General features: G+C 40.3%; 2 protein-coding genes, 1 non-coding gene and 1 pseudogene across 10 annotated transcripts; 2 read left to right on the plus strand and 2 right to left on the minus strand.

Annotated features, from left to right (window-relative positions):
- The first annotated feature begins 2,055 nt into the window (after positions 1–2,055).
- On the plus strand, positions 2,056–62,397 carry LOC113893985 (ceruloplasmin). Of its 3 annotated transcripts, XM_027543717.1 has the most exons (20): positions 2,056–2,485; positions 12,216–12,463; positions 14,890–15,102; positions 15,468–15,641; positions 17,182–17,436; positions 18,704–18,872; positions 22,423–22,562; positions 24,403–24,540; positions 25,806–26,020; positions 28,928–29,078; positions 31,442–31,654; positions 33,870–34,077; positions 35,648–35,787; positions 36,952–37,080; positions 40,446–40,552; positions 42,083–42,299; positions 42,957–43,096; positions 44,170–44,332; positions 57,637–57,741; positions 61,949–62,397. In XM_027543717.1, exons 1-19 carry the CDS (start codon positions 2,340–2,342, stop codon positions 57,738–57,740), a joined length of 3,270 nt encoding a protein of 1,089 aa, XP_027399518.1. In that variant the 5' UTR covers positions 2,056–2,339; the 3' UTR covers position 57,741; positions 61,949–62,397. The 3 variants fall into 3 exon arrangements, with proteins under 3 accessions (XP_027399518.1, XP_027399527.1, XP_027399532.1); XM_027543726.1 differs by lacking the exons at positions 57,637–57,741; positions 61,949–62,397 and adding an exon at positions 49,202–49,616 and having other exon boundaries at positions 2,311–2,485; XM_027543731.1 differs by lacking the exons at positions 2,056–2,485; positions 12,216–12,463 and having other exon boundaries at positions 15,030–15,101; positions 15,466–15,641.
- On the minus strand, positions 4,024–4,095 carry TRNAG-CCC. The gene has a single exon. It is a non-coding gene; the product is annotated as a tRNA-Gly (tRNA).
- Positions 50,758–91,836, minus strand: HPS3 (HPS3, biogenesis of lysosomal organelles complex 2 subunit 1). 6 transcript variants are annotated; one of them, XR_003511432.1, is made up of 17 exons: positions 91,486–91,826; positions 82,269–82,760; positions 81,302–81,473; positions 81,115–81,200; positions 77,510–77,702; positions 74,320–74,401; positions 71,816–71,970; positions 70,052–70,160; positions 66,298–66,479; positions 65,064–65,244; positions 63,641–63,874; positions 62,472–62,657; positions 61,946–62,134; positions 60,474–60,581; positions 56,569–56,744; positions 55,925–56,015; positions 50,758–51,578 (listed from the first exon to the last, which is right to left on the minus strand). XR_003511432.1 is itself a non-coding variant. In XM_027543741.1 (17 exons), exons 1-17 carry the CDS (start codon positions 91,700–91,702, stop codon positions 51,451–51,453), a joined length of 3,012 nt encoding a protein of 1,003 aa, XP_027399542.1. In that variant the 5' UTR covers positions 91,703–91,836; the 3' UTR covers positions 50,758–51,450. The 6 variants fall into 6 exon arrangements, 2 of the variants coding, with proteins under 2 accessions (XP_027399542.1, XP_027399557.1); XR_003511433.1 differs by having other exon boundaries at positions 55,925–56,019; XR_003511431.1 differs by having other exon boundaries at positions 55,925–56,019; positions 56,569–56,775.
- LOC113894011 lies at positions 67,840–70,033 on the plus strand (annotated as a pseudogene).
- Positions 91,837–117,578: the final 25,742 nt, after the last annotated feature.

Raw genomic sequence — 117,578 nt, forward strand, 5'->3', positions numbered from 1 at the left:
AATTCACAGCTGCTTTCTGCACCACCCAGGGACTATTGGGACAATTCTACAGTTAACCTAGGGCATCAGGGTAAGTGCTTGGAGACAGAAGGTACAGTCCTAAGTCAAGAGTTATGAATGTGTAACTAGTCTCATGGACACTGGGAATACATCATGAAGGTCTTCATCACTGTTTGGAAGCTAATAGAGCATAGATGCCACCTGGACCTAATAATCATTAAACACCTATTAACTACAAAGCCTGTCATGACAGATATGTGATTTCCCACATAGTACAGTCCTGAATAGGGTCAGTGGATGGACAACAGGAACTGTACAGTTCCCAAAGGGCATCATTTACACCATCAGCCATACACTGGCTCATACAGGGGCTTCATGCCAATTAAAAAGCACCCTCTCTAGGAGAATGAACTGCTAAAAGAAGTTCCCTCTGTGTGGACCATTGGGAAAAAGAAGCATTTCTGGGCACCAAGTTTTAAAAAGAACAACAGCATCTTGCAAGACACAGGGTTTGGCCAGTGGAGTCTGGGCAAGATGTTAGTCCCATTCAGGTCCCCTCAGCAGGCGTGAGGGCACAATTGCTTAAGGTGACTCTAGAAGGAGGTCTTGGGACATTCTGGGCACGGTGACTCAATTTTCTGTATCAGGACAATTAGTTAAGATTATTGCTAGAACATTATTGCTAGGTGAAAGGAACATCTCCACTCCGCGACCTAACGGGTCATTTTAAGTAATATGATCAACAGCCCTCTGAGACTGATTTAAAGACGAGGAAAATGAGGCTGGGGTCAAGTATATGTCTTGCCTGGGGTCATATGGTGTCATCAGATTTTTATCTTCATACTGCTATTTTCCTCGGCATTTATTAGCCTCATTCATTGCTGCTAATATGTACTAGATATTTCACCCTTCATTTGTATATCATTGGTCTCTCCCCAGTAGAATATAAGTTGACAAGCATAGGGATTCGTGTCTGTTTTATTCCCTGCTATACCCCCACAGTGCTTAGAACAGTGTCTGGCACACAGGGGGTTCATTCAGCAATACTTACTAAATGAATGCATTGTTTGAACATTGGGGTACTTCCTCCTGTACCAACTATTTCTAAAATCCCCATTCAGTAAATACTTATGTAATGCATTGAAGTATTCTAGAGAAAAAGCTCCCATCATCATAAAATGTGCACTGTCATCAGGATTTTCTTCACCTAAAAAATAAAAAGTCTTTCACGCCAAAATTCATGTCCACATCAAAGAGAGAAATTCCAGGTTAATAAACTAGGTCTTGGGCTTCCCTGTTGGCTCAGGGGTAAAGAATCCACCTACCAATGCAGGAGGCATGGGCTCCATCTCTGGTCTGGGAAGATCCCACATACTGTGGAGCAACTAAGTCCATGTGCCATAACTACTGGCCTAAGTTCTAGAGCCTGGGAGCCGCAACTACTGAAGCCCACCCACCCTAAAGCCTCTGCTCCACAAGAAGAAAAGGCACTGCAATGAGAGGCCCACGCACCGTAACTAGAGTAGCCCCTGCTCACTGCAACTAGAGAAAAGCCCATGCAGCAACGAAGACCAAGCATAGCCAAAAATATACAAATAAATAAAATAAACGAGGGCTCTGTCCATTTACTAAGGGCAACTTTTGCCTTTAAAGACAGGTTTATTTGTTTCTGATTTTTTCAATAACTAAAACAGTGTCTTCAACTCCCATTATCCTCTGCTAATTATTTTTACATAGTGATACACAATAATCTGATTAACTCTTTATGTAGATGTGTTTGGAGCTTACAAAATAAGTAAAAGTTTCCAAATAAATTGTTATTTGGGGTACTTAAATTTGGCATGCTAAATATCATGTTTTGTGTCTTGAATATGTAACTAGGTTATTGTTAGACTTTTCCAAAGTAAAGAGCTGCTTATTTTGATTCATTTTGCATAATTTTCATCCCGATGTATTAAAAGTTCACTGTGTGCAGGGCATTTTATTGTAGCATATTGTTGGAAGAACAAAGGGAACATTAAGACATGATCTCTGCCTTCCTGGAATTTACACAATGAATTGTAGAAACACAGACTTATGCACACTCCAGCGCCTCCAACAATAACTGTTGACTTTTTATTTGTAATTAGAGAACCCAGGCAGTGGAAAACTAGGTTTTTCCTGGGTTTACGAGAACTGAACCAAAGTGGAAAATGTTATTTGCTTTAACGAAATAATTCCATCTTATGCAACATAACATTCTGTCAATCAAGCAAATAAAGAAAGAAAGCCTTATTTATAAAGTTGCCTGCTTCTGATTTCATTCCATTGCTTCTTGGGCTCCAAGAGGGGAAAAAAAAATGAAGATTTTCTTGCTCTGTATTTTTCTAATTTTATGTGGTACCTCAGCCTGGGCGAAAGATAAGCATTATTACATTGGAATTATTGAAACAGCTTGGAACTATGCCTCTGACCACGGGGAAAAGAAGCTTATTTCGGTTGACACGTAAGTCATTGCTTTTTCTTCTTTATAGACCAAACCTAAATTATCAATTAAAAAATAAAGCCAATAAGATGAAATATTTCTTTAATTTGTTATATACAAAAACTGGAAAATATGGACTTGAAACTCTGGACACTAATAAATCTCTAATTCCTGGGATTTTGTTTGTTTTTTGGGATGCTGCCTTATTCCTTCCCACTTGGTCCTGAGGAACTGTGTGGGTTTCTTTTAACCCCTTCTGGTCGTTACATCTCCCATCATGGTTCAGTCTTTTTGTCTGTTTATGCAGAAGTTCTTTCATCCAAAGAATGACTGCATAAAAATTTCTGTTTACTATTCCATTTCTGATTATTAGAGGTAAAAATTAAAGGCTTTTTTAATCCTTAAAAAAATATTTATTTTATATATCAAATACAATCTTAATATGACTCCACCTAATACTTGTTGGATGACTCTGGACAGATAATTACATTCATCTTTCTCAGACTCAGCATCCTAATCTGTTGACAAAGACAATAAGAATACTTCATAGGGCTGTTTAACGAGTGGTGCCTGGAAAGCTCTTCTTACAGTGCTCGGCACATCATTCATGTGCAAAAAAGCTCTATGTAACTTACAGGTTTTCTTTACAGTTTTCTTTCTTAAAGGTTTTCTTTGTTTCAGTTGAAAAGCCCCTTATTTCAAGCAAAGTTCATCACACAAAAAAAACAGGTTCTCCTTGAAGATTTTTATAATGGAAGATGATCTATATGAAGGTCATCACTTTTAATAATGTTAATTAAACATTTAACACCAAATTAAAATTTGTTACTCAAACCCATATTCATTATATTTAAAGATGTATTTTCGGAGAAGGCAATGGCACCCCACTCCAGTACTCTTGCCTGGAAAATCCCGTGGACGGAGGAGCCTGGTGGGCTGCAGTCCAAGGGGTCGCTAAGAGTCGGACACGACTGAGCGACTTCACTTTCACTTTTCACTTTCATGCATTGGAGGAGGAAATGGCAACCCACTCCAGTGTTCTTGCCTGGAGAATCCCAGGAACGGGGGAGCCTGGTGGGCTGCCGTCTATGGGGTCGCACGGAGTCGAACACGACTGAAGCGACTTAGCAGCAGCAGCAAAGATGTATTTTAATGGTGAAAGTGTATTTTAATGGTGATAAATGTGTTTTAATACTGATACTTAAAAATGCAAGTTAATGGTGACAAATGAACCCAATGACCATTTGCTGCTAACACTGTATCTTTAAAAAATAGCTTAAAAGGTATGCCAAATTTCATAATGTTGACTCTGTTGATGGGTATACATTATTCTTATTAATTTTATGTATGTTTAAAGTTTTTCAAAGTAAAAAAAGTAAATAAATGCATAGATGATAATACCTAATTTCTAAGTTATTAATTTAGTAATAATCAGTGAGGAATGTTTCTGACCTAAGAATAACTGTTTGTAAATAAAACTAGTATATTTTGCAATTATGTTTTTAAAATATTCACTTATTTGACTTTGCTGGGTCTTAGTTGCAGCATGTAGGATCTAGTTCCCTAACCAGGGATCGAACCTGGGACCCTGCATTGGGATCACAGAGTCTTAACCACTGGACCACTAGGGAGGTCCCTGCAATTATTTTATAAGCTTGGTTTTGAGCTAGTGTTCTCTTCTTTTGGAGATGGCATATTCTTAGGCTTCACAAGAACCATTATTTTGTATGACTTCAGCATTTTCCCTAACTAAACAATTATACACGTTTTTTAATAGGAAATCTAGATACATTTTTTGAAAAGGTCAGATACATTAGGAAAAAAAATACTGTCATACAGTCCTACTCCATGCCCTCACCCATCCTGCTGCCATTATTCATGGTCAAAAATCCAATCAGTTTGATTGCACATCAACCAAGTGCTAGACATTGCCCTGACCATACTTTAACAAAGTCTCTAATTCTAGACATTTAGAAAAGAAAAGGGCTTCAGTAAGAATTTTTTTTGCAGGGAGGGAAGAGAATTTTTTTATTTTTAAACAGCCTAGCATCCTGCGTATGCCGGGGAGGTTATACAACATTGGCTCGATCATCTCCTGCTTCAACAACAGCCTACAGTTGTGCAAACTATAGCTGACACTGCTCACTCTGTCTGTGATATTTTTTAATATATCTGAACAGCAAATATTAACTAGATCTTCAGCAATTTTGCCAATACTATGCTAACGTTTGCATCAGATTTGCAGAATGTCCAGCTGCTAATACATTCAGCCTTCTATAACAAAATACACCAGACAGGATAGCTTAGCAACAACAGAAATCCCTTTCTCACAGCTCAAGAGGCCAGGAAGTTCAAGGTGCCAACATGGTCATGTTCTAGTAAGATCTCTCTTCTGGGTTCATAGGCTTTTCACTGTGTCCTCACTTGGTGGAAGGGACTAAGAATGTCTTCGGAGCCTCTTACTCCATTTATGAGAGCCCCACCCTCATGACCTAACCACCTCCAAAGACCTCATCTCCTAATACCATCACATTAGGGATTAGGATTTCAATATATAGTGGGGGATAGGACATAAATATGCCAAAGGATGATGTGATATAACCAGATACAATTATTGACACTCATTGTGTGAAGGCTAAAAAGGAGTGCAGATATATAGGCTGAGAAACAGGTTGAAAGAGGTCAAGATGGTTGTTAGGCAGAGAATTAGGTTTAAGCTGCTGTTGACCTTGAAGATCCGGAACAAGGAAGAGGAAAGTATGTATTGAGATGGCAGAAACTCCATCTGCTAAACTCACTGGTGATCACTAGTACCTAGAATTTGGAAACACTAAAATATTTTTAATTAATGAAAATGAATGTATAAAAGGTGTGTAGGAAGCTAGACAAAATTATAGGCTGTGTTGTCAAAATTTCCCCTTGCTTCTAATGTAGAGAGATATACACCATAGAATAAATCAGAAGATAGAATGAAATAAGAAAAGTCAGTTTATGGAGTTATACATCAGTTAGTGGAACAGGAAACACTGGCAGATAGAAAGGAAAAAATGTGTGGATTCTTTTAATTAGGAAAATAAGAGTTCACTTCTTTTTATTCTGTCAGAAGTATTTCTTTCTAGTGGGGTAAGTTCAGTTTGGTTGCTCAGTCGTATCCGACTCTTTGCAACCCCATGGACTGCAGCATGCTAGGTTTCCCTATACATCACCAACTCCCGGAGTTTACTCAAACTCATGTCCATCAAGTCTGTGATGCCATCCAACCAACTCATCCTCTGTCATCCCCTTCTCCTCCTGCCTTCAATCTTTCCTAGCATCAGAGTCTTTTCAAATGAGTCAGCTCTTCGCATCAGGTGGACAAAGGATTGGAGTTTCAGCTTCAGCATCTGTCCTTCCAATGACTATTCAGGACTGATTCCCTTTAGGATAGACTGGCTGGATCTCCTTGCAATCCAAGGAACTCTCAAGAGTCTTCTCCAACACCACAGTTCAAAAGCATCAATTCTTTGGCACTCAGCTTTCTTTATAGTCCAACTGTCACATCCATACATAACTACTGGAAAAACCATAGCTTTGACTAGATGGACCTTTGTTGGCAAAGTAATGTCTTTGCTTTTTAATATGCTATCTAGGTTGGTCATAGCTTTTCTATGGGGTAAGGTAGAAAGTAATTTCCTTATATTTATCAGTGCCTCATCTATCACTTTAACACATCAATAAACTGTTAAAGATCTGTGAAATATACCTTCTGTTCCTAAGTTGAAGTGAAAATTAGAGTATTAATCGCTTTAGTAGTGCCCGACTCTTTGTGACCCCATGGACTATTATGGCCTGCCAGCCTCCTCTGTCCATGGAATAAGTTATTTGTATTTAAGGGCTTCTCTGGTGGCTAAGACAGTAAAGAATCCACCTGCAATGAGAGAGACCTGGGTTTGATTTCTGGGTTGGGGCATGGCAACCCACTCCAATATTCTTGCGTGGAGAATCCCCATGGACAGAGGAGCCTGGCAGGCTATGGTCCATGGGGTCACAAAGAGCCAGACACGACTAAACAACTAAGCACAAGAATAAAAAGGGCTTCCCTGGTGGCTCAGTTTGTGAGGAATCTGCTTGCAATGCAAGAGACTGTCTGCAGTGCAGGAGACCCAGGTTCAATTCCTGGGTCAGAAAGATCCCTGAAGAAGGAAATGGCAACCCACTCCAGTATTCTTGCCTGGGAAATCTCATGGACAGAGAAGCCTGGCAGGCTAAAATCCATGGGGTCGCAAGAGTGAGACACAGCTTAGCGACTAAACTACCACCACTACCAAGAATAAAAGACATACATATAAAAACAATTAGCAGACGCAATACTGTGATCTGGGCCCATGGTAGACACTAATTAAATGTTTATTGAAAAAATAAATAGATAAATGTTTATTGATTTTGTTAGCTGCATAGTAGCAATAAGTAAAACGGTCCAGTTTTCTTCAGATTACTTCTTTCTCCTGGTGACCTTAGGAAGCTAGAAGTAAGTGAAAACTTCCTTAAACAGAAGAACTATCACAAAACCCTTTTACACTAACTTCATAGGCTCTTATTCAGGCTTGGTGATTTTAAATACAGTTCTTGCAAACATTGTTAAACCTAGTTTTCCAGCCCATTGTAGGTTTGAAAAATAAATCATAAATACTACAGTGAAGTAGTATGCATAAGCAGACTCATTGACCAAGAAAAAAATGAAAGCCCAAATTTTGACCAAATAGAGAACAAGATAACAACATTGCACTCTATGATATAATCATAAGTATTATAATAGTGAGTGATCAGGGTACCATAACCATTCAGTAAATGTTTATATTTACTATTATCATCATAACAGAAGTTGAATTTTTCCCAGTACATCATGTTTAAAAAAACAAGGATGCAAAGAAAACATTTTAAAGAAAAAAAACTTGCGCAAAGGCATTCATTTTACCCCTTCCAAAACGGTCTTAAATTTTTAAATGATTCTTAAAGAGGTAAAATTATGAGCTAAAGTTATCTGGAAGTCATTTATGATGCCTTATACTCCGAGGCTGCCAAATAAAAAATAGTAAGCAAAATCTGGTATGGTATAAACATTTCACATAAGACCGTCCACATGCAGAAGCTAATGAAGTAACTATACCATTTCACACTTTTTAAGCTCTACAATTTATTATCACAGTTGCTATTTTTCCCCAAGAACATATCCAAAAGAGGGCTAACAGCTAGATAGAATTTTCATGCTGTGCTAGTGAAGCCAGGCTAGTTAGAACCTACAGCTCACTCAAGTGTGCGCTGTATAAACCCAGGTTGAGTCTTTGCCTACCAAAGTAGTCTTTGCCTACTTTTGGACTTTTCTTTGTGATTCCTGTGTGTAGTAGGCAGAGTTTTTTTAATTGCCCCCAAAGACATCCTAAACCTAAAATTCTAGAACCAGTGAATCTGATGATCTATCACTCCCATGGTTTATGTTATATTCAAGGATACAGTTGACTTTAGGGACATGATCTGGGTGGGCCTAGTCTAAAGCAGAGAATTCTCTAGCAGAAGAGGAGGAAGTCAGAGAGATTCAAAGAGGTTTGAGGGGGATTCAACAAACTGTTGCTGACTTGGAGATGGAAGAAATCACTTTGGAAGGAATACAAGTGGCCTTAAAGAACTGGGAGAAGTCTTCAGCTGTGAGCTAGCAAAGAAGCAGGAATTTCAGTCCTATAACCACAATGAACTGAATTCTGCCAATAACCTGAGTGAGCTTGGCAGTGGACTTCTCCACAGAGCCTCCAGACAAGTACTCGGACAAGCCAACACCTTGATGTCAGCTGTGATAACCTGAGGAGAGAATCCAGTCATGCCATGCCAGACTGCTGATCCATGGAACTGTGAAATTAATAAATAGGTGCTGTTTAAAGCTGCTTTGTGATCACTTGTTATGCAGCAATAGAAAACTAATATACTATGTCTCAATTAGTAAAGCCAAGAATCCAGAGACTTTTCACATACATTACCCACACTTTAGTAATCATGTCTAAACATAAACCAAGACCTCCTTGAGTGCATTCTGAATTTATGGGAGGGAATAGCATTATTACTGTTTTACTAAGGCAGTGTAAAAATTGTTTTAATTACCCTAACATTAAAAACTCACTTCTGGGTCTGAGCTTACCAGAAATTAGAGGAATTGCTATAGGATTATAGGGCTTCCCTGCTGGCTCAGATGGTAAAGAATTTGCCTGCAATGCAGGAGACCCAAGTTCGGTCCCCTGGAGAAGGAAATGGCTACCCATTCCAGTATTCTTTTCCTGGGAAATCCCATGGTCAGAGGAGCCTGGAAGGCTATAGTCCACGGGGTCACAAAGAGTCAGACATGAATGAGCGACTAACACTTTCACTTTCACTATAGAATTATAAGAACTGGGGAAGCTAAAAAAGTAGAATGTGATTACTGAGAGGGAGACATATCTATTGAAATGAAGTAAAACAACATATCACAATTTCCAACAGAAAGAACAACAATTAATGTGAATCATTTGTTCCGGTCAAAGAACAACCATAATAGATCCCTTTGACTGGATGTCTGACTGGCAAACTTCCTGCAAGCTTCCAGTAACTGACCCTTTGTCCCCAAAGCTGTGCTCTTGATGTTAAATAGACAGTCCCTAATGACCCTTTGATGTGTCTTTGGAGACACAGCATAAACAAACAGACCTCCCCCAAGTTATCGCATTATGTGAAATATTTACCAATTTGCTTAAGACTTAATTTTGTTTCAGAAAAAAAGACAAGATGGGAAACACATTTTGCACATTGCTATGTGTATACAAGAAATCCAAATGTTAAAATTTCTGAATAGGTTATAAATTCAGATCAGTTATTTTTATAGTATTTTTCACCACCTCCCCCCACCTCCAAAAAATCTTTGTATACACAAAAAGAATCCCAAAGCTTAGGCAATACTCCCCTTATTTCAGGAAATAATGAATACAGGAGAATTCCAGCGCAATGAAAGCATTTTGAGAAAGTCCGCTGCAGTTTATTGAAATGAAATGTGACATATTCCTTAATTAGATTCAGAGGCACATTCAGGAAATATAAATACACATTGTATCTAAAGGAAGCCTCAAGAATTTGAGGGCTATTTTTAAACTTTGGCTTTATTTAAAATGTGGATCAGGCTTCCCTGGTGGCTCAGTGGTAAAGAATCCACCTGCCAATCCTGGAGATGAACGTTCAATCCCTGGGTCAGGAAGATCCCTTTAAGAAGGAAATGGCAACCCACTCCAGTATTCTTGCCTGGAGAACCCCATGGACAGAGAAGCCTGGCAGGCTACAGTCTGTGGGATCGCAGAAGAGTCAGACATGACTTAGTAAATAAAACAGCAAGATGGGAATCAACAGTGCATGGTGAAACACAGATTAGAATCTCTATTTAAATATCATTGAAGGTGAATCTCTTAGATTCATAGACACTGGTGAAAACTTTCCGCTAGGCTTAGACAGGTCTGTGTGAGACTGAGTGGCCCAGGTTCTGATGTGACCCGAGAGGAATTCCATCTTTGAGCTATAAGCTTTCCAGCTGCCATTGTGTGCTTGACTGAACTGCCCTCTTCCTGACCTCCTCTCAGTAAAGTGGACTGGATGAATCTGTCTTTAATCTCAGTGGCCTTCAGGGCTTTGGAATTTTGCTGCTGTTACAACATCTATTCATTAAGATTACTCCTGTCTGTACTAATGTGGCAGTTTAGGGGGAAGAAGTCACACCCCTTCTCATTGTTTTTTCATGTATTTTAATGTGCTTAAAGTCTCTCAGAGCTTTTCTCAATATTTTTTTTTTTTGGTTTGTTTTAACAAAATGGAAATTGCAACAATTAGAAAATGAAAACAAATATGACGAATAATGGCTTAATCATGGATTTGCTGTATTGGTTATAAAAGATGTAACTTTATTTTTCTAACTTCCAATTTGGCCCTTCTCCCACCACGATAGGGGAAAGAGACTCCCATCTCACTCATTTTTTCAGTGAACAAGTTGAGAATCCCAGGGCTTAAACAATCCAGCATGACAACTATAAGGTGCTCATTGTAAAAGCTCTCTGGTCAATCCAGAGCACGGAGCTCTGCTATTTTCAACATCTGTTCCTGCTGCCCAAATGCAGCTCAGAGACCCTTCTTAGTGGTCCCCTCACTCAAGCTCAATTTGGTACCTCCATGCCACCATGCCAGGAGAGATTTGGCCACGACCGGAACCAGCCACCTTTCTGTCTCAAGGCATCCAGGAATCCCACTGTCCCTGGGATTGGGCCGCTTTCTCCCCCTGCATCTGGAGCCTCCCCTACTTGGGTTGCCCATGAGCACAGAGAGGCATCAGAACACATGGGGGTTATTTGTTAGTAAATGCAGATGCCTAAACTCCACCCCAGCAGCACAGAAGCAGAATCAATGGGGCTGGAGCCTAGGAACTTGCATTTATCAAGGTCCTCAGTAGATTCCTATACATGTGAAAATTAAGAAACATTGGGCCAGAGCCTTAGATTTAAAAAATAAAAACAGGGCTTTAAACTCTGCAACAGACAAAGATCAGCATTCCCACACAAGCTCTGCTCTCATCTGGAAAAAAAAATAAAAAGGAAAAATATTCTTCACTCTTTCTGATGAGCTTACCACTGAGAAAACAAGCCTAAATTTATTCCTTAGTCAGGTTATACAGCCTCACAAGGGTTGAGTGGAAAATAGTAAGACACCAAAAGTCACTGAGATCAAAGCAGGCAACACACACACACACACACACACACACACACACACGCACACAAACCATAGATCATTAGCCAGAATGTTAGCATTTTTTATTCTAGTGGAGGAGACCTCAAGTGTGGAAGGGCTGCCAAAGCCCAGGTTTTAAGTGGGTTCTCCTGAACGACTAGAAGCCACTGCCCACAGGTAGATTCCACTGACCTATCCCGGCTTCCGTCAAAGACAATAACTTAAGAATCAGTTCAAAAGTTTGAATATCAAGCTCAATTTCTTTCTTTTCCTTTCTTTTCTTCTCTTTTTTTTTTTTCCTGGCTACTATTCACTTTGCTGATATTTTCAGGAAAGTTTTAAGCAACTATTAATCAGGCACTAACCAGAATATAAACTTTAAATGTTCAAGTACTTTTGCTAGCAAGGGATTAAAAAAGCCACAGGGGTAATTTGAAATCAAAGGTAATTAAAAAACCCATATACATTATATGCATCAAGTCCAACTTTGATTTAGTTTTGCTAAAAGAAATTAAAACAATAGCATTACCTTAGCATTATTAGCTTTGCTTTAGGAAAACAAATATATACACACAATTTGACATCTCACACATCCAGATTGATTGCTTGTAAACTCAAGTTTTCTTCATGACTGAAAGAGGTGCACAAGAAGTGAGAAATGTCTTAGCTCTATTTTAATAAATTTATATATTTATATATATTCATAAGGTCTCTGTGCTTTAACATTAAAATCTTGTAAGAAATACTCTGGTAAGATGTATTATATTTTTATGGAGCATTCACACATGGTTGTCTGCCATATAGCTAATGTAGGACACCTCACATTATTAAAATAACATGGCTAAATGCCAGCTCTTCTCTTCATTTTTTGGAAGCATCCTTACAACAACGGCAAACATTTAATATCATATGGTTATTCGTTTCTCTTTCATTATAATGTTATCCCTGGAAATGATGGCTTCTACTAAGGTTGTCTTCTTTTCCTTTGCAGGGAACATTCCAATATCTATCTTCAAAATGGCCCCAATAGAATTGGAAGCGTTTACAAGAAGGCTGTGTATCTTCAGTACACAGATGAAAACTTCAGGACTGTTATAGAAAAACCTGTCTGGTTAGGGTTTTTAGGCCCTATTATCAAAGCTGAAACTGGAGATAAAGTTTATGTACATCTGAAAAACTTTGCCTCTAGGCCTTATACATTTCATGCACATGGAATGACTTACTATAAGGAGCATGAAGGTCAGTTCAACTCAAAATCTTGCTGGAATCCTCTCTTCCTTTTCAGTAGCGCCATTTTTTAACTTCCAAGATTATGGACTTTCCTCCTGGATAAGACCTGTAATAATGTTCTTTAGCTCTGAACTATTTTATGAATAAGTGTTTTGGTTCATCCTAATAACGCTGTGCTCCTCTTGGTTATGCTTGCTTATGTAGAGTGTGAATGTGATAGGATTTCTGGAGTCAAAGAGAGCTGGACTTCCTTCCCAGTGCCCTACACCTTTCCAGATAAATAGTCAAACTAAGAGAAATAGTGCACATTAAAGCCTGGAAAAGACAAAAATCCTGAAGGAAGAAACAGAACTCAAGATGGGGATTGTCTTATCTCTAAAGTTCCTACATGTGAACTTACTGTAACAATTGTCACCTTCCATCCTAACTTTGTCCCAGCTAAGGCAGCACAGTCATCTCACACAGTAACCAGATAGTGCACATGGCTGGATGATCCTGGAGTCATACCTGAGACACAATTAACCAAAAGGTCACTTAACTATAGGACTTGGAATCCTTAAAGACGGTACGGGAAGAACAAAGATTATATTTGGTGCTTGTGATCTCATTCTTAGTAGATGGTGATGGTGATGATGGTGATGATGATGATGGAGACGAAGATGATGACAGGAGATGATGTTTTATTGTGGTTAAATGAAAGGACTTCAAAATTAACGGACCCGTATTTCAGTGCAGCATTGGCTTTTACTTGGCTGAATGACCTTGGACAAGTTATTTAAATTCTCTATGCTTCAGTTTTCTCATCTATAAAATAGGAACAGTGAGAGTATATAATAAGAGTTCTATAAATGTCAGTTATAAAAAAAATGCTGAGGCCATGCTACAGTTCATGGGAATTATAAGGATCAAGCTTGGAAATTAGACTAAAATTCACCTTAACTAATTATTGGCTTTGTATTTAAAAGAGGGATTGCTTTACAAGGTCAATGTTTTGATCTTTTATATATTTATGTGTTTTTGTAAACAAAATAATTATATTCATAGCATAAAAGTTTACTGCCATCTTATTTTTTACAATTTCATGTCATATTAGGATATAAATAATTTTTACAGATGATCATTGTATTGTGGCTGTGTTAGACGAAAAAAGAGTACTTAGCTTTCAGAGACACATACTCAGTTATTTATAAATGAAATGACATGAGTCAGGGGCTCACTTTAGAATAATTCACTGATGATGGGGATTAGAGTGGGTGAGAGTATAGATGAAACAAGATTGGCCTTGAGTTGATCACTGGTAAAGCTGAGATTTTGGGCACATGGAAATTTATCATATTATTCTCTTAATTTTTGCATATGTTTGGAAAAATACAAAATTAAAGTAAAAATTAAAACAATTTCATGGTTATTTCATAGGCAAAAATCTGATATCATACAAGAAACTTCAAATTATAGCAGAGGGTAGCCATTTTGCTCTTACTTCCATACCATAACCCCAGGGCAAAAACATTTTTTTGTTTTTGTTTTTTAAATACAGTTGTATGGCATTTTAACATGACCCTAATTCTGAACTCTCAGAAAAAGTGTTTTTTTTTTTAATTGCAAACCCATAGTCACTATGGGGCTTCCCAGGGGGCACAGTGGTAAAGAAGTTACTTGCCAATGAAGGAGATGGGAAGATTCTCTGGAGAAGGTAATGGCGACTCACTCCAGTATTCTTGCCTGGAGAATTCCATGGACAGAGGAGCCTGGCAGGCAGGCTATACAGTCCATGGGGTCTCAAAGAGTCAGACATGACTGAGCACCCAAAGTCACAATGCTCCTAATTCATCTATTACTGCTTCTTGAAGACTCAGTTCAGTTCAGTTCAGTTGCTCAGTCGTGTCCAACTCTTTGCAACCCCATGGACTGCAGCACGCCAGCCTCCCTGTCCATCACCAACTCCCGGAGTTCACTCAGACTCACGTCCATCAAGTCAGTGATGCCATCCAGCCATCTCATCCTCTGTCGTCCCCTTCTCCTCCTGCCCCCAATCCCTCACAGCATCAGAGTCTTTTCCAATGAGTCAACTCTTTGCATCAGGTGGCCAAGGTATTGGAGTTTCAGCTTTAGCATCATTTCTTCCAAAGAACACCCAGGACTGATCTCCTTTAGAATGGACTGGTTGGATCTCCTTGCAGTCCAAGGGACTCTCAAGAGTCTTCCCCACTCAGTCAAGTATAAAAAATGACATTTTCTATGAAACTCCCAGACCTTGTTGCCATTAGCTTCTTATTCTTCTGTGCTCAAGTAGAATATCACTGCATTCCCAAGGGGATACATACTAGATATTGAATAAATGTTTGCTGAATGAATTAACAGACCATCTATTTTTTTCTTTTAAGTTCAAGCACATTCAAATTCAACCTGTCATTTCATTGCATGTCGTTTCCTAGGGGCCATTTATCCTGATAACACCACAGATTTTCAAAAAGCAGATGACAAAGTGCAGCCAGGTGAACAGTGCATGTACATACTGCATGCCAACCCCGAACAAGGTCCTGGTCAGGAAGACAGCAACTGCGTGACCCGGATTTACCATTCCCACATTGATGCTCCAAAAGACATCGCCTCAGGACTCATTGGGCCTTTAATACACTGCAAAAAAGGTACATTTTCTCATTATTAGTCTCAATAAATTACCAAAGACAGTAGACAGGGAGGTTTATTCTTTAAATATACATTAAGTCTTCTGTGTTATGACTGAGTAGGGAAGGTAGAGGGGCGGTGAGTCTAGAAAAAAAGGAAGGGAAGGGTAGGCAAGGGTAAGGAGAAAAAAGGGTGCATGAAGCAACATTTAGGTTACTGAACATAAATTCCCTAAATACTTCCAAGTCTATAAAACAGGAATGACTGGTCCAGATTTCTGGTCTGTTCGGAAAATAAATACTAAAATTGTTTAAAGCTATATGAATCACATGCTAAAATTCATGCTAAAAATTAAGGTCTACTGAAATAGTAATTTTCACTTCAGATTCTCTGGATGAAGAAAAAGAAAAAAATATTGACAAAGAATTTGTGGTAATGTTTTCTGTGGTGGATGAAAATCTCAGCTGGTACCTAGAAGAAAACACTAAAACCTACTGCTCTGAACCAGAGAAGGTTGAAAAAGATAATGAAGACTTCCAGGAGAGTAACAGAATGTATTGTAAGATTACACAGGATCTGTTAACTTTATCTTATTTTTCTCAGTCCATGAATTATGCTAACCTTATTCCCTTACATGAATAAGTAGTGTATTCTAATCTATGCCCTTGGTAACAAAGCATATTGGGTATGCAAATAGATATTCAGCTAAACAGGTCCGATCAGAACCCTAAGCCAGGTAAAGCCAGATACATCAAACCATTTCAAAACTAATAAGGATAAATCAATATCAGTTATGGTTAAATATATATGTGTGTTATATTTACATATTTTTTATTCTCCCGACTCCTAAAAATTAAAGCAGCCTAAAATTATTAAATTATATTTTAAAGCATTGCACTATAGTTAAGAAAATAGTTCAAACCATTAAGTCTAAAAGATTTCTTTTACATACATATTATCCTTCACTACCACCCCCAACTTTGTATCATTTTCCCCTACATTTTAACTCACTTTATTTCTTCTAAAAATGCTTTCTTTACTGCCTAGGCTTCTCCTTAATTCTCAGACACAAAATAATGGGTTTAGTAAGATAATCTATCACTTAGAATTTGCATAAAATTTCAAATCCCTTAATACCTACTAGACCAATAAGTGTAGATTTTTGTTTGTGTTTAGCTTCTCAAAAATAGCTCTTAGGCAGAAACTGAGAATGCAATAATAACTGTACTATCAAAGCAGAAAAATAAACAAATTAAACACGGGACAGATTTTTGTTTCCAACTTCTGCTTATTTCTGGCTGGAAGATCCTCTTTCCATACTTTAATCCAGCCTCTGTTCTGTGCTAAGCAAAATAGATGTTAGAGACTCAAACATCCAGCCTGGCTAAGCCTGGTTTGGTATCCCTGTTGCATTTGGTTCACTCACAGTACTTCCCAGAACTGATTTCTGCTTAAACTAAGACCTCCCAGTTTGAACAGTGACTCTCAGTTTTTTAGAAGAATCTCGGGCCATCCTGCTTTTGACCTTTTAGATCTTTTCCTCCTTCACATTTCTTCCAATTTTGTCTTTCAAGTTAAAAAAAAAAAAAAGCTTACTTTGTGTTCTTATTGAAAGAGCAATTCACATCACTGTAGAAAATTGGAAAAGTTCTCATAAATAAGCGAGAAAACTTTGACATCATCCATACTGCCACTACCAACATGATGCATATGGTTGATTCATAAATAAGCATGTCTTTTTTCTATTTACTATATATGTGTGTGCATTTATATGTATGTATGAGTACACACATTTGTATTTGCAAATATACACTTGAACATACCAAGGTGTATAGTTTATAACAAGGACAGCGAATAGGTTTCATCTTCAGTGTTCATGTGCTAATACTGTGTTGACAAAAAACCTGAGGCTGAATTCAGGTCCAAAATGAAGAGTGCTGTGATTGATTAATAATGTCTGATGTGGGTACAGAAGGGAAGAATAGTGACGTGTGTGCCAGGTATTTTCAATCTCAAATTGATTTTATTTTTGTAGCCGTAACTATCAATATTCCAGGCACCAATATATGTTAGTCACAGTCTCTCCTCTTGACTTACAGCTGTGAATGGATATGCTTTTGGAAGTCTCCCAGGACTCTCCATGTGTGCTAAGGACCGAGTGAAATGGTATCTTTTTGGTATGGGTAATGAAATTGATGTGCACGCAGCTTTCTTCCATGGGCAAGTGTTGACTAGCAAGAACTACCGTGTTGATACAATCAATCTCTTTCCCGCTACCCTCTTTGATGCTCTTATGGTGGCTCAGAACCCTGGACAATGGATGCTTAGCTGTCAGAATCTAAACCATCTGAAAGGTAAGGCATCTATACCTGAAATTAACTGTCAGTTGAGAAAAGAGACATGTCTCAGTTACAATATTAATGGGTTGACTATTGGAAATTAGAATCTAAAAGCTAAATATCTTTGGAATGATCTGAACTTTGAACTGTTAATTTTATTCCTCTGAAAGTATGGATCATAATGTAATTTTTTTAAAAAGACAAAGACTGGAGCAATTATAAAGTAATTAAAGCTGAAAATACGTTAATTTTTGGAAAACAAAAATTGGTCCTGAAGTATAGTCTTACCGTAAAAGTATAATACTGCTTGTAACTACTCAGATTTGTAAAATATACAATATCTTAAACACCAGAAGATGTGTATATTGGTGCTGAAAAGTAACTTGTGTTTTGACTTGATTCTGTTAAATACAACCAACTTTGTTCTTTATGAGTCCAGCTATTCCTTGTTTTTACATGCTAACTCTCTTTTCCATCTCTTTAATATAAGGAAAAGAAATATCCCCAGTTCTTGGAAAATATTAGTTTGTAATATTGGTTTCCTGAAGAAACTAGGTCTAATGTGGGTCTTTGAGTAGGTTACTTTGAACTTCAAATATAATCTCACTCATCAAAGGTGACCTTGGCTGCAGCAGGCCCAGCACAGCAGGTGCATAACCATTTTATCCAAGGGAGCGATACAAATACATGATCACTCTATTCCTCCTCCTCTATTCCATCACATCCCTTAAAATATGGCAAAGCTTCTCTTCACCACTTACTTTTTCTCATGAAAGCATTATCTATTTCAATGCTGACTCACTGATAACATAAAAGAGTGAGGGATTCCTGGCAGTCCAGTGATTCGGACTCTGCCGTTTCACAACAGAGGGCAAGGCTGCAATCCCTGGCCAGGGAATTAAGATCCCACAAGCCACGTGACATAGCCAAAGAAACCCCAGTGAAATAAAATAGTGAAAGTGCTTTCTCCCCACACCACTGATCTATTAATGTGTCCTATTCTTTTTTCTCATCAAAAGATGGTCACAGTGAAATCCCACTGAAGTTCATTCCACATTTTTGAAAACACAAGTAATACCACTTCTCTGTGGCATATAGGCTTTTTTCCACTGCTTGAATTTTCCATGACTGATTCATTTGCAGCTGTTTACTCGTTCATAGTATTGTTTGTAGCTGTCTATTTCTTCAGTTTCTGTCTGTTGTTTTACCGGCAGCATTGATAAGGCAATAGGAGAGAGAACAATGGCTTCATTAAACAGTGGCGCCTCTGTGTGGTTTTCAGCTGGTTTGCAGGCCTTTTTCTGGGTACAAGACTGTAAGAAGTCTTCATCTAAGGACAATATCCATGGCAAAATTAGACACTACCACATCGCTGCTGAAGAAGTCATCTGGAACTATGCACCCTCCGGTATAGATGCCTTCACCAAAGAAAATTTAAGAGCACCGGGAAGGTAATTCAGAAAAAAAATGATATTATTTCAAAATATGACTCCTCCTCAAAAAATCATAAAAGGCTATTCAGCAATTAAAATTTTAACTGATACTTGAAGTTAACTAGACTTCTAAGTAATTATTGAGGTGTTTGGTAGTGAGTCCAAGTTGGAGAAATAGGACTTCTGAGTCCATGAAAAAGAATAGAAATGTTGTCAGATTCTCAATAAAATCCTCAGAAAATGTTGAAAACAAGATTGATTCATTAGCTTTCCATTCCTGAAACCAGCCTTGTATAATCTAGCAGCATTGGGTATATTCACAAGGTTGTATAATTATCAGCACTGTGACTCCCAGAGCTTTTTCATCATTTCAAGTAGAAATTATGTTCAACAGGTCAATAGCTGAGCTCTACCCAAGCTTGTGACTTCTGAAGCAGAGATTTAAGTCCCTGCTACACTGACAGCCAGATATAATGACTCCCTAAACTGTATCTCCAGCCCAGAAGGCTCTTATAAATGGCAGATTTTTATTCTGAACTTCTTAGTGGACACCTCACTCGGATGAGGCCCTCTCCAAATCAGTATGTCCAAGCCTGAACCCTCTGTCTTCCCCACAATTCTGAGCTTTCTCCTCTACACGAATAGTACTGCCATTCATCCATCACTCAAATCCCAATGCCTGAGCATTACCCTTGACTCCTTCCCTCCTTCACCAGTCCCTCCTTCTCTCATCAAATGCTGCCTCATTATATCCTAAATATTTTGGGAAGTTTGTTTGCATCTCTCTAACCTCTTTGCTAGTACCTCTGAAGTCATCACTACCCTCATTGAGATTTTAAGAGAAGCCTACTGACTTGGCTCCCTACCACAGTCTTCCAACCACTTAAGGAATCCTCCTAAAACACTAATCCTTTTAAACATTTTTACCATGCAGTGTGGCACATGGGACCTTATAGTTTCCTTACCAGGGATCAAACCCACACACCCTGCATTGGAAGCACAGAGTCTTAAGCCCTGGACCACCAGGGACATCCCGTAAAACATAATCCTTACTGCTTACATGTTTCAAAGCCTTGAGATGTACTGAAACTTTAACTAGGTCCTCCCACCCATCCCCCATTTCTCTAAGCCTCCTTCCCCAATCCTCTGTCTTACCCTGCATGCTATGGTCCTGCCCTATGTTATAAGACATGCTATGCTCACTCGTCTCTGAGCCTTCCCACAGGCTGTTCCCTCTTTGTAAACACCTCCCCCATTCTCCCCACCACACGTATTCCATCTTTTTAACGCCACTTCTCCTCTAGCTAGTTCTTAAAATCTCTTCCTTTGGAAAGCCTTTGAGGCCTCTCCCCGCTCTCCATAACTCCAGGAGAAATGTTTCATAACACCCTGTGCTTGTTACATGTTGTTATATTGAACAGTCTGTAGTCTGTCTTCTGGGGCAGATGCAAAGTCCATATGGACAATGATGGGTCCATTTGCTTATGGGTATGTCATCATCATATGGCAGGGTTCCTGGCAAAGAGCAGCTGTTCAGTACATTTGTCTGTACAGGAGAAGAGATAAAAAGGGCAGCTTTGTCAGGTCAAATGCCTTTCTGAGATTTAATTTCTTCATCTGTAAAATGAAGAGACTGGGGAGGGAGTGATTAAGATGGCAGAAGAGTAGTACCTGGAGCTCACTTCCTCCCACAAATACATCCAAACTATGTCAAGATGTGGAACGATTTTCACAGAACATCTACCGAATGTTGGCAGAGGACCTCAGACTTCTGAAATGGCAAGAAAATCTCCACATGACTGGGTAGGACAAATGAAGAAAAAAGAGAGAGAGAGAAAGGAATTGGGACAGGATCTGTGCCCTCAGAGGGAGCTGTGAGAGAAGAAAGTTTCCTGCACCCTGGAAGTCCCCTCACTGGCGGGACAGAGGGGGAGCTTCACCTCAGAGGAGAGCGCAACAACCAGTTTGCAGAAGGAAAAATGGAGAGAGGCCTGCCTGCACAGACAGTCAATACCAAGGCCCTGAGCTCCCCAGCCTGAGATGCCTGATGCAGACGGGGGCTGGGTCCTGAAGCTCAGGCTTCAGAGGTCAGACCCAGGGAGAGAACTAGGGTGGGATGTGCCAGAGACAGCCTGAAGGGGCTGGAGTGTGAGTGACTGAGAGTGTAGAGAGCCATTGTTGGGGGCTGTGAGAGGGGAGGGGTGGGACCCCCAGAGGAGCATCTTTCCTTGCATGCTCTCAGGCAATGGGACACATCACAGGATCCCAGGAGTGCTGGCAGGCCACTGCATCTGCACACCCTCCTCAAGGGGATAATGGGGGCACGCCCTGAGCAAAGAGGTGGAAGGCATCCAAACTCAAAGCAGCCCTTGGGCCAAAAAATATTAAACCCACACAAGCTACGCAGGAGCGCTTCCACATGTGTACAGCCTTCCATGACTACGGTAGATGACTGTTTCTCCTAAACTCAGAGTGAGGGAAACGTAAGTACAATGAAGAAGTAGAGGAACCACTTCCAATTAAAAGACCAAGAGAAATCACCTGAAGGAATAAAACAGACCACTTCAGTGTAACAGACACCAAGTTCAAAAACGTGGTCATGCAGCCATGAAAAGGAACGAATTTGAGTCAGTTCTAGTGAGGATGAACGTACGGCCTGTTACACAGAGTGAAGTAAGTCAGACAAATATTGTATATTAACACATACTTATGGAATCTAGAAAAAATGGTACTGATTAACCTATTTGCAGGGCAGGAATAGAGACTCATATATAGAGAACAGACTTCTGGACACAGCAGGGGAAGGAGAGGGTGGGATGAATTGAGAGAGTAGCATCAAAATATGTGCATTGCCATATGTAAAATGGATAGCTAATGGAAAGTTGCTGTATGAGACAAGGAGCTCAGCCTTGTGGTCTGAAACAGCCTAGAGGGGTGGGATGGGGTAGGAAGTGGAAGGGAGATTCATGAGGGAGGGAACACATGTATGCTTATGGCTGATCCATGTTGATGTGTGGCAGAAAGAAACACCACATTGTAAAGCAATTATCCTCTAATCAAAAATAGACAAATTAAAAAAAAAAGAAAGGATATCATGAAAATACTGAAGAAATTAAGAAAGACTATCAACAGAAATGCAGAGTACTGTAATATGGGGAGAATAATACCAATTTTGTTGCATCGTCATGTGAGTTTCAGACAATAAATGAACGTTTCTGAGTGCTAACATGCAATAAACAGTAGTTACTCTATTTTTAGACAGTTCATAATTTATTTAAAAGATTCTATTGTAGGACAAGTTATTATCTGTTAGGGGTCGACATGGGTCCTCTTGAAATTTTTTTTCACTTCACTTGAAAAAAAAATTAAATCTCTGTGCCATGAATCTCCACCCGCAGTCTTAACATCTTTCTACAGAATGCCTAGTACTATCTGCTTGTTTGAGTATTTGGCAAATCATGGGTAATAATTCTAAGCCTTGGTCAGAACTTTTCAATTAGTATCCCGTGTGACTACTGGGCTCTGTTCTGCTCTCAGCTCCAGAATTAAACCCTTTCTCTTTTGGCAGTGCTTCAGAGGCATTTTTTGAACAGGGTCCTACAAGAATCGGAGGGTCATATAAAAAGCTGGTTTATCGTGAGTACACAGATGCCTCCTTCTCTAATCAAAAACAGAGAGGCCCTGAAGAGGAACATCTTGGCATCCTGGGTAAGTCTGCACAGAATACATAAATACTAGCGTACTCTTGGGCTTTCCCGGTGGCTCAGCGGTTAAGAATCTGCCTGCCAATGCAGGAGATGCAGGTTCTATCTCTGGGTTGGGAAGACCCTCTGGTGAAGGAAGTGGCAACCCACTCCAGTATTCTTGCTTGGGGAATCCCATGGACAGGGGAGCCTGGGGGGCTACAGTGCATGGGGCCACAAAGAGTCAGACACAACTTAGCAACTAAATGACAACAATGTACTCTTCCTCTAAACTACAACCAACTTAAGAACAGAAGCTTCAGAACCTGAAGCATGATTTCTACATACAAACTATTCATGGAGGAGCAAACATCAATAAAATGCAGTAGCCAATCACTTTCCCAATGTAAATTTACTCACAGTAAATCTTCAATATGAAAAGCCAGGCTGACTTCAATTGAGTGTCTTTTTTCTTTCTTCAAAGAGGTAAGGGGTGACTTTGTTTTACTAGACAGTGAAGCTATTAGCTTCTGCTTTTAGTTAAAGGTACATTCCCTTAGAAATAAAATCCAGCTGCTACTAATGAGACAGGTGGGTTTGTTTTAGAGCCTCCTTCTCCCCAGGCAGAACCCAGAGATCTTTTCTTGCGAAGGCACATGGGCAGAATAGCAAGCGCGTGGATTCAGTCTGTTCTCACTGTCTGTCCTCACCTATTAGCCATGTGACCTTTGAAATACTCAACTCTCTGTGCCTGCCCCCTTTCTATAAAACGAGAATGATAGTAACAACAGTATCCCTACCTCATAAAGCAGTCATAAGGATTCAATGAGTTAATTCATATAAATACTCAGGAGAACATATAGGAAACTCTCAACAAATATCATTTTATATATTACATAAAATACTTGTGTACTATGTATCTGTTTTTATTCTTTTTTTAGTAATAATATTAATTTTGGTGATGGAAAATACACAACAGTGTTGCTTTTCACAGCCAAGACAAATTTAACTTACCCCCTTTGGGTGGTCAATGTTTATGGCATTCTCTTAGAGGTCCGTCTAGTCAAGGCTATGGTTTTTCCAGTGGTCATGTATGGATGTGAAAGTTAGACTGTGAAGAAAGCTGAGTGTCAAAGAATTGATGCTTTTGAACTGTGGTGTTGGAGAAGACTCTTGAGAGTCCCTTGGACTGCAAGGAGATCCAACCAGTCCATTCTAAAGGAGATCAGTCCTGGGTGTTCTTTGGAAGGACTGATGCTAAAGCTGAAACTCCAGTACTTTGGCCACCTGATGCAAAGAGTTGACTCATTGGAAAAGACCCTGATGCTGTGAGGGATTGGGGGCAGGAGGAGAAGGGGACGACAGAGGATGAGATGGCTGGATGGCATCTCCGACTCTATGGACATGAGTTTGAGTGAACTCCGGGAGTTGGTTGATGGAAGGGAGGCCTGGCATGCTGCGATTTATGGGGTCTCCAAGAGTCGGACATGACTGAGCGACTGAACTGAATTGAACTGAACTTGGCTCTTGGGACCAAATAGCACACGTCTGGTCCACAGTAAACTAGGATGAGGAGATGCAGGTACTGAGTAGTTTTATAGATGTGTGAAGCTTGTGAACTGACTTGGTTAAACGTGGTAACACATTTCATTACTTGAAGTTAACTCAAAAAACCCTTCTCATCTCTTTCCAGACTCCCCATGTCAAATTATAATGGACTTTAAAAAAACCAAGCTTTCCATTTGCCACAATAAGCATGTTGCTTCCAGAGGTTCTTTTTAGAGTACAAGACAGAGGAATCAACTGTCTTATGTATTCTGTAGGTTAGATATCAGGGAGGATAATAATTCTCTCTTTATCCCCAGGTCCTGTCATTTCTGCAGAGGTGGGAGACACCATCAGAGTCACCTTCCATAACAAAGCAGCACATCCCCTCAGTATTGAGCCCATTGGAGTGAGAGTTGATAAGAAAAATGAGGGCACATACTATTCACCAAGTGGAAGTGAGTACAATGTTTGGTAATCAAGCAATAATGTTTATAACCCACTGTGCTGGTCACCTCAGGAAAACGGCCCTGAAAAAACCAAAGTCAGGAACTTCTGAGCAATCTTCTCATATACCATCCTCAGGCATCATGCCAGGAAGCAAGTCAATCTCCTCTCCTACCATTTGCAGTTGGTTTGTAGAATTCTGTCCTATCTTAATCGGGTGATTATTGACAATACTGAAAGTAACTTACTTGGATTGTATCAATTACACATTTCCAGAGTTCTATTTGGGTAACTGCTAAATTTGAAAAAATATTCTTATAGTTATAAGATTAGATGTACATTTTAGAATGTTTTAAAAATATAAAATTTGTAGCCAAACATTATATCCATAGTTCTATAGCCAACCACTATTATATTTTTGTATAAATCCTTCACTCTTCCATCTGTGCACATAATATTTTGATATCATAGTATTTAAATATGAAAAAGTGAAAGTGTTAGTCATTCAGTCATGTCTGACTCTGTGACCCCATGGACTGTAGCCCTCCCTGACCCAAGCTCCTCTGTCCATGGGGTTTTCAAGGCAAGAATAATGGAGTGGGAAGCCATTCCCTTCTCCAGGGGGTCTTCCTGACCCAGGGATTAAACCCATGTCTCCTGCTTTGCAGGTGGAGTGTCTATAGTCTGAGCCAGCAGGGAAGCCCTAGTATATAAATATACTTATTGCTATAATTTTGTACCCAGGGTTTGGTTTCTTAACATTATAAATATTTTATAGGTATAATTTTAATGATACAAAATATTCCACTATATGGAAGTATTTAGGTATTTTTGTAGGTCAAGGCTAGCCAATGAAGACACTCTTCTGGGTCTTTGATTTCTTATATCCTCACATGTAGGAAGAGGCTAGGGAGTTTTGTGGGATCTCTTTTGTAAGGGCAATAACCCCATTCAGAAAGGCTCTACTCTCATAACCTAATCACCTCTCACCTCAAATACTATCATATTGGACATTAGGATTCCCATATATGAATTTTGGAGAAACATAAACATTCAGACCATAGCAGGCACCAATCTCAGACAGAGGTGTAGAGAAGACTTCCTGGGGGAAATCATACTTATTTGTGACCTGACACCAGTGAACAAGTAGGATTCTAGTCTAATTTATAAAGGAGCACAAAAGTGGGTTGTCCTAGACTAAACCCAGTCTACTCCATGGCTCAAATGACCACATCAGAAAGCAAACTTAACCTCCCCCATGTGACCTTTCTTATAGGTGGGCCTCCTCCTTCAGGCTCCCATGTGGCACCCAAAGGAACATTCACCTATGAGTGGACTGTCCCCAGGGAAGTGGGACCCACCTACAAGGATCCTGTCTGTCTAGCTAAGATGTATTATTCTGCTGTGGATCCCACCAAAGATATATTTACTGGGCTTATCGGGCCAATGAAAATATGCCGGAATGGAACTTTACTTGCAAATGGGAGACTGGTAAGTCCAATGAGGGAAAATGAAAATGATTTTCAAATCCCTTTGAATTATCATTATTATAAGGAAGATTCTGCGGTTTGAGGCAGTGAGGGTTCCACGTGCATGCATGCATGCTCAGTAGCTTTAGTCATGTCTGGCTCTTTGTGACCCCAAGGACTGTAGCTCACCAGGCTCCTCTGTCCATGGGATTCTCCAGGCAAGAATACTGGAGTGGGTTGCCGTACTCTCCAGGGGTTCTTCTCTACCCAGGGATCAAACCTACATCTCCTGCATTGGCAGCAGATTCTTTACCACTGAGCCTCCAGGGAAGCCCAAGGGTTCCACACATAATATTTGTTACAATTTTTTCTTAGGCTTATATCTATCTGTATTGTGTGGAGACTCTCTGACTAACAGGATTGCTTCAAAATGAGTTGGAAACAAGATTTTCCTTGGAATCCAAAGTCTTTTATGATACAATTCAACACACACATTTTAAAAAATCACCTAAGTGTCTGTCTACAATGCAGGAGACCTGGGTTCGATCCCTGGGTTGGGAAGATCCCCTGGAGAAGGAAATGGCAATCCACTCCAGGACTGTTGCCTGGAAAATCCCATGGGCAGAGGAGCCTGGTAGGCTACAGTCCATGGTGTCGCAAAGAGTCGGACATGACTGAGCGACTTCACTAAGACTAATGATAATAAGTCAGTTAAGATTCACTGAGGAAAATATTGCTTTAAATATTTTTTATATTTGTCTGAAGGAGACTGGCATATTACTATTTAGTTATACTGCTAATTAACCTTCAATTATTTGTATAACATGTAAGAAATAACACTGCTCACACATCCATAAATATTTTTTAGAAATGGGAAAATGACCCTCTGATCTAGAAATAGAAATACTTAATCTAACCATTGTTTTTATCTCTAAAATAAATATTGCAATATACATCTTTAAAAGAGAAAGATTCCTTTGAAAATGCATTCAATACAATTACCACACCTTAAAGCATCAAAAAACATACATTTTTATTTGGTTTTGCTTAAAATAAAACATTTCAGACTCTCAGTTTATGTTTAATTATATTCCATACATTATGACTTATAGTATTCTCATAGACATTACTTATTAAATTCTTAGAAATTCATTTTTGTTTCTTCTTTGATCTAAGAGTTACTTGAACCAAATATGATCTTTTACTTTTTAAACTCTTTGTCCTTTATGAGTAATTTTCAGTTTTATTGCCTTATAATTAGGAAATATGACTTGTAAACTTTTCTCTGTTTTCAGAGAAGTTTATTCTCTGAAGAAACTACAGAGAAGTTTTCTCTGTAGGTCAGCATGTAAGAGATTATAGCAGCTCCCTTCTGGAATCCTGACACATCTGAAAATGTCACTTTGTTGTTCTTTGCTTGGTGTCAAGTTTTTCTATCATAATCTTTTCCCCTCAAAACAGTACTTGCTACTCCATCTTACTCTGACATTTATTGTTCTAGAGAAGCCTGATGTTCATAACTTTTAAAATGGATTATTCTAGAAATTTGTCTATCTCTGAAATCCAAAAATTTTAGCAGGATATTTTTAGGTATAGGTCTATATTACTAATTTTGTCTTGCTTTCAGTGAAGTTTTTGGATCTGAGTAGTCTTTCCCTTTTATAGTGGTGAACATTTCCACTATTATTTATTACTATTAGGTAATAACTTCTCTCAAATAATTACTATGTGCATATTTTTCATCTTTAAATCTTTTCTTCTGACTTACGGGAGCTTTCTTAAGACCATCTGCATCACTATTAATAATTCAGTTTTTTTACAGGGTCTAATCTTAGATTTTTAAAGTTTGATAATCATGTTTTTTTCATCTGCAAAAATGATCTCAGGGAAAAGATATGCCATTAATCCCTCAAGTTTTCTCTTCTTTAAGAAAGTACTTGTTCTTGGGGACTCATATGCTTTGATTCCCCAGTCCAATTGCCTTCTGATCAACTACTGAATTATTACAGATAGCATTTCCACTTCCTTACTTTTCACCAGGGACAGGGAGGGGAGGGGAGAATGTCTAGAATGTGTGAATTGTTGCTCCAAATCACTTGCAGGCTACTTCTTCTCTTAAGATGTATCTGCTTCCACCTGCTCTGTCTTACAGGAATTTTTCAAGCTTTCATGACTATGGATAACACGTTCTCTAATTTATAGCACAAGTACATATCACCCCTCCCCTTTTTAACAATTTTGAGAGGCAAGTTCAAGTGGAATGAAGAGTGTCAGAACTTTTAGGTGCAGAAAGAGGCTTAGATTATTGTGTTGAACTAAAAATCCACTACGCAGGTATCAGTCAGCAATGTGGATGGACCTCAATAGAGACTGTCATACAGAGTGATGCAAGTCAGAAAGAGAAAAACAAATATCATATATTAAGCATATATGTGTAACCTAGAAAAATGGTACAGATGAACTATTTGAAAAGGAGAAAGAAAGACACAGATGTACCGACATCAAAGAGGGGAAGGGAGATGGGATGAACTGGGAGACAGGGATTGACATATATACGTTACTATGTATAAAATAGATAACCAATGAGAACTTATTATATAGCACAGGAAACTCTATTCAATGCTCTGTGGGGACTTAAACGGGAAGGAACTCACAAAAAGGGGGTGATATATGTATCTGTATGGCTTGTTTACTTTGCTGTTCAGCAGAAACTAACACAACATTGTAAAGCAACTATACTCCAATACAAATAAAAAAACTCTGGTGGTCAACAGGAGTATTTTGTGAGTTCCATTTACAAAGTGGAATGGAAACTTCAGTTCTTGTCCTTCCTTTAGCAGGTTTATCCATAAATAGTATTGTGTATATGGAAGTGTTTCTGCTTTACTCATTCTGTCTTCACCTCATTGTTCTTTATTTTGATTTTCAGAAAGACGTAGACAAGGAGTTCTATTTGTTTCCTACAGTGTTTGATGAGAATGAGAGTCTACTCCTGGATGATAATATTAAAATGTTTACAACAGCACCTGATCAGGTGGACAAGGAAAATGAAGATTTTCAGGAATCTAATAAGATGCACTGTAAGTACTGCATCATCCACCAATATCAGGCTATTTCAGCACTGCACATGTAATGCTTTTAATTAAGCTGATACTAATAGCTTTGCCCACTGATTGCTTTAATAAATGATTAAATACCATAGTGCTCTAAGGGTAATACTGTTAATTATTTTATATATCAGTCAACTGAATCTTAGTTTCACTTAACTCAGAATAATAAAACATATAATATATGCCAATTAGATCAGTTCAGTTGCTCAGTCATGTCCAACTCTTTGCAACCCCATGGACTGCAGCATGTGAGGCCACCCTGTCCATCACCAACTCCCAGAGTTTACCCAAACTCATGTCCATTGAGTCGGTGATGCCATCCAATCATCTCATCCTCTGTTGTCCCCTTCTCCTCCTGCGTTCAATCTTTCCCAGCCTCAGGGTCTTTTCAAATGAGTCAGCTCTTCGCATCAGGTGGACAAAGTATTGAAGTTTCAGCTTCAGCATCAGTCCTTCCAATGAACACCCAGGACTGATCTCCTTTAGGATGGACTGGTTGGATCTCCTTGCAGTCCAAGGGACTCTCAAGAGTCTTCTCCAACACCACAGTTCAAAAGCATCAATTCTTTGGCGCTCAGCTTTGTTTACAGTTCAACTCTCACATCCATACCTGACTACTGGAAAAACCACAGCTTTGACTAGATGGACCTTTGTTGGCAAAGTAATGTCTCTGCTTTTTAAAGTGCTGTCTAGGTTGGTCATAACTTTTCTTCCAATAAGATTCATAGTCCTTAAAATGTAGTCCCTAGGTCAGATGTTTCAGCATCACCCAGGACTTATTAGAAATCCAGATTCTTGGACTCCAATCCCAACCTACTGAATCAGAAACTTTAGGTGTAGGGCTTGAAACTTGTGTTTAACAAATCCTCTCTGTTATTCTGATGTATGCTTAAATTTGAGAGTTACTAGATTAGATACTTTTCTTATCTGTGGCTTAATAAAGACAGGCTTCTTTTTGGTTTCTACTCTGAATAAACTTAAATGATTCTCATCTTTGACTACCCATAAGAATCCCCTGAGAGTTAAAAAAAAAAAAAAAAAACACCCAAAAACTATTAAAACTGTTTTTTAAATGCTCAGCACAATCTACAGATATTTTTATTTCACTGAAACAGCATCAGATTTACTTTTTAGCTCCCAGTATAATTCTAAAATGCAGTTAGAGTTTAGAGATAGTGAACTAATTGTTCAAAATATCCACACTACTAATGCACAACATGTGAAAATCATTGTAACTAGAAGAAAAAAAAAAAGTAAATTTGTATTACAAACTGAACTCCTCCTCTTTGAACTCCTTTTTATGGTAAGTCATGTCCGACTCTTTGGGACCCCATGGACTGTAGCCAGTCAGGCTCCTCTGTCCCTGGGATTTCCCAGGCAAGAATACTGGTGTGGGTTGCCATTTCCTCCTCCAGGAGATCTTCCTAACTCAGGGATCGAATCTGTGTCCCCTACATCTGCACTGGGAGGTGGATTCTTTGCCACTGTGCCACCTGGGAAGCCCCATACAAACTGATGTTGTTTTCCAAATTGGATTGATAATAGTCACACTACCCATAACAATCTTTATTTTGCATTTTGGAGGAGTCAAGAATATTATCTATTAAAAAGAGCAATGAGAGGAAACTTCCTGCACATACTCTTCCCTGTTATTCAAGATGAATCAGAGAATTTTCCATCTAGGGCAACAAACACATTCGCAGTCTACAGTGCCTAGGAAGAACTGTTATTATTCATCCATTTGGGTGCTCACAAATATGGCCCTTGGGAGAACTGAAAAATGACTCACTGAGAACAGTGAGATTCCCAGGGCCCAGAACTTTAAGAACCCAGCATTCACGAGACTTCCCTGGTAGTCCAGTGGTTAAGAATCCTCCTTGCAACGCAGAGGACATGGGTTCTACGCCTGATCGCAAAACTAAGATCCCACGTGCTGCAGAGCAACTAAACTCTCGCACTACAACTGCTGAGCCCATGCACCTCAGCTACACAGCCCATGTGCCACAACTAGAGAGTCTGTGGGCTGCATCGAAAGATCCTGCGTGACACAATGAACAGTCCGTAAGTAAGACCCTACACAGCCAAATAAATATTTAAAAAAAGAAGAAGAACCATGCATTCAGCTCTATGTCTTCCACCCAGGGCTTGCCTGGAAGTGTTGAGTTCAGCAGGAAGTTCTAGAGACATTGTTGACATGTAAAGGGGTGGGCAGGCCCAAATGGGTCTTTTAAAAATTAAATAAACCCAGTTGGCTCTGGAAAGTCCGAGAGGTTGTCATGAAGTAGGACATATGATTAAACCAGTTTCAAAATATCATTTTCCAACTTTTATAGCCATGAATGGATTCATGTATGGGAATCAGCCTGGTCTCAGTATGTGCCAAGGAGATTCGGTCATGTGGTACTTATTCAGTGCTGGAAATGAGGTCGATATACATGGGATATACTTCTCAGGAAACACTTTCCTGTCAAGAGGAGAAAGGAGAGACACAGCAAACCTCTTCCCTCAAACAAGTTTGAGTCTCTTCATGAAGCCAGATACTGCAGGTGAATTCCGTTAATGTCAAGGCAAATTTCTGTTGGGTCTACTTGTGTAGTTTTGGTTCAAAATGCTGTGTTGGATGTTAGCTCATCCCTTCCCCAAGCCTCCTAACTACCCTTTCTTTACTTGATTACTGTCAACTAAGTATTTGCCAGGTAGGTCCATTTTCTGTTTTTGTGGTGGGGAGAGAAGGGAGTGACAAAAGAGGACTGAGGTTTCTCCCACTGGTGCTCAGTCACTCAGTCATATCTGACTCTGTGACCCCATGAGCTGGAGCCCATCAGGCTCCTCTGTCCATGGGAGTCTCCAGGCAAGAATGCGGGAGTGGATAGACATTCACTTCTCCGGGGATCTTCCCCACCCAGGGGTCGAACGGGTGTATCTTATGTCTAACCTGCACTGGCAGGCGGGTTCTTTACCACTAGCAACACCTGGGAAGCCCATTTCCACCCAGTCAAACCCTCAAGATGGTCTCCTTTTCAATTATGTGCCTTTAAAGATAGCTGGCAAATCAGACTAGAAAGGAAATGTGTCCCATAAAGGCGCTGCATCTAAACTCTGTGTCATGTCTCTGTATCCTACGTGTGTGTGTGTGCTCAGTCGTGTCCAGCTCTTTGCAACCCCATGGACCGTAGCGTGTAAGGCTCCTCTGTCCATGGGATTTCACAGGCAAGAATATTGGAGTGGGTCGCCATTTCCTTCTTCAGGGAATCTTCCCAGCCCAGGATCAAACCTGCCTCTTGTGCATTGGAGAGGAAAGGCCACCACTGCACCACCGGGGAAGCCATCCTAGATGTAGTGTTGGCTTATTGCTGCTGCTGCTACTGCTGCTGAGTCGCTTCAGTCGTGTCCGACTCTGTGCGACCCCATAGACGGCAGCCCACCAGGCTCCCCTGTCCCTGGGATTCTCCAGGCAAGAACACGGGAGTGGGTTGCCATTTCCTTCTCCAATGCATGAAAGTGAAAAGTGAAAGTGAAGTTGCTCTAGGGAGGGCCAAAAGGAAAACACAGGGGTGAAGGGTCAGATTCATAAGAAATGTTATTCTTTCAAATAAGAAGTTGGAGACTATGGAGTCAGAGAGAAGCTGGGAGTGTTTTGGTTTTATGGGGTTAGGTGGGATAACTAAGAAACTGAAAGGATAAGCCTCAAGAAGGAAAAGTACAGAAAAGAAATTAGGTATGCTCCTTTCCATACAATCTGGCATATGTAGTCTATGTCCTGAAATGTGACTAATTCCTAATTCTTGTTGATGGGGCAATGGGTCTTAAACGTAGAGGGCAGGTTGAGCAAGTCTTGGTGAGGCCATTCATTCAAGACAACTGGATTTGAAAGACCAGACGTTCTATTCCTTCATCCCTCTTTTGGCCAAATATCAAAATATGCAAGGAAATTGGGATGTGAAGTTGGATTTCTGCTTTCTTGACTCATGGGTTTGTGTTATGTCCCTTCCCATTTCTATCTTAAAATGACAAAATCTCCTCAAACTTGTGCTGCAAGATGATAAAGCTTATAACACATTTTCTATTTTAAATATTTCTGGAAAATTTCTTCTCGGAATTATTGAAAAATGTTACTCGAAGCACTGATATCCTGGAGTCAGTCATTAGGCCCTCGCCCTCAGCCTACTGAGAGCAGGTTTAGGTGTGTTTGTGAAAAGATGGGGTATTGTTAGTAGCAAACAGGTTGCAGAAAGCCCATTAATCTTAGTAGAAGACTCTTCTACTAAGAACGTTGTATGATTAGGCTTGTCGGCTTATTAGTCATCTACAATTGAATATCCTATATTAGAACTATAGATATGCAAATTCAGAGATACGGATAGAAGTGTCTCTGAATGAATAAAATAAAAAACTAAAAGAAAAGAGAATTTTACCCAAACATGAAAATATGCTAACTTGCCTCAGGCTTTATTTGGTTCATCAAATGCCACTAAAATGCAAGACAGGTCCTATGTCACCTTTTCCTTTATTAGACAAATGTAAATACAACATTTAACAAAAGAGATAAAGGTGTCTGCTTTCATGGAGCTGAAATTCTAATGCAGGGAGACAGACAATAAGCAAGTATATTAACATACACACACACACACACATATATATATCAAGTGGTTATAAGTACTAAGAAGAAAAATAGGGCAGGGGAAGGAGCTGATGACAGATGAGGGAAAGCAGTCAAAAATACTCACAGGAGATGACCTGCCTTTTTATTTACCATTCCAGGGACTTTTGATGTGGAATGCCTCACAACTGACCACTACACAGGTGGCATGAAACAAAAGTACACTGTGAGCCAGTGCAGCCAGAGGTCCGAAGATTTATACCTCTACCTGGGAGAAAGGACCTACTACATCGCAGCGGTGGAGGTGGAATGGGATTATTCCCCAAGTAGGAAATGGGAAAAGGAGCTGCATCATTTACAGGAACAAAAGTAATTCTCTAGACTCTGACTCCCAATTATTTTTTAGCTTTTTCTTTCAGAGAAGTAAGAATTATGCTAAGTTAAGAAGCAATGAACAATTGCATTACACAATAACAACAAAATAGCAACAAAATGCTTTCTAGGGGCCCTTCCTCATTCATTTCTGCTTCTCTCAACTATCTCTCAGAAAAATTTCCATTGATCTCCTTTGATTCTTTGTAGTCATTCATCTTACTCTCTTTTCTGTTAGACTGTCTTCTCATACCTGCATACTCCTGTCATTGTTTTCAAACTTAAACCAAAATTAATGCCTACATTCAGAGCTAAAATAATTTTCTTTACTAACCATTTGTTGCTTATGTTTCTTCCAAAGATTTTATTATGAGTCTAGTAATCAGTTACTTCATATTTTTCAAACTATTATGTATGGAAGCATATTTTAAATTCTTGAGGGCACTAGAGCAGATATGGTCTCTGCCCTACAAGAACTTACAGGAAAATATGGTTCAAAACTACCAATAACATGTACACTATGAAAATATAAAAGTGAGTTCAGTGAATAAGTGTAAATAAAGGCTGGTTATTGGAGCTTCAGAAACAATACATTTAGAGACACATCACCTGACACTTCTATGTATAGCTCTTCTACACTTTGCCAAGTACTCTCCCCTTTACCATCTCTCATCAGGCACTAACCCTTGGGGGATATGATTTAAGAGATTGGGGTGGAACGTGTTCAGAGCTGAGGTGTACAACATGACTGGTAACTTGCAGCTAAATGATGCCTAGCTGGTTAGTTTGATTGCCATGAGAAGTATGATTTCTTGGGGGATGTTTGTTGTTTGTTTTTATTTGGCTGCCCTGGGTCTTAGTTGCGGCATGCAAGATCTTTCAGTTGTGGCATATGGGATCTAGTTCCCTGGACAGGGATTGAACCTGGGCTCCCTACTTTGGAAGCATGGAGTCTTAGCCACTGGACCACCAGGGAAGTCCTATGAGTATGATTTGTGATGGAAGGGAGTAGATAGCTATTTCAGTGATTAAGGTATAACTGTCAAAATATACAGTCATTAGGAGTCAGTGAAAGCTTTAGATAAAGGGAATGGATGGATAAAAGGGCCACTCTGTTCCTATAGTCTAAAAATACTACAGTAACCAGAGAACACTTCACTGATGAAATCTGGACTCATAACATTTCAGAGCCATAAAGTAACCTTAGAGACAACCTCACTGAATACCTCATTTTAGAGGTGAAGAAATGGAGGCTCCAACAGGCAATGAGTAGCTGGAGGTCATTTTAGCTGGTGACAGTCAGGGCCAGGACTCCTAGGGCTCCACTGCTAGCTAGGTGTAAAGACTAGCTAGACACCTGTTTTTGGTGGGGCTATTTTGTTTTTTATTTTACTATTGTTTTTTATTGGAGACACTTGTTTATTGCTAGTCTTCTTCTTTCTTGTTCAAATGGGACAGTGATATTAAAAACTAGCATAATGAAAACTATTTTTATTCAAAATTTAAAACTCAACTTTCACTTTTCTTAAGCCAAATACTAACCTTAATTGTATGTGTGTGTGTTTAGTCTTTCAAATGCATTTTTAGATAAGGAAGAATTTTACATAGGCTCCAAGTACAAGAAAGTTGTGTATCGGCAATTCACTGACAGCACATTTCAAGTTCCTGTGGAGAGAAAAGGTGAAGAAGAACACCTGGGGATTCTAGGTACTGTCCTAGCTCCAGTTTATCAGGTGTGGGTTGGTGATATGGTGCTCTGTGTGGTGAGTCAGTCCCTGTCTATGGGCTTAATGTTCTTAGTTCATATATTAATGTCATTCATAAAATGAATTTTTTATTTACTCATTTATAAAAATAAAAAACAGAAGCTACTTAATACAATGAGAAGCCTATACTTAATAAAAATATTGCATAAGAAAATATTACAAAAAAAATAAAATATTACTTATTTCTGTCAGAAACAATGGCATTATATCCCATTTACTAATAGAATTATATATATTTGGTGTTTATCAAGTTGATGCCTGTAGTTTTGATGAAATTGCTAGAGATCCCTTTCTACCGAGATTCTTAACCAAATTCTCCATTTTTCTAGTCCACCAAAAATAAATCATAGCTATTTACTTTTAAAATTAAGAAGTAAATGATTAACCTCAAGAAGAAATATACATATAAACAAGCAAATAAGGAAAAGGAAAAAAGTGTTATGATGCACACAGCCAGGGGAAAGTTGCCTTCAATTTTTCAGGAATCACTTTAGGACCGAAAGTCTAAGAACTTCTCCAACACTGGTCTTGGGAATATTCTTGAAAACTGTCAAGTGCAGGGGAAGCTACTCCGAAACCCACTAACAGAATTCCCTGGACTTTCTTATCCTCAGTCCCAGGAGTAAGACACCCAAGGAAGAGTGGCATTGTTGTTGGGTCACAGAAATTTTTTGTCAGGAGAGAAGCTAAAATTGGCTAGAAGGCAGGAATGGGATGGCTACCCCACCCATCCTTTCAAAGGCAGCACTGTCCTTAATTCACAGGAAGGGCTAGAAGTTCTGATGATGAGAAATGACTCCCGGCCAGGGTAGGGTCACAGCTGATGGCTATGATTAGGCCACTATCCTGCAGGAAATTTCAGGCTAAAACCTCCCCTAGGACCCTTGATTAGAGATACACCCATAGTCTCTATCTTTAGAGACAGCCATAACTAGTGTTTTTATCCTGAATCGTCAGGGACCAGGTATCAATCCAAGAGTACAACTGCATGAAGCCGGAGGGGAAAAACAAAAACAACATCCTTAATGACTTAAAAAAAGTTACCTGAGTTAGAGCTTCCAATCTGATGGGTATATAAGCCAGTCTTCCTTTTCACTTTTCCCAGGTCCACAACTTCATGCGAATGTTGGAGACAAAGTTAATATTATCTTTAAAAACATGGCCACAAGGCCCTATTCAATACATGCCCATGGGGTGAAAACAGAAAGTTCTACAGTGACTCCCACTGCACCAGGTATTCATGGTAGGGGGAGGGATATGTTTTAGTAGACTTTACAGCTTTCCACAAACAACTGCTATCCAGATGAGTGCGTCTTGAGGGAGTGAAGGAGGTGGTAAGAGGGCACAAAGGCAGTTGCATCTGTGTGAATGTATACACATACCAAAAGTTTAAAAATCCACAGAATTGTAAGGAAAAGAATCTGATGGTTCTGAACACATACTCAAGGTTGCATCAGCAGAGATGATCTCTGCAGGCTCAGCTAGAATACATCCTGGACAGCACCTACCACGTGGCTGACTGTTTCCATGCCTCTATCCAAAGACAGGGTCCTAAGGGCAGAGGCTGCCATTTGGAACTTTAAATCTTAGTCCAATGGCTTACTAAATGTCTCTTTAATTCAGAGTTAAAAACTGCAATCGATTAAATATATAAATATGCATTTTCTTTAATAAGAACTATAACTTTCTTCTATTCATTCGAAAGTTGGCTTCAAGGAAAGGGCCATTTCTCAGTAACTTAGCAGTTCTCAAATTTATCAAGTGAGAAAAAATACTCTCTAGAGTTGGTCTTGTCAATACAAGGAAACAGAAATAAAAAGCTCTGCCCACATGATCCTCATATTCTTCCAAGATAAACAGCAAATAAATATAGATATAATATCAAGTCGTAGAAAGTGCTATGAAAAAGATTAAGATGGATGAGAGACAGTAAATAACAAGGGTGCTATTTTAGGTGAGGGGGGGCAGGGGGGTTGGTCAAGAGGTCTTTGAGGAGGTGCCACTGGTAAAGACACATACACGATGAGAAGTAATGAGTCACAGGGAGTTGGAGACAGAGAGCATTCTAGGTCCTGAGATGGAAGTAGACTTGGTGTGTCTGAGGAACAGCATGGAGGCCAGAGGCCAGGGCAGAGTAAACAGGGGCAGAATGTGAGGAGATGGGATCCAGGCAGGGCAGGGAGCCAGGTGCAGGAGGAGGGAGGAGGACCTCAGAGGCCGTGGTTACAATGTTGTATTTCATTCTGAAATCCCATGTGAGGGTTTAGGTTGAAGAGTGATGATCTGATAAATAGTTTTTAAAGGACTGGTCTGGCTAGTATGTGAATAAGTGACCATAGGGGATAAGGGTAGAAATCAAGGGTTGGTTAGGGGACCATCCCGGAGAAGGCAATGGCACCCCACTCCAGTACTCTTGCCTGGAAAATCCCATGGACGGAGGAGCCTGGTAGGCTGCAGTCCACGGGGTCACTGAAGGTTGGACACGACTGAGCAATTTCACTTTCATGCATTGGAGAAGGAAATGGCAACCCACTCCAGTGTTCTCACCTGGAGAATCCCAGGGACGGGGGAGCCTGGTGGGCTGCCGTCTATGGGGTCGCAGAGTCAGACACGACTGAAGTGACTTAGCAGTAGGAGCAGGGGACCATCCCAATAATTTGGGTAAAAAATTAGTTATTAGTTGGACCCAAGTAGAAGCAGTTGAAGTGGTTAGTTGTATTCTGGGTCTATCAGGTTGGCCAAAAATTTCATTCAGGTTTTTCTGTAATATCTTACAGAATGCCTGGCTAACCCAATATTTTAAAGGTGGTGTTAAAAGGACCTGCTGAAAGAGTGGTCATTAGGGAATGTTAGGAAAGGTGGAGTCCAGGAAAGCCCAAGGTTTGAGCATTGACCATTTATGGCAGAGCAGGTTGGGGCAGGGAAGGAAGAAGAGAATAAAATGCTATTTTCTGGCTTATGAGAATAGGAGTTTAATGAAAAGACAATATGTTCAGGTAATGAATCTATGCTTTATATTCTCAGTGAAATGTTCTGCTTACAAAAGGGTGAGGACACAGGAGCAGGTAAAATGGAGGACTTGACTAAAAAGGAAAAAAAGTCTGCCATATCCTCTAACATTATCCCTACGTCCTGCTTGATTCCCTAGTAAAGGTTTGTCAGATTCCAGTTAACTAAACTCTGACAGCAGGAATATATAATGGTGAGATCTGGATAAATAGAGTGGACAGTAAGTGGCCATGGCTGCAAGTCAGGGTCTTGTGAGCAGTTGTGCAGGAAGCCCTGCAGTGACTGGCAGCAAAGATCAGGTTGGAGAGGGGCCCAGAGCAAATGGAAGATGGTAAAGATGTTGGTAAGATAGGAGGGTGGAGCAACTGGCTGTCTTCAAAGTGTGAAGGTCCAGGGTGTGGTCATGTCCTGTGTGTGGCACAGTTGGAACGGAACAGTGTATGGTATGACAGAAGGGGGCAGACAAGAGAGGTCACCGACAGGTCAGTGACCCATGAGATCAAGAGGTCTGCTGACTCCTTGCCAGAAACTGAAATCACTGACGATAATGGTGATAAAAGAGAAAAGGCAGGTGGTGGTGAAACTGAAGGAGTTACACAAGGGCAGTCCAGAAACACAGACACAGAGAAGACGGTAGGGAAGAGGTTAGCACTCTTATTTGAGAGCTGAAAAGAGAAAAGTGTATTAGAAAAACACAGTAACGTGGAAGCTTACATTACCATATGTAAAATAGATAGCCAACGGGAATTTGCTGTTTGGCTCAGGAAACTCAAACAGGGGCTCTACGTCAACCTAGAGGGGTGGGATGGGCAGGGAGATGGGAAAGAGTTTCAAAAGGGAGGGGATATATGTATACCTATGGCTGATTCATGTTGAGGTTTGACAGAAAGCAGCAAAATTCTGTAAAGCAATTATCCTTCAATAAGAAAATAAATAAATTTAAAAAACAGACTCCAGATGAAGGAAAGTTCTGTTGCAAAGTTTTTACAAATTTTGATATTCTCATCTCTTACTTTGTGATGTGGCTTCTGTGTCAAGGTAGTTAATTCACAACCAACAAAGATGATATTAAAGTGTGTCTTATAGGTGTTTTTAAAACTAAATTCTTTATTTTTCAAATTCAAACAGTTTATTTAGAAAAATTATTTTTTAATTGTTAGTTTCATTATCCTTTAGGTCAGAGGTGTAACAATTTTCTTTTTAATATTCTTCTCATCATTGGAGACATTGAAACTTCTGCCTATTTTCTGAGAAGCCATAAATAGTAACAGAGAGTCACAGATCTTGGCATTGGGATGCCTGTGATCTAAGTTGTACTTTTTGCTATTTATTACCTCTATATCTTAGAGCAAATATCTTGTGTGCTCCTGACTTTCATCATCTTTGAGATAATGAAGGTTATTATGTTTCCTTCTAGTAAAACTAAATTCTTGTAAACAACTTTGAATACTTCTACTTTTTTAAATGAATTACTTTGTGACATTCCCAGTTTCTGGGTCACTGTTTTTCAAGGCTTTGATAACAACTTGAAATACATGTATCAAGCACATATCAAATGTAACCAGATACGTTAACACTTGATTAATTTAGGTGAAACTCGCACTTACATATGGAAAATCCCAGAAAGATCTGGAGCTGGAAGGGATGATTCTCCTTGTATTCCATGGGTTTACTATTCAACTGTGGATCGGGTTAAGGTAAACTTTAAATCATTTGTGTTTTGTGCAGACTCCCAAAATAGACACACAATTGAAGGAAGATGAGGTTAGGGTTTTCCTGTGGTCCAATTCTATGTTAAAAATCACAGGAAAGTAAGCTGCTCTGCAATTCATTTCAGCTTTTCTTTTTTATGGTTTAAGGTTATACATTTACAGTTATAAATGTATCAACCTTATAACTGCTGATTAAGGATATCACAGAATTAAATATTAATACAGTATCTTATTTCCCTTTTGATATGTAAATATATTAAACTCAAAGAACTGAGGTATATGATTTCAGAGTTTTATTATTACATGGTAATAAAAGTGCTGATGTCAACATTCAATCAGCATAGCTAAAGCTGCTGTTTGATTAAATATTTTGAAGCCAAAAAGCCCTCAACAACTAAAAATCAGAACATGTACCAAGACTCTTTTGCTGAATTAAGCCTCTAGTCCAAATCTCTCTTCTGAGTTCCAGACCTGTCTATATACCTGCCTATTGAACACCTTTACCAGCATGTTCCACGGGCACAGAAACTCGGCAACTCTACAACAGAACCTGAGGTCTTCATCCAGCTCTTTCTTCTTGTATTCCCAGTTGTGATAAATAGCACAAGAAACAAACCTAGTCATTTGTTCAAGCTAGAACCCTGGATATAGAATATCTAACTCTTACCCTTGGCTCACCTAAGCAATTTGCTCACCAACACAGAGCTCTGTCCATTCCTTCTTATCTGCACAGATCAGGTGCTATTAATTTTCCTCAACTACTGCAGTGGCCTCCTGGTCTCCAGTCTTTTCCCCATCCAAGCCTTCCTTCACTCTACCACTAGGATCACTGGTTTAAAATGTAAATATACTGCCACTCCATGTTCAATTTTTCAATGGCTACTTATGACCCACAAGACAAAATCTAAAATGCCTAACATAGTACAGCTCAAAGGCCATTTAAGATCAAATCTGCATTACTGAAGCCCAGTCAAACCAAACTTCTTGTAGTTTGAGTCCATTACAATCTTCCCCATGTTCATTATCATTTTATGTACCTCCACTGCAGAAAGTGGGCCATTTCTTCTATTCATCTGTTTTCCCTACTAGATTGAGTTCCTGAAGGCAGGGGATTTGTTTCCTGTCTGGCTTTTAATGACTGGCATAGTGCCTAGGTTATGGAATAGGCAAACGAGCACTGTTCATTTGGGGTTGTATTCAACTGCTGCTCATTACTTGAGCCAATATTTAGCCTTTGCAACACATTTCTGTTACTTGCACCATCAACCACACAACCTACCCATGACTCACCCTTGTTCCAATTTACTCCAAGTGGAAAGTTACTGACTTGACTGAACCACACTGGGCAAAGTCTATTAGTTATATCAGTCTCTGACTTAAGTAGTAGATTTACTACTTCAAGTAGTACTTACTTTAAGTTCTACTTAAAATCCTGAGGTCACGGGGGATAAGGTCCCAGTTCTCTGAAATCCCAACCTGTATCTCAAAGACAACTAAGTTTTTGCTTGGTTTCAGGATCTCTTTAGTGGATTAATTGGCCCACTGATTGTTTGTCGGAAGCACTATTTGAAAGTATTCAATCCCATAAAGAAACTGGAATTTTCCCTTCTGTTTCTTGTTTTTGATGAGAATGAATCTTGGTACTTAGATGACAATATCAAAACATACTCTGATCACCCTGAGAAAGTAGACAAAGCCAATGAGGAATTCATGGAAAGCAATAAAATGCATGGTATGGTACATTATTCTAAAACTTACTTTTTCGCTTTTCTTCTTTCAAATAAAATTACTTGGGAAACTATTCATTTGTTTTATTTTATAATAAACCATTTCTGCCACACTTGCATGTGAAAGAATTCTATTCAAAGCAAAAAGGGGGCTATATTAAAAATCATCAATCAACTTCTCTCGCAACTCCAAAGTCTCACTCCTTCTTAAACTCAAACCTAAGAAGACTTTTGGTGCTAAGTGACTAGAAAAGCAGTGTGGTGTTATTGATCTTAAAGTACCCATTTCCCTTATCTGTAGTGAAATAAGTTCTATTACATAAAAAAAGATCCCATATATTAACCAAATGGGGTTTCCCAAGTGGCACTAGTGGTAAACAATCCACCTGCCAATGTAGAAGACGTAAGAGACTTGGGTTTGATCCCTGGGTCATGAAGATCCCCTGGAGGAGGGCATGGCAACCCACTTCAGTATTCCCGCCTGGAGAATCCTATGGACAGAGGAGCCTGGCAGGCTATGGTCCATAGGGTTGCAAAGAGTTGGACATGACTGAAGCAACTTAGCACAGCACAGCACATTAACCTCAAAAACCTCTTTTCTGTGAAATAGCTGTTGGTTTTAAATATCCTGGAAGGCAATAAAAACGTGTATTTTTCCCCAGCTATTAATGGAAGAATGTTTGGGAACCTGCAAGGCCTCACGATGCATGTGGGAGATGAAGTCAACTGGTATCTGATGGGAATGGGCAATGAAGTAGACTTGCACTCGGTACATTTCCATGGCCACAGCTTCCAATACCAGGTAAGGGCCAACCACAGTCGTTATTCCTGCTCTATTTGAAAATGCTTTAATGCAAATGAAGGCTATATTTCCTCAGACTTAAGAAAAGTTTAAGGTTTCAACAGACAAATTATTTTCAAAGAGTGTGGCACACAGCTATTTCAATTGGCATTCCCAACCTTTGTTACACCTTGGGCTTTCCCTTGGATTTAGTTTTTACTGGCTTTTCTTAGAGTTCTGCTCACATATCTATGGAAGGTATTGGAATAGAATCATTAGCAGAGCGGGTAGGAATGTTCACGTAATGAAGGATTAGAGAGTAGAAACAACAGACTTTATTATAACCTTTGCCTGTTCTAAGTTCTGGATTGTAAATAGCCTGAAATGAACAAGATCAGCAGTTTGGTGTCCAACAATTGATTGGTTCCCAGGTCTCAATCCCACTTTGACTTCTCACCTAGCACTGGTTTCAGCAGGAATATACAATCCTTTTGGAAATGCTTTTGTCTTACCTTTGAGTTAATGTAGAAAATTCAGAAGCTACCACAAAGCACAGTACAGAACCATTTTATTACCACTTTTTGTTTTATTCCTTAGCAGACTTTCAGTTCCATCCCTGTAGAAATCCCAAGTACTCTGTCAAGACTCTACCTGAACTGCTCCCAGTCTTGGCTTCTCCACTGGCCTCCTTTCCTACTCCCCTCACTACCCACCAGTCTTAAAGTTTCACAGACAGTCAGCTCATCTAGGATAGGTTTAGCAAGAGTGATATTAAGACTGAAATGAGGTCATGGCTAAATTCCCTTGTGTAACTCCAGTGCTCTGATAAAAAGACAGAACAGTGAGGTGTTACTGACTGCTGAATTCACTTTTATCACATCTTTCCTTCACATCCATTTATTGGTCCATTGTGCCAAGGGTTTAGCAAAGATCACATATCTTTGTATTACGCACAGAAATACGCTGGGTCTCTTTCTTTTTTTAATGGATTTAGTCATTTTTCTAATATCCCTGAATTGGCCAATGAAAGATTATTTGAATGAACTCTCGTATAATAAAGATTATATACAATATTGGTCATTTTTCTAATTAAGCACAGGGGCGTTTATACTTCTGATGTATTTGACCTCTTCCCTGGGACATACCAAACCGTAGAAATGACTCCAAAAACACCTGGAATCTGGTTACTCCACTGCCATGTGACCGACCACATTCATGCCGGAATGGAAACTACTTACACCGTTCTACCAAACGAAGGTGAGTATTCACTTAGTGATTCTAGAAGGCATATGTCATGAATATAATTAAGATGCACAATTTCGTCTGTATACTTGCTCCCAAATGAAACATTTGTGAATTTGCTACCCTGATTTCTTCTTTCTCTACCTCCAAGCAGGATTCTTTTTTTTTTTTTTTTTACTGTTAAATGCTGTGGGACACTGCTTATCTTCTGATAGCTGGTACTGATACAGCACCAATAGTTTCTTGAGTAATACAAATTGACACCAATTTGATGCAGTGTAATCCACAGTCCTAAAACTGACATGTGTAAGAGAGTAGTTGTGATTTAACAAAAGGCACATTTAAAATTTAATGTCTTTTTAAATAGAAAACATTCACTTTTTTTTCTAGGTAGTAACTGGTACAGGAAAAAGCCCCCCACCAACCTCATATAACAAATATAATTTCAAATAGTCAATCAGGCAGAACAGAGTCTTTCTGTGCTTCTGTGGGAAGGGGAGGCATTACTGATTATTGTTTGACAATGACTGTCTTAGTCCATTCAGGCTAAGTTTTGTTGTAACAAAAATCAGTTAACAAAACTCAGTCCACCAGTTAACAAAACTCAGTCCATTTTGTTGTAACAAAATACCAGACTGGGTAGCTTATACACTGTTGTGTCTGGTAGCTTATACATTGTTGTTCAGTCGCCCAGTTGTGTCCGACTCTGCAATCCCATGGACTGCAGCATGCCAAACCTCCCTGTCCCTCAGCATCTCCCAGAGTTTGCCCAAGTTTGCCCAAGTTCATGTTACAAAAATTTATTTTCACCGTTCTGGAGTCTGTTAACCCGAGATCAGGGTGTCAACACAGCTGTGTGAGGGTCCTTTTCTGGGTTAAAGATTCACTATATCTTCAAATGGCAGAAGGGACAAGCTAGCTCTCTAAGGGCATCTTTTATAAGGGCACTATTCCCATTCACCAGGGCTCCAACCTCATGACCTAACCACTTCCCAAAGACTTTATCATCTTGGGCATTAGGCTTTCAACATATGAATGGGTGGGGGGAGGATACACAAATATTAGACCATAGCAATGATCCAGGAAAAAAAAATGTAAATTCCCTGCTCTGCCCATCCCAGCAAGAACACTCCCTCCTGTGTAAGCACATGCATACAATAAAATCACAGAAAAACAAATAGCCCTTTGACGGATAAACACTAAATACCAAAGAAATGTGTTACATAAAGAGTAAATTCCTGCTACCTACAAGGGATCAATGTCCAAAATATACAAATAGTTCATACAGCTTAATATCAAAAACCAAACAACCCAATCCAAAAAATGGGCAGAAGATCTAAATAGACATTTCTCCAAAGAAGATATACAGCCAGCCAACAAGCACATGAAAAGATGCTCGATATCACTAATTATTAGAGAAGTGCAAAACAAAACTATAATGAGACATCACCTCATACCGGTCAGAATGGCCATCATCAAAAAAATCCTCAAATAATAAATGCTGGAGAGGGTGTGGATAAAAAGGAACTATCCTACATTTTTTATGGGAATCTAAATTGGTGCAGGTGCTATGGAGAACAGTATGGAGGTTCCTTGAAAAACTAAAATAGAGCTACCACATGACCCTGTAATTCCACTCCTGGGCATATATCCATAGAAAACCATGATCCAGAAGGTTACATGCACCCCAGTGTTCACTGTAGCACTGTTTACAATAGCCAAGACATGGAACCAACCTAAATGTCCATTGACAGAGGAATGGATAAAGAAGATGTGGTATATACACACACACGGGAATATTACTCAGCCATAAAAAAGAAATAATCTCATTTAAAGCAACATGGATGGACCTAGAGATAATCATATTAAGTCAGAGAAAGACAAATATCATGGTATCACTTATGTGTGGAATATAAAAAAATGATACAAATGAACTTAAAAAACAGAAACAGACCCATAGACATAGAAAACAAATTTATGGTTACCAAAGGGGAAGTGAGGGGGCAGGAGATAAATTAGGAGTTTGGGATTAACATATACACAATACTATATACAAAATATGTAAACAAGGACCTATTATATAGCAGAGGTCCTATACTGTACTTAATATAAAAACCCATCATGGAAAAGAATCTGAAAAAAATATATACGTATATATATATCTGAATCACTTTGCTACTCACCTAAAATTAAATATTTTTCCACTTTAAAAGTTGAGATTAGAAAAAAGGAAAATTCCTGCTTTATGGTTGCAGGCTTTGGTGTTTCCTGAGTCTTCTGAGTTCAAAACTGTTGGAATTGGCAACAGCAAATCCAATGAGGGGAAATGATGTAGAGAAAACAACTCCTTGTACTTCCCCATCAAACTGGCATAAAAGTGAACACATAAATGAAAGAAAATATAGAAGTAAATATATTTCAAATACTAAAAATCACTGAAAGATTACTCACTGGTATAAATGAAGTTTTCTGTTCCTGTTCCTACACAAAGACCTCATTATATGAAAAACTATTTCCATTAAAACCCTTTATTACAAAGTGTGGTACTGAGAGCATCAGAACACCAAAGATCCAGACAAACACCACTGCATGTAATGCCAGTAACTGCTGAACAGGGCAGAGTCAGAGATGAGAAAGAAAACCTTTCTTTAGACGGTTTAAAGAAAATTAGCACACATGGAAACCACAGGAAAGGATGACCCTGTTTAGGGAAATAATCCAGAGTGAAGGAATACCGAGGCAGGCATTCTGGAAATTCAAGTATGCAAATGCCTGATATGCAGAGAAAGCTGCTATAGGCTAAGTCTACACAACAGAGACAAGGAAGAGAGTCCTCTTGTAGGATAAGCCCAGGAGGAGACGAGGGAGGTGACTTTGCTTGGTTAGGAAAAGGGAAACTGTTTTAAAAAGTCCTGCTAAAAACTGTGGAACAAACAGCAAATGTGAAGGCAAAACATGAGTTGGAAAAAAAGATTAAAGAGAAATTTGGCTTTTCAAAGATTGAAAGAAGCACTTATGAACAAAAAAGATAGTTTGAATTATTCACAGAAAAATGGGGAGCCACATTTGTCAGTCTGAATTATCTTTAAATGAAAGTCTGATGAAGCTTTGGCCAAGTCTACCTTGATTCTAAATCTTAGGAGAATTTCAGCCTCCCATGACACAGACAAGGGAGAAAATCAAGTTATAGTGAAATTTTTCAGTAATATGCACGGGGAGACAAGACAGACAATTTCCTCCACAAGGAAAAAATATCATTGGAAAAGAACTGTGGATATCCTGTCATGCTTAAAGTAATGCCTCATTTCCTCTACCCGAAGAAACATAATAAAGACCTCCCCTAATAAATACAAACAGTACTTTGTTTAAACTGACACTGCCACAACAGCCAGATAACCTCTCGAAGCTGTCTGAGGAGAAAAGCTTATTTGGTTTTAAGTTCCTGATACACAGGGAGTGTATATTCTGTACTTCTAGGAGATGCCCAAATCCAGTTCAGTGCTCTGCTTGGCAAATATCTAACCACATACTAACTCAATAAAAAGGAATTTTTGACTTTTTTGGACACCATGTCAGACTTACAGAAAAGTTGCAAGGGCAGTACAAAAAAAATCCCTGTATATTTTTAACCCAGATTCCCCAAATGTTAAGTTTGCCCAGCATCATCTATTTTCTCATCCTTTCTCCTATCTCCCTAACCACAAAGACTACAGATACTATACATACATATACTCCTATTTCCTGAAAACAAGACAGTTCTTATCAACACAGTATACCTACCAAAATCAGGACCCTTTTCGCATTTCCTCAATTATTCTACTCATGTTCCTCATAGAAAAAGAAATTCCTATTCATGTGCTATGTTTGGCTGACATGTCTTCTTGTCTCCTTGGTCTAGAGCAGTTCCTTGGTCTTTGCCTTTTACCACTTTGACATTTTTAAAAAATACAGGGCAGTCACTTTGTAGAATGTCCTTCAGTTTTGGTTTGTCTAAGTTTTCTTGGACTTCCCACGTGGCTCGGTGGTAAAGAGTACACCTGCAATGCAGGAGATGCAGGTTCAATCCCTGGGTTGGGAAGATCCCCTAGAGAAGGAAATGGCAACCCACTCCAGTATTCCTGCCTGGAGAATCCCATGGACAGAGGAGGTTGGCGGGCTACAGTCCATGGGGTCGCAAATGGTCAGGCAAGACTCAGCGACTAAACGACAAGGTTTCCTCATGATCAGATTCAGGTTATTCATTGTGTTTTTCTCAGCACGTCATGAGACACAAGATGCTGATCTGCTCAGTTACTGGTTGTGTTCATTTTGAGCATTTGATTAAGGACACGTCTGCCAGGTTTCTCTACTATAAAGTGACTATTTTTCCCTTTATAATTAATAAGGTTCTTATGGGAAGGAAAGTTAATTTTTCTTTCAATAAAGCAGTACTAGAATGAGAGGCAGAGAAGGCAACGGCACCCCACTCCAGTACTCTTGCCTGGAAAATCCCATGGACGGAGGAGCCTGGTAGGCTGCAGTCCATGGGATTGCTAGGAGTCAGACACGACTGAGCGACTTCACTTTCACTTTAATGCATTGGAGAAGGAAACGGCAACCCCACTCCAGTATTCTTGCCTGGAGAATCCCAGGGACGGGGAGCCTGGTGGGCTGCTGTCTATGGGGTCGCACAGTCGGGACACGACTGAAGCGACTTAGCAGCAGCAGCAGAATGAGAGGTGCGTTTTAAACATATAAAGAGCAGAAAAATATAAATGAATCAAGAATAATTAAACAACATAACCTTTAAAAATTGGAATACACTTAAAGCACCATGTGCTAATCTTTTTAACTGCATGATATACGCTCTTTTTAATAATGGTCTTAAAATTTCTTTTTCTATAGAGATCAAGTCTGGATGAAAGAAATAAATTGGTGATAAGTGGAAAAAAAAGAAAAAACAATGATTTGTAACAATGTATGTGAAAGTGTTGAATAGAAGGCTTACTTTGGAATGGCTATACCCGTTAAAAAAAAAGACTGAAAATACACGTTGTACATTTGTGCAGAAAACTGTCACACTGTTTCATATCTAAAGATCAATAGACTGTATTTTGACACAACTGACTCGAATACATCTGGTAATATAACTGATTAATATAAGTGATTCATATCACCACCATTAGGTAGGGCTTTACAAAACTGTATTACAAAAAAAATCTATGACTAGATGTTGTCCTGGACAGTCCTTAAAGGATCACTATTAAAGATTCAATGATTTCAATAAAAATAAATAAGATTCAATGAAATGTTTCCAAAATTTGGCTTCTCATTAATCCTTCTAATGTACTACTGACTTCATTCCTAATGGACCAGTGGAGAGAGGGGCATAGATGTAGAGGAAGTAAAATAAAAAATCAAACAAGACAAAATAAAATAATAAAATTTCAAAACAGTGAGACCAACATTGAACTTCTAATCTACAAAACTATAAGATAATTTTGTGTTGTTTTAAGCCACTAAGCTTGTGATGATTTGTTACAGCAGCCATAAAAAATCAATAAGATACTCTTCTAAGATGTGCCATTTATTTCATGTCATGCGTGCTAAGTTGCTTTAGTTGTGTCTAACTCTTTGCGACCCTGTGGACTGTAGCCCATCAGGCTGCTCTGTCCATGGGTTTTCCCAGGCAAGAATACTGGAGTGGATTGCCATTTCCTTCTCCAGAGGATCTTCTCGACCCAGGGATTGAACCAGCATCTCTTAGGTCTCTTGCATTGGCAAGTGGGTTCTTTACCACTAGAAGCTATTATATATCAATTATATATCTGGGAAGCTATTATATATCAATGATACCTAAATAAAGCTGTTAAAGGAGTTTCCCTGGTGGCTCAGAAGTTAAAGAATATGCCTGCAATGTAGAAGAGTTGGGTTAGATCCCTGGGTCAGGAAGATCCCCTGGAGAAGGGAATGACTACCCACTCCACTATTCTTGACTGGACAATTCCATGGACAGAGGAACCTGGTGGGTTACAGTCCATGGAGTCGCAAAAGTTGGACACAAATGAACAACTAACACTTTCAAAGCTGTTAAAATTTTTTATTTTTTTTAGTTAAAAAATTTTTTAAATAAAATAAAACAAGATTTAAAATGTCTTAAAAATAAAATATTTATTTAAACATTTAAAAATAAAATGTTCCCTATCTGAATTTTGTGAACCCTTGAAGTCAAAAGGATGTTAATCTGGAACTGGAAAAAGACAGAGTTGAGAAATAATCTATAAATTAAATTATGGTAAAAACAAACACTGCCATCATGAGAAAAGTTTTCATAATATAGTTGTAGAAACACCAAGTGAGTAGCATTTTCGCCCAGTCTTAACTAAAGTCAAGCACACATTCAGTGAGCTGAACTTGGACTCAAAATTGTTTAATAAGAAGCTAAAAAAAGAAGACACAGGTCTTTATATTTCTTTATTTTTCACATACACTCTAGCTAAAAGAGCAAGAGTACACATCAACAAAAAATGGAAACAAAACTTTGACTGAAAGACATGCATTCAACAAATTACATAAGTAGCCAGACAAGAAGAAAGTCAGCTTTGTAAACTTTTATTTCATTTGATTCAGAGAAACTCAGCATGAGCTTTGCAAGTAACAAGAAAATAAAGTTTGATATCTTTTACTGTGGGAAAACAATAAAATCTTTCTCAAGGAAAATTATTGTTTTTTAAAAGTGACACAGTAGAAAAATCTGGAAAAATCAAGAAGGTTGAGTTCTGGACTGCTTGGAATGACATTCTTTTGAATACACTTACAAACTGTTTTGTGTTCCTGGGACGAAAAAGACTGTCGTGGCTCCAACCACAGTAAACTGACGTTTCTTGGTATAAAAGTCAGCCTCTACCTTTAAAAATATATGCTTTCTTTGAGGGAATTCCAATGTCTTGTAGCTTTTTTTACATTCTGGACAATTAAATGGACTCAGGTCATAAATTATGAAATTAGTAATAACACTGAGGTAAGTAGACTGAAAGCATTTGCAGTATATGTACATATTCAATATAAAATCCTTTATATATATAGTTTATATGGCATTCAGCTTTTCAAGATTCAGTGTCATGTGCCATTGTGGTACACTTCAAACGATACTTTCAAGTCAATGATTTCTTTCGACTGCAGTAAAGAAGATACGGCAAGAAAAACGCTGCAGTGCCATCTTCTGGGAGGACGTTTAAGAAATCCCTTAGTTCTAGTTCCACAGCAACAACTGACAGTGTTTCTGTTTGTAAGAAAGAATATCTGAGTTAGACCTGAGATTCTGCCTTTCACCCAACTCTCTTACCACTCAACCAGTGAGAAGCTAATTCAGGTGGCAAAATGTTATAACTATGGTAAGAGAGAGGGAAAAAAAACAGTCTTTTAAATCTAAAAATGCTTTACAGTTCTAACAATTTACTCTCTCTAGAATCATTTATAGGAAAATACAATCAACTGAACACTGTTTTTAATGTTAAGACTATACTGCAGCTCCTTTATAGACTGTCTGCCTGGCGCTAGTGGTAAAGAACCTGTCTGCCAGTGCAGGAGACTCAAGAGACATGGGTTCGATCCCTGGGTTGGGAAGATCCGCTGGAGTAGGAAATGGCAACCCACCACACTATTCTTGCCTGGGAAATTCCATGGACAGAGGAGCCTGGCGGGCTACAGTCCATGGGGTCACAAAGAGTCAGACACGACTAAGCATGCATGCATGCACACACGCGTACGTACACACGCGCACACACACACACACACACACACACACGGCATTAACTGTTAGATGAAAGTGAAAGTGAAAGTCAAGCTGCTCAGTTGTGTCCCACTCTTTGTGACCTCATGGACTATAGCCTACCAGGCTCCTTTGTCCATGGAATTTTCCAGGCAAGAGTACTGGAGTGGGTTGCCATTTCCTTCTCCTGGGGATTGTGCCCACCCAGGGATCGAACCCAGGTCTCCCGCATTGTGGGTAGGAACTTTACCGTTTGAGCTATGTGGGAAGCCCTAACTGTTAGATGCCATTTTCCTAAATCTGTTCCTCTCTATTGGGATTTTCATGTTAATAAGCATAAATCTGTTTTCAAGACTATTTACTTTTTTTCTCAAACTGCAAAATGTGTTATAATGAATATTAAATATTAAGGAAATTGGTAAACATTTTTACAAAGGTAACTAATTTTACGACTCTATTTTTCTTGATACACGCCCTCTGCTGGGAAGAAAAGGGAATGACATTTAAGAACAATGTTTCTAAACCTTCTGCAGTGCCATTCTCTGTTTGATTTTTATATGCCTACCACTTATCCTATTTGCAGAGTAACTGAAATATAAAAATTTCTGCTCAGGTATGTGTGGGTCCATTCAAAGCCAGCTGTCCAATATACACAAGCTAAATCACCCCTTACACAAAGGAATGACATGCTCTTGTTGCTAAAAAGTTAGTGAATGGTATGACAGGAACATGTGAAAAAGATCCCTGGCTCTGGAATCAAGGCAGACTTGGGCAGGGATCACTCTTCGACTTACGCCCTGGGTGACTCTGAGAAGGTCACACTCCTGAGTCTCAGATTCCTCATCTATCATGCAGTGGTACCACCTACTAGCTTCCGGAGTCCTTAGAGAATTATTTTAAAGACAATGATGCAATCTGACATACTGACATGAAATAGAATCTTAATAAACAATAACTACTAACTTGCAAAACTCATGAATTATCAACACTTTCCTATTAAACTAGTTTATTTGGTCTAAATGTGGAACCTGTAAGAATAACCTACATATATAAAAACTGATTTGGGAACCACTGTAATTATAGAGCCAACAAAAATCTTGCCACTGCCCTATTCTCCTCTTCTGCCAATTAGTGAGGGGCTTATGCAGGTTAGGACTTCCCGGGTGGCTCAGATGGTAAAGAATCTGCCTGCAGTACAGGAGACCTGGGTTCGATCCCTGGGTTGGGAAGATTCCCCTGGAGGATGGCATGGCAACCCACTCCAGTATTTTTTGGGGGGCTTCCCTGGTGGCTCAGACGGTAAAGTGTCTGCCTACAATGCGAGAGACCCAGGTTTGATCCCTGGGTCGGGAAAATCCCCTGGAGAAGGAAATGGCACCCCACTCCAGTACTCTTGCCTGGAAAATCCCATGGACTGATAAGCCTGGTAAGCTACAGTCCATGGGGTCACAAAGAGCTGGACACGACTGAGCGACTTCACTTTTCACTTCACTTATACAGGTTACAAGAACAAGGTCAATATCATAAATCCGTACAGTACTTTAAATCCTCCAGTGTGTCTAGAAAATGTGTGTTGAATGTTGAAAATGGTTCTCTCTGGCTAGTAGAATTTAAAATGACTTTTTAAACTTCATAGTTTACTACAGTGCTAGAACTTTTACTAAGAAGTACAGTTCACTGACTCAAAAATAGTAATAAGTATTTCCTTGAAACAAATTAAGCCAATCACTAACCCCATTTTTAGTGGCTCTGTTTTAGTGCAATGGTTCTCAACAACTACAGTTTTGCCCCACCCCCAGGGACATCTGGTAATGGCTGGAGACATTTCTATTTCACCTGGGCAAGTGTTACTGGTATTTAGTGGGTAGAGGCCAGGGATGCTGGTAACATCCTAAAATGCACAGGAGATACCTACACACAAATTATCTGGTCCAAGATGTCAGTACTGACAAGGCTGAGAAATGCTGCATTAGAAAGTAAGAAATCCAAGCTAAGTATATTGGTGGTGGTTTATTATATTAAACTTTATATATCTATATTACATTTATATTAAACATTTATTATATTATATTAATAATAGTATATTATTAATATATAAATCCATGATCTCCATCTCAACCATACCATCTTGCAATTTTTGCCTAGTATTTTACTCCATAGTCAGTCTTGAACTTCTCATTAGTCCCAGGCACTTAAAAAACTGGTTTGCTTCAGGCTTACTCAGTAAATAGAAGGCTTGGAACTCACCTCCAATTCTAACTCCAATCCTGGTCTCTTCTAGATATACCACAGGTGCCAACATAAAGACAACCCCCTCCTCCCCAGTAAAAATGGACTTGAGGTTATTCAGGTGTCTTCCCTTCAAATAAGTATCTAGTTAGAGACTCTTCCTATGGAGAAGCACATTGCTGGCAAGGAAAGTGTAACATGAAAAATGTTAAAACATGATTCCAGCTCTGAAGGTATTACAATCTGATAAAGGTAAATTGCACACAGCACTTAGTTCTGTGAGCCACACATACACTATATGCACATGTGTGTGAACACACACATATTAAAGATACAGAAAAATGAACATGGGGAGGAATGACTATGCGTAAGTTACGGGTAGAGAGTTTGTGAATGTGGATCAGAAAAGGAAGAAGGAAGAGTCTTGCCTAAGATAATGACACTACTGGGGTACGAAGATGTGAGGTATCTGCTCCAGAAAGAGATCCACCAACAAGAATAATCAGCTCAAAATTATGTGATAAATCTGATGCAGATGGGACTGGGCAATCAAACACCTGACACTGCTACCTTCCAAAAATGAAAATATCACACAGACAGATGGGTAGGACAAGTAGCATAAACATTCCTCATCTTCCCAGTCACAAACATACACCTTTAATTAAATGAGGATCTCCAGAAACCACCATCCAATGGCCACTAGCTTTGCCTAACACTCAAAGTCAGTGACCTCAGCTGGAAAATACAATTCCCACACTGTCAACTTCTAATATTTTAGGCACATTGGTATCAATAGAGCCATACCTTTGTCACCAAGCCAACCATTAACAAGTGATATTAACACATAAGAGAAGAGAAACAAGACCATATAGCTATCAGTATTTATAAATGACTACAAATTATAAAAATTCAAACAGTAACTACCTTTGCTATACAATACTGTGTAATTTAGAGATACTAAGCTTCTAAATCTTTGAGAAACTTGTCATTCCTCAGTACTTGCTTATAATTACAACTAATAATAAATAATCTTAATTTCCGCATGAAGTAAATTAAGCACCCAGATCATTAAAACAAAATGGACTTGTCTTAATGGCTATTCCAATTCTTAAAATACTGAGGCTGTGAGTTTCTCTATGATAAACTGTTAAGTGTTTGAAAAAATTAACTTAGAGGAATCAGCTCTAGAGCTAAAAGTGAAGTGAAGTGAAGTCTCTCAGTCGTGTCCAAGTCTTTGCGAACCGCATGGACTGTAGCCTACCAGGCTCCTCAGTCCATGGAAACTTCCCAGGCAAGAGTACTGGAGTGGGTTGCCATTTCCTTCTCCAGGTATCTTCCCGACCCAGGGATCACACCCGGGTCTCGTGCACTGCAGGCAGACGCTTTACCGTCTAAGCCACCAGGGAAGCCCAGGGAAGAGCTAAAAAAGATAAATGAATATCAAATGTGGTGAAAGGGAAGCATATGAACATTAAAGGTAAGCTCTCCAGGTAATTCTCAGACCCTCAAGCTCAGACCCTCTTCACCATACTTGAGAATCACATAAAATACATGAGAAAGCAAGGTTTCAGCAAATTACGGAAATGAAGACTCTCAAATTTATAATCAAGCAAAAAAGATTATTTTACCTTTTAGTGATGATAAGTAAAGTTGATATTTCTCTCCACCACATTTTATTCTCTGACAAAGTTCAGGCAGCAGTTTTTTCCACCACAAAGTCTATCTTGGGAAAAAATGAGTACTTTTAAAGTTTGATGCATTTTATACTCAGATTTCTAACAGGAAGAAAAAGATTGTGCAAGGAAGCACAGGGCAAAAATACATCAACTTGGTTAAGGCAAAGACTTTGTTCAAAGTCTTCTGCTTAAACTATAACATAAGTCAGATTTTTACCTTGAAAATCTTAACAATATGTATACTATACATATATATGTATACCACTATAAAATAAAAAACTCTTCTAATCTTAAAGACCAGATAACCCACAAAGGATTTTCTCATCATTCATTATGTTTTCAAAATCTTCAGATAATAGTGGACTTCGTCTCCAAACAACAGATTTTTAGTGAAGATAACATACCAGCACAATACATGTTAACAGCCTCTAATAGTACTCAAAACATGTAACCTATTAAATATACATGCTCTTCTGACCCACACAGTCCTGTGAGGTTGGACTGGCATAATCTGTCCCCATTTTGCAGAGAAGGCAACAAAATTATCATTTGATTATCAGAGATAAAGACTAAAAAACATAATCTGAAAAGCATACCCGATTCTCTTCTTTCAGCTCATGATTAGCATACGGGATGACTGCCTCCGGGCATCTCTCTAACAGCCTGTCTATGCACTGGTCATACTCTTTCAAACGCGTATGACACAGAACATGGACACTGAGGCCAGCAACAGTATCTTCTGAGAGTGGCTCCAAGAATGGAACGATGGAAGCTATGTCAAATGAAGGACCACATATAAGAGACTATGAACAGAAAAGTGAAATGTTATGGAATGAGGCACCCAAAAAACTAAAGCACAACATACCAGAACACAATTTTTTAAAAAAAATCTCACTTGTCAAAAAAAGAAAAAAACATGCAATTTTAGAGCACATGCTTGCTTTGAGTGGACTGCGTACTTAAATGAATGGGAAAGCTTTAAGACTTTATCCCAAGGACATAATCAACATGGTGGTCAAGATTTATGTCCAATGATGTTTAACTCAAGAATATCCATAATACTGAAAAACGAGAAGAAATCTAAACATTCATCAAGAAGTGATGAGTAAATAAATTATGGTACATTCAAATGATGGAATATTTTGTAGCTATCAAAACTGTTTTCAAAGGCAGTTAAGGACAAAATGCTGCTCATGATCAAATCAGTTAAAAAAAATACAAAATTATATTCAAAGCATGATCAATTTTGTAAAATCTACATAGGTACATGCCTTTGGAAGAGCATCAAAATTTGAAATAGAAACCAGTTCACTGCGGAGAAGGACAACGTCCACTTTTGCTTTCCTTTTCACACTTTCCAAGGTTTCTATAATACGCATGCACCATATAAAAACCAAAAATAAAATTTAACACTTAAGAAACCTAAGCAAACTAAGAACTAACAATCTGTATCAATACCATTTGCTGCAAGCTAAATGACTTAGAGCAGCTGTTATTTCAGTATTCAGAACGTGACCAACATTTTACTTTTAAGCATTTAAACTACTAATATTAATACTACTTTTGATTATACCACCAAAATAATCTCCGCTTCCCCTTTATTCTGGATAAAAATGAAATGGTCATATCCTGATTTTCTCCTTCTTTTATCCTTTTTACTACAGCATCTTCTCAGACTCACAGGAGAATGTGGAACATGAACTATCCATTTACAGTCAGCATTATGATTTTACTCCAAATATCTATCAAAGAATGGCTAGGAGAATAAGGTTGGTCTGTTTCCTTCCTGCAATATTCACTTTCATCTCAATAATTTTCTGACAGTAACGTAGTAAATATGAAATAAGATGATTAAAGTGAAATGAGTCAAAGCTTGATACAAAATGGGTTACCCAGGAACTTTTAGATATTGAATCCATATCATCAAGAAGTTTAAAAATAAGAAACACCAGACACAGAATTCCCTGGAGGTCTAGTGGTGCGTCCACTGAGGGGACACAGGTTTGATTCCTGGTTGGGGAATTAAGACCCTGCAACTGCAAGATGTGGCCAAAAAACAAAAAACCACCAGACAACCAGACATGTATCACTGGATAAAAAATGGCCCACAGGTTACTACGACTCTTTAAAATATTCAATGTTGTCTGCTCCTCACCAGTGTGTTCCTTTTTCCCTCCCCAATATTGGAAATGGACTCTCTACCCTCAACACAGGCACTATTTATTCCCTTTTCTGATCTCCTTGGGACTGGAATTTACAGAATTCTCTACACAATCACACCTGTGGCTCCAAGAGGAGGGAAATGGCAAAAAGGTGAGGGGAGGGGACCAGGACAATTCTGGTAAAAGGCAGGCATTTACTAGCTACCGTGTTCTAAACACAGTAGTGCTTTTTTTTTTTGATAGATTTATAGATTGTTTTTATATTAATTTTTGCACAAATATACTATTACAATGTTTTTTGAGGACAAGAGACAGAGACATATTAAATCTGTGTGGTGGTGGTGAGCTGGTGGGTAGAGGGAAGTCAGACAATTTTGAAAAAGCTCTTTAGGTGATTCTGAACCTCCTCATTCCGAGGTAAGAAGAGACGAGATCTTTTTGTTTCTTGATAGTTCTTTTTTTTCTAAATGACAAGATTGATTGATTGACCCCAGATAATTTAGAAAAGAGTTAGAGTTAGGAAAAGGATTTAGAAAAATTTAGGCTAACAACCTTCTATCCTGTATCAGTAAAGACTCCCTTTTAAATACTTTAAAATGGATTCTAAAGGTCAATGAATTATACTTTTTCAAGCATAGATTTTAACTATGCTTTGAAGCTTTATAGGGGATACTTAATAGCACTTATTATGACTTTAAATATATAATTAACACATATATTCTAGGAGGGCAAGGTCTTGCCTGCCTCATTCAATGCTATACATCAATCACATGTTTATGATCTAGGAATATTTGTGGAATGAACACATCTGAGATTTAGCCCTCAGCAGCCTCTGTATCATAAGGGTACTAGAGATAAGAATCTGCAAGAATCTTCTTTGGTAATTTTTTTAAAAGCGTAAGTAATTCTCTATCTGGAGACATCATAGGCTGACTAGAGGCTAAGACTAAGCAATATGGTCTCTTGAGTTTCCCTTCCTGACCTCCACTCCCAATTTGACATTTTGGTTTTGAAAAGCAGTAACTACACTTACACCAAGTTCCCAGCATAAATCAGGGGTTGCAAAAAGCCTAACGAGGCCAAACCAGATGACGAAAATGTACAGAGGCAGCTGGGTATAAGGAAAATGGACGCCAGACACTCCGCCTCTGGACCAGGGAGACTGGAGACGAGCGTGGCAGCCAGGACTGCGCGAGCCCTGAGTAAGGGGGGAAACCACGAGGGGCTCCAGCCCACAGGCCTCAGGCAGCGAGGGCCCAGGATTACAGCTGAATCAAAGTGCTGCTGAGTTTTTCAAAGAGAAACTTGAAACTCAACACTTCTTCATTTGAAATCTCAACTTTCACATGTTAGCAGTTACACTGGGCAGACCAAACACAACAGATGTGAGCATTATGTTCAGTCCTCAGGCCACTGACTCCATCAAATACAATCCCGTACACTTGCAGCCCAGCCCCACCCACCAAGTCAGATGTGGACTTCATTTCTCACTTTCAGTCAAAACACTGTCGAGGTCAGAATTCTTGCAGCATGGGCTACATTCTCTTGATCGTATTTCTTACTTTAAAAAAAATCTGGGGCACATGTGTGCCCGTGGCTGATCTGTGTCAATGTGTGGCAGGGGCCGCCACAGGGTTGTGAAGCGACTGTCCTCCAGTTAAAATAAATTAATTAATTACAAAAAAAAATCTGGGACTTCCCTGGTGGTCCAGTGGCTAAGCTCCAAGCTCCCAGTGCAGGAGCCTGAGTTCGAACCCTGGTTAGGGAACTAGATCCCACATGCCACAAGAAGACTGAAGATACCACGTGCTGCAACTAAGATCCATGTAGCCCAATATATAAATTAATAAATATTTGGGGAAAAAAATCCTTTAAGGAACCAGATGAGCTGGCCACTTTAATCTATTTCCTATAAGATAGATAGGAGTGCTTGGCTTGGGCTAGAGGCCTAAACTGTATGAGTGAACGCTAAAATTTTAAAAATTAATTAATTAAATTTAAAAAAAAAAGTGAATCACAATGAAAACACCACGAAGCATTTGCCATACTTTCATTTCACAAAGCATTTTCAAGCACATCCTGAAAATGAGGCAAGACTGTCACAGGACTCGGTGAAGCTCCTCACCCACCCACCAGCAACAAAACCAGCCTTCCCGTCAGCAGTTTCAGGCAGAAGCAGCAGGAATTCCCTGCAGGGCTGCTGAGGATGCCTCACTGTAGATTCTGTCACCCAAACTATACACTCTCAGTTAATAGGACAACCGGGAGCGTACCAAATTTAACTCCTATACTATATTATAATATACAAATTGATAAGAAAAAGAAGCATCTTTATTTACCTGTAATTTTGAAAGGTCTTCCATATAATTTTTGTCGACTAAGGATTCGGATGAGATTAAGACATTAACCCATGGATTGATTAAGCCATAATGACTACAGGTATTTATCTAAAATGTAAAAGAAATTTATTATAAACAAAGTACAATAAAACAAGGTTTTCTTCATCTATCCCACAAAAAGCAAGCAGTCTCCAACTTTCTGCTGTGTCTCAAAATTAGTTATACATTTTCTTGGGAATGGGAGGAAAGTCTGAGAATGTATTCCCCTGGGAAATGTTTCAGCCTTACTGCTTCTTAATGAACAAATCTTTACTAAATATTTCCTAATATTTTAACTTTCAAAAGGGTGCAAAGAGACAGTGTCTAACAAAAAGGGTAATACTTCTTTTAAGCTAATTACATTAAAAAAAAGTTAATAAGGGCCTGACATGGTGGTCCAGTGGTTAAGACTCCGTGCTTCCACTGCAGGGAGCACAGGTTCAATCCATGATCAGGCAAGTTCTGCATGCCATGCAGTGTCGCCAAAAAAACCCAAAAAAGTTAACAGTAACATTGAAAATGATTTTTATTTCTACTACTTTCCTTGGGAGGCAAAACCTCTTCCATAAGTTCTGAAGAGAATTCCCATAAAGACTCCCTTATTCAAGAAAATCCACATTAGCCTTGCATCCATAAGGGGTAAAGGGACTCCCTGGGGTGAGGAGACCAGGAAGCCTAAGAGCAGAGTTGTCAGAGCGGCTCAGACTGCAAAAGAGCTCTAGACTGTGCAGCTGACAGGAAGTGGGAGTCTAGGGAGGAAGTCTCTCTCCCACAGGCCTTCTGCAGTTCCTCTCCCAGCAGGGAGGTCGGCAGGTGTCTCTTCTCTCATGTTCTATTTCATGACCATCACCTACGGGAGTGCAGATGGGTTTCGGGGAAAGCCCTATTCCCCACACTTTGGCTACTGAGGCACCACTACAAGGAAGTAATAAAGAAGTGGTAGGAGGCGCTCCTTAGAATATAAAATTTCAAATGTGGATGTCACTTACAGGCAAATTACAGGTGTGTTTTTAACTCCTGCTTAAAGAAAGAATCTGGTAGAACTTCCCTGGTGGTATAGTGGATACAGATCAGCCTGCAATGCAGCGGACATGGGTTTGATCTCCAGTCCAGGAAGATTCCACATATCATGGAGCAACTAAGTCCATGCACCACAACTATTGAGCCTGCGCTCTAGAGCACGTGCTCCGAAACAAGAGGTGCCACTGCAGTGAGAATCCCCTATAGTGCAACAAGAAAGCAGCCCGTGCTTTCCGCAATTAGAGCAAATACGCACACAGCAATGAAGATCCAGGGCGACCAAAAATAAAATTAAATAAATAACAAAATTTAAGAGTCTGGTAATATTACGTTTGATGTTATACTGTTAAAAATAAGTGTCATTATCATAATGTGTATAAAGTTTGATTCACTGTAGTACTCCATTATCTTACCAGGTCCTCTGATGTTCTCAATGGTGTGGTGTCAGGGGGCTGCCTCTTCGATAATCTCCAGATGTACTGTGATGTGAGCTTGAAAAAAAGTTCCTGAAGCACCACATCTGGGAGACAGGCTACCAGCTGAGCTTCCCAAAAGTCCACTAAGAGCTGAGGGATCGTGTCTCCATCTTTACCACAAAGCACCTTGAGAACAGTGAAACAAGCCCCTATGGCTCAGATAAATATAGCACTGATCAAGTTACAGCTGGTCTGAAAAGCACTCCATCACACGGGCCATGTGTTCAACAATTTACCCACTAGCATTAGTGACGTGGAAAAAGCCAATTTAAACATTTCAACATACTCCAGGTTGCATGAACAGAATTTTTCAAGAAACATTTTTTTAACCTGTACTTTTTTAAGTGGTTATGTGTAAGTCTGGTATTTCAATAAACAATGAAAACTTGCTTGTCTTATTCTATTCCTCACTTCCCACCAACTTCATCAGGCCATCCAAAATAACATGTTCAAAGGGACAAACCTTAAAGAAGGAATCTGCTTCTTCTATTCCAATTTTGTTGTTCTTCTGTAAGGCCAGGACTGAAGCAACAAGCAATCCAGGCTGAGTCTCCTTCAAGTGAACTGCAAACTCAGTTGGAACAATCTGTCCTTTCCTCTGCTGAATCAATAGCCGAGGTTCCAGAATGAAGCCACATACCAACTTCATCTTCAGATTAAAAAAACAAAATTTAGGAACAGAATATACATTGCATTCATCTTGGAAATACATGCTACTGCATTCAAGAATCACTGATAAGCCATTAACAATTTATTGTAATCTCAGTTTTTAATTACAAAGACAATTCTAAGGACATCATTAATAACTGTCTTCTAGAAGTTATTATTACATAGTTAAGCATCAAAGTGTCAAATATTATAGACAGCTTTAAATTTAGGTCTACCTAGGATTCTTCAAAATTATGAAAATTCATCTTCCTAGAATTCTACTCTTCAAAGTAGAGGACATCTCAGTGTTGACTTGCTCTCCTCACCATAACAAAATGTGCCATTTGTACAGCAATAAAGAACTTCTGCTCTTCCTGGTTACACCTGAGAGATAAGTACTCAACTAATGTCACTTCTTCATTTCTTCCTCGACTGATTAACTTCTTTGGCTCATGTCCCTACATGGCCACTCTTCCAGGGGGAAGCCACCTTTTCTTTGATACATCATTCAAATGCCCAATCTTTCACAGTCATTTGTGATCTTCCCAAGGGCAGGCTATTTCTGCAACTGCTGGACACCTAAGGCTCAAGGTTAACATCCCACTTGCTGTACTTGAATATACACCACTGTTCTGTTTTTAGGGACACACCCCACACCTCCTCAAGCCAGGTCACACTGTCAGCTTAGGGCAGAGCCCATATGCTCTTCATTACCAAGCACTGTACTCTGAATAAATCTGACACTAAGTTGAAAAGTCTTTGGATACCCCTAGCTACCATTTATCATTTATTATTCTTTCTCATTTCCAAATCCAAAGCCCAAGCACTCCCACTTTGGGTCACTTCCTTTTAATATAATATTAAGTCTATTTTCCTTTACCACTAAGGAAAAATGAGCTACACAGAAGCCAGAAAAAAGATAAACACCTCAGGACCACTGGGTCCTACGTTAGCTGGCTATTAATACTAGGTACGGCGCCATACCTCTGAATGGCTTTTCATTTCATTCCTGTGCATGTCAAGATCTCCCATTTTCAAAGCCATTGCTGCCTTGGCCAATGTCACTAAAACTGATGAAAATCCAGAAGTATCCAGCTTCCTTAAATATTTTATGGCAGTTAAAGGATCAATATTCTTCATAGAAGGACTACAGAGAATATGTGGCAGTTGCTTCGGCTCAGCCGCATAAAACATCTGAACTACTTTTGCTGATAATTCCTTTGGTGAGCAAAGTGAGAAATAAAAGGTCAGTCAGCCAATAGAAAGCAACAAAATCTGCAAAAAAAAAAAAAAAGGATAAAAAAGCAAGATACAACATTCCAATTAATATAAAATTTCGCACTATGTTTTGATTTAAAAAGAGAGTTGATGATAGCATGGGAGATCTGAGGTGACCTAACGTGATCTCTTTGTACCAAGTTGTGGTCAGTATTTCTAATACTAACAGGTGTTCAGAAGACGACAAATACTGGATTAAATTCCACTCCAAAGTCCGTTATACAAAATTACTACTTAGTACAAAATATATTTAATATACAAAAATAATATTTATAGAAGAAAATTTCATTTCTCTTAAAACCTTAAAATATTTGGAATCACAATACCCAATTCTGCATATTTGTATTCAACTATTTAAAAATACATGAAAGGGAGGACGTCCCTGGTGGTACAGCAGATAAGAATCCACCTGCCAATTCAGGGGACACAGGTTCAATCCCCGGTCTGGGAAGATCCCACATGCTGTGGAGCAACTAAAAGCTCATGCACCACAACTACTAAAGCCCATGCTCCGGAGACCAAGAGCTGCAACTGACGCCCGGGCACCCAAGAGCCTGTGCTCCATGAGAGAAACCACCACCATGAGAAGGCCATGTACCACAACAAAGGGTAGCCTCTGTACAGTGCAACGAGAGAAAGCCTGCACAGGAACAAAGACCCAGAACAACCGAAAAATAAAAAATACATGAGGGGCTAAAAACAATCCTTAAAAACGTCTGAAGGTTGCTGGGCCAGGATTTTATAAAAAAGTTTTAGACACTTGGAGAGAGGAGCAACTAGGGTTTTGTAAAGGGCTGTGGATGAGAAGGCAGGCAAGGCCCAGGTTCTCTGCCATTCTTCTAAAGACATGCCACTGTCACATGGGCAGGTCACTCAACCACAGTGGCCCGCATCTCCCTGTCTATGTAATGAGAAAGTATGAGAAGATGATTCTAAGTTCTTTTTCAAGCTGTAATTCTATGAGTATTATTAATGAAGAAAAAGTGCACCCTAGTTACCTTTTTTAGAAAAAAAAGACTATACTACCAATGAAAATACTTGGAACTTAATTTTTAAAACAGAATTGCATAAAAAGCTAAAGTGAAAAGTTAAAAATACTAGATCTAACTAAGCAGGAAGTTGTATTCACTTCACTTAATTCTTCATCCAGGTTTTCATAAAGTGAATGATTAATGTAGAAGATTAATCCCCGCTCGTATTTCTGTGATCCATCCTCTACTGCCCAGTCCACTCGGTTCAAAACTTCCGCCATAGACAAACCAGACATCTTATAGTATGGCAAGGCAAGGTGGGAATGCTGGGTTTCAAGCCTAAAGGGAAGGAAGTGGGAAAAACAAAACCCTCAGATTTGTCAATTTTAGGTTTGGATGTCTAACACATTTGATAATAAACCAGATCATGCTTTCCAGAAGACACAAATACTTTTCTGTGGCCAATAAGAGCTGGAACAAATTCCTAAGTTTTGTTCTGCAAAGTCATTCTAATTAATGTAGCTTCTTTTTGCTTACTTATAATAAAATCAGAGAAACAAGTGAATTTTAATATTCATAATGCAGCTCTACAAGAATGGTATTTATAAGCAGGAAAGTGTTAGTTGCTCAGTCACGTCCAACTCTGTGTGACCTCATGGACTATAGCCCTCCAGGCTCCTCTGTCCATGAAATTCTCCAGGCAAGAATACTGGAGTGGGTAGCCATTCCCTTCTCCAGGGCATCTTCCTGACCCAGGGACTGAACCTGGGTCTCCTACACTACAGGCAGATTCTTTACCATCTGAGCCACCAGGGGAAGACCATAAGTAGGAAAAGCCTTTCGTTAATTTATAATGACTCCCGTGGTTCAAGTAAGCCTTTAAAACAATTATATTAAAAAAATTGTAAAGATCATTCTCAAAAATAGAAATCATTATTCTTCCTAGTGTCCTTTTCTGACATTATAAAACCATTGATTACTACGATTAAAACCACAGACTGTCCAACTAGGATCTCTCCCTCAAAGCTAACAGGCAATAGATGAGTAATACAGTTGTCTCAGGTATTTTAACTGGTCATGCCCTACCACCTCCCAAAGGCCTGAAAAGAAACTTCAAATTTCTAAATTAACTGATGGGAGACACAAACACTGCTCATCTAATAAACTATAAGTCCTTGAGTAGGAACAGGTCATGTTTATCTCTCTAAGCTTAGCACGGTACCTGGCACACAGGATGTGCTCAACAAGTGCTGAGAAATAAATGAATAAATAAATCACAGCCCCTCATGTGTCCTCCCATTTGTCAGGTAACTGCCGGAAGTGGAAAAGTTGGTAAGTTACACCTGAAGCTCAGGTGGCTTCTTTAGCGAGCTTCCAAGCAGCATCACCAACCTGCTGTAGCAGTCGCCAAGGTGCCCACAGCTTTCTTTAAATGCTTCTAAAAGCTCTGCCTTTTCTCCAGGTTCCAGCTGACTGGCATCCATCAGGGCCGCTCTCACTAATAGGTGAGCCTCACTGAGAAGGTGGATGCAACTCTGGGTTTTTGCAGTCTTGTAGGCGTTACTGTAGTCTACCTAACACACAAAGAAGGCAAGCAGTTCATGATGCTGAAGACATCGCCCCAAAGTTTCCCAGGTCTGCAAGTTGTTTATAAAGTTACTATCTGAACACATTAAATCCTAAGAAATAAAAAGTGGTTATTTACCATTCTGATAAGGCTTAGCTAAAGTGGCTTTCTTTTCCCCCACAACCAGTTTATGGTATGAGCCAGATTATAAACATACAACAGTATGAGCCAGTTTATCACATACATGATTGTAAATACTCTGTTACACAACGCTAACCATCAGAGAAAGCACAATTAGTACTATAATACTAATGATACTGTTAACTCAGCAATAATTTGATCACAATTTGATACAGCTAATGAACATATCTGAAAGACTTAACTATTTTTAAAGTTCTATGATTTAAATCCTTCTCAAATTTAGATTCAGCATCCTTCCTTTATCTTAGTTTCAATTGGTGAATTTAGATTCTGCTGCATCTAATTCTATAACTCAGTGGGCTTATACAAATTTTCACTAGCTAATCTGAGTCAATCAGTATTTTTAGACTCCAATAGGCAAATCATCTGGATGATGTCTAAGACTTTCAATTAAATAAGACTGAAAACACAGGACAAAGCTGATAAATTATCAGCATTAAAATGCCAGGGACAAATCAGGCAAAACCTTCACCTGATGACCAAAATGAACATTACTGGTGAAGGACAAATGAATATTCTGCACCTCCCCATGTGAAACTCTGAGAAAGATACAACATCATCTACATAGAGTTCTGGCCCAAATCTTTGTGACCCATGGACTGCAGCCCGCCTGGCTCCTCTATCTGGAATTCTCCAGGCAAGAATATTGGAGGAGGTAACCATTCCCTTCTCCAGGGACGCCCCCGACCCAAGAATCAAAGCTGGGTCTCCTGCATGGCAGGCAGATTCTTTACTGTCTGAGTCACCAGAGAACCCAGCCAAGAACACATAACCTCAATCTAATCATGAGAAAAGAAAAAAAATGAAATGAAATGAAAAAATAAATGTTTAAAAGGTAGAGGAGGAGAAATATTTTTCAAAACTATCTGTTATAAAACAAAGAGTGAAATCTAAAAATGCAACAATATAGTGAAAAAACAAAAAAGAAACAGTCTTACAGATACAGAGAACAAACTGGTGGTTACCAGTGGGGGAAGGAAAAGATAAAGGAGTAAGAGTAAGAGGTACAAACTACTACATATAAAATGAATAAGCTACAAGAATATTCTGGACCACACAGGGAATATAGCCAACATTTTATAATAATTATAAATAGGCTATAACCTTTAAAATTGTGAATCACTATGTTTAGACCTGTAACTTACAATACTGGACATTAACTATACTTCAACAACAACAAAAAGAAAACAAAAAAAGTTTTTTTTTTAATAAAACAAAGGCTATGAACATATTTTGGATGAAAGGAAGCTAAAGAGACATGACAGTTAAATACATTACTTGATTCCTAGACTGGATCCTGGACCAGAGGATGGGGGAAATGCTACTAGGCTATTACTGGATCAATCAACAAAAATGGAATATGAACCATAGACTAAAGTATTGTGTCACTGTTAAATTTACTGAAAGACATGTGTGTGCTATAATTGTATAAGCAAGTATCTAAATTCTTAGGAAACATGCATTGAAATATTTAGGGGCATTGGGCTAGGATGTATGCAATATACATTCCAATGGATCAGAAGAAAATATGCAGGCATGATTGTGCATTTAGAAAGTACAAGAGTGCAAAAAGGGAGAGAGCAGCTTCAGAATGAAGTTGAACATCTCTTTCTGGTCACTGGTTTCCAGAAGCTCATTGAAGTGGATGATGAACAAAAATTTTGTACCTTCTATGAGAAGCTTATGGCCACAGAAGTTGCTGCTGAGGCTCTGGGTGAAGAATGGAAGGGCTATGTGGTCCCAGTCAGTGCTGGGAACGATAAACAGGGTTTTCCCACGAAGCAAGGTGTCTTGACCCATGGCTGGGTCTGTCTGCTACTGAGTAAGGGGCATTTCTGTTACAGACGAAGGAGGACTGGAGAAAGAAAGTGCAAGTCTGATGGGGTTTGCATGGTTGACGCTAACCTGAGTGTTCTCAATTAGGTCATTGTAAAAAAAAGGGGGATAGGATATTCTTGGACTCCCTGATACTACTGTGCCTCATCGCCTGGGGACCAAAAGAGCTAGAAGAACTCAAAAACTTTTCAGTCTCTCCTAAGAAAATGAAGTCCGCCAGGATGTTGTAAGAAAGCCGCTGAACAAAGAAGGTAAGGAACCTAGGACCAGAGCACTCAAGTTCATTGTCCTGTTACTCCATGTGTTCTGCAGCACAAACGTGGATGTGCTGCTCCAAAGGAACTGTACTAACAAATATAAGGAAGAGGCTGCAGGATATCCTAAGCTTTTGGCCAAGAGAATGAAGAAGGCCAAAGAAAAACATCAGCAACAGACTGTCAAGAGACAGAGGCTGGGCTTCCCAGGTGGCTCAGTGGAAAAGAATTCACTTGCCAACACAGGAGACATGGGTTCGATCCCTGATTCAGGAAGATCCCACATGCTACAGGACAACTAAGCCTGTGCACCACAACTACTGAGCCTGTGCTCTTGAGCCCATGTTCTGCAACTACTGAGCTTCCATGCCGCCAGCTACTGAGGCCTGCGTGCCCTAGAGCCCATGCTCCAGAACAAGAGAAGCCACCGCAATGAGAAGCCCTTGCAGCCCAACTAGAGAGCAGCCCCTGCTCGCTGCAACTAGAGAAAAGCCCGCACAGCATCAAAGACCCAGCACAGCCAAAAATAAAAATAAATAAATAAAAATATTTGAAAAGAGAGAGAGAAAGAGATGGAGGTTGTCCTCTCTGAGAACTTTTACTTCTGAGTCTGAATCCAGTCAAAAATGAGATGTTCTAAGAGTCACAAATAAATAAGATCAGATATCAAAAACAAAAAAGAGAGAGAGAGAGACAGAAGCATAGCGGGTATAATGTTGACTATGTTGACTACGGGTAAATCTATGTGGGGAATATACTGTTTTTATTTGTACTATTCTTATTCTTGCAACTTTTCTGTTGATTTGAAATTATTTCAAAATAGTTTATAAAAATCATCAGGGATAAGTAGACAGCTGTCACTCTTAGAAAAGGAATAAAGATACCCACAGGACAATACCACAAGTGCTGTGGTGCACTAGGACCATCTGTTAATATTTCAAAGAAGTGTGAGACACAGACATATGATCTGAGATTTCTTTCCGCTCCATTTCATGATTCTCTTGCCAGGGTTCAAAGTAAAGGTCGAAGGCTATTTATGTTTAGACTGGCTAATCAATTCCCATAGGAGAGTGAGTATGAATAAGGGAGTCTTATTTTAGTGATGGGAATTTCTCTTAGATCCTTAAATGTCATGAGCTGTGAAAACAAGAAGGTGAAGATATACAGTCCTCTGTAAGAGCCTTGAAGCTGGCTGGTTGTGGCATTCTGACTGTGTGATACTTAGAATCAATTTCTAACCATCAATTAGACTCTAAATTTCTACAAAGTAGAAGTCTGAAAGGAATACCATTTCTTTGTACAGTTGCACCGGTGAGATCGTATTCACAATATACAAATTCCACCCAGCTTCAGCTACAGGAGGTGTCTTGGGATTAACACTGGTACCTTTTCTAGAACTAAAAGCAAAACAAAGGACAAGAATTGTAAGACAAGACATATTATTAATAAAAGGCAATTTTAAATGGTAAATACCAGATACCTAAAATATTGTAACTCTGATACCATTTTCATTTAGTATTTTCTTTGGTGATTTATGCAGGAGACCCAGGTTCAATCCCTGGTTTGGGAAGATCTCCTGGAGAAAGAAATGGCAACCCACTCCAGTATTCTTGCCTGGAAAATCCCACGGACGGAGGAACCTGGTAGGCTATAGTCCATGGGGTCGCAAAGAGTTGGACATGACTAAGCGACTTCACTTTCACTTTGGTGATTTAACTACACAGTAGATTTTTAGAGAACATTAGTGTATAACACTATGTAGGCCTAACAGCAGTTAACGTTCTACACTCACGTGGACTGGTCAACCAACCATTTCCAATTCATTCCACAAGTATTCTTAAGTGGGCAATAAGCTCAAAGAGCAGGCAAGACCTCTCAAAAAGAACACAGACTTGGCTGTGAAAATCCCTGCAACCTGGCTCTCTCCAGCACGTAGCCTTGGTGAGGCCAGGGCTGCTGGGAAAATGTAAAACACAGAACTGTAGGTCAACTTAAAGCACTATCTTATTTCCAGCTTTCACTGTATGAAGCATTTTCTGCAGTATGCAGTCTTTTTTAAAATGCAAAGTTTTGGCCAAATGAATTTTCAAATACATTAAAATTTTTAAACCATTTAAAAAATATAATACTTTTAAGACATCAAATGTATAAGATTGCAAGTTATTTTTCCTCTTGCCAGAAAGCTTTTAGTATCAGTCAATTTTAGACCACTTTGTGCACACTCTAAGTGACCAGTTACCCATGGCAACCTGGTTATTTCTGCGGGTGGAACAAAGCACAGACACAAATAATTCAAAAATGCAAAAACTACAGTGTTTGATTTGAAATACACTGTATGTTCCTTGCCCCCTGCCCCCAACAGATTTCTCTCCTACTTAAAATTTCCATAGAGGAATGTTCAAATTAGATTGCATTCCCTACCACTAAGTTCACAGCATAGGAAACACAGACTAGAAGCATAACCACTTTGGAGTTAACCATTTTATCCCAAACAATGTGAAAGCAGAGAACTGAAGTTAGAATTAACCTGAGATTAGAAGAATGCACTTTTATTTTAAGGTAGATTAACATAGAATTTATACATCACAAATGTGCTTTCAGGTAAGAAATGCATTAGTTAATTTCTCTTCAAGTTGAAATACCAGAAAAAAAAAAAAAACTTTGGATAAAAATATCGCCACTGAAAGGTCAAGGAAGAAAAATAATAAAGAGCTTTGTAGTTTGGATTAGCCTAAGGGGCTCAATCTCGCTCATTAATAACACAGAAAAACATATCCTTTAAATTCTTATTATATAATACCACAGACTTTTACTGAAACAGTTTTATAATTTATTTTCTTCTAAAAGCTCACAGTCAATTACAAAGGATATTATAGAGAACATTAAAACCTTCTTTTCTTACTCTGGAAAAAGAACAGCTAGAAAACCCATCTGATCATTCAAATTTTTGATTTAAAAAAAAGATTAGTGAAGATATACACAAAATATACCAGTAACACAATTCATTCCAGAAACTTTGGCAAGGATGTCTGGGGGTGAAGGGCATGCTTACAGAAACCTCTTGGGTGACTCTCTTCTCTCCGGAACGGTTTCAGGGTCTGCCTTGGTCAGAAGTACAACGTGGTTTTTAAAGTGACAGATGGCTTTCAAGCCTATGAAAAGCTGTATTCTTAAAGCACAGACATCCATACTGATAGGTGGGCAAGCCTAATAAGGAAAAATTCACAAATTTAGCCAAGGAATGAAGTACATGAACTTCAAAAACTTCCAAAATCAATCTATTGGATACAATCTCTCCTTTCCTGTCTCTCTCCGCTACTCGAATAATCCAAATTCCTATTCTTATCAGAGCAAGAGGCTATCTTATCTAAACTATATAACTGAATATCTCATTCATGTGTCCACCAAAGAGCTCCATAGTATGTGTTGACATTGACTTGAAAAAAGCAGAGAGCCTCCAGGAACCCTGCCCTGAGCTGGTTACTGCCACCCAGGGAATTCCCCACTAACAGTGGGCTGGTGCAGGTGGTACCTTCAAATGGGCTTTTAGTCAAAATCAGACACTATAAAAGGGCAGTCTACTGCTCGTAAAATACATAAAAAGGTTTCTTAGTGGATGGGTGTGTGTAGAAATACGGGCACATTCAGATGGCCCCTGTTAGCTCTGCAGGTATGAACACTGCCTGGAATGGCTAACAGGCTGGAGGTTTGCCAGGCAACTGGAGGAAACCCTGGACCAGCAGACAGGCTCCTGTCCTTGTAAGGAAACATTCACCCAAGCAGAATGGATAAGAAGCTAACTGAGGAGCTCTTTCTGGGACTCACAAAATGAGGCTGCCAGGTCTCCCTGGCTCCTCCATTAATGGTGTTTCGATTCCAAAGTCATCTTCCTTGTCCCTTTTGTACAAAGTGCACGGGGATAACCCTCCATCTATTTTTGTCATTCCTATGAATAGTTAAGGTGGCCTTGGTGATGCTGAGCCAGAGTCTCAGGGGAAAGGGAAATAAAGATAGCATGCCTTATGGCCCTCTCTCTGAGGCTGTGAAACCTTTCTCAGACACCACAGCTTCCAAAGCCTGAGTCAGCAAGGGAGCAAAATGACGGCGTGTTCGTTCAGGGGCATCTAGGATTTCAGGGTGGTGGAACTGCAGGGAAGGGGGAGCCAGGAGGTGTGACCTGTCCTTCCCTCTGCCACCTTCAAGGACTAGCCTCAGGGGCAGCATCCTCTACTAGCTGCCCATCTCCCCTCTTTTCTCCCGTTCTCTGTGTTTCTTCCTTCTGGTTTTATGAGACTATGAGAAGGCCTGGAATTGAGATTTATTTTCAAATGCAGATTGATGCTGCCTCAATGTGTTATGTACCCCTCACTCCACCATCACTACCTACACAAGCCTCGGTCTTCCTGATGTTTAAAACAAAACACAAGGCAAGATGGGGTGGAGAGAGAGGAAGCAAGAGACAAAGAGGCTGTCACCTTGCCATGGGTACTAGGGACATAGCCATTATTTTTAAAATAATCTCTTGAAAAGGCTATGTGTATATCTTAAACACAGACAGAAGTCATGGGAAAGCTGTGATTCTGGTTTCCCAAGAGGCTGAAGGTAGGCAGTAAGCCTGTCAGCAGCAGAAAGTGACAGGCAGCCCACAGAAGAAAAGAAAACTTGGATGTGATTTCCAGAAAAAGGCAGCACACAATTTGGGTAACAGTGAGAGTGGAAAAGTGTCTCAGACACATTAAGCACTACACACCATCATCACTGGACACTCATTTTTCCAGAAAAAGGTGTTCTGGGTGCCAGATGGACAATAATGTGTGAACAGAGGCCATCATGATTAGGGGTTCCCTGAAGCATGGATACGCACAACAAACACCCATCTCAGAGGTGAAACTGCACATGATGGACATGGTGCAAATCATCAGTGTATTTCTGAGAGCAGAAATTCAGGGTCGGAAAACGGAGAATTGCGTCATAAAATTGTCTATTTGGTGGTCAAAAGCTTTTAGAGACTAAGCAGATTACTTCTCACTAAAAACGAGGTTACTGACCTAGAATATCAATTAACACGAGATCAAAACTATGGAAGTACAGAACACTTGTTGAAGGCTTTGTAAAATGACAAAAGAATTATCAGTATATCCGATAATGGTATAAATAAATCATCTGAATGCACTGCATTCACTTCTGTGCTCTTAGATACACAGATTTCTGAACTGTTTTCATAGCTCTATACAACTGCCACCAACACTTCTGATCAAAATGAATAAAACTGTAGTATACTATAGTTGTGATGTGCCCTCTCTGAAGTTACACTATACATATTCTTTACCAAATTTTAAAAACATGCATTGTGTCTAAATTCTGAATGACGTTTTCAAAGCAATCTTAAAAATTACCATCTAAACGACAAACTGCAAAATGCTTACCATTTTACATCCCAAAGCTCTAACTGAACAAACAAGACTTTACTGTCCGCCCAGCTTAGACGCTAAGAGCGTCAATTTGCAAGCACTCATGTTTGATCTTTAGGTTGCACTGTCATTAGCCAGCTCTGACCTTCAGGGTGGTGTCCACATACGGGTCCTCCTCCCTCGCGGCCGCCGCGCTGCACCGCACTGTGTAACACTGCAGGTTGTTACTGAGGAAGAGGAGAAAGCCCACTGAGCAAAGCGGAGGCCAGGGACCAACACGCCACTGCGGGAGGATGTCACAGGACCGCAGTGCAATGAGGCGGGCGGCGGAACACCCCAGTACTCATCAAACGCTGACAAGTTAGGCTGCTTCTCAACAAGGAGATTACCGCAGAAATCCTATGGAGTGCTTTTTTGAAACACATAACTGGTCCCCACTGCATCCCTACCAAATCACAATCTCTGGGGGTTGAATCTGTGTTGTGCTTAGTCACTCAGTCGCACAGACTCTTTGTGACCCCATGGACTGTAGCCCACTAGGCTCCTCTGTCCATGGAATTCTCCAGCCAAGAAAACTGGAGTGGGTTGCCATGCCCTCCTCCAAGGGATCTTCCCAACCCAGGTATCCCTCTCTGTAAGCGGATTCCTTTCCATCTGAGCCACCAAGGAAGCCCATGGGGGCTGAATCTAGACACGTATATTTCTACAAAGCTCCTGGTGTGACACACACTCCTAGTTAACAACCATGGATCTGGGTCAATACCCTTATTTTATTTACAAAATGATGGCTCGGGAACCTGCCCAAAATTCAGACAGGTGACTATCAAAGCCAAGGTTAGAACCCAAGTTTCCCGATTTATTATTATCTCAGGATGAAATCGGAGAAGGCACTGGCACCCCACTCCAGTACTCTTGCCTGGAAAATCCCATGGACAGAGGAGCCTGGAAGGCTGCAGTCCATGGGGTCGCTAAGAGTCGGGCACGACTGAGAGACTTCACTTTCACTTTTCACTTTCATGCATTGGAGAAGGAAATGGCAACCCACTCCAGTATTCTTGCCTGGAGAATCCCAGGGACAGAGAAGCCTAGTGGGCTGCTGTCTATGGGGTCACACAGAGTTGGACACGACTGAAGCGACTTAGCAGCAGCAGCAGGATGAAATGGAGCCTGGGTTGTGCTGAGCAACACATTTAGATTACACAAACTCTCTGAAGGAATCTTCAGAATCATGTAGTCCAGAAGCTTGTTTTTAAAGACTAGAGCCTACAAAGTACATGGTTGGTCCAATTCCTCTTTGGAGAATGGAAATCAAATCAGACCCAGGTCTCCTCATTCTTCATACTCCTCTTTTCACAACTCCAGGCTACATTCTGCACAGCAAAGCAACCTGGAGACTTCACAGTAAGTGCCTGTGTCCAAAAACCTTGATAGGTTTCCTTCTGATATTCCCTAAGCACCTCGAACTCCAATATCTAAACCAAACTTTTCTGCTGCCCCACACCACACCAGCCTCCATTCTTTCAGAAAAGTAGGCTTGGGACTCCCCTGGGCAGCCAGTGATTAAGACTTCCACTTTTCAATGCAGGGGGTGCAGGTTTGATCTCTGGTCAGGGAGCTAAGATCTCACAAGCCTTATAGCCAAAAAAACAAAACATAAACAGAAGCAATACTATAACAAATTCAATAAAGACTTTAAAAATGATACACATCCCCCCTCCCTGCAAAAAAAATCTAAAAAAAAAAAAGAAAGCAGGTTCAAAACTGATGGGTTTTCTCATGTCTCCTCCATCCCCAGTATCCCACCAGACATCAAGTCCTGTAATTCTCTCCTCTCCGTGCTTCCTTCTCTTTTCACTGCTACTGCTCTGCCCAAATACAATCCCTCACTATCCTCACTGAACTATCCCAACAGCTCATTAGTATGTTCAAGCCATCCTCCACTGTGGCCACCATCCATTTTCCTAAAGTAATGCTCTATTCATATACTTTTCTTTGATCAAAATCTAAAAAAATTCCTTAACTTCCAAAGCCCCAAGTTCCCTCTCAGGCACTATTTTCCCCACTTTTCTTTGTTTCAGCAACTTTACATTTATAGGACATTACTACACAACCCTTTGGAAACTGAAAAGACCAGAGACCTCTACACTGTTCCCCATGCCAGAGAGTAGGAAGAGAGGGAAGCACGCCCACGGGGAGTGGGTGTCAGAATCTTCAGCTGGGTCCTGTGCTGGTGTGAAATACACCACAGCACCTGCTGGAAATTCTGATATTACCACTCAATTGGGAAAAATAAAAAGAAGCACTGTCCTATGCAATTACTTATCAGAAACTCCAACAAACCTGGACATAGCTTTGCTTGTAGCTTCCCCTCTATCTGGAATGCCCTCTACTTTCAGTCTCTATCTGTCAAATCTAACTAGCTTTCGGGCCTCACTTTCAACACAGAAACTTTGCCCGCGTGACTTGGCCAGAAGTAACTTCCCTCTTCCCATAGCCTACAACACGTCCATGTGGTCTCAGGACATTTTTCACAAATCTCCTAGTGTTCGTGTCCCTTGTACGTGTCTTTCATCCTCTCTTACGTTGCTGTTTGCATAAACAGAGGCTGTGCCTTATTCATGGTTGGTTGGCCAGAGGGCTCAATGCAGTGCCTTGCCTAGAACCTGAATTCAAAAAAACAGGAAATCAAACCACAAGCATTACTAGCTGCTGAGATAAAAGGAAATGAGATTATATTTAGGAACCCAGTTTACATGCCAGCTTACTAGGAGGATAAGGCAACTCAGAAGACACTCACCACTGATTAGCCACATGACCCTGACCAACCCCAACCTCTGGACTCTCTCCCCATCTACACTACTCCCTACTCAGAGGGTAGAATCAGGCAGGCTTTCTGGACCCTTTACAGTCCTAAACCATATCAATGAACTCAACTCACATAGAAAAGATATGACAGCAGTGAAAAAAAAAAAAATTTAGGAAATCTAAAACTAAAAAGATGCCCTGACTGTTGTCAAGAGCCCCCACTGACTTTTCATTAGAATTCCCTATGAACATCTTCCGTCATGAAGAACCTTACCCGTTCTTAGAAAGATTCCCATCCAGTTTAAGAAAACAAAACAAAGGCAAAACCAGAATTTAAATCTCTGATGTTGAAAAGGCAGTTATGAGCCATTATTTAAAAAATAAATAAATTAAATAAACCCCAGGTGTATATCATTAATTTATAGTGCTATCCACTGGTTCACATACTTTTCATTTAAAGATTTAGAAAGCACCTCAGGAAGTCAGAGAGAAATAAGTGACTCAAAAGCCAGCAAGGGACTGGAACATACCTTGTGATGACATGCAGAAACTGCGGGGTAAGCACCGCCTGCTGAGATTTCTCGGGATATTGGTAAACCGACAATAATTCAACAGATTTGACAATCATGTACAGGTAGCCCACATGAGGTAATGAGAAAAAACAAAAGAGGCTCAGCAACACTTTTTCCTGAGATGAATTTTTTCTATCAGAAGTAAGAGACCCTGCATGCAAAAAACAAACAAACAAACCATGAAGCCAGTAAATAAAAGGAATCAATATTTTGACTTTTCTGTGCAAAAACATCTATAAACAGATAACCAAAGAGTTGCTGAGGTGCTTATATAAGAATGCCAGTAAAAAAATGAAAAAAGAGTGATATAATTAGAATATCAACATTTTGAAAACCCTAATAAATTAACAGATCTAGGTAATCATCATTGATAGTCATTAACATCACAAAAAAGAGCCAACCTGATACAACGTACTTCCAAGAGAACTCAAGACTATTTGCATTATCAAAAAAAAAAAAAGATCATCACCATCATCTGATCAAGATTTAGACCAGCACTGTCAACAGAAATAAAATGTGAGCCATATATGTGAGGCAAAGTTTTCTAGCAATTGCTCATTAAAAAATAAAAACAGGCAAGATTTATAAAATAGATTAACCCAACATATCCAAAATATTATCATTTTGATACATAATCAATAAAAAATTAACAAGAAAGTTTACATTCTTTTTTGTTGTACTAAGTCTTTAAGACCTAGTGTGAATTTTACACTTAAAGCATATCTTAATTTAGACTAGTCACACTTCAAGGTGCTCAACAGCAACACTGACAAATGGATACCACACTGAACAGTACAGCTTTAGATCACAGAGAAGTATAGGAGATACAAGAAACATGTTAAATGACACTGTGGGGAGTCAGTCAGCAAAATTCAGACTGTGGGAAATTCTGTACTAACAGTCCAGTTTCCTGCTAACAAACCCGCAAAGAGAAACAAGAGAAGAAGGCAGAGCCTATAGAGCAGAGAGACATAAAAGACATAGGAGCCAACTGCAGGTATAGAACCTTACTTGGAATCTGATAAATTGCAGAAAAAAATATTTAGACAATCAGGGAAATTTGAGTACCTGATGGGTATTGGATGATATCAAGTAATTTCTTAAAAATGTGAAATGACATTTGGGGTTTTTGTTTAAATAAAAGAATTCCTTTCCTTTAGAAACATATGCCGAAATGTTTATAAATGAAAAGGTATAAACTCTGGGATTTGCATCAAAACAATCCGACACAGGGCAGGGGGTGATTACAAGGCAACACTGTTGAAGCTGTGTGATGGGAACCTTGGGGGTCACTGTACTGTTTTTCTATATCTGTGTGCCTGAAACTTTTCATAATCAAAGTTTTTTTTAAAAAAAATATAGCTCTGATTGATGCCCTTCAAGGACACATTAATAACAGAAGAATGTATAAAAGAGATAACTAATGAGAATCTACAAAAAAAAAAAGGAAGAAAATCCAATTACTACACTCTCCACAATTGGCCTAAAACAACTGATCCAGTTTCTACTTCCTCTTCTTTCATACACACATCTGTGCTCTAATCATACAGAGAGCTGCTCACTTATCTCCAAACATACATGATCTTTCACCTTGCACATGTTGGCTTCCCTGAGGTAGTATCTTACCAGAATCTCCATCTTCTAAAAAAAAAAAATTTTTTTTTTTATCTTCTAAAAATTTTACTCATCCATCAGGGCCCAGCTGACATGGGCACTGCCCAACCCCTCATCTGTCCACTAAGGAAACATCCATAGGCACCTACAATATGCCACTGTTCTGGGTTCTGGGGATACCACAGCGCACAAGAGAGAGTAACTGCATTCATTCTAGTGAGAGGTCTGGGGTGGAGAATAAACTCTGCAGTGTGCAGGGAGGGAACGGTTTAAACTGAGAAGTGGGAAGTCCTCTGCGGCGAGGTGATACTTGAGCTGTGAGCTGAAGACACTACTCTCGCAAGCTATGAGGGAAGTACTATGTTCTGAGCACTGGAAGAGTAAATCATAGATCTTAGACACGAGTGAGCTTGGTGTAACCTAGCAGCAGACAAAAGCCATATGGATGGAGAAATGTAAGAGCATGAGCAGGACAGAAGGAGCTCAGGGTCAGGGTGATGCAGCCCATGGAAAGGATTTGGGGTTTTATTCCAGGTGCTGCAGGAAACCCCTGGATAAAAGCTAACCCTCTAAGGTGGCTGTGGGCCCTTGTCTCCTGCCTTGTGTTACAGCTCCCTCTCCCTGGCTTCTTTCAGTTCCTCAAGCAAAGACTCTCCATTGGCCACAATCAAACCTGTCCACCAATCAGCCCCATTCATTCTACAGATCCTCTTTCTCAGGAAGCCTTCCCTGACCCCCAGTGAGGTCAGGATCCTTTGTTATACATGCTCAAGGCAGGGTTCTTCTCTCACAGAGCACTCCCATCAGTGTGTAATTGTATACTCCTTCTAATGTTCATTCCATTCATGCCTGCTTCCCCCCACAAGACAGTAAGCTCCAAGAGTGCAAGTACTTTGCCTACTTTTGCTCATTACAGGAGCCCTAGTATTCAGCACAAGACCCAACACAGTAGGTACTCAATACATGTTCACTGCAAGAAAGAAAAAAAATAAATGTATAAGTTTAATCAGAGTAATATTTATACCTTTCCCTAGCCATCACCTAAACATGTGAAGCAGGCCAGCACTAAGTACAGAATTCAATAATGATTCTTAATCTGGGTTGCCCATTATATTTCTGTGGAGGTTTTATTTTATTTTATTTTTTCTGTGGAGGTTTTAAAAAACACTGATGCCCTGGGACTTTCCTGGTGGTCCAATGGTTAAGACTCTGTGCTTCCACTGCAGGGGGCACAGGTTCCATCCCTAGTCAGGGAACTAAGATCCCACATGCCATGCAGTGGGATTTAAAATTTAATTTTAAATTAAACTATCTTTTAAAAAGTTTAAAAAATATATATATACTGATGCTCAGGCATCAGTTGACCAATTAAGTCAGAATCTCCAGCATGGGGAGTTCCCTGGCCATCCAATGGTTAAGATTCTATGCTCCCAGGGAAGGGGGCATGGGTTTGATCTCTGATTGGGGAACTAAGATTCCCATATGCTGCAAAGCATGGTTTAAAAAAAAAGACTCTCCAGTATGGTGAGACTGGGCATCAGTGTTTTAAAAAGCATCCAAGTAAGGCCAATGTGCAGCGAGGCTGAAAACCATTGCTCTTAAGTGAATTTCCATCCAGCCCACATTTTCCCATTTGGCTCACAAAGCCATCATTAGCAGCTCTGCCAAATGACCCAGCTGGAACCCAGATGAACCTCAGCTGTAACAGGGCCCTGATTTTCTTTTGGGGGCCTACTGACCATTTCAAAAAGAGAAGTGGGTTTTGTCAGTCATTTCCTCTCCATGGCTTCTCCTGGCAGACATGATTTCCATTTTGTGGACTCACTGTTATTTGCTAAGGAATCTGTCTAAGGCCACAGGGAAACTCAGAAAAACCATTACTCACATCGGACTCCCCACTCTGCCCAGTGCCCTTCCAGCTCACCGTACTGCAGCACTCTCATACTTACCTGTTTGGTAAATGGGTAGAAGCTGAAGTGAATGCAACCTGACGTCATCAGACAAGAGACAGGAAGAAATATCAGGAGCGAAACGTCTGTGAATTTAAAGAGAGACAGAGGAGAGAAGATCTAATTTCCATTGCATTAAGCAGGTAAATATATATTAACTTCTGGTGAATAAAAAGCTATCTATTACCTATAGAGCAGGTGCCGAACGTGGAAATACTTTATTTTTTCATCAGCTAATCCCGTTGACTCCAGTGTAACAGATATTCCTGACTGTTTGCTTTTTTCACCAAGAAGTTCCATGGGCTTTTGGCAGATAACAAAATCATCTGACTCAAGCTGTGAAGTTTCATTACTAATGCCTTAAAAAATAAAATTGAAGAAAATTATGTACTAACTCCAAGTAATTTTCGAATGCCAATTAGATTTCACCACATCCCCCCACCAATTAAATATAGTATTTATGCACACACATCCCATGTATTTATAAGGCGCTATGGTTTTGAAATGTCTTAGCACTTGCTCATTCCTTCCTCACAACTGACAAAGTAAACAGGACATGATCATCATACCCACTTTATATATAAGGAAACAGAAACTCAGAGATGGTATTCCTAACCCAAGGTCATTCGACTAGTAAATATGAGGACTGGAACTAGAAACTGCTCCTCTAGCAATAGATGTTTCATTATTTTTAATGACAAATACATGTTGAAATACATTTATATGCTACAGAATACATCACATGTTACAGAATACATTACATGCTACAGGAGAAGATATGGACAGCCAGATCATAAACCCAAGTCCCATGTATCAGGAACATCTATTTGTGTGAAAGTCGCTCAGTCGTGTCCAACTCTTTGCGACCCCATGAACTATACAGCCTGCCACGCTCCTCTGTCCATGGAATTCTCCAGGCCAGAATACTGGATTGGCTTGCCATTTCCTTCTCCAGGGATCTTCCCAATCCAGGGATCGAACCCAGGTCACCCACATTGCAGGTGGATTCTTAACCATCTGAGCCATCAGGGAAGCAACCACACCATAAATAATGTGGCTTGTCAATATACATACTAGAGCCTTTCAGAGATTGCCAGAAATAAAGGTTTTTCTCTATACCCCAAACAAGAAAGTAAGCTAAATTCATTATTTACCTTCTGCCTGTTTCGTGGGATTGGTGGTCTTATGTGGACGGTAGTTAACACTCTCTCTGTTTTTGGGATCTGACTCCAGTTTTACGATTAAGACTTCTAACTCTGACATGACAGCAACATATCCAACACAAAAAGAAATTTCAGCAGGGGTGATGTTATCTATGTGGATAACTAAAGAACGTTCAAAGTCCAAAATTGAGAATTCTTCATTAATGATCTGATACTTCAAACTAAATAAGACTAAATTATTGGTGCAGCCAACAAGAAGGTCTCCTTTCACAGGGCAGCAGGAAATGCACAGGGGGGCCTCAGAAAGTGGCATTTCCACAATAGACATCTGGTCTCTGAAGGTTTCACTGAAGGGTGCCTCCACGTCGTGTCCAACCATCCGGATACACACTCGGGAGTTTTCAGTCCTTTTACTTCTCCAGTTCACATAAGCACGCAGGAATGTAGCTTTGTTCTTCTCTTCAATTGCTACCAAATAATCTCCTGAGAAGGAAATAAGATTACACTTAGAATTTCTAATTAGAAACCACAACTTACCTTGCATCATGAAAAGGAACTAAAACAGAATCCTAATGTGAATGGTTGAATTAAAGATTGACAGAACAAAAAGCTCAACACTTTGCCCATTTGATGGGAAGAGCCGACTCACTGGAAAAGACCCTGATGCTGGGAAAGACTGAGGGCAGGAGGAGAAGGGGGTGACTGAGGATGAGATGGTTGGATGGCATCATCAATTCAATGGACATGAGTTTAAGCAAACTCCGGAAGATGGTGAAGGACAAGGAAGCCTGGTGTGCAGCAGGCCATGGAGTTGCAGAGTCAGACACAACTTGGTGACTGAACAACAAGAGAACAGAACTCTAAGTAACAGGATCTTGGGTGTATTTTTAACTCACAATAGGCATTTATTTAGGTTCTGAAATACAATCTCACCCCATTTTAACGTCTTCTTATTTAGTTGCTAAGTCGTGCCCAACTCCTTTGCAACCCCACAGACTGTACCCCACTAGGCTCCTCCATCCATGGGATTTCCCAGGCAAGAATACTAGAGTGGGTTGCCATTTCTCCAGGGAATCTTCCCTACCCAGCTATCGAATCTATGTCTCCTGCATTGCAGGCGGTTCTTTACCACTGAGCCACCTGGGAAGCAGTTAATATCTTAAGATGACCTATTAAATATTCATGTAGCTTACAGAGAAATTCTATGACTTATGTCTATGATAGCTCTACAAGTTATTGTAGCTCTGAATTTACAGCTCAAACAAAGCTCTCCTGACATAAAGAGTTCGATCTCAGAGTGATGCTAAAATTAGGTATAAGGAACTCTGAAGAAATCAGTGGAATATATACTGCTACCTCTCCCATCCCCACAAGTCATATTTTCATGTCAACTCTGAGAAATAGCTAAAGCCACACATACCAAGTAAAATTTCAATCCAAGCCAGTTTTCCCTTAATTGTTGATTTTCTTGGATTTTCTAAATTACAAAGTAATTTTGGAATTGTTGTTTATTGTGAGAAGTCAAAGTGATGAAGAGATACAAAATGAAAAGCAGAATGACCTCTCCCCTGCAGTCCAATCCATGAGGAGCCAGTGTTAATACACACAGCTTGGTATGTGTCCTTCTAAACCTTTCTTTCATAGAAACATAGATCACAGAGTGGTAGTTTGTCATTCCTGCTTTTAACTAAATGGAATCACATTAAACATATTTAACAATCTGCAACTTAAAAAAATTACCTCAAGAGGGAGGGGATACATGTATAATTATGGCTGATTCACATTGTTATATGGTAGAAAGCAACACGACATTGTAAAAATTTAAAAAATAAAAAATAATAAAATGATTTTTTAAAATTACCAATTTATTACCAAGATTTCCATATTTTTCCCTCCAGGGCAGATACATGGATATCTAACATCCTTTTCAATATCTGCAAAATATCCTGTATATACCTGGGTCATAATTTATTCAGCAGTCCCCCTACATTTAAGTACTGGGTTGACCAAAAACTTTGTTCGGGTTTTTCTATATTGTCTTACAGAAAAACCCAAACGATCCTTCTGGCCAACCCCAAATTTCCAGCTTTTTTGTTTTTGCCACTGTAATTTATGCTGTAATAAATAGGCCTATACCTACATATTTACTTGAAAGTAAAAGTGAAAGTTGCTCAGTCATGTCCGACTCTTTGTGACCCCATGGACTATACTATAAAGTCCATGGAATTCTCTAGGCCAGAATACTGGCGTGGGTAGCCTTTTCCTTCTCCAGGGGATCTTCCCAACCCAGGGATCAAACCCAGGTATCCCACATTGCAGGCCGATTTTTTACCAGCTGAGCCACAAGGGAAGCCCAAGAATACTGGAGTGTTAATTTCAATGGTGTAGATTTTCAAAAGTAAGACAATCAGTCAAAGCGTCAGTACATTTTAAAATGTAATAGATATTGCCAGATTACAATTACAATTACACATTACAGATTCAAATTTCCACCAGTGCTGCTTAAACAGCCCTGTTCCCCCACATCCTCACCAGCACTGACTCAATATGATGGAGGAAACAGGGACTCTCATGGATGTAAATATCATTTATATTTTCCAGACCACTTATAAAGCGGTTATATGTTTATACAGCCATGTACAGTTTATCTTCTACAAGTTATCCACTTTTTTTTTTAATTATATTGGTTTGTTTTTCTTATCAAGGAATAGCAGCTCTCTGGGTAAAAAGGATATTAATCTTTTGCTGGCCATGAAAAGCAAATCACTTTTGGTAGTCTGTAGTTTGACTTTTGACTGCTATGGTTTGACTTTGTCTGATATCTTTTACCATATGGAACCAGATATGTATCTTTTCCGTCTTGGCTTCTGTGTTTCCTGACTTGTTTAAAACAGTCTCTTGCATCTGTCAAATTACATAAACACACTCTTACATATTCTATTTGGGGGGTGGGTAAATTAAATTTTTAATCTTTAGAACTTTCTGGGTTGGAGGGGAGAAGTCAAGGTTCTTTCAAATAGAGAATTCACTAAATGCTAGACATTATTATGTAAACAAGCCCTTCTCCAATGAACTGACACTGAAATGCTGTGGTTAGCACAACTGCTTCCCACATACAGATGCAGCAAGCAAGCGGGGGCAGCCGTTTTCTGAAGACACTCAGTGGGCTGGCCAGGCCCCTCTCCTCTGGACTGAGCCAGGCTTCAAGACAGGCAAACCTTCTCCTGATGCTGGTTCCTTTGATGCCACAGATGTGAATCCTGCATCTGTTTTCTCCCCAGAGATCCTGGTTGTGGTTTAGTCACTAAGTTGTGTCTGACCCTTTTGAGATCCCATGGACGGTAGTCCACCGTGCTCCTCTGTCCATGGGATTTCTCCAGGCAAGAATATTGGAGTGGGTTGCCATTTTCCTCGTCAAGAAATCTAGGTGGAATACCTAACTATACCCTGTGGGTTCCATACACTGGCTCACTCTGTTCCAGAGAAGGTCTGATGGAGTTGAGAGCAGAAGATACCATGTGGCCTCCATCTTCCTTAAACTCTCCCAGTAAATACACTAAACAAAAAAATTTTTTATTGTGGTAAAATACACATAACATAACATTTACCACTTTCACTATTTTTAAGTGTACAATTCATGGCATTAGATACATTCACATTGTTATGCAGCCATTACCACCATCTTGAAAACTTTTTCATCTTCTCCCAAACTCTGAATCCACCAACAATAACTCTACATTCCCACCCTCTGTACATGTATGTCTTTTACTATTTACATAATACAATAAAGCATCAATGCTGAAGAGCATGGGTTATGTGCAAATACATAAATATGAACTATTTGTACACATCTGCAGATCTAACTCAGAACTCAGGTACATAAAATTGAAAGCAAAACTAATTGTGTGTAGAGTAAAAGGGAAAACCAGGACTGAACATCAGAAGTAGTGCCTTGTGAACACAGACTTGGGCAACCACCATTCCACTTCTGTCTCTATGAATTTGACTATTCTAAGGTACCTCCTAAGTAGAATCACACAATATTTGTCCTTTTGTGTCAGGTTTATTTCACTTAGTGTAATGTCTTCAAAGTTCATTTGTATTGTACACATATCAGAATTTCATCCCTTTTTAAGGCTGTATGGATACACTGCATTTTGTTTATCTGTCGATGAATACTTGGGCTGCTTCCACCTCTTGGCTCTGAAAAATGCTATGTATACTGGTGTACAAATGTGTGCACAAGCCCCTGCTTTCAGTTAATCTGTGTATATACCCAAAAGTGAAATTCCTGGAGAAGTATACAGTACCAGTATTCTGGCCTTGAGAATTCCATGGACCAAGGAGCCTGGCAGGCTATAGGCCGTGGGGTTGCCAAGAGTCCGACACAACTGAGCGACTTTCACATGTGGAAATTCTATGAATTTTTTCAGGAACCATCATACTGTTTTCTACAGCAGCTCTATCATTTTACTCTCTCACCAGGAATGTACAAAGGTTCCAATTTCTCCACATCCTCATCAACACTTATTATTTCTATTTGTTTTGATAATGACCATTGTAATGGGTATGAAATGGTATCTCTTCATGGTTTTGATTTGCATTTCCATGATGATTAGTGATGTTGAGCATCTTGTCCTGTGCTTGTTGGCAACTTAGATAAGTATCTATTCAAACTCTTTGCCAATTTTCAAATTGGGTTGTTTGTTGTTTGCTGAGTTATGAGAGTTCTTCTGAATACTAATCCCTTATTGGGTATACGCTTTGCAAATATTTTCTGCCTTTTCTGTAGACTGCTTTTTCAAATCAGTTCATAGTGTCCTTTGATGCACAAAATTTTTTAATTTTGATGACAGCCAAATTTTCCATTTTTTCTTTGTTGTCAGTGCTTTGGTGTCATATTTAAGTTACTAGTTACTTAATGAACTCTAAAACTAAGAATATTTGTTTAGTTATAATAAAACGTTTTATACACTTTATTTTATTTTAGAAAAATATAAGTGTTTTTCATACATCTACAAATATATGCCTATTACTGGTAAAGTCTATATAATCAACATTTTATATGTAATTTGCAAACTATAGATAGTACCTATGCTGGAGAAGGCAATGGCACCCCACTCCAGTACTCTTGCCTGGAAAATCTCATGGACGGAGGAGCCTGGTAAGCTGCAGTCCATGGGGTCGCTAAGAGTCGGACACGACTGAGCGACTCCACTTTCACTTTTCACTTCCATGCATTGGAGAAGGAAATGGCAACCCACTCCAGTGTTCTTGCCTGGAGAATCCTGGGGACAGGGGAGCCTGGTGGGCTGCAGTCTCTGGGGTCGCACAGAGTCGGACACAACTGAAGCAAATTAGTAGCAGCAGCAGCAGCATGCTATCTTATGTTTTCAAATTAATAACTTGTTTTATAAACAATGAACTAGAACTTGCTAAGTGTGTCTTCCTGATAAGCCTTATAAACAGACCTTTAGAGTTTTCTCAGTTAATCCTCACAACCCTTCAAGGCAAAATCCACTTCTCCATTTTATAGATCAGGAACCTGAGACTCAAATAAGCTAAGTAAAGTAAAGTCACTCAGTTGTGTCTGACTCTTTGCGACCTCATGGACTATACAGTCCATGGAATTCTCCAGGCCAGAATACTGGAATGGGTAGCCTTCCCTTCCTCCAGGGGATCTTCCCAATGCAGGGATGGAACCCAGGTCTCCCATATTGCAGGCAGATTCTTTACTAGCTGAGCCACAGGGGAAGGCCTCAAATAAGCTAAGTATCTTGCTTAGGCAACACAGCCAACAAATGATGGCACTTGGGCATAAATCTGGATCTGGTTAGTTGCAAAGTCAATGGTCATTCCATGCATCTCTCAGAATATTAGAAAGGAGATATAAGTCTAGAGGATTCTAGCCCTTCGTAAGAGAAAGGAATTAAACTTTCCAAAGCATTATGTGCTCAGGGCTTTATTTTACTTATTTTATGACAGCTTCTGTCTTTATTAAGTAAATTTAAAAACCAGTATTCTATTTATTCTCAAGCTGAGAGTGATGATTAAAAAAAAAAAAGTAAACTTTTCCTTTTATGCTTCAAGATCATAACCCTGGTTAACACTAATCCGTAAACTAAAAGGCTGCACTCCTATGACAAAACAATTATCAGAAGGAAGAATAATATATGATGAATCAAAATATGTTTTATGACTTAAAAATTTGAGGGAGGGTAGGGCTTTGTTGTTCAGTCACTAAGTCCTGTCTGGTCCAACCCTTTGCGATCCCATGGACTATAGCATGCCAAGCTTCCCTGTCCTTCAGTATCTTCCAGAGTTTGCTCAAACTCATGTCCATGGAATCAGTGATGCTATCTAACCATCTCCATCCACAGTAGGGCCTGCTGCTACTGCTGCTGCTAAGTCGCTTCAGTCATGTCCGACTCTTAGTGACCCCATGGACTGCAGCCCACCAGGCTCCCCCGTCCCTGGGATTCTCCAGGCAAGAACACTGGAGTGGGTTGCCATTTCCTTCTCCAACAGTAGGGCCTAGGGGGAGATAATAGACATTCTTGGGGCTCTTTCATGCACTTGTGCTATGTGGTCTTGTTCTCTCTGCCCCACAGCTCCAGACATCCCATAAACAAGTGTCCAGCACCAGAAGTCCCTACACAGCACTCAACTCTGGCCAAAGAGATCTTTCTTCCTTGAGAGCAATGAGTTTCCCAATCTCTTCTTTCTCCCTTCACACACAAAACCTAAAATAATTTCAATTACTGATGATGATATTAGGGGCTCATCCTTCAAAATTTCAACCTACATTCTACCACCTCCAATCTTTATGAACGGAGCCTGGCATCCTGCTAATTAGAGACAAAAAGAAATTGAAAATGTTTTCTTCTTGTGTAAGAATCTGCAAAGCATTTATAGTGAATAGAAACTGCTGATCTAAGATTCACTTACTTTTTGATGGGGTGAGAGTAGGGGAGACACTGGGCTTAGAGCAAGAATCCCCAAGTCCAAGCCAGTGTTAGTGGGAGGAAAGAGGCCAAAAGGAAATAGCTGAGATGTGTAAGAGGAGTTATCAGCATATCAGCATATCTAGCAGTCCTCTACCTACATTTTGGAAGCTGCACCCAAGCATTAAGTTCAAGCTAAAGGAAAAAGCTGAGATATGTAAGAGGAGTTATCTGGATATCAGCATATCTAGCAGCCCTCTACCTACAATTTCGAAGAAGCTGCACCCAAGCATAAAGTTCAAGCTGAAAGTTACCCTTGAGCTATCTGACTTATGCTAACACCATACCACATGACTCCCGAACTTTTTTTTAAGACAGTCAACGGAATTACAAAAACATCTTTGTTAACTTCAAGGCATGAGTACCACCATGCTATTCACTGCCTACAGCAGTCAATATGGCTCTAGGTCAGTGATTCTCAATCCTGACTAAACAGGAGACTCACCCAATGCTGAGCCACACCCCAGGAAACTATTACCGTTTCTCTGAGGTCCAGTAATCTTTTTAAGCTACCCTAGGTGATTCTTAAACACCAGTAGAGGCATCAAAGGATTCTCCAGAATCACCACTACTGACAGGCAAGAAAGCTAGAGGTTTACACAGTGCCAGTCACTTACAATTCTACATTAAATGTCCATTTGGAAGAATGGGGCCAATCATGTAAACAGTGGTTATCTGTCCCCCACGAGCACACATACACATACTAATGTTGAAACTCGTGAGCTTGCCACTCAAATAGAGCTCCTGAAGGTAAAGAATTCATAGGTCTAAAAAGGAGGTGGGGAAAACTACTAATATTGTGAAATGATTAGAAGAGCAATATCATTAAAAATACCAAAATCAGAGCCTTCTGCTGACAGAGAACTTACAGATCTAATTAAGTGTTTTTCAAACTGGTCTGTAGACCCGAAGGCCCCTATTGATGTCTAAACTATTCAAAAAGAAAAACTAGTAACAATATAATAAGTTGCTCATAAAGGCATCCAAAGTTTGGAGCTAGCTGTTTTTATGTAAATAATGACAGTAAATAAAAGGACTTTTCATTTTTTCTAACATGTAGCTTTACTCGACAAAATGAACAGTCAGATACCGCGTATGGTAGCCCCGCAGTTTTTTTGCTGACCCACAAAATTCCAAGGTCTAGAAACCACTGATCTAGTTTTCCACTTTCTTTTTTTTTTTTTTTTAAACACAAACGGAGACCCAAAAGTTTCTATAAACTCACACATAGTCAGTTGTGGACAGAGAGTTTAGACAGAGCTCTACTATCCTCCAGGTTCATGCTCTTCACTTTATTAGTAAATACCTCAGTCACAGGCTTTTCCATCTTAAATACTGCAATTTACACCCCTATTGAAAAGCAGAATTCAAATTTTAAGTGTATTATCAGAAGTTAAAAGAATCCTATGGTGAATTCTTCTGTAAACTGAAGCATCTATTTCGACCTTTTTGCATCTTTTCCTGGGGGTGGAGGGGCTTGCACTTGGCATGCAGGATCTTAGTTCCTCACCAGGGATCAATCCACGCCTTCTGCAGTGGAAGTGAAGAGTCTTAACCACTGGACCACCAGGAAAATCCCAAAGTACCTATTTTTAAATGTTGGATGTTTCTAAAATAGGGATATGCCCACTCAGTATCCCCTCGGTACTGCTTCACATTTCTAGTGGGAAAGGAGTAGTGGATGCTACTTTTCTGGGGGGAAAGGGGCCTAAGACCCGAGTTCTACTTACACAGATTTAAAAATCAGCAGGTCATGGGAGCTTTCAAAAATCGACAGGAAATAGATAAAGGACTGGCCATGAGTTGGCATAATTGTTGAAGATGGGATTAACTGGGGGTTCAGGATACCATTCTCCCTACTTTTGTATGTACTTATTTTCTATAATAAAAGAATCTTACTTGGTTTGTTTCGGTTTCAAGTGTCTGAGTTGAGTGGAATCCAGTCACCCAACCAAGGGCCTTTCCAGCGAGGACACCAGAAGAGCAAAAAAACCCAGCATTCCCCCGGCCCACCAGAGGTCTGCTCTCACCTGTGGTTGCCAGGACAACTGCACAGCTCTCACCTTCCTTTAGCCGCCGGACTGGGCGAGACCATCCTACAAGCAGTAAGTCCTTCCCTACCCAGAGCTGCTGGCGTCACTCGGTCCTCTAAGAAAGAGGCCCCAACGAGGGGCCGAGGCGCCCCTTCCCCCGCCACTACTTACCGGCTTCACTGTAGGCTAGGCGCAGCACCCTGCCCAGCGTGGAGAAGACGCACCTCGGCTGGCACAGCTCCTGGCCGACCACGGTGAACGCCTCCACTTTGCAGCCAGCCGCCACGAATAGCGTATCGCGTCCCCCGCCGCAGAAGCGCTCGGGCTCCAGCTTGCAGGGCACCACCTGCTGCGAGCCAAACGGGTGCAGGTTGTATAACTGCACCATCCTGGCGACCGGCTGCGGGCCTCCCAGCGGTGCCCGCTCCGGCCAACCAGCCCCGTCGGGCACCGGGAGACCCCGCGCGGTCCGTAGAGACTGGACCACTTCCGCGAGCGATTGCACGGAGCCGAGTCACGTGAGCACCAGGCGGACCAGCCGGCGGCGCCGATTCTTAAAGAGGCAGCTACACCTTGAGGGTGGAGCCGAGGTGAGGACGCGGCCGCGGCTCGCTGGACCTCGGACCGCGCCTCCACGCCCAAGAGTTTAGCGGGCACGGGAACCAGTCTGTCTTTCCCTGCATGTTTTCATGATACTGCTTTGGGCCAGGCGAGATGTTTAGGCCCTTGAAGCCGTTTAAACACTTGATCATCTGTTGTACCCTTTTCTACTTGCTGCAGCCTGTGAGCTTCTGGAGAACAGGGCTGCAAAAACTGAAGTGGAGGGCACACAGCTCAACTTCGGGCTAAACTGAAGAGTTGCTCAGAAGCACTGGTCATTTCAGAATGGTTTAGTTGGAAAGAGGAATTCCTAGAACGTGCTTGGCAAAATAAATAAATATTTGCTGAAGAAGCGTGGATATCATCTAATGAACTCCAAATATTTGAAAAAGATTAGTTTGAGCCCAAAGAATAGAAGGACTAAGGATGTAACCCACTGGTTCTCACTCCAGTGCGCCCAAGACTCGGTTCAGTTCAGTCACTCAGTCGAGTCTCACTATTTGTGACCCCATGGACTGTACCACGCCAGGCCTCCCTGTCCTGGAGTTTACTCAAACTCATGTCCATTGAGTTGGTGATGCCATACAACCATCTCATCCTCTGTTGTCCCCTTCTCCTCCCGCCTCCCATCTTTCCCAGTACCAGGGTCTTTTCCAATGAATCAGTTCTTCACATCAGGTGGCCAAAGTATTGGCATTTCAGCTTCATCATCAGTCCTTCTAATGAATATTCAGGACTGATTTCCTTTAGGATGGACTGGTTGGATCTCTTTGCAGTCCAAGAGTCTTCTCCAACAGCACAGTTCAAAACCATCAATTCTTCAATGCTCAGCTTTCTTTATGGTCCAACTCTCACATCCATACATGAATACTGGAAAAACCATAGCTTTGACTAGATGGACCTTTGTCGGCAAAGTAATGTCTTTGCTTTTTAATATGCTATCTAGGTTGGTCATAACTTTTCTTCCAAGGAGAAAATTTCTTTTGATTTCATGGCTGCAGCCACTATCTGCAGTAATCTTGGAGCCCAAAAAAATAAAGTGTGTCACTGTTTCCATTGTTTCCCCATCTATTTGCCATGAAGTGATGGGACCAGATGCCAAATCTTAGTTTTCTAAATGTTGAGTTTTAAGCCAGCCTTTTCACGCTCCTCTTTCACTTTCATCAAGAGGCTCTTTAGTTCTTTGCCTTCTGCCAGAAGGGTGGTGTCATCTGCATATCCGAGGTTATTGATATTTCTCCTGGCAATCTTGATTCCAGCTTGTGATGATCCAGCCCAGCATTTCTCATGATATACTCTGCATATAAGTTAAATAAGCAGGGTGACAATATGTAGCAGCCTTGATGTACTCCTTACCCTATTTGGAACCAGTCTGTTGTTCCATGTCCAGTTCTAACTGTTGTTTCCTGACCTGCATACAGATTTTTCAAGAGGCAGGTCAGGTGGTCTGGTATTCCCATCTCTTGAAGAATTTTCCACAGTTTGTTGTGATCCATGCAATCGAAGGCTTTGGCATAGTCAATAAAGCAGAAGTAGATGTTTTTGTGGAACTCTTACTTTTTGATGATCCAACAGATTTTGGCAATTTGATCTCTGGTTCCTCTGGCTTTTCTAAAACCAGCTTGAACATCTGGAAGGTCACAGTTCACAAACTGTTGAAACCTGGCTTGGAGAATTTTGAGCATTACTTTACTAGCATGTGAGATGAGTGCGATTGTGTGGTACTTTGAACATTCTTTGGCATTTCCTTTCTTTGGGATTAGAATGAAAACTGACCTTTTCCAGTCCTGTGGCCACTGCTGAGTTTTCCAAATTTGTTGGCATATTGAGTGCAGCACTTTCACAGCATCATCTTTTAGGATTTGAAATAGCTCAACTGGAATTCCATCACCTCCACTAGCTTTGTTTGTAGTGATGCTTCCTAAGGCCCACTCGACTTTGCACTCCAAGATGTCTGGCTCTAGGTGAGTGATCATACCATCGTGATTATCTGGGTTGTGAAGATCTTTTTTGTATAGTTCTGTTTATTCTGTCTAATCCGTATTCTGTATCTATTCCTGACATCTCAGTGTGGAGCTCGTGGTTGCAAATTAAAAAAACAACATGATTTAGATTAAGCAGGTATTGGAGCTATTCTTTCCAATTCATCGGGGGTGGGGGGGAATCTAAGTATGGATTGAGGGATGTTGTCTTACTTTTGGCATGCAGGTACAGGACTGAAAAGAAAAAGCAAAATTTCCTTTTGTCACCCTCATGACCTTTTTTCTTCTAAGAATTTACAAATTAGGTGCAATTGGACTAAAATGAATTAAATCCTACCTCCATTTCCTAAATCCTCTTGATGAATAAAGTTGTCCTCAGTAATAAACTCTGCTTCACCCAACCACGAGGAACTCAGTGAAATAACAGTTCACCAAACTCAGTGAGACCAGGAAGTGAACAAGGAGGTTTGCTCTGGTCAGCCAATTAGGGCTGAAAACTCATGGAAGGCTCTTATAGAAAATAACCAGCCTAACACAGCCCACAACTCATTCTTTTGGATACAATACTCATGCATACTCCTTCACAAATATTTGTCTTATGATCCTCTTTTCATTTTCTCCTGTAAGGCTGAAAATGATAATTTTAGTGCTAAATTAAAATTTTGAGACTAAAATTACAATTTTATTGTCATTTCACCTACATTAAAATATTTACTTAGGGGAGAGAACATACGTATACTTATGGCTAATTCATGCTGATGTATGACAGAAACCAATACGATATTGTAAAGCAATTATCCTTCAGTTAAAAATAAATAAATGTTAGGGGTAAAGAAATGTAATTTGCTCAAAGTCTGGAACTCCAGTCCCTTCCAGAGACAGCCACTTCTCCCTTACACCTGTGTCTGGCTCATCTAAGATTCTTAGAGATCAGACATGCTAACAAAGGGAAGGTGGCAGTGTGCCGGGTTCTACATTTGTCCATAGCTCTAAACAGGGGCTGCCTATTTGCCCTCCTGTAACAAATGCAGAGATAACAGTGGGCATGCCATCATGGCTAGGTTAGTCTGCTAGGGCAGTCATAACAGAATAACCACAGAATGAATGGCTTAAACAACAAAAAAAATTGTTCACAATTCTGGAGGCCTGAAGTCCAAGATCAAGGTACCAGCATAAACGGGTGAGAGTCCTCTTCGGTTTGCAGACTGCTGTTTGCTCTGTACTCTCTAGCTGGAAAGGGCTAGGGAGCACTGTAGGATCTCTTTTGTAAGAGCACTAATCAGAACCTGCAACCCACTGTCCATAAATCTTGTCTGGAGAATTCCATGGACAGAGGAGCCTGGCAGGCTACAGTCGGTGGGGTTGTAAAGAGTCAGACAGGACTGAGCAACTAACAGCTTATAGGATTTCTGTATGTTGCTCAGCATCATTAATCTTTAGAGAAATACACAACAAAAGCACCATTAGAGACCATGATACATTTACTATAGACTAAAAAGATCCATCACAATAAGCTTTGATGAGGATATAGAGAAATTGGTGTGGGTGTCAAATGGTACAATAGCTTTTGAAACAGTTTGGCAGTCTCTTAGAAAGCTAAACGTGTACCTACCATATGATCCAACCGTTCTACTCCTAGGTTTTTACCCAAAAGGACTGAAGGCACATATCCTTAAAATCACTTGTACACACATTTTCATACACAATTAACATTATATGTAATAGTAAAAACCTGAAAAAAAACAATTATCCATCTTCAGATAAATCAGTTCATTTCAGTTGCTCAGTTGTGTCTGACTCTTTGCGACCCCATGCACTGCAACACTCCAGGCTTCAACTCCCAAAGCTTGTTCAAACCCATGTCCATCAAGTAAATGATGCCATCCAATCATCTCATCCTCTGCTGTCCCCTTCTCCTCCTGCCTTCAGTCTTTCCCAGCATCAGAGGCTTTTCCAATGAGTTAGTTCATTGGATCAGGTGGCCATAGTTAAGTGTCAGCGTCAGTCCTCCTACTGAACATTCAGGACTAATCTCCTTTAGGATGGACTGGTTGGATTTCCTTGCTGTCTAAGGGACTCTCAAGAGTATTCTGCAACAACGCAGTTCAAAAGCATCAATTCTTCAATGCTCAGCTTTCTTTATAGTTCAACTCTCACATCCGTACATGAATACTGGAAAAACCATAGCTTTGACTAGATTGGCCTTTGTCGGCAAAGTAACATCTCTGCTTTTTAATATGCTGTCTAGGTTGGTCATAACTTTTCTTCCAAGGAGCAAAAGCATCTTTTAATTTCATGGCTGCAGTCACCATCTGCAGTGATTTTTGAGGCCAAGAAAATAAAGCGTGTCACTGTTTCTATTGTTTCCCCATCTATTTGCCATGAAGTGATGGGACCAGATGCCATGATCTTAGTTTTCTGAATGTTGAGTTTTAAGCCAGCTTTTTCACTGTACTCTTTTACTTTCATCAAGAGGCTTTTTAGTTCCTCTTCACTTTCTGCCATAAGGATGGTGTCATCTGCATAACTGAGGTTATTGATATTTCTTCCGGCAATCTTGATTCCAGCTTGTGCTTCATCCAGCCCAGCATTTTGCATGATGTACTCCGCATATAAGTTAAATAAGCAGGGTGACAATATGTAGCCTTGACGCACTCCTTTCCCAACAAGGAGCTAGTCCGTGGTTCCATGTCCAGTTCTCAATGTTGCTTCTTGACCTGCATACATATTTCTCAGGAGTCAGGTCAGGTGGTCTGGTATTCCCACCTCTTGAAGAAGTTTCCAGTTTGTTGTGATCCACACAGTCAAAGGCTTTAGCATAGTCAATGAAGCAGAAGTAGATGTTTTTCTGGAATTCTTTTGCTTTTTTCGATGATCCAACAGATGTTGGCAACTTGATCTCTGGTTCCTCTCCCTTTTCTAAATCCAGCTTAAACATCTGGAAGTTCTCAGTTCATATACTATTACAGCCTAGCTTGGAGAATTTTGAGCATTACTTTGCTAGCATGTGAAAGGAGTACAATTGTGCGGTAGTTTGAACATTCTTTGCATTGCCTTTCTTTGGGATTGGAATGAAAACTGACCTTTTCCAGTCCTGTGGCCACTGCTGAGTTTTCCAAATTTCCTGGCATATTGAGTGCAGCACTTTCACAGCATCATCTTTTAATCTTTGAAATAGCTCAGCTGGAATTCCATCACCTTCTCTAGCTTAGTTCGCAGTGATGCTTCCTAAGACCCACTTGATTTCACACTCCAGAATGTCTGGCTAGGTGAGTGATCACACCATCGTGGTTATCCGAGTCATGAGTTCTTCTGTGTATTCTTGCCACTTCTCCTTAATATCTTCTGCTTCTGTTAGGTCTGTACTGTTTCTGTCCTTTATTGTGCCCATCTTTGCATGAAATGTTCCCTTGGTAGCTCTAATTTTCTTGAAGAGATCTCTAGTCTTTCCCATTCTATTGTTTTCCTCTGTTTCTTTGCATTGATCACTTAGGAAGGCTTTATTATCTCTCCTTGCTATTTGGAGCTCTGCATTCAGTGGATATTTGGCACTGTGCTTGGCATGTGGTAGATGTCTCGCACATTCCTTTATTCTATTACATGTTTGTGTCTTAACTGTTATTTCTGATATTTTTCTGTGACCAAGACTCTTTCCCCCGATTTAGGCAGCAGAAACCAGGGAATTATATACTGACTGCCCTCAGGGAAAGAATGAGAGAAGAACCAGAGAATCTAATTCATATCTTTTAAGTTTTAAAATTGTGGATGGATTTGTAGTACAAAAGGATGTGGGAAATTATGCCATCAGGTGGGACCAGTTGCCTCCCAAACCACTCTGACTGTTCAAAGTGTGCTAAACTGAGGTGAGAGAGAGGGTTTGAAGGGAAAAAGGAGTTAAAACCATGTATGTGTCCCTTTGAAGGGATACTGGCTCTACTCAAACCCACCTTCTACAGCATCACACAAGAGGGGCGCAGGAAAGGATGAAATAACAAAAATCTGAAACTCAAAGAATCTAAGAGCTAAGGAGTAGAAAACAACAACAAAATAAAGAGGTGGCAGGCAGAGATGCCAAAGGCCCTGCAGAAGTGGTTCTGAGGTGAGGATAGACAGACAATGGGATCTGAGCAGCCTCATGCCTCCGTGTGTACCCCATGCCACCAAGGATAGTGGGGAGGTGATGGGGGCCATACTCAGCCCCTCTGGTTTCCCACAGTCCTGGACTGGAGGGAAAGGAAATAAGGATGGAAACAGCATCAGAAAAACCTCACAGCCACAAGGAGAGGAACTGACTGCGGAAAATCAATGGGGAAAACAAACATCTTAGTAGATGGCAGCCTGAAGACTATATAGACTAACTTTTCTTCTCTATGGGTTTGCTGAATGCAAGAGCAGTAATCTCAGCTGAAACCTTAGGACATGTATTATCTTAATAGAACCTTTGCTATTATTAGGAATTTTAGAAGCCTCAAGCAGGAGTGAGTTTCAGCTGTAGAGATCTTGGAAGATTGCTAGGGACTCACTGGGCATTCTTTGCCTCCACTGATGATCTGGCACTTAGACACCAGAAGGGGCAAAGCTAGGGCATTCAGAGGTTGGCACCTGGACAATAAGGTGACATAAGATACTAATCTCTTACTCAAGTAAGTCTTACTACTCTTAGTGTTTAGATCAGCTTGATGGCTTCTACAGAAATGGAGAGTTGCTCTCAAAAATCACACCATGCCCAATTCACTGTTTTATATATAATAATGTATATCTATTAAGGGGCTTTCTGGTGGCTCAGATGGTAAAGAATCAGCCTGCAATGCAGGACACCCAGGTTTTATTCCTGGGTCAGGAAGATCCCCTGGAAAAAGGAATGGCAACCCACTCCAGTATTCTTGCCTGGAGAATTCCATGGACAGAGGAGCCTGGCAGGCTACAGTCCATGGGGTCACAAAGAGTCAGACATGACTGAGCAACTTTCACAACAACAACAAATCTATTAATCCCCAATTCCAAACGTGTCCCTCTCCCTTTTTGTCCTTTGGTAACCATAAGTTTGTTTTCTATGTCAGTATGTCTATTTCTGTTTTATAAGTAAATTCATTTGTATCATATTTTAGATTCCACATATAAGTGATCTCATATGATATTTGTCTTTCTCTTATTTACTTAGTATGATAATCTCCAGGTCCATCCACATTTCTGCAAATGGCATTATTTCATTCCTTTTTATGGCTGAGTAATATTTCACTGCACACTCACATAGGCAACACACACACACATACTGCATCTTCTTTATTCATCCATTTGTTGATGGACATTTAGCTTGCTTCCGTGTCCTGACTTTTATAAATAGTGCTGCTGCAAACATTGGGATGCATGTATCTTTGGAATTACAGTTTTCATATTTTCTGGATATATGCCCAGGAGCGGCATTGCTGGGTCATATGGTAGATCTATTTTTAGACTTTTAAGGAACTTCCATGTGTCATAGTGGCTGCATGATGTTTACATTCTCACCAACAGTATAGGAGGGTTTTCTTTCCTCCACACCCTCTCTGGCATCTATGATTTGTAGACTTTTTGAGGATGGCCATTCTGACCTGTATTAAGTGGTACCTCATTATAGTTTTGATTTGAATTTCTTGAATTAGTGACACTGAGCATCTTTTCACATGCTTCAGTATTTTTAAACATTCCAGTGTGCAACAAAGTTTGGGAACCACTGTCTTAACAGACTTCTCTGTCTTTTTTGATTAAGGGTACGGTATAAATCAAAACCTTTACCTAAGACATCATTTGATTTTTCTAAGTAATATGTATTAAGCTACTGAAAGTAACAGGGCTGTTTTTCAAGTGTGACTAACTGCTCTTCAGACAAATAGTCAACAGTGACCTCTGGTGGTGTGCTGAGAACCTAAAATAACAATCTAATTTTGTTCCTACCTGAATACTCTTGTTCTTTGTTCAGTCGCTCAGTCCTCTCTGACTCTTTGCCACCCCATGGACTGCAGCACGCCAGGCCTCCCTGTCCCTCACCATCTCCCGGAGTCCACTCAGATTCATTCCCATTGAGCCGGTGATGCCATACACCCATCTCATCCTCTGTTATCCCCTTCTCCCCCTGCCTTCAATCTTTCCCAGTATCAGGGTCTTTTCTAGTGAGTCAGCTCTTCACATCAGGTGGCCAAAATATTGGAGCCTCAACTTCAGCACCAGTCCTTCCAATGAATATTCAGGGTTGATTTCCTTTAGGATTGACTGGTTTGATAGCCTTGCTGTCGGAGGGACTCTCCAGAGTCTTCTCCAGCACCACAGTTCTAAGGCATCAGTTCTTCGGCACTCAGCCTTTTTTATTGTCCAGCTATCACATCCCTACATGAACACTGGAAAAACTTGTAGGTGAAGGAACTTTGTAGGTGAAGGACAAAGTAGGAATACTCTTAACACAGAGAAAAGGTGTCAATGACCTCTCTCCACTACTCCATGCCTCTCTATGACATACACATATTATCTAGAAAGGAAAATCAAGGCCTAGAGAGTACGTTGACCCAAGATCACACAAGAATCATTGATAGCTATGGAACTGAAACTTGACTGGTCTTTCAACTTCCCCTTCCTCTCAAGGGCACCCTCCCTCAGAATGATCTCATCTTTAAAACTTCCCAGTATGAGCACCACCAGTGTGCATCAATAGCTTCCAGATTCTATTTCTAGCCTGTAAGCATGACCTTGATTCTTGCAAATGCCAAGTGGTCACATAACTGATATCAGCCAGAAGTGCCTGGAGTGATGATCTCTCTCTTCTATGCCCTCCAGTTTTGATTGCTCCTGTGGAGTAGGAGGCAAAGGGTGTGGGGCTGGTAAGGGAAGTCTGATGGACTGAGCCTTCTGGTTAAGGATAACCATTTTGCAAATAAAGAGAATAAGGTTCAATGAGAAATATTACCTACACCATCCATCTCATCATACTCCTTTCTCTCTGTCTTGACTCCAACACACTTCATATCAAGTGGGGAAATTAAGCCCATGAACTGTTCTCTTCAGGCAGGCTTCTGAAAGCCCCTGGCAAATCTGTAGCTCCAACACTAATGGGACATGAGAGATGTGGCATTCTCAATATAAAGTAATGAGGAGTGATGCTGGAGTACAAGGACAAAGTATGGAGTTGAACTGTCTGAAAGAGAAGCCAGGATATCAGTAGAGGCTGAAGATTTAGGGACTGCGGGGTGGGGGTGGGGTGGATCCTTACACACAGACTGTTACAGTTGAATCCCTGAAGCAAAAATAGAGTGGACAGACTTCCCTGTTGGTCCAGTGGTTAAGAATCTGTCTTGCAATCCAGCAGATGTGGGTTCCATCCCTGATCAGAGAACTAAGATCCCACAGGCCCAAGATCCCAGCATGCCACAACTAGGAAGGCTGCTCTTGCAACAAAGACCCAATGCAGCCAAAAAGAAAAAAAAAAACTTAAAAAAAATTAGGATGGAATTTGTGAGTGAAGATCAAGAGCAAGGGAGAATGGGAGTCTGGAGTTCCATTCAAGTAGTTTCTTTGGAGACTGAGAATAGCCAGTGGTGCCACTACCTTGACCTCTCCTTCCGGAACGGATGCCCAGTGGCCACCAACGTGTAATGCCTAGGGAACTAGGACCCTGGGGAACCAAGAGACCTTTCAGGCCAGCATGAGTTGGAGGAAGACCGACCCCTTACTCTTGTAGCACCTGCCTCCACTAGGTAATAAGCAGTTTCAGGAGCTGCTGTGGCAAACCTCACCTCTTCTACTCCCTCTCCAATTTCCATTTCTCGGAACTTCTAATGCTGCCAGCATGATCTAACAAATTGTAACAAGACTAAAGGAGGCTTCATAAAAGTCATCCCAAAGAAGGTGGGGACTGCCTCGGTTTCCAAGGTAGAGGGAAAGATGCGTGTTGATCTTACCATTTTCATCCCCTATGAAAGAAAAACTTTCAAACTCTGAGTGAAGCCAGAGGCTTCTGTGAAATATAGTCCTGGATGAGGAAGATACATTCTCAAAATCATCTGGCTATGCTGCTGCTGCTGCTGTTGCTGCTAAATCGCTTCAGTCGTATCCGACTCTGTGCGACCCCATAGACGGCAGGCCACTAGGCTCCTCTGTCCCTGGGATTCTCCAAGAAGAATATTGGAGTGGGTTGCCATTTTCTTCTCCAATGCATGAAAGTGAAAAGTGAAAGTGAAGTTGCTCAGTCATGCCCAACTCTTCGAGACCCCAGGGACTGTAGCCTACCAGGCTCCGCCGTCCATGGGATTTTCCAGGCAAGAGCAGTGGAGTGGGTTGCCATTTCCTTCTCCAGCTAGGTGCTAAAGAAACAAAAATATCTTCTCTCACAGCACTGACAGGTTAATGGGGAGAGACAATGACATTATATTGTTAGGTGGTGGTGAGTGCTATGGAGAAAAACATGGCCTGGGAAGAAGAGAAGAAAAAGCTTAAGGAAAAAAGACAGAAATGATCATTTATTGACCACCTTTGAATTACTGAATGTTCTACATAAGTCATTTCCCTGGAGCTTCACCACCCTTTCATTGTACCCTCCTTTCTTAAAAAAATTGTAACATCCCAATTTACATGTAAAGAAACTGAAGTTCCACAACACTAGAAACATGGCTCAAGCCATGATGTTAATTAATAGTGGGATGGCACTGACCTTCTTCACTTGTTGTGGGAACAAAGCCCACAGCAGATTTGTAAAGGAGACTGCCCACACTTGCCCTTCCTCAACTCACACTCCCACCTTCTCCAGGACCTGTAATGCCACACAGAATGTGCTCGACTCACCTCTCTCCCTTCATCTTTCGCTTGTTCTCACTCTCTGAAACTCTTATTTCACTCTGTGCTAATTCCATAAATGGATTCTCTTGCTAGCGTGGGAGAGTTTGGTGACTGTTAATCTCTGCTAATCCCATAAATTAATTTTTTCCATCAGACACTACTGAAGCGACTTAGCAGCAGTAGCAGCAGCATAATTTAATTAGTCACATCATCATTACCCAGGTTAGATATCTGAGGGGGACCCAGGGCTTCCCTGGTGGCTCAGATAGTAAAGACTGCTTGCAATGCAGGAAACCTGGGTCGGGAAGATCCCCTGGAGAAGGGGAAGGCTATCCACTCCAGTATTCTTGCCTGGAAAATCCCATACACAGAGGAGCCTGGTTCATGGGTTCTCCAAGAGTTGGACACGACTGAGCAACTAAGCACAAGCCTTTCAAAAGACAGCCTGTAGGAAAACGTTGCAGTCTCAGGTCAATAGAAGGGCTCCAGAGAACCTATGAGCCATCTATGAGCCATTAACAGAGTGTGTGAGCAGCTTCCTGTGAACAACAGCTAAAGCTTTGGTCAGTTTCCTAAAGCCTCCAGCGACTGTGCAAAAGTCAAATGTGTTGGTTGCTTGTTTCGGTGAATCTTGAAATCTGGGGACATTACAGAGAAAATTTTAAGGAATTCTTCTTTGAGGACCTGAGTGTCCCAGACCTTCTGAAACATCCCTGGAATAAATTCATTCTGGCCAGAATTCATACAACCATCTCACACCAATGACCAGAATGTCATCTCAGAAGTCTTCTGAATGTGACCTAATATGTCTGATCTTGATTCTATATTCATTTTAATATATCACATATATTTAACTATTTTGGGGAGCAAGTTTCTGCAGATTTTAACACCTATGGTCCCTTCACATTGAAGGCAGGAGGAGAAGGGGATGACAAAGAGTGAGATGGTTGGATGGCATCACTTACTCGATCGACATGAGTTTTAGCAAGCTCTAGGAGTCGGTGATGGACAGGGAAGCCTGGCATGTTGCAGTCCATGGGGTCACAAAGAGTCAGGCACAACTGAGCAACTGAACTGAACTTTCTATGTGCTCTCAGTGGAAGTCAAGTAAATTACATTTGCAGACGCTCTGATGGTCACATAATATTTAATCATAATGTAAAAAAAGAAAAAAAACACACAGTGCCCCAGGGAAAAATATAGTGGTCACAGGTTTCCATGGGGAATACTATCATATGAATTTTTAATCAATTGCATCCTTAAAAAAGAATAAAAGAAACTTGAGTACACTATAAATGTACAAGTCCTAGCTCTCAACCGGTTTGGCTGCAATGCCTGTCAGATTTACTCACCAGCTAGATCAATCCACTACATGAACAACGTGGTTGGCGCAATGCTGTCATCCCATTGATTCAGTTTAGTTCAGTTCAGTCACTGAGTCGTGTCCGACTCTTTGGGACCCCATGAACCACAGCACTTCAGGCCTCCCTGTCCATCACCAATTCCCGGAGTTTACTCAAACTCATGTCCATCGAGTCAGTGATGCCATCCAACCATCTCATCCTTTGTTGTCCCCTTTTTCTCGTGCCCTCAATCTTTTCCAGCACCAGGGTCTTTTCCAATGAGTCAACTCTTCGCATGAGGTGGCCAAAGTATTGGAGTTGCAGCTTTAGCATCAGTCCTTCCAATCAACACCCAGGACTGATCTCCTTTAGGATGGACTGGTTGTATCTCCTTGCAATCCAAGGGACTCTCAAGAGTCTTCTTCAATACCACAGTTGAAAAGCATCAATTCTTCGGCACTCAGCTTTTTTCATAGTCCAACTCTCACATCCATACATGACCACTGGAAAAACCATAGCCTTGACTAGACGGACCTTTGTTAGCAAAGTAATGTCTCTGCTTTTTAATATGCTGTCTACGTTGGTCATAACTTTCCTTCCAAGAAGTAAGCGTCTTTTAATTTCATGGCTGTGATCACCATCTGCAGTGATTTTAGAGCCCAGAAAAATAAAGTCAGCCACTGTTTCCCCATCTATCTGATTGATTTGACAGATTTGTTTAAGCAACTAATTGTCTAGGAAATTCCTTCTCCCCTATTTTGCAACTGCTTCTCTCTGTGTGTCCCCTCTGACAGTACTCACTTCCTGAGGAATACAGTGTACCCAAATATTAATTCACTCAACAAATATTTACTGTTTGGTCATCCATATGTTCTGGACATTGCCCTAGAGACTGGGGATATAGTGGTCAACAAAACAGACCAGGCTGCCAGCTTAGTGAAAATTAAAGTGTTTTGATCAGTTCACACTGCTGCCAGCAGGACACTGCCTTCCCACTTTTCCACATCCTAGCTGACCCTTGGTGTTATAAGTCTTTTGGAATTTGCAGTTTGATATAAGTGAAATGTTATGTTACTACTATTTTTTTTAATGTTACTACTATTTCATTTCCATTTTCCTGATTAGTAACAAGGTTTGGAAATTATTTGGCACCTAGTTTACCATTCTGTAAAATTTCAGTGCATATCCTTACCCCACATTTCCACTGGATTGTTTTTCTGATAGATTTGCAAGAGTTGGCTGTGTTTTGAATGCTAACTTAGATCTGGTGTCCAGAAGCAGATCCTGATATAAGGCTTCATGTACAGATGATATACTAAGAGAGCATTGTTTAAGAAAAGGATTTTTTAAGGAAGTGGATATTTAGAGGAGAAACTGGCGAGAGTCGGGGAAGCAGCATTGGAAAGTGGAAGAAATAGGAAACGTGCTGTCGGGCAATATCCCACAGAAGGTAGTCTCTGCCCGATCCCACAGTGGACTCTGGAATGTGAGTTAAGGCCCACCTGTAATTGGACAAAGTCATGGCCTAGGATGTAAACTCCTATGCATTTCCAGCTCTCTTGTGTATGGGGGCTGCTGCTGCTGCTAAGTCACTTCAGTCGTGTCCGACTCTGTGCGACCCCATAGACGGCAGCCCACTAGGCTCCCCCGTCCCTGGGATTCTCCTGGCAAGAATTCTGGAGTGGGTTGCCATTGCCTTCTCCAATGCATGAAAGTGAAGAGTGAAAGTGAAATCGCTCAGTCGTGTCCAACTTCTAGCGACCCCATGGACTGCAGCCCACCAGGCTCCTCCGTCCATTGGATTTTCCAGGCAAGAGTACTGGAGTATGGGGGCAAAGTGATCCTAACGATCTAACTCGAGAGAGACGTCCAACTCTGCGCATGCGCACTGAGCTTTGGAGCCTGGCGCTTGATCACAAGAGGCAAGTACGTGAGGTCGCTCCCTGAGGCTTGGATCTGTGCAGCCTGCAGGCAGGCTGGCAGGCTTGTGGCATTCTTACTTCTTTCTCTGTCTCTTAATGGAGGCCTTATCTGACCTTCCTACAATATAAGCTTCTTTCCCCCAAAGCTCACAATCCGGAAAGAGCTAACAAGCAAACTGGCAAAACAATGTTAGTAAGGGCACGTGTTTTAATTGTTGCTCTGGACTGCAGTGCACGAGTTGGGAAGGTTTCCTGAAGCAGTTGAGGTTCTTGCAGAAACCTGAAGGACCTGTAGGCAAAAAGCTAGCAAAGCGTACGGCCTGGGCCAGGGTCTGTGGTGGAGGAATCACCCACAGGTCCAGAGACCAGAGCGAAGGTAATCAACAGAGTTTCACCGTCTTGTAGGAAGAGAGATGAAATTAAGGGGAGAGGCATAGGGAAGAAGGACCACGTAAAGTGGCACTGAGCAGCTTGAACATTATCTGCACTGCAGCAAGGAGGCAGAGGCCTTACCTGTTCTGAATTAAATACTAGGAATATTGGGCACCACTGTGAAACAGATTGGAGGGGTGAAGTTGGGATTCAGGGATTCGTAGGAAGAAATGATAGTGATCTGGGCTAGAGTAGGAGCAATGGAAATAGAAGATGAAATTATGGGCTAGAAAAAGAATGGGTATTAATGTGTGAGGGATGATCAATTACTTTGTGCCTCCAAGGGTCTGAATCTGCCCATTTCAGGATAGGGAAATTCACATACGTTTACCTGAACATTTCATATACCTGAACATTTTCATACAATGATATAAATGAGGATATTTATAAATTATCTCATAGTAAAAATATACTGAAGAATGTTGTTGTTTAGTTGCTAAATCATGTCCAACTCTTTTGCAACCGCATGGAATGTAATCTGCCAGGCTCCTCTGTCCATGGGATTTTTCAGGAAGAATACTGGAGTGGGTTGCCATTTCCTTCGCTGGGGGAATCTTCCCAGCCCAGGGATCAAACCCAGATCTCCGGCATAGGCAGGCGAATTCTTTATCACCGAGCCACCTGTTCCTAGCCATAATAATAATTATACCCATTTGCAATGTCCTGATAAACAAACGTTCACACAGATGAACATGTTGTGTTAGACTAGGAAGAGCACAAAGAATCAAACCTAGTTCCCAGCTCTAGGATCTAAGCTCCTCACCCTTCCCCTTACACATAGCAGGGTCTGTTCCTTTTCACTGTGTGTTCTTGAGTTTAGTTTTAAACCTCTCTTGGTTTAGCTTCCAAAAGGCAATTGCTTAGGGAGTGACTTTGTAATGAGGGTGTGACACTTTAAGCATGACTTGTAAATACTAAAGTCACTAATGTGTCTGTTCATGGTTGATGGCACCTGGAGCTCAGAGATGCTAGTTAGAGGAACTCAGCATGTCAGTTTAAGGAGAAGTAGAAAGAAGGGTTGAGATAACACATCTTTCAAATTTTGGAAATGCAAATATAGAGGTGAGGGGGTGAGGTCAGGAGGTCAGGATTCACTTCGGTGATTTAACCAGAATGAAAGTGTGGTGATGAAATTAACAAACCCAGTTTTCATCTAATCACAGAACTGATGTGGGCACGGAGGGACAAACTGGGAAATAACAGAAAAACCAAAAAGTTTTCTTCTCATCTCAGGCTCTCCCAGAGGCAGGATGGGGCCACAGCCAACGCTAGGCTGAACCAGTGGAGGGAAGAGCCCAGTTAAGCAGATTCTTGTTGGCCAGGCTGAGGAGAGGCTCCACAGGGCTAGTAGCACACGTCCTTGGCATGAGGAAAATAGAAGGGATCTAGTTTACCCATGGGGACAAAGAAGTGAAAACTAGACTAATGGTTTTATTCCAATCAACCATAGAGAAGAGTACAGAGGAGACCTCAGGTTGAACAGAGAGGAGGGAGCTTCCATTTTAGAGGCCCTAAATCTCCAGCTCTCTCTGGGCTGGCTCCCAGATGTGAGGTAACTAAAAGGAGCTTATAACATGGTAAATCCTGGCTTCTTGGCTTGGAGGAGAGGGTGGTAGACTCTGGGGACTGTATGAGCTTTTTAAGTTCCTGAGGGATTTCCTCTTGTAGAGGAATCTTCCCTGATAGAAAAGGCCTTCCTTACTGCTAGTGTCTCAGACCTATCCACGGGTTCAGGTTGTGTTGGGTGTGTTAGGGAAAGGAGGGATTGAGGCTGCATTGGGCAGTGGAGGGGGGAGGGGTGTCATTCAGCAGAACCTCCCATATAGCTAACGCTTGAGAAGCCCTTGTAGCCCTCTAACATTTATTTTTCTAAATTGTCCTTCTTCCCAGTGACTGATCAATAGGGCAGCCCAATCTGTTTTCCTCTGACAAACAAATGAGAATTGATTCAATCTGACAGTACTGTGGCCTCCACACATAAACTAGGTTGCCAGCTACTTGACACCTTCTATCTAGTAGAAGGCTCTGTCACATAGGAGGTGACCAGTAACTGTTTTTCAAATATCTAAATGAATAATTGAATACAAACATTATTCATTGCTATCTTAGCTAATGCAATAAAATAGAGGCCTGAGGGGGGAAACAAAAAGTTTCAAGAAAACAAGAGATACCAAGGAAACATTTCATGCAAAGATGGGCACAATAAGGGACAGATGGAATGGACCTAAGAAAAGCAGAAGATATTAAGAAGAGGTGGCAAGAATACACAGAAGAACTATACAAAAAAGATCTTCATGACCCAGATAACCACGATGGTGTGATCACTCACCCAGAGCCAGACATCTTGGAGTGCGAAGTCAAGTGGGCCTGAGGAAGCATCACTACAAACAAAGCTAATGGAGGTGATAGAATTCCAGTTGAGCTATTTCAAATCCTAAAAGATGATACTGTGAAAGTGCTGCACTCAATATGCCAGCAAATTTGGAAAACTCAGCAGTGGCCACAGGACTGGAAAAGGTCAGTTTTCATTCCAATCCCAAAGAAAGGAAATGCCAAAGAATCTTCAAATTACCACACAGTTGCACTCATCTCACATGCTAGTAAAGTAATGCTCAAAATTCTCCAAGCCAGGCTTCAACAGTTTGTGAACTGTGAACTTCCAGATGTTCAAGCTGGTTTTAGAAAAGGCAGAGGAACCAGAGATCAAATTGCCAACATCCGTTGGATCATAGAAAAAAGCAAGAGAGTTCCAGAAAAGCATCTCCTTCTGCTTTATTGACTTCGTCAAAGCCTTTGACTATGTGGATCACAACAAACTGTGGAAAATTCTTCAAGAGAATTCTTTTTTTTTCTTTTTTTTTTAAGTAATAGCTTCTAATTCTTTTTTTTTCTTTCTTTCTTTTTTTCTTTAATAGAAAATTATTTAATTAGTATACATGTGTTCCCTTTAGAGAATTCTTAAAGGGAATACCAGACCACCTGACCTACCTCCTGAGAAATCTGTATGCAGGTCAAGAAGCAACAATTAGAACTGGACATGGAACAACAGACTGGTTCCAAACTGGGAAAGGAGTGCATCAAGGCTGTATATTGTCATCCTGCTTATTTAACTTACATGCAGAGTACATCATGAGAAATGCTGGACTGGATGAGCACAAGTTGGAATCAAGATTGCCAGGAGAAATATTAATATCCTCAGATACACAGTTGACACCACCCTTCTGGCAGAAAGCAAAGAAGAACTAAAGAGCCTCTTGATGAAAGTAAAAGAGGAGAGTGAAAAACCTGGCTTAAAACTCAACATTCAAAAAACTAAGATCATGGCATCAGGTCCCATCACTTCATGGTAAATAGATGGGGAAACAATGGAAACAGCAACAAACTTTATTTTCTTGGGCTCCAAAATCACTGCAGGTGGTGACTGCAGCCATGAAATTAAAAGATTCTTTTGCTCTTTGGAAAAAAAGTTATGACCAACCTAGACAGCATATTAGAAAGCAGAGACATTACTTTGTGGACAAAGTTATGGTTTTTCCAGTAGTCATGTATGGATGTGAGAGTTGGACCATAAAGAAAGCTGAGTATTGAAGAATTGATGCTTTTGAACTGTGCTGTTGGAGAAGACTCTGGAGAGTTCCTTGGACTGCTAGGAGATCCAATCAGTCCATCCTAAAGGAAATCAGTCCCAAATATTCATTTCAAGGACTGATGCTGAAGCTGAAACTCCAATACTTTGGCCACCTGATGTGAAGAACTGACTCATCAGAAAAGACCCTGATGCTGGGAAAGATTGAAGGCAGGAGGAGAACGGGAAGATAGAGGATGAGATGGTTGGATGGCATCACTTACTCAGTGGAGATGAGTTTGAGCAAACTTTGGGAGTTGGTGATGTACAGGGAAGCCTGGAGTGTTGTAGTCCGTGGGGTCGCAAAGAGTCAGACACAACTGAGCAACTGAACTGAGCTGAACTGAACTGGGGGGAAATAAAGGTATGTTCTTGCCTGGGGAGAAGAGACCTCTCTTAACTTTGACAAATCCTGTATGAATCATACTTTCACCATCCATTACGCCCACTGACTTAATATTTTTTGAATAGGCTTAGTGTAGCCTTTATTTCAGAGAAGGCAATGGTACCCCACTCCAGTACTCTTGCCTGGAAAATCCCATGGATGGAGGAGCCTGGTGGACTCCAGTCCATGGGGTCGCTAAGAGTCGGGCACGACTAAGCGACTTCACTTTCACTTTTCACTTTCACGCATTGGAGAAGGAAATGGCAACCCACTCCAATATTCTTGCCTAGAGAATCCCAGGGACAGAGGAGCCTAGTGGGCTGCCGTCAATGGGGTCGCACAGAGTCGGACACGACTGAAGCGACTTAGCAACAGCAACAGCAGCAGCCTTTATTTATTACTTCTTCCGTTAGCATGTGTTCTCAGGTTTTCCTACCTCCAGCTTCAGAAGATAAAAATGTAGTAGCAGTCAGTGCCTATTTTAAGAGTCTTATAAATTTTCATTTGAAAGGCAAGTGGAATGAGTTTTAGATCCAGAGTCCCAAAACCACCCCACAACTTCCTCTCCCCGAAAAGATAATGTGAAACTTTAAAGTCAGAATACTTACTGCTAGATACACTGCTGCTGCTACTGCTGCAAAGTTGCACACCAGGCACTGCTGTCCATCACCATCTCCCGGAGTCTGCCCAAACTCATGTCCATTGAGTCAGTGATGCCATTCAACCATCTCATCCTCTGTCGTCCCCTTCTCCTTAAAGTGATTTCATAAATTATATCAAATGCAAGGAAAGTTTATTACTATATAGATTTAGTCAGCAAAATTACTGAGCACCCAGACTGTCTTTTAGTTATTGCAGGATGTAAACTGTGAACAACATAAAGTCCCTTTTTTGGTGGAGCTTATCTAGGGAAAGGAGACAGGAAGTAATCAAAAAAACAAAGTAATTCCAGTTAGTTGTAAGTTCTGAAGATGACACAGCAGGATAAGGTGACTGAGTAGGGACAAGCAAATCAAGTCCCGCTGTTTTGTAAATAACATTTTATTGAGAGACAGCCATTCCCACTCATTTAAGTACTGTCTACGGTTGCGTTTCTCTTATTGCGGCAGAGTGATGTAGGCAAAGGTGAACATATTTACTCTATAGCCCTTTACAGAAAAAGTTTACTGACTCTTGGGAGAGAGAGTAACTGAGCAATGAGTACTTTAGATCAGAAAGTCAAGGAAGGCCTTTCTGAGGAGGTGATTTTGAGCTGAGACCTGAAACATAAGAACCCAGCAGGGAAAGGTCTGGGGGTCCACACAAAAGAAAGAGGAATTTCAGAAGCCTGGAGGCCTGAACAATCTTGGCAGTATGTATGCCATAAATGAAAAGAGGGTCGGTATTCCGAGAACATCAGGAGCCCAGGAAAATGTGGAATGATATAAGATAAAAAGAGAGAGGCAGGACTAGATAATGTACTCTGGGAGAATCTGGATTTCATTTTAAGGCAAAGATAATTTATTGGAACATTTTTAGCAGGTGGATGATGGGATATAATTGATGGTATAAAAAGATCTCTCTGGCTCCTGAATGGAGAATGCAACTAGGAGTAGGGTTAGATGAGGAAAACAGAAAATAGGAAGGAGTTCAGATAGACCATTGCAGTATTACAGTTCAGCTGAGAGAACAGTGACTTAGACACAGTGGTAATAATAAAGATGGAGAAAATTAGGCAAATTTGTGTTATATTTTGGAAGTAGATCTAATAGGAGGGATAAAATGTGTGGTGTAAGAGCAAGGGAAGAATTGACAAGTTTTTTCAGCATGCTCTTTACTAAAATGGGGGAAACCAGAAGAATAAGCATGTTGAGGAAGGGGAGAGGTGGAATTAAGAGTCCTGTTTCAGGAAATTTGCTGGCTGACCACTGGTTAGGATTCTGTGCTTTCACTGCTGAGGGTCTGGATTCAATCCCTGGTTGGCAAGCTAAAATCCCACAAGCTGTGAGGCGTAGCCAAAAAAAAAAAAGAAGAGTCCTATTTCAGGTTTGTAAATTTAAGATGTCCATTATATATGATTCTGGAGCTCAGAGAAGAAGGTGGATTAGAGATACACATTTGGGAGTGATCAGTATACAGATAGTTCTCAGGTAGCTCAGCAGTAAAGAACTTGCCTGCCGATGCAGGAGACATGGGTTTGATCCTTGGGTCAGGAAGATCCCCTGGAGAAGGAAATGGCAACCCACTCCAGTATTCTTGCCTGGAAAACCTGGGAGGCTTCAGTCTATGGGTCACAAAGACTAGGACATGACTTAGCAACTGAGCACACATGCATATTCGTGACAATGATTCTTGCTGCTGCTGCTAAGTCGCTTCAGTCGTGTCCGACTCTGTGCAACCCCATAGACGGTCTCCTACCAGGCTCCTCTGTCCCTGGGATTCTCCAGGCAAGAACACTGGAGTGGGTTACCATTTCCTTCTCCAATGCATGAAAGTGAAGTCGCTCAGTCGTGTCCGACTCTTAGGGACCTCATGGACTGCAGCCTACCAGGCTCCTCCGTCCATGGGATTTTCCAGGCAAGAGTACTGGAGTGGGGTGCCATCGCCTTCTCTTAACTGAGAATAATTTTGTCCCCCACGTGAAACAGACTTACCCGATTTACCACAGATTGGGACTTGAACCCATGTGGTTGTGCCCTGCCCCTTTCTTTCCTTCCTCTTACACAGGGACAACTTTGAAGTCAATATGAGAAAAAAAGCAAAGTGAAATGGCTTGAAAATTATCTCATGTATGATTCAGCCTCAGAACAATCTCATAAAACATCATTTTAAGGACGTGACATTTTTAAAGACTTTGCCAAAGTATGACATGTTTTAGTTTTCTGCTCCCACCTGAAATTTTTTACCTCATTTTTATAAACTGTTCATTTTTCAAGTACTTTCTAAAATACCTGGAGTTAAGAAAAACAGTTATGTGTCTTTAACTGAATTTAGTTCTATAGTGTGATGCCACATATCCACCCTCCTCCCCTTTTGGGGGGCATTTTTAAAACCTTTTGATTCTTGTGTGACTTTTTATCTCTCTTTGTATATTTTCAATTGTTAGATTAAATTGTATGATCTGGGGAAAACATTACACTAGTCTGGGAATCAGGAAATGAGGGTTTAGACCATAGGTCTTTTGGGATAATAAATCCTCAGTGATGATGAAGGAAAATGTGTCATTTTTTTGTGTTTGTTTTGGGACTTCCAACCACCTCAAGGATAGAAATCTGAAACAGCAATATGTGTAATGCTTTCCTTCCTCTTTGAAGGGGGATATTTTGTGAATAGGTAGCTATTTGTATATGATATAATCCTACTGGGACAACAGTATCCTAGCTATACAGTTGTATAATGGTAGGATTTTTAGTCTGATGTGGACTTTTATTTTTTGGTTTGCATGGTGTTTAATGTGAGGGGTGAAAGAAGGGTGAGGTAGCAAGGAAGTTATTAGCAAAAGAAAAGAAAGGATTATTTTTAGGCCCATCTTTCTTGGGTGTGGGCTTGGGTGGAGTGGGTAGGGAACCACAAGGGTTTTATCATGCAGATTGCCTGTTTCTCTGGAGGATTGAGAAGGCCAGGGTGACAGATAACTGGTGCTTGAGCGAAATTTCCAGACTGGTTGATTAAGATTACATTATGGGAGAGGTTAAAACTGCAGTTAAATCAGGTATTAAAACTAGGATTGGTATCATAGGTTTTTTTTAGCGTGAGTGACACCATTTGGGGACTATGGTTTTCTTTTTCACAGACCAAAGCGATGCTTTCCTGAACCTGAGATGAGGATCCTGGGCAGGAGGAAAAGGCGGAGACAGATCACAGGGCAGGCCTAATGCTTTAGCCACTCTGGTCTTCCGGCACTTAGGAGCACAAACTGAGCCAAGGCCTAAAGGAGGAGGAAAACAATTATCTCCTGGGAAAGGCCTCTGTAATCTGGAACACCACAGATTTCTCAGAGTGGGAGTTGAGAAAAGAATGTCTCCCGGTTCTTGATGAAACTTTTCAGTCTGTTTCAAGGACTTGCACCTGGGAAAAAGCACTGGTTTCTGGAAACGGTATTATTCTGTTATTTAGGAACAACTTGCTGACGAACATCAGGAAATCACCCTCAATCAACTATATTCCTTGTTAAGTGCTAGAAGACTCATTAGATAATAACTCTACTACAACAATAACAGTAATAAGAATGGGCTTTTAAGAGCAATTATTGAGTGTTTACTTCAAGGCAGGCACTTGATATTCATTGCAGTATTTAATTAAAAAGAATTTTATTTGGCATTCATTTTACCTTACTTCCTCTACCCTATCAGTTCTTGTTGTACTCACATATCTGCCCCAGAATCTATAGGGGTCCCAAATAAGTGTAAGAAAATTTGGTGGTAAATAAGTAAGCTACAAAAGACTATTTTCTATCATTTCCTCTGTCTTATTTGAAAAAATGGTTCAGAAATACTATTGTACAAATGTTGATTTCCTGATTTTGATAATTGTACTATGATTATGTATGTTGTAAAAGCAAATGGGGTAAGAGATATGAGGTAACTTTTTGTGCTAATTTCACAGCTTTTCTATAAGTCTAAAATTATTAAAATAGCAAGTTAAAAATTTTGATTTCTTTACAAGAATTTAGTTTATAGCTTTAATTATTTTCTTATTAAAAAAACAATACATATTCAATATAGAGAACATTTCATATGCATATAGGCAAAAAGAAGAAAATGTAAATCCCCTAATTCAACCAAGAATTATCTGCCAAAAATACCTAGATGTAAATTCACTGAGATGTGTGTATATGGATGTATAGCATATACTAATTTCAATTACCGACTGTTCACGAAGACAAACTTTATAATTTTTTATTGAGTTTAATTTGTCTCACCCATCAGTTTGCCTAATGGAAGGTAATGATGTAGTCACTTCCAGGTACTTCAGTCATTTTAAGACTTTGTTGTTGTTTAGTCACTAAGTCATGTCTAACTCTTTTGTGACCCCGTGGACTGTAGCCTGCCAGGCTTCTTTGTCCATGGGATTTTCCAGGCTGGAAAATACTGGAGTGGGTTGCCATTTCCTTCTCCAGGGCATCGTCTCGACCCAGGGATCCAACACACGTCTCCTGCGTTGCAGGCGGATTCTTTACCGCTGAGCCACCAGGGAATCCTTAATACCAATTAAATTCAAGTTTCAAAATTCAGTTTTATTTCTTTTACCCTTTAGGGAACTTAATTTTGGGGCTTCATTCATTCGTCTTCTGTAGCCACCCACTGCTGGTATAATTTATCTCACCTCATCTTTAGGCACCAGTCTGCTGTTCTGCTTGCTAGAACCATGATCCTGGAGACTCATAAGAGACCCCTGTAGGATTTCCAGGACTGCCTTTGGGCCCCTTAACTGAGCCACCTCATTAGCATTAGCAATTACTCCTTTACTGTCGTGGCACGCTTCAGACCTCTGAGGCTCTCTCTAAGATCTGCAAAATCTTGAGGCTACTCTTTGGAAAACAAGGCAGAGTTTCCCTTTCTTATATTTTCAGGAACTTTGCTGTTTTTCACCCCTCCTTCTGTGGTGCTTTGTGACCACATGGACTGTAGCTTGCCAGGCCGATCTGTCCATGGAATTTTCCAAGCAAGAATACTGGTGGGACTTGCCATTTCCTCCTCCAGGGGATCTTCCCAACTCAGGGATTGAATCTGTGTTGGCAGGCAGATTCTTTACCACTACACCACACTGGAAAGCCCTCTGTGGTGCTGGACCCTAAAAGCTACTCAGAGATTTGCTCTGTGAACTCTTTCTACTACATCATTCCTGAAAATTCTGTTATACTGAATTTTTGTCCTTATCTTCTTTTGGATGAATGAATTGAAAAAACAAGTTTTTACAGCATCATATATTCTTTTGGTCACACTGCGTGGCACGCAGGATCTTAGTTTCTGTGCCTCCTGCATTAGAAGCACAGAGCCTTAACCACTGGACCACCAGGGAAGTCCTAGCTTTGTATATTCTTCTGGAATTCATTAGTTAATTACATAAACTTAGAAGTTTTTGTATTGAAGCCAGGCTTTTGAATAGTCAGACTCTTCTTTGGGGCTTCAAAATTCTATTTTGTTAAGAACCTGTGAAAGAACATTTTTAGCTTACTTTCTTGTTTGGGGTGTAGAGAAAAACCCTTATTTCTGGCAATCTCTGAAAGGCTCTAATATGCATATTGCCAAGCCACATTATTTATGATGTAGATGCTTCCCTGGTGGCTCAGACAATAAAGAATCCACCTGCAATGCAGGAGACCTGGGTTTGATCCCTAGGTTGGGAAGATCCCCTGGAGAAGGAAACGGCATTAAATGTTTTATGCAGGAGAAAGGCAATTGTGAAAATTGGATTATGAACTAGTTATTAGAAGACACCAAGGATTGATTTATTAATTTTGTTGGGTATGAGAATGGTCTTGTGGTTATGTATGCGAAGGTCATTATAGGCAGCGTGGGTTGGGAAGTGATAGGAGTGGGAAGTAGGGGACAGATTATAAAAAGCCACACATGCCATTCTTTGATTTCATGCCCATAGCATCAAACAGGGAAGTGACATGTTTAATTTGCATAGAGGGGGAAAGGATGAGCAGGCATGTTTGTAACTAGGAGGCAGACGGTTAGAGGAATTTTTTATTCCTTCTCCTCCCTCAGCACCCATATCCAAATTTATTAGCAAACTTTCCTGGTCAGCTTAGCTTCATCACTTCCCCATTCCAAGGGATTATCATCTCTTACCTGGACACAATCATTTCCTGATTAACTAACCAGTCTCTCCATTTCTGTTCTTTTCCCCTATAATCCATTCTCCACAGAGCTGCCAGATTGAATTTTTTTAAGCCTAATTTAGATTGTCATTCTCCTGCATGAAACATTTAATGGCTATTACATTTAAAACAAAATATAAACGAGGGTCGGACACGGCTGAGCGACCTCACTTTCACTTTTCACTTTCATGCATTGGAGAAGGAAATGGCAACCCACTCCAGTGTTCTTGCTGGAGAATCCTAGGGACAGGGGAGCCTGGTGGGCTGCCATCTATGGGGTCACACAGAGTCGGACACGGCTGAAGTGAAGCAGCAGCAGCAGCTACCGTAGACCTTAAATTTCTATATCATCTGGCTCTTATGTT

The sequence above is a fragment of the Bos indicus x Bos taurus genome, chromosome 1 (genome assembly GCF_003369695.1).
Source record: "Bos indicus x Bos taurus breed Angus x Brahman F1 hybrid chromosome 1, Bos_hybrid_MaternalHap_v2.0, whole genome shotgun sequence".
Classification (NCBI taxonomy): Eukaryota; Metazoa; Chordata; class Mammalia; order Artiodactyla; family Bovidae; genus Bos; species Bos indicus x Bos taurus.

Excerpts from the sequence above, each read along its gene's own strand:
- HPS3 (XM_027543741.1), bottom strand. The coding sequence starts at position 91,702 with ATGGTGCAGTTATACAACCTGCACCCGTTTGGCTCGCAGCAGGTGGTG. Across the intron at positions 81,474-82,268 it reads TCCCACGAAACAGGCAGAAG|GCATTAGTAATGAAACTTCA; the intron begins GTAAATAATGAA and ends TTATTTTTTAAG. Across the intron at positions 60,582-61,945 it reads TGAGAACATCAGAGGACCTG|ATAAATACCTGTAGTCATTA; the intron begins GTAAGATAATGG and ends TTTACATTTTAG.
- LOC113893985 (XM_027543717.1), top strand. The coding sequence starts at position 2,340 with ATGAAGATTTTCTTGCTCTGTATTTTTCTAATTTTATGTGGTACCTCA. Across the intron at positions 37,081-40,445 it reads AGTGACTCCCACTGCACCAG|GTGAAACTCGCACTTACATA; the intron begins GTATTCATGGTA and ends TGATTAATTTAG. Across the intron at positions 40,553-42,082 it reads CAACTGTGGATCGGGTTAAG|GATCTCTTTAGTGGATTAAT; the intron begins GTAAACTTTAAA and ends GCTTGGTTTCAG.